A 116,765-nucleotide genomic window follows, 5' to 3' on the forward strand; every position below is an offset into this window, starting at 1 on the left:
GAAAGTTTGAAGTGGAAGAGGTGGGCAGATTGATAAATGAATCAGAACCAAAACTGATGTGCCCAGGCTGGAGCTATTGTTATTACCCAGACCTTGTCATATAGCAGCTTTCCCCCCCGTGAATCAGAAACATATCCACTAGAGTCTGGATTCACTACTCCCTGGGAACAAAATATGGAACACCTCTTGTTAATAGTGGTAGCAAATAGTCTACAGAGGGAACCCCAGCCCCACATCTCTGGAATACTTGACCTAGAACCAAGTTATTTACTTCCCATCCCAAGTTATTTACAACCCTTCCTGCTGAGGTAATCCACCAAATTGTTCCCTGCCCTAGCAAATGAAGGGCTATCAGGCTGATTTGATGAAGAATGCACCATTCTCAGCTGGGGTGACTGGCCAGGGTTATCAGGGCCGGTAGGCTTCATGGTCTGCAGCAGGGAGTCTGGTAGTCTTGGGGTCCCTGGCCTGGGACAATCTTCATGCCCTGGAACTGTGGATCCCAGAACCCATGATTGCCAGCAGCCTGCTAGGAAACCAGCCATTTTCTGATGAACCAGTATTTTCCAATGTAACTAAGTACCACTGGAAAATGTCCAACCACCTCTATTTATAGCTACACAAACAGTAACACTAACAAATTAACTATCCTAAAACTATCTAATTCAGTTCAGTCTACAGGGGTGTGACCAGCAGCACACATCGAAGTGCTGTGCTGTAACTTCCCTGTGTGGACACAGCGGGTGCAAACTAAAAGATTCCTGTTGGAAGAGGACTATGCCTGCAGCGTGCACATCATGGCAATTGCAATGCAGCACTTTGGTGCACACTGCTATTTTCATCCCCATAATCTGAACTTTGGGGCAATACAGAAGAACCCTAAAAACACTACAGGGAAGCAGCTGGACACTGTAGCTCTGTCTCACTGCCACAGGCAGTAAGAAGGAACTGAGTGGCAGTTGGGGCTGCCCTCAGGAAAGGGGGGCATGAAGGCATGCAGGACTCATGCCCAGCCCAGCAGTGGGCACTGCTGGCTAAAAGATTCCAAGTTCACACATCTGGGCTGCACACACCTACAGTTGGATCCATGTGGACAAATGCTCAACATTTGTTAGTTTCACACTGAAAAAATATTCATTCCCTGCCCCTTTCCTCCTTTTTTTCCCACCTGAAAGGAGAGAAAGGAAAAAAGGGAAAGGAAGCGTGAAGAAAAAACTTCACAAAAATTTTAGTCAAAAAGCCATTTTTAATCAAAAAATGTTTAAATGAAAAAAAATTTGACCATTTCTAATTGATGCTGTTTTCGATCTAGTACTGCACCCATTATTTCTTTTGCAATATTGAATAGCTCTTCCATATAATGTACATAAAAACAAAGCTTTTTTAGCAGCTTGTTCTAGAAGCCAACACTATGAATCTAGCACTGTGGCATGAAAAGACAGTAAATATTTAACAGAGCTCAGCCCTTAAAGTATATTACCCCTGGAAGGGTCCACAAAACAGCCCACTGACCACAACAGATATTATAGTTACTTTTTAAGACATTTAGACTTTACTCACCTGCCAAATTCGTATTTTGGGCACACTGAGTGGGAGAGTTTGTCACATCTCTGAGGGATCTGTCATTTCAACGCTCATTAGATGAGAACCTTGATCTGTTATTCTGCCTCTGACAGCCTCAGTAAATGTGCAGCTAAATACCATTTCTTGTAGAACAAGGGAATTACTCAGATTTATACATAATTCTATTGACTATGGTTTAGTAATCATGAAAGGGGGTTTTAGAAAGCAACTTGTTTGCAAAGGAAAAACAAGAAAGGTTTGAAGTAAATAATTGTTTTCTAAACAGATAAATAGAAGTATATGCAAGTAAAATCATTGTTTTTGATGTAAATTCCCTGAATTATTTTTATCCAAGAAGAACTCACATTCTAATATTTTAACTTTTCTTAGGTTTGTATTATTGTACTTGGCAATTATACCATAAAAGCAATTGAAAAGCCTCCAAATTATTATACCTAACCCTTATGCTTTTATCTGTTGCCTAAACTAGGGAAAAATTATGTTTTGCTATATACATTCTGCTAGAACATTCAATTACAGCATATATTTTCTGAGGCAGCAATTGCTTGTGAAATTGATTATTATGAATGTGAATTAGAGCCAGCTGATTTGTGCTTCCATTCACAAATGGTATAATGACATACCATGGATTATGTAAATTTAAAATAATCAGTGAAAAGATGATATTGATAGTGTACAGAGGTGACAGATTTTATAATTATGAAAGAGACAAAAGAGACAACAGTCAACATAAATTCTGGCTTCCATGGCACAGAACTTAAGACATCTTCCTAACTCAAGCCCTCCCCCTTCCAACACACAGTTTTCAAGTCTTTCTCAATGCCTGAAGTAGAAGCATGGTTGTCAGTTTTCTCTTAGCAGTTCAGATACTTTTCTGATTGTTCATTCACTGTCTTGTTTGATTGGTCCTCTACCTCCCATATCCCACTTCCTGTCAGGGTCCCACAGAACTCTGTCTTTGACAAACACACCTTTCCATCTACACCCTCTTTCTAGATGATCTATATGCTTGCACACTCTAACAGCACACACCTACGTGGTCTGGCTCCAGGCTTGTTGCTGCCTCAGTTTCCCCCTCACACACATTGGTTCTCTCAGTCCTCAGCGTGGTCAGGTCACTGAGGTGATTTGGCCCTCTCTCTAAGACAGAAGTCTAATCCCTTCCAAGGTGCAAACAAGCACAAAACCAAAAGAGTCTTCAGCCCCACTTTTAGGCTGGGCACAGCCCTCCCTTCCAAAAGGTCTGTCCTATTCACCCACACATTTGGCCCTGCTCCTGGGCTCCACTCTTTCCCTCCTAGGCTCTTTTCAGTGTCTCACTTCTCCCCTTATTATAAGGGGTCACTACTTCACCTTGGGAGGTGGCAGTACAGGGGGAACCCACACCCTTCTGTGGATTCCTAGCGCTGGGACCCTAAAGAGTTGTTCTGCTTGCTCCACATAGCCTCAACCTTCCCTGTTTCTCCTTTCTAGACCCTATTACCAGCCTTCCCCGCTTCCTCCCACTCTTTGTAGAGAACTGACGCCTAAAGCCCCTTTCTTCTTGGCTCCCAGGTCTCTCTAGCTAGAGTCAGTTCCTCTCTGCTGTCAGGTTTGCCCTTCTATCTTCCAGCAGGCCCAGCTCTTAGTCACCTGACTCCTCCTCAAATGATTGCTTATTTCCACCTGGGGAGGTGAGCTGGGTCTGTCACAGACGCAACTGAGCCCCAGTTCTTAAAGAGCCACCTCACCGTGTGACCGCTCCACCCTTGACCTTTCACCCTGCATCCAATCCCACATCTCAGCCAGTCTTTCTGACACGTTTGAGGATCTCTTGCTGTTAGCTTAAATATGGCAAAAACTGAACCCCTCAATTTACCCTCAAGTCCTCCCTTTTCCTGCCAATAATAACTCCACCATCATCATCCTCAGTCACTGGCCTATAACCTAGGGGCCATTTTTCTGACAGAGCCCTCACTATATCCCCACACAACCAGGCCATATCAAAATCTTGTTTCTTCCTCTCATTGTTTCCAAGATCATGCCTTTTCTCTGTCCACAGTGTTAAAACTCTCATCCAGGTCCTTTCTGCCATCTGGATGCCTATAACCTTATCCTCTACAGCCTTTCTTGTCCCACCTCACCCAAAAGTTCCATTCTAAACACTCCTGCTGTAATACAAATAATAATAATAGAATACATGTTGCTGTCTTTTAACAGATGACATTACAGGCTTTGTTTAAAAATGGTACAAGAGCCCAATGCTATTGATGCAAGAATCCATGGGAACTGCATCCTGTTCAAATATAACTGAATACTTGTTCACATCCAATGTGTATTTTATATTGATAAGAGCCAAGCCATTAAGTTCATTAACGTTCCCAAAGTTTGGGGGTGCTTAGAAACAAAGTTTTGGTTCAGGCTAGTACCATAATAACAAATAGATGTTCTTGTACAATGCTTAGAAGACTCTAGCTACTTAACGAATAACGATTTGTATCTAAGTACCAGCCCTGTACAAGGCATAAATATATAGTCTTTGTTCTCAAGAGCTCCATGTTTAATAATAAAGAACATAAGCATTTAAATCTATTGTCTTCATGTGGCATTAAAGTCATAAGTTGACTAACTCCCTCTAAATATTTCCCTTAGTTATAAAAAGACAAAAGGAGTGTTCTAGATGTGCTTGGTGCTGCTAATAGCCATAAATGAAATGTACTGTTAGTCAGCATGCTTATATTACTAATTAAATTAGGGAAGTTTCCTGAAAGCATATTCTTGGCACCTCCTGAAAAAGCACAGGAATATATTTTCTCAAAAATAAGAAGGGGAAAATGTAACATAAATTGAAAGTACTTACCAGCTAGAAAAGAGAGACACACCCAAATGCATTCAACTAAAATGGCTGCTTCTAAGGGAGCAGCAGCTTCTTTCTGGCAAATTTAAAGAGCCAATCTCTCTTCCCCCCCTCCCCGAAATGCATGTTGGGGAAAAATTCTAATAAAAGGGTAACGCTCAATCAGGAAAAGTGACTAAGGGTTAAGTAACTTCCAAGGAAGCTGGGTTATGTACTGCTGTACATCAAGACGCGCTAATAAAAAAAAAATCTAGTTACAGGTGAGTTGTTAATTGTGGGTCTTATTTGCTTTTATTGCATCTTTCCCCCTATTCCCTGGGTACTTATCTATTTAGACTGTGGTTTAAGCTGGAGCCATGGGCCAGACAGGGCTGAAGGAAGGGGGAGCAGCAAAGGGGGTTTTGGATTATATTTGGGGACTTTTGTTATGGACTATGTCTTGTTAATGGACTAAATACTAAGCTGATATGGAGTTAGTGGGGACCCATGAGGAAAACTGAGGTGAGGAGCCACTGTAGGGCTGCCCCCGGCGGGCCCTGGAAAGAGGCCATACATGTACAGACTATATTCTTGTTTACCTCTCCATTTTCCATTTCTAGTGATTAACACCACAAACTTACTCAGACCTTTGATCAGTTCCTCATGAAGCCACATTTTCTGCTGTTTGTTGTATCTTTATTTTTCCCTCCTTTGCTCCAGTGAAAGGGTAGTTTGTGCTCTAATTATGCATCTTTTTGGACTCCCCAACCTCCTTCTATACTAGGGGATTTTAATACTTCCTCAATTGGACCTTACTCACCAGATCTCTTAATCTTCCAAAATCTGCAGTGTGAAATCTAATATCTGGGCACTGTATGCTTTCTGAGTCCAGTCCTTATTGTGCAGAATTCAAGTAGCCTGAGGTAGCTGGTTCCCAAGATTCCCATATACTCTGTTCCTCTCAATAATAGTAGATCCAATATAGCTTTTCCTCTAACAGAGACTTAACATTTTAGATCATTACCTGCTTGCTACATAATTTTGAAGACTTTTGGATGCAAGTTTGGCCATATTTGTTACCCAACACAAGGTAGTTTAAAATCCTCCATCAGTAGAGTATCCTGTACTTCCAAGGAACCTGATAGATGCATTCCTTAACACCTTTCTCACTCTTCTTCAGTGCTGGTGGGCTGTAGCAGATGCCCACTGTCCTTTAGTTTTCATTCATTGTATTAAAAACCAAAGCATTTCACCACCTCACTGTTTGTTGCTGGATGTGTAGCTAGTTGTTTTTTAAGGACTCAGTAGGACTATTCATGTATGGGAAGTTAAGCACCTGCAATGTTAGTAGGATTGGAGCAAAACTTGTTCGTTATGACCAATAGTCTTATCAAGTTTATAATGTGTTGAGATTTTTCCATCAATACTGGATTTTTGTGAAATGTGTAGGTAAAGAATATTGTTTTACTTACAAGCTGATAATAAAAACTCTGCACTGAAAAAATTGAACTTCAGGGACAAAATTAAACTTGAGTCCTTGCATTTATTAAAAAGAGGTGGTGGTTTTTTGTTTTTTTTTTAAATACAGATTTATCTTATCTCCAATTTACCTTAAGTTTCAGGTCCATTGTCCATTTAAATATTTTAATGTAGATATTTACATACCAAATCACTCTATTACCCAATTTGTCTACGAGACATGTGTGACTAACTCCGCCACCAAATATTTTTATATGACTAAAAACACCCTACTAGCTATTTAAGAGTCAGATTGGTTTCATTTTATGTGCTGACAAAGGCAGCTGCATTTAACTAGTCCTAGAATAACAGTTTTTCACATTCAAATATTAATTTTCTAGAGGCAGAAATATAAAATGTTGGGTGCTGACTTGGCTTGAAACTATAAAAAAAGTTTTACAAGTGAGGTTATTTAAAGAGGCTTTCCCATGAAAGCGCACATTGTTCCCCATTAAAACTTGAAGTAGACTTATTACAGAAACTTACCACATTTACTGTAAATCCAGTTTAAATTTGATAAGTTTAGGAGCTATATTCAAAGGTCTGAACTGGAGTTTGATTAAAAAAAAATCTAAAGACTTTTGAATGGACCATGTCGTCCTATGTGTTTACATAATAACACGAGGTCCTGATACTAGCTGGGCTTTTGGGTGGTACTACAATGCAAAATAACAAGAGCAGCAGAGGCATGCTGCCAGAACATGCTCCACAGCAATCAAAAGCACCCCTTGTACAGAATCTAGGGATTGATTCTTGAATGGTGATAAACAGCCTGCAGCTCGTATTGAGAGTTTTAGGAGCTGGGAGATAGAGGGTACTCCCTAAACCTCTCAGAATTAGCTCCCAGAACAGTAAGGGTATGTCTACACCCAGCCGCTAGTTCGGCGGCTGGGAATCGAAGTTCTGGGTTCGACTTATCGCGTCTTGTCTGGACGCGATAAGTCGAACCAGGAAGTGATCGCCGTCGACTGTGGTACTCCAGCTATACAAGAGGAGTACCGCGGCGTCGACGGGGGAGCCTGCCTGCCGCGTGTGGACCGAGGTAAGTTCGAACTAAGGTACTTCGAACTTCAGCTACGTTATTCACGTAGCTGAAGTTGCGTACCTTAGTTCGAATTGGGGGGTAAGTGTAGACCAAGCCTAACTTAGGCAAACACAGCATTTTGCTACAACTTGAGATATCTGTAAATGCAATTCCTTGTCAAAGCTGCTGTCCCTTAAGAGGAAAGAAATTATGTTCTCTTGAACACTCTACAGGTAGTAGTCAGTGGAAGATCCAAAAGTAGAACAACATGAGCAATAATTATAAATATAGGTTTAAAATACTGAAGAGAAAATTGCCTTTGAGCACATAGGTTGTGCATTTTGAAGAGATGGGAGGCTTTTTTTTTAATCAGATATAACATTTTTTTTCTGTATAAAAGCAGAATAAGGGACGATACTAAGTCTTTAAGCGTCTTTATATTTTAATTGTATAACTGACTCAGTGTATGCATTTCTACTAAAGAATTATTTTATTGCTGAATTAATAAGACAATTTATCTGTAAAATAGCAGGATTTCAGGGATAAGGAAGGGAATCCTCCTTTGATAGATTCTAGGGATCTAACTGAAAAACATTATTTTGCTCATAAGACTGGTTTTAAGCAGGGTGAATTTTGGAATAAAAAATGTATTTTGTTTAAAGGAAAATTCCACAATAAAACTTATGAAGAAAACTAGCATTCAAATGAAAGAATGACACATCCTTGTAAGCATGGTTTACTTCTTTGCAATGCAATAAACCCAAATCAGAAGCACACATTTCTTCTTTGTACTGTAGTTGCTGAATCCCCATCAGAAAATTACAGTTGATTGCATCCTTTCCATTATTAGAGGAAGAAGTGGATGATATACAAATAATGACTTGGCTTGAAATCAAGACCTACCAGGTGCTTAAATCCAATTCTAGCATAAAACCTTCCATTTTGAAAACATGACAATTACCAAATTCTTAAAATAAAGCACATTTTCTAAGTTCCACAAAGTGCAAATGTTTGTTATAATTTACATAACCTGGGACCATAAAGTAATTCTAACATCATTGCATAAGGAAACAGATACATCAGGTTAAAACACACAAAATTTACCACATCATCAGCTTTCATTATTCTTCATAATAATGTTCTACTCAAATTGAAAAAGGAAGCGCTATAAAATGCTTTTAAGTGCATTTAAAAATCTAGTTCTTGTATTCAGAATCATCAGAAATATTAAATTGCTTATTAGGTTTAGTGGCTTCTTGCATCAATTCCTGCAGCTGTCCAATCTGTTCATTATGGAAGTCATTAAGTTTCTCCTCTGTGAGGGGGGTTCCAAAGCAAGTCTTTTTTCTTGAGTTTTGTCTGTCTTCGTTAGCTTGCTGCCACAGCATTTCTGCATAAATCTAGTATAGAAAGGAAAAAAAAGTCAAAGAAAGATGACAAAAGCAAGATTTATGTTGATTGACTCTGCTAATATGTACAAAGCGTACAGTCCTTTTACCATGCATCCTTCTCTGGATCAGTTACAAAACAAAATGATGAAATGGGCATCTTCACTAAGAATGAAAACCTATTAAAATATATATATCAAAATTCCAATGTCTTTTGGTAATTTTACACTTCTGCTTAAAAAAAAAAAATCTGCATCAGCTCTCTACCACTTTATTTGCATGTTTTATCAATTCATGCATCTCCATTGTCCAATAGTATATTTAATTTTAGATGCTATGTTTTTATAGATTTTATTGAGCAAAAGTATCAACAGAATTCACTTTGCACATTGGTGTGATTGGACTGATACTACTTCCCTGCCAATACACACTAGAATACTGCAATACACTCATGGGGCTAGTCTTGAAAATTACTGAACAACTCAACATCTAATCTATAACATTGCTCTCTGATTGCTTAGTAGCATGTTGACAATATTCTGTGCTCCAAAGCCTGAGCTAACTATTGGCTAGTCACATGCTTCCTGGTAAAATCAGATTTTGATCCATAAAACCCTGTCTAATTTGGAATACTCTGTCTCTAACCCCAATTTGGAAAAGTGCTTAAGATCATGCCTGAGCCCTATTGACCTAAGACATGTTTAAGTGTTTTACTGAACAAGAATGTTTTCCTGAATTGTGGCTGATGTGTCTTCCTCACCTGGGGGTGCTTATCTATATTGCATTTTTTTAAATGCACCTCTCCAGAGCTCAAAGCATATGTACAAATAATTTTAAAAATGCATACAAGACATCCAGTTGGTCTCATGGTGACACTGGTTATCATTCCCCCCAACCATCTGATGGAAGTTTTTCCATTGACTTCAGTGAGTTTTTGATCAGGTCTCATATGCATTACAATAATTCTGTAAGCATCACAAGCTTTGAAAGTGAAAACTTATAAACAAACCTATTTTTCAAAAAGAGAATCCTGTGGCATTCAGAAAGAGGTCAGATAACTAACAAAAGGAAATACCGTATTATGAATTGGCAATGACTGTGTGAAAGGCACTGATAGGGTCGAAAGGTTCTCATAGAGTTAAAGGTCAGCAGGGACCATCAGGATCATCTAGTTTGACCTCCTGCACATTGCAGGCCACAGAACCTCACTCACCCTCTCCTGTAATAGACCCCTAATCTCTGGCTGAGTAACTGAAGTCCTCAAATCATGGTTTAAAGACTTCAAATAACAGAGAATTCTGCATTTACACCAGTTTTAACTCTCTTCGCAAGGTTCTACTTGCTTGAAATGGTGAAGATATTCTCATGGGTAAAGATTTATTTGGTGAATAGACATTCTAAATGCTTATCAGTTACTTAGATGACTGCTTAGGGCACCGATGTCTGATTACAACTTTTCCTTTACACAGAGCTTTTGCTTTGTTTTACCTTTTAGCATTAAATAATTGCCATGGACAGCAATAGTCTACTAGGAAAATAAATGGGAGTGGTAAAGAACATTACTACTGTTCTTTATGCACATTGCATTATGATGTAGTTATCTAAACTTAAAATATGATCCTACTTAATTATTTTTACAACACTAATATCTCCAAATTCAAGATGATCACAATAGGGAATCTCACCACCCAAGGTCCTAGCTTTGTCAATTACAGTGACTAAAAGATTTATTAAGAATATTACTTCTCTCATTTTTTAAAATTTAAACCCTACAGCTTAGCCCTCAATTACACATCTATCCAGGGGAGCTGGACCCAGGGATAGCATTTTCTTTATTGGGCAGGAGAGAAGAAATTAAATGTAACCAAAAATTTTATTAAAAGAAACCCCCAAAAGTATGCACACTAGAAAAATAAGATCTCACTATGCAAAGATTCAAATTTTAAGGCGAGAGAGAATCATTAAGTTGTTTAGTTTGATATTTGGTATAACACAGGCCACAGAATTTTACCCAGCTACCTTGCATTGAGCCTAATAACTTGTGTTTGACTAAACCAGGGGTCGGCAATCTTCGGCACATGACCCATCAGGGTAATCCACTGGCAGGCCATGAGACATTTTGTTTACATTGACTGTCCTCAGGCACGGCCACCCGCAGCTCCCAGGGGCTGCAGTTCGCCATTCCCAGCCAATGGGAGCTGTGGGAAGTGGCGTGGGCCACAGGCTGGTCACTGCTTCCTGCAGCTCCCATTGGCCGGCAAACTGCAGCCATTGGGAGCTGCGGGGGGCCGTGCCTGCGGATGGTCAACGTAAACAAAATGTCTCACGCAGGTTGCCGATACCTGGACTAAGCCATATCTTTCAGAAAGGCATCCAAGTTTTGATTTGAAGACTACAAGAGATGGAGAACCCACCACTTCCCTAGGTGGCATGTTCCAGTGATTAATCACCTTCACTGCTAAAATTTGTGCTTGATTGCTCATTTGAATTTTGTCTGGCTTTAACTTTGAGCCATGAGTTCTTGGTACACAATTGCCTGGCGACTGGACTCAATGAACCAGGAGGTCCCTTCCAGTCTTATGTTATGCTGTTCTCCACTAGACTGAGCAGGAGCCTTTAGTATCCAGTATTTTCTCCCCCTGAAAGTATTCATACACTGTCATCAAGTCACCTCTCCAATCTTCTTTCTGATAAGCTCAAAAGATTGATCTCTTAAATCTCTCATTATATGGCATCTTCTCCAGCCCTTGGATCATTCTGTGGCTCTCCTCTATACCCTCTCCAAATTTTCAACACCATTTTAACTATTACAAAATGTATTAAATTCATAAGCTTACACTGCATCTTTCTAAGTCGCAATAGCCTTATACTAGTAGGTGCAATGAAGAATGTTGACATATCATTCCCTTTGCCGAAGTAGAATGCTTATGAATTTTTCTACCCTAATCATTCATAACATGTTTAACTTTAAAAGCATGCTCATGGCTAAATGTTGCATGCCAACACTAACAGTCTAGGCTACAATAACTGCTCCTTTTCAGCATATGCTTAGGACAATTCTTAGCTGCTGCTGCTTTTTAAAACTGCATTGCTAAAAGTAGGGCATATTTAGGTATAGAACTATATTTCTCACAATTTTTACCAATTTCTCATTATTAATGTTTGTATTATTGACATTCAATTGTTAATCTTTGAAGCAAGTATTTATTTTTAGAGGGCTGCCATGCCAGCTGTCTGCACAGGGCTGGGGCGGCACACAGAGGAAACACACACACACACACACACACACACAGCCAAACATCTAACCACACTGATAAAAGTGTGCAAAAAAAGGTTAAAAATACCTTGGTGGGCAATCCCAAAGGATGGTGCTCTCCACTCAATAGTGCAAACACTTAGTGTAATACAGATTAATGAAAATACAAGCCATAACCGTAACTGCCCTAATGGAAATGTGTTACTACATGCAACGTCAAACCAAAAAAGCCAAATTACAACACTGGGTTAAAAAAAAAAACCAACTAGCTAGCAACACTGCCATCGTAATAAATAATAATTATAAGGAATAATCAAATGCTTATTAATGTTTTAAAAGCAAATGTTTGTACTTATGCAGTTTGTAAGGACTGTTGAACATCTGTATACTTGAATACTCTGTAAGGTGTGTTGAACCAAATGTGTCCTATAAAAAATGTTTAAGGTACAAACATATACACATATGCGTATTATTATAATCCTGACCAAAGCCCATCTCATCAGCTAAGTATAAAGGCCTCCTCATGTCACTCATAGGTTATCAAAGCACAACTCTACACCCCACACCTCAGCCATGGTCCTGGGCCTAACATTCCCAGGTCCACTATAAGGAACTAAAAACAATTAAAAAATAAAATCTGTCCATCAGTGGTACAAGGGAATGTGCAAACGAAGAGACAGATGGGACATAAATGTGTGAATGGAAAAATAAGGTGGCTACATAACAGTGTTTAGCCCACTAGACCAGCTTCAGTCCATGCATTATGCATTTACAAAACAATGGGTAAACATTCTCTCCATAAAAAGACAAAAAGCGGGGGAATGTAGTAAGAAGAGAGCTTGAGACATAAGCCCTTGTAGCAGAGGCCTGGTATGAGGCAGAATCTGCTCACAGAATCTGGCAAAACCAGGGCTGATATTGAAAAAATACACATTCCTAAGAAGTGCTAGTCACAGAGTAGTCACGTAAACACATCCCAATATCCAGTGGTTCCAAAACATCCCCATATCAAGGATGGTACAAAAACATTCCCCAAGGATAATAGGAACACACTGACCCCTCCTAAAAGATACAGTCAAGATAACAGTACGTAATAAAAATGTTTTGATCAAACCAACATGTACAAGGTGATGGGTAATAACTAGGGCTCTCAAGTGATTAATTGCACTGTTAAACAATAACAGAATACCATTTATTGAAATATTTTTGGATGTTTTCTACATTTTCAAATATATTGATTTCAGTTACAACACAGAATACAAAGTGTGCAGTGCTCACTTAATATTTATTTTTGATTACAAGTATTTGCACTGTAAAAAAAACAAAATAGTATTTTTAGGGTTGTTGATTAATCACAGTTAACTCACACGATTAACTCAAATTAATTGCGATTAAAAATAATTAATTGCACTGTTAATAGAATACCAATTGAAATATATTAAATATTTTGGATGTTCCTCTACATTTTCAAATATATTGATTTTTATTACAACACAGAATACAAAGTATACAGTGCTCATTTTATACTATTTTTATTAAAAATAGTTGCACTGTAAAAATGATACTATTTCTTTTGTTTATTTTTCAATTCACCTCATACAAGTACTGTAGTGCAATCTCTTTATTGTGAAAGTGTAACTTATATAGATTTTTTGTTACATAACTGCATTCAAAACCAAAACAATGTAAAACTTTAGAGCCTACAAGTTTACTTAGTCCTACTTCTTGTTCAACTAATTGCTAAGACAAACAAGTTTGTTTACATTTACGGGAGACACTGCTGCCTGCTTCTTATTTACAATGTCACCTGAAAGTGAGAACAGGCATTCGCATGGCAGTCTTGAAGCCGGCATTGCAAGGTATTTACATGCTAGATATGCTAAACATTCATATGCTCATTCATGCTTCGGCCATCATTCCAGAGGACGTGCTTCCATGCTGATGATGCTCATTAAAAAAAATAATTACCGGTAAATTTGTGACTGAACTCCTTGGAGGAGAATTCTATGTCTCCTGTTCTGTTTTACCCGCATTCTGCTATACATTTCATGTTCTAGCAGTCTCGGATGATTACTCAGCACATGTTCCTTTTAAGAACACTTTCACAGCAAATTTGACAAAATGCAAAGAAGATACCAATATGAGATTTCTAAAAATAGCTACAGCACTTGACCCAAGGTTTAAGAATCTGAAGTGCCGTCCAAAATCTGAGAGAGACAGGGTGTGGAGCATGCTTTCAGATGTCTTAAAAGAGCAACACTCCGATGCGGAAACTACAGAACCCGAACCACCAAAAAAGAAAATCAACCTTCTGCTGGTGGCATCTGACTCAGATGGTGAAAATGAACATGCGTCGGCCCACTCTGCTTTTGCATAGTTATCAAGCAGAACCTGTCATCAGCATGGATGCATGTCCTCTGGAATGGTGGTTGAAGCATGAAGGGCACATGAATGTTTAGCGCATCTGGCATGTAAGTATTTGTGACGCTGGCTATAACAGTGCCATGCGAACACCTGTTCTCACTTTCAGTGACATTGTAAACAAGAAGCGGGCAGCATTATCTCCTGCAAATTGTAACCAAACTTGTTTGTCTGAGCGATTGGCTGAAGTAGGACTGAGTGGACTTGTAGGCACTTAAGTTTTACATTGTTTTATTTTTGAGTACAGTTATTTTTTGTACATAATTCTACATTTGTAAGTTCAACTTTCATGGTAAAGAGATTGTACTACAGTACTTGTATTAAGTGAATTGAAAAATACTATTTTTTTTTTACTGTGCAAATACTTGTAATAAAAATAAATATAAAGTGAACACTGTACACTTTGTATTCTGTGTTGTAATTGAAATCAATATATTTGAAAATGTAGAAAACATCCAAAAATATTTAAATCATATCCTATTATTAACAGCACGATTAATTGCACAATTAATCAAGATTAATTTTTTTTAATCGTGTGATTAATCGACATTACTTTTTTTAATCGCTTGACAGCCCTAGTAATAACTAGCCACATCAGGGGGCAGTACTGACTTGTTTGTATCAGGGCATAAAGATGTGTCTCAGAGGAAGTATCTTTGTCTGGCCTACAGAGGAATGGAAAGTCCCACCGTTCAATGAGCTGGTCCATTGTTACGGGCATACATGTATTAGTGGTCTGGTAGAGTCTGTGGGATACTAGTACCAAGCTTCGTCAACAATAAACCTGGCTGGGTGCCTACATCCCTTAATGGATCTTGTGGTCATTGGGTGGTTCGCTCAAGGTCTGCTGTGCCAGCTGTCTGCACAGGGCTGGGGCGGTACACAGAGGAAACACACACATGCAGCCAAACATCTATCAACATCTAATCACAATACATAGTAAGGTACTAACCAACATGAGTAACAGTGGTGAAAATAGTCCCAAAATAATTTTGTTTAAACTAGCCTTTACAGGTTAAGGGCCCACATTCTGCCACACTTGCCCTTGGTGTGTAGTACCTTACCCTTTGGACAGCCCTACTGGTTTCAATGGGACTATTCAAAGTATAAGGTACTGTGTACCATAAGCAATCATGGTGGGGGGCATGGATCCGTGTTCATGTCGCACTCCCCATCAGTACACGGTCTGGGCCAGGGAAGCTAATGATCCAACCAGTGGACCATAGTCAGTGATGAATCCCGCTCACATGCCACCTCAGGCATGTTGTACATATGCTAAGAAGAAACAAGGGTGGCAGAATCCTTAATGGGGATTCCTCCACTCTGTGCACTAATATGGCAACCATCTTTTCTAATAATTGCTAGTAGGAAGATAAGGGGAAACGGCAAGGAAAGGGATAAACATTTCCATATTGTTTTGAATATTTACTTGTTTGTTCAAGACCCCTTTGCTTTTCTCCTATTACAAACCACTTCCTCAATCCCATTCCAGCTTTTCAACAGTAGAGCACAGGCCAATGAATATGTACAATTCTCACTGTGTATTCCTCAGTATTAAAAGGAGAGCTATTTAAAATGCCTCCAATTTAGCTTTTATAAGAGATAGTGAGAAATTAAAGTGGCATGGGATTAAAGTGGAAGGGGGACAAGAATTAAAATTTACTTTTTCCCCTCTTTTGAAAAGCCTCTGGCAACTATAATTTGCTGACTGTTAAGACTCCTGGTTTGGCCAGACAGCCTAAGGTTCTGTAAATTTGTTCCAGGTAATTAGGCAATGCAATTGCAGCAGCAGAATACAGCTGTAACACTGCTGGGCTTAGAACATCTCAACAAGCCTTCCACCTACTCAGTGGCCCCTTTTTGCTGATTCTGACAGCTGCAGTTTTGAGCCAGAAGATTCCCAGCTGTTACCTCCTATATATACACTTCTCAGTGCTGCTTGGCACAAGGGCTTTCTTTTGCTGAAGCTGAGAAGAAAATGATATTGTGAGCAGGCTGGGAAACCTCAGTTTCATGCAACAGGACTGGATGTCAGTTCTGAAGTGCGGGGGGAGGTGGGTGAAAAGGGAAGCAAAATGTTTTCAAGGGTAGATTTATTTTTTAAGACAATCCGGATCTAGGGTGGGATTTGAGGGAGATCACTACAGGATTTGAGCATTTTGAGCTGCCTAGGATGCTCACTGATTGAAATCAATGGAACTATTTAAATACTTAAAGTTAAACACAGGCTTAAGTGTTTTGCCGGATTGGAGCCTAATTATTTACTTTTCTTAAGAAGACCTGGGAACAATAAAACTCTAAAAGTTAGAAATGAAGCATAAAATGCATTTGAGCATAATGTACTTATGGTCCATTCCACAAGCAACACTAACATCTTCTAAAAATCCTGAAGTGTAACTCTGAATACAACAACAGTTTGACTTACTAAAGAAACTACATTTTGCATAGATTAAAATATTGTTTTAACTTAATTTTATTGAATAACTGTTTTATTTTATTGCCTATTCAGAACAGTTATTCAACACTTTTTGTAAAGGATTAATCATGGGGAGGACTAGATGAGGGGGAATAGAGATATATTCCCATTTATAATTGTTCAGTGGTTTACATGAACTGAGTTGGTGATATCAGTCCAGTTACTAGTGCTTAAGTATTCTCATTACAAAAGCCACAATTACAATTGTAATTTAGAATATATACTGGGGAAATGAATTAGTGGCCAAATGATGTATTCATAGGCATATGATAAATGTATTTCTATATGTGTAATTCATCACAAATATAGCACATCCACATATATGATGTATGGGCCTAATCCAAAACCTATTAAAGTCAATAGTCTTTGGATCAGATTCTATATAAATTTATCCAATGACTCTGAAGTTTAATGCATGGATAACTAAGTCTTTGAACAAAACTATTAAACAAACAAATCTAAGTTAAGGCAGACGCTCCACGTTTTTAGTCCAGGGACTTCGGTCCACGATTTCTATTAACATTAAAAGGAGCTATAACTCAGTGTTTAAAAACTTTCTTTCACAACATTGTGTTCTCTTCCTCACTACACTTTTCCCCTTCTTAAATTAGGGGTGTGTTCAGGACAGTGTCAGTTTTAACTATGATTTATATTCAAGAGATCAAATTAATTCCTACTGTAATTCCACTGATTTCAGTGGAGTTACATTAGGCAGGAACTGGCCCTAGGTTTGTGGATGGGATTGTATACAGATAAGTGAAAATCCAATGTTATAAACAACATATATGATAGATTAGCTAGTCTTCAGTTCTACAGTCTGTACAAATTCTTGTAAAGTTAGATGGCCAAATTTGAATTCCGAAGCCTTTAGTAGTCTAATAAATCACTGACATGTTACACAGGCAAATTATTTACTTTCACTCTAGTTGCAAAATTCTACACAAAGAACAATCCAACTAGTATTGATTTTTAAGTGGTAGATTTAGAAGAAAAAAATCAACTTCTTGTTGTGCAGTTCTTCTTAGAATACCAAACAGCAACAGCTGTACAATCTTGCTCAGTAACAATACTGAAAACAAGCAATGTAAAGCTCTTGGCATTTATGCAACGTATCTCTAGGACAGAAATTGAAAAATAAAGAATCCAAAATATAGTAAATGAATCTAAAGTCATTTTACAGACTGTGTGGGTTTTCTGTCTATTAAAGCAGAACACCATATACGCTATCAATGGTGCAAATGAAATGTTGGCCGTGATAATGAATTACGGTATATCCATTTTCTTTACATTCTAACATCCAGACATCATAATTTGCAAGGCACTGATGTTAACGAGAACATAGCTCAGAAGCTATGCCATTCCTAATGAGGCTAGATTCCAAAGGGGCAGGAATACCTTCCCCCACATGGTGAGCAGCTGGGAGCTACTCTGTGATTGCTACTGCAGCTCTGAGGGTATAGCAGTTTCCCTAGCTCCCGCATCCCCACTCGAGAAGGGACGAGAGCTAGGGATTTGAATACATGTCCCCTGGGCATACCCATCCCTTGCCTACCACCTCTTCTGTGTGACAGTTCTCTGCTCCATGACATTTCAAGGGTGGCACCCAATAGTTGCCATCTAGAGGCATATCACCACTGATTCCCCTTTGCCTGGAGACATCTGCCTCTGTGAGGGTAAGTGTGTTCATCAGAATTTGTCTCTAGGTGAAAATGCTTTGGATGTCTCGGAAAACTTCAATAGTTCCTACATACATCACAAACTGATATGAATCAGAGACTTGAAAATACGAGCTTAAAGACATGTCATCCTAAAGGCAATGATGCATCAACACAAAAGCATATTTACAAAAGTAGCATCTAAAAGAACAAATACACTGGATCTGACTTTGTCTGTGGTGCCATTTCAGAAACCACTCAAACTTGATGTGAATACTTACTGAATTCAATGTTGTTGCTGTTTGAAATTCATATTTATTTATTCTTTACTTAATTTGCAAACATCTACAAAATGTTTTATATAATTTGCTGACTTGGAAAACTGTAAATTTAAGGTTCTGCTTACAATATCAAGTGACATTTTGTTCATTGCATACATATTTTGACATGCATGGTTTAGACAAACTCCAACAGTAAGTTAAAGCCATAATGGGAAAACAACCTAATCTTCAAATAAATATGCATCTCCTCTCTGTCCCCATGAGATGAATTCAATCCTTTACATGTAGGTAACAAGAGCATCAAGAATGAAGTGCCTGCAGCATGTCTTAGTTTTCATGTAGTAAAATACTCTAGATATAGATCACCTTTCTGTGAATACCTACCAATGTGTCATAGTCCTTGAAATGAGAATTGCAAGCAATTTAATTAATGAATTGTTTTGTTTTTCACTACCATATCAGTAATTTACCTCTCTTCTGCCACAATGTTTTTTGGGGTTGTTGGTTGTTTTTTTTTTGGTAACTTCCAACTATAGAAAAACTCCTCAGTACATCACAATACCTTACATAGCAATATATACTGGAGGGATTATTCTGCCCGGTATATTATTAATAGTTTGTAGCAGGCACTCTGCAAAATGGACAAAACTGAAGACAAGTGGCTAGGTCTGCAGGTGCTTCACAGCCAGGCTGAGTGCACTTGAGGAGGAAAGGGAGGCACATAGGTGTTTTTCTGTCTCCCTGTCCAAGGTAAGGTGGGGCCAGGGTCAGTCAGCGCTAGTTTGGTCCCTGGTGCATATTAGAACAGCCTTAGGACTGCTCTAACTAGCACTGGCTTTAATGACTCCTTATTGGCTCAAACTGCAGCAATTCTACACCACCTGGGTATTTCGCTAAGCAAGGAGAACTGCTAAAACAGCTTTCTGTCCCTTGTGTATCACTCTATCCACACAAAGAGCACAAGAAGGGGCAGGGATCAAGCCCAAAGTCTCTTCCCCAAAGAGTTTACACGCTAAATGTACAGCCGTCGAAAAACACCAATCTCAAAAACTGTGCTAAATCAGGACCCTAGTTAATTCTATATGTTACCACTCTGTGAAGCAAAATACTAAGAGCAATTAAGAATTGCTTCCCCAGTAAAACTACGTTTAAGCCACCAGCAAGTGAAATACGAGATACTAAAGAATACTTTTTAGGCTTATTGGGTGGATTTTTCAAAAGAGCCTAAATAAAGTGGCTTAAGCACAAGTCCCATTTTAAAAAAATCTCAATGACACTTGTGTCTTACATCACTAAGGCTCCTTAGAAAATCCCATCTATTATGTTAATTTAAAAAAGCAAACCTTCTTTAAGCCTTTTCTACAAAAAAGGGCAAGACCGTATTTACAGTAAGTGATAACTACAGAGATAAAATGAATGGGTTAGTCAAATAATAATGAGGTTCATACAGTTTTCTTCCTATCTTTGAATCATTAACATCCATGGAATTCATAAATTATAAAAAGGCAATTGAATGCATGATCTTCAAAGTTCTAAAATATCATGACAAAGGAAGAAAGTATCAGTCTTGCTGGCTCCAAAGTGCAGAAAGAAAAAACATCTCCTTTGAACTGCAATGTACAGACTGCCACCTAGTTCAGTGAATGCTGTTATGTTATGCTGATGACAGAAATAAATTCGAAAGCACACATAAGAGACCATTTTTGCTCGGGAGAATGGGGTTCACTGTCTCTTCTACTTGGAGAAAGTTCAGTATCCTCATTTTTGTTCTTCTTCAGAAATGAAGGGTTAAAAGAAAACGTGAGTGAGAGAGGCTTTTATTCCAGGTTCAGCACTACATGTGATAACAAGATGGCCAGCGATGGAACAGTGGTGGTGACCTGCAATGGATGTGCCATGTTCTCTTTCCTGTCTGAAAACAGAGGGGATTTCATGTTCATGAAGTGCAAGTTGGTGGCTGTCCTGGAGGGAATGATTCTTGGATTGGAGGGGCAACTTGAGACATTACTGAGAATCAGAGAAACTGAGGAGTTCCTCGACAGCAAGGTTTGTGAAAATACCAGTACCCAAGGTTCAAGGAAAAATGCATCTGGCTACCAAGGAATTGGACATAGAGGAAGTCAGAGAAGAGGCCTGGTGGCTCATAACCAAGCAAGAGGACATGGGGGCACACTACACTGTTGGAGACAGATGAAACTGGGCAGTCTGTGTCCCCCAGAGAGAAGACAATCAGGAGGAATTACATACAGCTAGAAGTTTCAAATAGATAACAGGTCCTCAATGTAGAAACTATGGAAGATACCTCTCATGATACATCATATATCCAAGGGAACAGAGAAATGTACAGGACACACATGCAGATGGTAGCTGTAGGAAAATCAAACTTGCCCACGAAGAGATTTCCAATCATTCAAGATAGACGATCCTTGCTGGAGACTCGATACTCAGAAGACTCAAAAGAACATTCTTCAAGAGACAAGTAGACAACAGGCTCCCTTCCCGGAGCCAAAACATGAGATGCCATTCTAAGATATGGGAAGACTTCTGAAGTCATATCAGCACTAATGACACTGTGTCGCAGGATATCTCACAGATACACCTCTACCCCGATATAACGTGACACGATATAACACGAATTCGGATAACGCGGTAAAGCAGTGCTCCGGGGGGGCGGGGCTGCACACTCCGGTGGATCAAAGCAAGTTCGATATAACGCGGTTTCACCTATAACGCGGTAAGATTTTTTGGCTCCCAAGGACAGCATTATATTGAGGTAGAGGTGTAGTAGATGACTTCAGGCAACTCAAAAGCATGCTGAAGAAGAAGAATATACAAGAAATCTTTTCTGAGATCCTTCCTGTCCCATGAGCAAAAGAAGACAGAAGGCAGAAGATTCTGCACATGAATAACCGACTACATATGTGGTGTAGGGTTTTGGTTTTGTGGAACATTGGTCTACCTTCTATGGGAACAGGAGGCAGTATAGTTTGTAGGGTCTCCATCTCTGTAGAAGGGGGACCAATCTTTTCAGGGACAGGCTGGCTAGAATAGTCAGGAGGGGATTAAACTGATAGCAAAAGGGGAGGGTAAAAAAGGAGCATCCACCACAAAATGGAGATATTCAGAACAAAATTAATCAAGGAACTAAAGGACATGAAGAGAAGAAATTCTTAAATTGCCTGTATACCAATGCTACGAGCCTGGGTAACAAAGAAGAGGAATTTGAATTGCTCATTTATGAGCATTAATTTGATCTAGTTGGTATTTCTGAAACCTGGTGGGATGATTTGAATGACTGGAATGTTAAAATTAATGGTTACATCCTACTTAAGAAGGACTGAGTGCACAAAAGGAGAGGCACACACTGTCCAAAATCAGAGGGGTAGCCGTGTTAGTCTGGATCTGTAAAAAGCAACAGAGAGTCCTGTGGCACCTTTAAGACTAACAGATGTATTGGAGCATAAGCTTTCATGGGTGAATACCCACTTCATCAGATGCATGGCCCTTCCAGCAGCTCCCATTGGCCTGGAGCAGCGAACCGCAGCCAGTGAGAGCCACGCTCAGCTTGACCTGCGGACGCGGCAGGTAAACAAACCGGCCCGGCCCGCCAGGAGCTTTCCCTACATAAGCGGCGTCCCAAGTTTGGGAAACACTGTCCTAACAGATAAAGTACAAGATGGGGTATTAGTTGGTATTTGCTACAGACCACCAAATCAAACTAAGGAACAGGATGATCTCCTCCTTATGCACCTATCTACAATATACAGGGGGGATTTCAATTTTAGTGACATATAGAATCATAGGACTGGAAGGGACGTCGAAGCACTCAAGGCAGGACTAACTACTATCTAGACCATCCCTGACAGGTGTTTGTCTAACCTGCTCTTAAAAATCTCCAATGATGGAGATTCCACAACCTACCTAAGCAATTTATTCCAGTGCTTAACTACCCTGACAGTTAGGATGTTTTTCCTGATATGCTGGAAGTCTCATAAATGCAAATCAACATGGGTTTATGAAACGTAAATCCTGTCAAAGTAACAATCTTTTTTTAATGAGATTACAAGTTTGGTTGATGAAGGTAGTAGTGTTGATATATATTTAGACATTTGTAAGGTGTTTGACTTAGTACTGCACAATGTTTTGATTAAAAAACTAAAATGATATAAAATTAACATGGCACACACTAAATGGATTAAAAAATGGCTAACTGATTGGTCTCAAAATGTAACTGTAAGTAGGGAATCTTTTTCAAGCAAGTCTGTTTCCAATGGGGTGCTTCAGGGATTATTCTTGGTCCTATTCTATTTAACATTTTTATCAATGACCTGGAAAAACCCCCACCATAAAATCATTACTGATAAACTTTGTAGATGACACAAAAACTGGGGGAGTGGTAAATAATGCAGAGAACAGGACACTAATACACAGCAATCTGGATAAGCTGGTAAACTGGACACAAGCAAATAGTATGCATTTTAACATGACTAAATGGAAATGCATACATCTAGGAATAAAGGATGTAGGACATACTTGCAACTGGGAAGCAGTGACTCTGAAAAAGATTTTGGCGTCATGCTGGATAATCAGCTGAACATGAGCTCTGCCTGTGATGCTGTGGCCAAAAGAGCTAATACAATCCTGGGATATATAAACAGGGGACTCTTGAGTAGGAGTGGAAAGGTTATTTCTTCTGTATATAATTTTTCTGTAAAATACTTCTGTATTTGGTACTGGTGCAACCACTGCTGGAATACTACATCCAGTGCTGGTGTCCGCAACTCAAGGAGGATTTGACAAATTGGAGAGGGTTCAGAGAAGAGCCACAAGAATGATTAAAGGATTAGAAAACCTGCCGTATAGTGACAGACACCAGGTGCTCAATCTATTTAGCTGATCAAAGAGAAGATTAAGGAGTGACTTGATTACATTCTATAAAGTACCTACATGGTGAACAAATACGTAATAATGGGCTCTTCAATCTAGCAGAAAAAGTTATAACATGATCCAATGGCTGGAAGTGGAAATTAGACCAATTCAGAGTGGAAATAAGGCATAATTTTTTAATTTACAAGAGTTGTGGTGGATTCTCTATCACTTAAAAGTTTTAAATCAAGATCGGATTTTTTTTCTAGAAGATATGTTCTAGGATTTATTTGGGGGAATTTCTATAGCCTGTGTTATACAGGAGGTCAGACTAGATGATCACAATGGTTCCTTCTGGCCCTGGAATTTATGGAGATGAAAAGGTTTGACCCATCACTGAGTAAAGCCCCAGAGGACTTGGGTTCACTATATAGGAGAAAAAATAAAAACAAACAAACACAAAAAACCCCCAACAACCAAATATCCATGAACTTAGATGTAGAAGATAAAAGAGACTGAGAATAGGGATAATTCACAGTTATATATACCTGTATAATTTGTCAGCAAATTGTTGCATGATTCTTTTAAAAGCAAAATTCTTAAGATTAGTTTTGCTAATCCACAAAAGGAAAATCATAATGTATTTATCTATTCAAAATGGATTAGATTACAAATGAAGAAAATGACTAAACTGATGAAACAACATCTTCATTCTTTGGGCCAGGTCAGGTGTTTCTTTTCCTGGGCACACTAAACATGACTAAAGTAAAACACGGAAAGTGGTATCATATGGCTGCAGAAGAAAAACGCCACTCTCATTTGTGCTGAGGGGGCAAACCAGCCCCTCAGCTGCCCTTAGGACTGGTGGGTAGAAAGATGGTGTAAAGCCACCTGTGATGGGGTGTTCACCCCACACTTGTCCTGAAAGGATTCAACAACACAAAAGAAGGGGCTAATTAAACCAACAGGCCACAGCTGAGAGGAATCAGGTGGCTAAGTAAACCCCTGACAGAGAGGGAGCCCAGCTGAGGAGGAAGGAGCTGGGCCGGATTTATAAAGGCAGGAATTGACAGCAAAGAGGGACTGCTTGGAAAGTCTGCAGTCACTCCCTGGGAGAAGGGAGGTGCAGTTCGGCTGGCAAACCCAGAGAGGGGGGAGGCCGGGAAGATAGGAGAGGGCTCAGGGAAAGGCAGGAAGGTCTAGAATGGAACAGACCTTGACTGCTGCTTAGGGGGTCCCTGAGCTGGAACCCAGAGTAGAAGGCGGGCCTGGGTTCCCCTGCCGGCCACTGAGGGAGTGGCACTAAAAGGTAGTGAATGGGAAGACTGCCTAAGACTGCTGATAGAAGACTTTGTTTGAGAGTCAGGAAAAGATATTTTGTAATGAAAAAGGAGAGGGGTCAAGACCTTGTGGTGATTCATGTGAATTACAACTACATATACATAAGTCATGGTTTATTTATTTATTTACTGTTTTGTTTTTTTTAATTTGGGAGAAGAGAATGAAAGATTGTTCAGTTACAATGGAGCTGATTAATATAATCATGCAGTATTTAGTAATGAGCATGGAGAAGTATTATTAGATCAGGAAGATAGTAAGTGGGCTGCTTTATTTGAACATAATTTACTAATGATGTTAAGAGGAAGGAATGACATTTATTTAGGGGAATGTGAAACGGCTCAATGACTGATTCAATCGTTTTGTTTTTAGTTTGTTTAAGGATGTAGCAGGGTCGCTGCAGGGCCCTCTTGGCTCCTGCCCCTGCTGTGCTGACAAAGTCACTTGGAGACCCTGGGGTTCGGTTACCACGGGGGTCGTTTGTTTACAGGTTTTGCTCCCACCACCTTTTCACCATACACAGCCTGGGTTCTAGGTCTGCACCCAGGAGGGGAAAGCTATCGCTCTGCTTCCACTCCTTCACTCCCCCTTTTTCTGGCTTCCTCCCTCCCAGCCTTTTATATAGACCCAGGCTAATTGGGCGGGCAGCTGTCTCCCATTCACCAATTAGGCCAGCTCCAATGTACTTTCCTTAATGGGAGCTGGCGTGACAGAGGGCTGAGTCAGCAGTTCTCGCCCAGCACCCTGTCATAAAGGACGTTCAAATTGGACATGATTTTTTACATGAGACATCTTAGACTGGGACAAAGCTGGAAAGTTTATGTGTCCTCACTGTCAAGCAAGGTGCAGAGCAATGCTGTTAAGTCAGTAATGTGGTATAACAGTAATAAAACATAACAGAGGTAGGAATATTATAAATTATGGATAATTAATCTGTACTTAAGTGTGTTATTTTGATGTAGAATATATATGTCTTGAATGCTTTTGATCTCAATTTTTTAGTAGTAACATAACTTTGTTAATATTCACTATTTATGACTAGGCATGGTGATTTTAATAATTAAGAACTAAATTCCAGGTCACTAAAAGCCTTATATATGGTCTCATAATAACCCATAATCTTTAAAGGGTCTCTTTGCTAATGATAATGGGGTTTGGATCAGGCCTTAAATTTAGAACTTGTTCCCCAATAGTGAAAAAGTAGGGAAACAAAGTCTATTTGAAAAACAAGTATGAGAAAGAAGAAAGCAATTGACATGCTATGAAACTATGGGAGAAGATAATTGAAAAATGTCTGCATAGAACAGTTGACATTTGGAAGGGTCAGTATGGATTTATGCCAGGAAGTAGTACAATTGATGCTACATCTGTCCTACGAATCCTCTTGGAGAAGTTCAGAAAAAAGACTGAAACTGGGCATGATCTTTATGGACTTGAGAACACCTATGATCATGTACCAAGAATTAGTTTGGTGGAGCTTGCGACTGAGTGGTGCACTATAAGGATACATTAGTCTTATCCAGGATATGTATGATGGAGTTACTATTATAGTCAAAACCAAATGAGGCTACAGCAAAGAATTTCCAGTAAACACTGGCCTGTACCAGGGGTCAGCGTTGAACCCTTTTCGTTTGCGATTGTCTTGGATGTGATGAGTAAAAATATACAAAGGGATCCGGCCTTCAAATATGCTGTTCACTGATGACTTAGTGATATGTGCAGAAGATTGTGAGACTCTGCAAACCAACTTTGAAAAATGGCAACAGTTTTGAGCAGGCAAGACTTAGAGTGAATGTTGGTAAGACTGAGGCTATAATAATTGAGGGAGGAGGACCCACCATAAAGGATATTACAGGCAGAGAGCTTAGAACAGCAAAAGAAATTAAATACCTAGGGTCAACAGTTGCTATCTATGGTGCCCTGCTGAGTGATGCCTGACTTTGAACTGAAGCTGCCTGGTGCAAATGGTGGGAGCTGGGCCCACTTCTCTGTGATAAAAAGATGCCAATTAAGTTAAAAAGCAGAGTGTATAAAACTGTAACTTGACCCCTCCTAGTGTATGGAACAGACTTAGCCAGCTATAAGAAAAAATATCAGCTTACTCTCCAAAACAGAAACAAAGATGTTGAGATGGTCAAATGTTTGGGCATTCCAGGACAGGGGGGAAAAATGAGGATGGGAGGGGCCTAATGTGGGTTGCCCCAACTGAAGACAAGTTGAGGGAAGCTAAGTTCCATACATTGGTATGGACAAGTCCTGTGGAGACCTGTGAGTTATACTGGTAGGATAGCCCTTGCAATGATCGTGGATGGAAGATGACCAAGAGGGAGGCCAAAAACTAGGTACACAAACCAGATATTAGCAGACCTTAGAGCAGGGGTGGGCAAACTATGGCCTATCGGGGGCCACACCACGCGGCTCCCAGAAGCAGCCGCATATCCCCACTCCAAGGGTCAGGGGCCACACCACGCGTAGGAGCCGGAGAAGGGACATGCCACTGCTTCCGGGAGCCGCTTGAGGTAAGTGCCACTTGGAGCCTGCAACCCTGAGCCTCTCCCCATGCCCCAACCCCCTGCCCCAGCCCTGATTCCCCTCCCATTCTCCAAACCCCTTGATCCCAGCACAGAGCATCCTCCTGAACCCCAAACCCCTCATCCCCAGCCCCACCCCAGAGCCTGCACCCCCAACCAGAGCCCTCACCCCCCCCACGCACCCAACCCCAATTTTGTGAGCATTCATGGCCCACCATGCAATTTCTATTTCCCCAATGTGGCCCTCAGGCCAAAAAGTTTGCCCACCCCTGTCTTAGGCCTGGTCTACACTAGGCTGTTATGTCGAATTTAGTGCCGTTACATCGAATTAACCCTGCACCCGTCCACACCACGAGGCTATTTAGTTCGACATAGAGGTCTCTTAAATTCGACTTCTGTACTCCTCCCCAACGAGGGGAGTAGCGCTAAATTCGACATGGCCATATCGAATTAGGCTTGGTGTGGATGGAAATCGACGGTAATAGCTCCGGGAGCTATCCCACAGTGCACCACTCTGTTGACGCTCTGGACAGCAGTCCGAGCTCGGATGCTCTGACCAGCCACACAGGAAAAGCCCCGGGAAAATTTGAATTCCTTTTCCTGTCTGGCCAGTTTGAATCTCATTTCCTGTTTGGACATCGTGGCGAGCTCAGCAGCACTGGCAACAATGCAGAGCTCTCCAGCAGAGATGGCCGTGCAATCCCAGAATAGAAAGAGGGCCCCAGCATGGACTGATCGGGAAGTCTTGGATCTGATCTCTGTGTGGGGCGATGAGTCCGTGCTTTCCGAGCTGCGCTCCAAAAGACGGAACGCAAAGATCTATGAGAAGATCTCTAAAGCCATGGCAGAGAGAGGATACAGCCGGGATGCAACGCAGTGCCGCGTGAAAATCAAGGAGCTGAGACAAGGCTACCAGAAGACCAAAGAGGCAAACGGACGATCCGGATCCCAGCCCCACACATCCCGTTTCTACGAGGCACTGCATTCCATCCTAGGTGCAGCCGCCACCACTACCCCACCACTGACCGTGGACTCTGAGGATGGGATATTGTCCACGGCCGGTTCCTCGGACATGGTAGCGGACGGGGAAGATGAGGAAGGAGATGAGGAGGACGAGGCAGTCGACAGCGCTTACCAAGCTGATTTCCCCGACAGCCAGGAGCTCTTCATCACCCTTACAGAGATCCCCTACCAACCCTCCCCAGCATTTAACCCGGACACAGATTCAGGGGAAGGATCAAGCAGTAAGTGTTTTAAACATGTAAACATTTATTTTTAACAAAACTGGAATATTAAGAATAAGAACAATGTGTTCTTCATGATTTCTTTACCCTGGGCGCTTAAGTATTCAGTTCCAACTATTTAAAAAAAATCTAACAGTGTCCGGTTGTGCATGATTGTGCTGCCCAAGCTGCTCCACTCTTTAGTCCCTGCCACTGCAGCTATATTAAAAAGCGGTCTATATGACCGGGGATGGAGCTGTAATCCTCCAGGGACATCTCGACGAAGCTCTCCTGGAGGTAATGGGAAAGCCTGTTCATCAGGTTCCTGGGGAGAGCGGCCTTAGTGGGTCCTCCGAAGTAGGAGACGTTCCCGCGCCAGGAGATCCTCAAGTACTCCGGGATCATTGCCTTGCACAGCATGGCGGCATAGGGCCCTGGTCTTTGCTGGCTTTCCCGAAGCATCCTTTCCTTCTCGCTGTCCGAGATCCTCATTATTGTTATGTCGCTCATGATGACCTGCTTTGAATTAGGTAGGGGACTGTTAGTATTGGGACTGCTTGCAAGTTCCTTTACAGAACTGTAACCGCTGGTTTACAGCCACGCGGTGGAGGCGGGAGAGGGGCAGCATACAGGGATCTTTCCCTGGGACATCCGCGAGGGGGTGGGAGAGGGCCACAGTTCATGCTTGGCCGATTGCTGGCAGCAGAGACTGGCATTGCTTTCAATGTGAATGGAGGCCAGTGGTACTACTAAAGTTTTAAGCAGCCACAAGTCTACGGCTTACCATGTCTGCCTGCTACAGAAATTCCGGTGTCCTGCCCCGCTTCCCAGATCGGCAGTGCAAGACCCCAGGCACTGAAGGCGAGGTCCGAAAATTCGACCTTGTCCTGAGTGCGCATGTGAGAGGTGCGGTGCATGGTCTTGTTCACAGAGAAAGACTATGTTCTTTGTTCACAACTACATTTATGTTTCGGAGGAATTCACTACCTTTTTCTCATTCCCACAGCCACATCTGCGACTGTCTCCCAACCCAGCCTGGCATCACACTCCCAGAGGCTAACGCACATTAGGCGGAGGAAGAAGAAGACGAGAGAGGACATGCTCTCAGAACTAATGGGCTGCTCCCGAGCCCAGGCAGCACAGCAGAACCATTGGAGGGAGAATTTGTCCCAAATGCACCGGACACACATGGACCGTGAGGAGAGGTGGCGGCAGGAAGACCAGCAGGCGACTCAAACGCTGCTTGGACTTCTGAGGGAGCAAACGGACACGCTCCGGCGCCTTGTTGATGTTCTGTAGGAACGGAGGCAGGAGGACAGAGCCCCGCTGCAGTCTATCAGCAACCGCACTCCCCCACCACCAAGTCCCATACCCCCCTCGCCCAAAGTCCAAAGAAGGAGGGGCGGCAGAGTCCGTGAAAACTCTCACTCGACCCCTGCAGACTGCTCAAGCACCAGAAGGCTGTCATTCCCCAAAATTTGAAAAGTCCTTTCCTGCCCGCCTCACCCAAGCCCCCATCCAAGTTTCACCCCCCAGTTTCATGTGTGGTTGTTAATAAAAAACACGTTTCTGTTCATTACTGTTTCAATCATGTTCTTTTGTGGGACAGTCTGTCTGAAGGGGGGGAAGGGGCTTGGTAATTGGACAGGACAGTCACCTTTAGCAGGGTACACAGGCGGGGGCAGGTCCAGCAGCAGGGCACACACACAGTGCAGTGACTAGTTACCCTGGTCAGTCTGGGAGGTGGTTTTCATGTTCTGTGCGTGGGGGGGGGGGTTGCTCTGTGACTTTCTGGCGGGGGAGGGCAGTTACAGATCTTATGCAGCGGTCCTTGTCCTGGATCACAGAGCCACGCAGCAGGGGATCTGTAACCCTCCTCCCCCTGCCATAAAGTCACATAGCCCCCACATACACGCAGTCCCGCTCAGGAGGGCTGGCAGGCTCCGTTGAAACAACCAGTCCGCCACTGCGAATCCTGTCATTCCTGGAGTTTAGAAGGATCATTTGCATCAGTACACTACACCCGCTCCCCACCACAGTCTGCGTCCCAGGTTTAAAACATTCCCGCGAAAACAGTAATAAAGACAACGGTGTTCATTAACAAAATAAAACTGATTTTATTTTTTTGGAAGGGGGTGGAGGGGGTCTGTAACTGGAGAGGATAGTCAACAGTAACTGGGTAAAGAAACGGGGGCAGGTTCAGCTTCTCTGTACAGAAACTTAAAAGTCACTGGTTACCCTGCTCACTGTGGAACCTAGCTTTCAAAGCCTCACGGATGCACAGCGCGTCCCGCTGGGCTCTTCTAATCGCCCGGCTGTCTGGCTGGGCGTAATCAGATGCCAGGCTATTTGCCTCAACCTCCCACCCCGCCATAAAGGTCTCCCCCTTGCTCTCACAGAGATTGTGGAGCACACAGCAAGCTGCTATAACAATGGGGATATTGGTTTCGCTGAGATCACAGCGAGTCAGTAAGCTTCTCCATCTCCCCTTGAGACGGCCAAAAGCACACTCCACAACCATTCTGCACTTGCTCAGCCGGTAGTTGAACAGTTCTTTTTCAGTGTCCAGGGCGCCAGTGTAGGGCTTCATGAGCCAGGGCATTAGCGGGTAGGCTGGGTCCCCAAGGATCACTGTAGGCATCTCCACATCCCCAAGAGTTATTTTGTGGTCCGGGAAGTAAATACCTTCCTGCAGCCGTCTAAACAGACCAGAGTTCCTGAACACGCGAGCGTCATGAACCTTGCCCGGCCATCCGACGTTGATGTTTGTAAAACGTCCCCGATGGTCCACCAGTGCTTGCAGCACCATTGAAAAGTAGCCCTTTCTGTTAATGTACTGGCTGGCCTGGTGCTCCGGTCCCAGGATAGGGATGTGAGTTCCATCTATAGCCCCACCGCAGTTTGGGAATCCCATCGCGGCGAAGCCATCTATGATGACCTCCACGTTTCCCAGGGTCATTACCTTTGAGAGCAGTACCTTAACGATTGCGTTGGCTATTTGCATCACAACAACCCCCACGGTAGATTTGCCCACGCCAAAGTGGTTCGCGACAGACCGGTAGCTGTCCGGCGTTGCAAGCTTCCAGAGGGCTATGGCCACTCGCTTCTGGACAGTCAGGGCTGCTCGCATCCGGGTGTCATTGCGCTTCATTGCAGGGGACAGCAACTCACAAAGTTCAAGGAAAGTCCCCTTCCGCATGCGAAAGTTTCGCAGCCACTGGGATTCTTCCCAGACCTGCAGCACTATGCGGTCCCACCAGTCCGTGCTTGTTTCCCGTGCCCAGAATCACCGTTCCACAACATCCACATGACCCATTGTCACCGTGATGTCCTCGGCGCTGGGTCCCGTGCTTTCTGACAGGCCTGTGCTACTCTCTGACTTCAGGCCCTCACCGCGGTGCCGTAGCCTCCTCGCCTGGTTTATCTGCATCTGCCTCTGGGAAAGGTGGATGATAACCTGCGAGGCGTTGACAACGGCCACAACTGCAGCGATGGTCGCAGCGGGATCCATGCTCGCAGTGCTGTGGCGTCCGCGCTGGCACTGACCGGAAAATTGCGCGAACTGATTTCCCGCCGGCGCTTTCAGGGAGGGAGGGAAGGCGGTAGTGACGACAAGTACCCAAAAGCACCCTCGACCCTTTTTTTTTACCCAGAAGGCATTGGCGGCTCGACCCAGAATTCCAATGGGCAGCGGGGACTGCGGGAACTGTGGGATAGCTGCCCACAGTGCACCGCTTCCAATGTCGACGCTTTCCCTGTTAGTGTGGACTCACAAAGTCGAATTACTGTCCTTAGTGTGGACACACACGTTCGACTTTGCAATATCGATTCTACATTTTCGATTTAAGAGAAATCGAACTACCCTCGTAGTGTAGACATACCCTTAGAGAGATCAATATGCACAATAGACAGACATACTATCATGAGTTTTGGAAGAAAGCTATAAAAGTCACCAACCCGGCACATGGAAGTGGTGAGGAGGAGGAGAAGGAAAGCAGTTGCTTTAGTACTGTAGAAAGAGATTACCATCTGAAATTTAAATGTTGCACAATAAGTGAGGGAATTAACAGAAGGAAGGGAATGGGGTGAGGAAAGAACATGTGTCTGAGTAGTCCATGTAGCGGCTCAAGAGTGGTTCTTACTTTCCCCTGCTTGGACATATCAAGGTTTCAATCTAGCCTTAAAGGACACTATCTTCTTTTAAGAAAAAAAATACTTCTCCAACTATCCGTCAGTGTGCTCTGGGAGGCTTTTAAAGTGGTACTGAGAGAAAAATATTTACTTTTAGTGGGATAATATAAAAAACCTTAATGAATCTAATTAAAAAATTCAAAACAAGCAAAGAAAATTGTTCATTTTGGAACTCTAATATATAAACAGGATGATAAACCTATTTTATAATCTTCTGTGATGATGATAAAGTATACCTAGCTCTAAAAGAATAGACAGTAATCAAAGAAGTTATAGAAAGGAAATAAATGCTTTGTTGAGAAATATTCATACACATTCTAATAAATCCTCAGAAGAAAAGTCAATTCCAAAGATGACTCTGTTTTTGTTTTGTTTTGATTTTCTATGCTTTATTTGGCAGCTTTCTCGCCAACTAAACAATCTGTCCAATGCATTTTGCCTACACTTGCTATTTTGTCTGGCAAATGTAATGCCACACACACAGGCAGAATACAAAGTTTTACCACTTGCCTACAAGTAGAATAGAATGAGGAACAACATTTTTAACCACACCATCAATTAAGCACAAGAAAAAAGGTTTAACAGATTGTATTGTATTTTTTCACTTTTATACTAAAAAATATAACTAAAGCAAATTATAGCCTGGGATTTTTCTAACATTGATTGCTTCCAGTTAATTGCAATTGTGATCTCATTCAGACATTTGATGTAATAAATTATAGGGCTTTTGCCAATCTAAATCAGCAGCACATAATTAAAGCACAAAATGGAAACATCTCTTACACTGCTCTATACAAAGTTCTCTAGCTGAAGGACGATCACCTTAAATTCATCAATTTTTTTCTTGGGAAGTTCAGGCCTACTACTTCCAGGCTTTCCTGGAAGCCAATGTAAAAACATCAGAAACAGTATATGCTAGAACATGTAGATATTTGCAGGGGAAAACCCTGTTTCCAAGACAACCACATTAGCTTCCAGATCTGCAGACACTAAACAAGATTGCATGAAAGATTACACATCCCAGCTGATGGCACTTTAAAGAGCATGCACCATGTTTCAGTGCACATTCATATACTTAATTTATACCCAATGAAGCTCTTCAAGCATAAATATTTCCAAAAAGGACTCAATACTGGTGTTCTTTTACTGGTCATGTAGGATGATTGTAGCCAAAACCTCAGATATACTAGAAATTAACATAGCAATGAAAATCTAAACCCTGAAATTCCTGTGGGAGAATACAGAATTCTTTCTACACACAGACACCGTCTGCTGCTGTTACTGGCCTAATATAAATACAAGATGTTTGAGAATACTCCGTTAAAAGGATAATTTTATATCAAATTTAGGTCATATTTCATAAATCATCCAGAAAGTTACTAGTCTGAAAAACTGACATGTACAGTACAAAACACCGACTGAAAAACAAACAAACCCATTTATCTGAATAAATTCCATATTCTCTACTTTAATAGAATAAAATTGGGTTCTTCAGTGGTCAATTTGGAAAACAAACTGGTAACAGAAAATACTGTACACGATTCTGTCCTACAGTTCTTTGCACTACTTTGGCCAGTTCTATCCTGGTCCCCGCCCCAGTATAGACCAACTGTGGCAGTCCAGCTATCCCTAGGGAATTACAGCCCCTTGGGGTTCGTTATTTCAGCATGTGCATCTTTAGACATTCCTCCCATGGAGCTAATCCTGGGAATTTCATTAGGACTTCAATAAAAAGAAAACTTATATATGGAACCATGTGCTTTTTAAGTATGAAGAGTCATTGGCATTGGGCAACATGGCTGGGATTTTCAAAAGTTCCAGACAGAATTTGGCACTCAATATAGTCCCTTTGAAAATCTCACCCTCCAAAAACAGCCATGTGTGTGCAGTCAATGGTTCCAAAGACTGGAAAAAAAATTATGTCATTAAAATTCCCTCATTACGTGCTTCTATGTGATATCGCTGTGAAAAGAAATATATAGATTAATTCTCTTAAGAATAACCTCAATAAAACTGGTTAATATACCAAACTACAGACTGGTTTATGTCCACTGTGTGTCCAATAACTCTTTGGAAGGACCATGTAACAGGAGAGCCAGGTGAAGTAGCAATTTAAATGATTATTGGTAAAGGAGGCTCATTTGTGTTAAATCCTATAAATTAATTATGGGAAAACCAAAAAAATATTGGAAGGCTACTTACCTTCAAGATGTCTGGTCACTATGGATATTCACTGGGGGTACACATGCACTCCGTGCACCCATGATCAGAAATGCTTCAATAGCACCGTGTATTGGTCCACATCTGTGCACTATGCTTCCTCATGCTACGAACCGAGGGTATACGTGATGATGCAGACCGACTGCCCCTTCATTTCCAACAATACCACAAAACAAAGAATGTCCATACTGGGTCAGACCAAAGGTCCATCTAGCCCAGTATCCTGTCTTCTGACAGTGGCCAATGCCAGGTGCCCCAGAGGGAATGAACAGAACAGGTAATCATCAAGTGATCCATCCCGTCACCCATTCCCAGCTTCTGGCAAACAGAGGCTAGGGACACCATCCCTGCCCATCCTGGCTAATAGTCACTGATGGACCTATCCGTCATGAAGTTATCTAGTTATTTTTTGAACCCTCATATAGTCTTGGCTCTCACAAATCACCTGAAGATCCGAAGCAAAAGGGAAGGAGGGCAGGTCGTGAATGCCTAGAAGAACCACACATCTCAAAGCACTCCAGTTACTATAAGGTAAGGAACCTTCTTTTCTTCTTCGAGTGCTGGTCCCTATGGGTATTCACTGTGGGTGATTCCCAAGCAGTTGCTAATTTAGGAGGATGGTACAAGGAAGTAAATGGCACCAGAATCTGCCAAGACTTGAGTCAGGGCATAGTGTCCGGTGACTGTATGGACTGAGCTCCAAGTAACTGCCCTGCAAATTTGAGAAAGAGGTGATGCTACTGGGGCAGCCTGTGCCCTATTTAAGTGAGCCCTGATACCATGCAGAGGAAGAGTTTCTAAAAGCTGGTTGCAGAGGAGGATGCAGCCAGAGATCCACTTTGAGAGTCTTGGAGAAGAGATGGCCTCGCCCTTCAATCTTCTGGCAAATGAAATGAACAGTCAAGGAGATTTCTGAAATAGCTTTGTTCGATCCAAGTGGAAAACCAGGACCCTTTGTATATCTAGAAAGTATATTTTCCTGTGACGCTAGTGTTGTGGGGCTTTGCGTAAAATACAGGTAGATGAATTGTTTGATTCAGATGGAAGTCTGATGGGATCTTAGGAACAAACTTAGGATGTAGTCAGAATGACATCTTGTCTCTGTGAAAGATGATAGGTGCCCTGAGGCTCCTAGCTGAAGTAGATGCTGACAAAAAGGCCACCTTCATTGATACATATGAAGCCAAAGGATGCTGCATCAGCACTGTCAGCTCTAAATTCAGATCCCAGGGAGCTGTCGGTCGATTTACCAGAGGGAAAGTGCTAACAATGCTTTTAAGGAATTGGACTGTCATGGGATGAGTAAAAACTGAGTAGCTCTCTACAGGGCGGTGAAATGCGATGATAGCCTCTGGATGCACTCTCATTGAATTGACTGAAAGTCTTGATGTGTTTAGGGAGGGGTAGTCAGGGATATAGGAATGTTTTGATGGTTCCGCAGAAAGGTGAGTTTTCTGGAAACAAAGGGGAAAATGCTTCCACATAGTAGCATAACAAGTATGGAAGGTTTTCTACTATTAAGCAAGATGGATTGCATCCTATTTGAGCAGGTTCACTCTAAGTCTGTTGCCCAACAGAAAAACTAGGCTGTGAGCTGGAAAAAAGACAGGTTGGGATAGTCAATTCTGTCTCCATTCAGAGAGAGTCATGGGCAAAATGATTGTAGGTGAATGCACGTGCCGGTGGTCATGATGGAGCCACCAATATGCTATTAGAATTACTTTCACCAGAGAACACGAGGTATGAGAGGGAAGAAATACATTAAATGACTCTGACCCCAAGGACTAGGAAGGCATCCCCTCTTGAGTTCAGACCCCTGCTGTTGTGAGAGCAATAAGCTCGGCATTTCTTGTTTTCTTTGGGTGCAAAGAGTTCCCAAGACAGGTATCCCCTTTGTTGGAAAATTTGTTGGACCACTAAAGAATGGAGCTCACACTCGTGGTCATTTCTGAAATGTCTGCCAGGGAATTCATGAGTTCCTGAAGATGTACTGCAGAGAGGGTAATGTGCTGGATGCACCAGTTCCACAGTTGTACCACTTCCCTGCATAGTGGTGCAGACCTCGTTCCTCCCTGCTTGTTTATATAATAAACAGTAGTCATGTTGTCTGACCTGATCTGAACTGGATAGGAAGCATCTGCAGACAGCCTGTAGTTCTAGCAGATTAATAAGAGGCATGGACTCCTGCAGGGTCCACGAGGCTTGGGCTATGTGGTTGTTCAGGTGTGCTCCCCTACCCAGGAGAAGCGCATCAGTAATGAGTATCTTTGAGGTAGGAAAGGGAGTGAAGGGGATCTCTATGCATACATTGTTCCTCTCTTCCCACCAGGTGAGAAGCATTCAAACTGGAAGCAAGAGCAAGGCCTTCTTCTTTAAGGAGTCCTTGTTCAGGGTGGAGACTGATTTTAAACCAGGTTTGAGGACTTCACAGGTGTAATCTGGTGAATGAGGTCACATAGATGCATGCTGCCATGCGCATCACCAGCATCAGGCAGAAACAAACTCATGTGAGGCATGAGAAGGATTTGAGCACTGAGGTCCCTGAGGGCTAGGAACCTGTCTTGTGGTAAGTATGCTTTGGCCATAATTGAGTACAGGGTTGCTCCGATAAACTATAGTTCATGTAGGTATTAAAGTGGACCTTCCTGGATTTACATGAAGGCCCAAGGACTGGCACAGGTTTAGTAGGGTGGTCAATATTATGTGTACTTCTTGGTTGTGGTCGATCCTTTGGAAGCCAATCACTGAGGACAGGAAATATGGTATTTTGTGGAAATGGGCTGCTACCCCTGCCATAACTTTCATGAATACCCTTGGGGCAGCTGATAGCCCCCAAGGGGAGTATTTTGTACTGGAAGTGGTTCATGTCCACCATAAAATGCAGAAATGCCCTGTGGGTTGTATATATATCAATATGGAAATATGCATCTTTCAGATCAAGAGCTCCAAACCAGTCATGTTTCTTCAGCTAAGGGATTATGGCAGACCATGCAACCATCCTGAATCTTGTATGACAGATGAAAACATTCAACTGTCTGAGGTCCAGGATTGGCCTCCAACCCATCTTTGGAACTAGGAAATACCTGGAGAAAAACTCCTCCTTCTGTGTTCAAGAGCTATAGGCTCTATGGCTTCTAGCTGGATCAAGCAGTCCACTTCCTATTTGAGAATCCTCACATGAAAGGGGTCCCTGAAGAGGAACAGGGAAAGGGGTTTGGAAGGTGGAGTGGACTGCAACTTGAAGGTAGTCAGTGGAAATAATGTCCAGTACCCATCTGTCCAAGGTTAAGATCAGTGGGAGGAAACAGGCTAGGCGATCGTCGAATGGGGAAGAAGTGAACAACAAGTGGTGACAGCTCTCATTAAAATACCATTTTAGAAGGCTTCTGAGTCTGGAGGGAAAATGGTGACGAAGCCCTATTTCTGCCTTGTTGCAGTCTTTGCCACTTTCTTGGTAGCCTACAGGACTCTGGGTGGTAAAACAGCTGTGGCGGTGGTCAGTATCTGTTGTGATCAAGAATTTTCTCTATAAAGGTGAGGTAAATCCAATGTGCAAAGGTCGGCGCAAGAATCTTTCAATGGGTGGAGTGCCTTGTACATCTTCTGCTGAAGAGCGCGCTCCCTTCGAAGAGGAGGTCCTCTATTGTTGCTTGAACCTCCTTAGGCACCCCAGATGTCTGTAACCAGGAGGTTTGTCTCATGACCACAAAGGTTGCTAGTGAGCATGATGCCATGTCTGCTGCATCAAGTGGTTCCTGTAATAACAACCTGGCCACTAGCTTCCCTCATCAAATATGGCCTGAAATTAAAGCTTACTCCCTGAAGTTAGTCTGTCAGCTGGCTCTATCAGCCTATAGTAATGGAGAAAGTCATATTTCAACATAAAGGCTTGGTAGTTCACAATCCTGAGGAGGAGGCTGGCTGAAAAGAAGTTCTTTTGTCCCAGTAGGCTCAGCTGCTAAGCCTCTTTATCTGAGGGGTGGCTTTTGTATCATGGGGTCTTCTACATTCAGTAGCCTTCTGAACTATCAATGAATTGGGCTGGGGTGGGAAAATAAGTATTCTGTCTGTCCCCTTAGGGAGAACAAAATTACTTTTTTTTTTTTAAGCTCTCTTTGGAGTAGGAACGTAGTTGCCTGGGGTCTGCCAAATGTCTTTAGCCGGGTCTAAGATGGCTTAATTCATGGGTAAGGCTACTTTGGTGGGAACCGTTGAGTGGAGCAGCTTGTGTGTTGGATCCTACACTTCCTCTAATGGACTCTGGAGAGTGTCAGCTATCCTCCTGAGCAGCTCTTAGTATTGCCTGTAATCGTCAGGTGGAGAGGCAGTACCATCTCATCTGGGGATGAGGATGAAGCTGTAGGTGGTTCTGACCATACTGGATGTTCTGGTTGCTTCGACTGTGCCTCCTGATATTCTGCCAGTGCTTCTTTTCTAAATGTTGGAGGGTGAGGTCAGTATCTGTAATATTCCAACTCCAGAGCCCGGTGGTAACAGTTCCATGTGCTCCAATGTGGCCACCTTAGGTTGTAGGTGTACGGAGGTGGACCATACAATGAGTACCAGTGCTCCCTCAGTGGTAAATATGTGTCCTCGATATGGGAGGGTCTTCCATGAAGCCCTGAAAGACCTAACTCCAGAGCCCAGTAGATCACCAGATCCTCTAGAAGGACGTATCTTGGTTTATCCAAAGGAGAGCTGGCTGGTGTTTTCAGTGTTGGGATTGATGGTGCAGGCTTAGGCACATGGTCTGATACCGCTGGTGCAGATGGCGTGCGCTTCTGACTATCTTTGTGCCACTCAGAGGATGGTTTTGGAGCAGCAGAAGCTTCCAGTACCAATGGTGCATGCCTGATCTCACCATGAGCTCCAGGTGAACAGTATCTAGGGTGTGGAGTCTTGCGTGAACCTGAGTGAAGGAAAGGAGTGCTGCCACTCTCCTCTTCAAGGAATTATGAGATGACTTCTCAGACCTCTTGTGTTTCTCCTTACCTCATCATGCTTCTGCTTATTGGAGTCTTTTGGCTTGACAGTATGTTCCGCTGGTGCAGGTGGAGGACTACGTGGTGGTTTTGGGTGACGAGTTGGAGAATGGGAGGGCCCTGTATCCAATCTAGGTCTCATGACTAGCTCTGAGGAGCTGGCAGACCCGAATCTCCTGAGCCTGCAACATCCCGTGAACTCTACTAACTAATTAAACTAGAGTTAGTTTTGCTCAGTATCTAAAAATGAAATAACTATTACAATTATTTACAGAAAAATGTCAAGAGAAGAAGAAAATATGGACACAGGAGGACTCCATCCCAGACCGCAAGCAGTAGAAGAGAAATTAAAGAGGCAGTTGGCCCGCATTGCCATTTATGCCCTGATTTTGCAGCACAAGGAAATGTAGCATGGAGGTACAGAGCAACAGACATTGCTATTAAAGAATTTCTAGTCCCAGGCACATGGAGCACATGTGCATCCACAGTGAATATCCATTGGGACCAGCACATGAAGAAAAAAGAGAGGTTTTTTTCCATCCAAACTTTCCCATTTCCTCGCTCTTATTTCATCCAACCTGGAGGGTTAACCTTTCTTCTTTTAAGATAGAATTGTGGGGTTAAAGTCTCTAGTCTCTGTATTAGAGACTATTTAACTTCTGATTTCAAATCTCAAGTTCCAGAGCAATACAAAATTGCAAGTGAAATTCTGGTTTGAGGCCAGAAGTGATACTGGGGTTATTTATATCCCGTGATTGTTTATTACAATGAGAGAGGATCAGAGATAGGTGAAGGAGGGAAAAGAAAAAGGGAGAGTTAAAGTAATCGAACTCTAAATTTTAATGATTCAGTTTGGGAAAAGGACTTATACTGTTTTTCAGAGAAGACCAGGGTTTGTTTGTTTTTTAAATTAACCTTACAATCTGTACTGCATGCCCCAAACTGCAAGGGTAAGAAGGGCATTCAGACCATTTATGGTAAATTTCTCTCTCTTTTAATTTTAGGTCCCTCAAAGTAAAAACAGCTCCTTCTCTGCTTTGATACTCTAGCATTTTATGATTAGGCTTGGAAAGATTAGCTTTTTAAAATCGATAAAAGTCGTGAAAAGTTGATTTCATAATACTCACACATACCGATGAAAAAGTATTTCCATTGATAACTGAAATTTCCAGATATCCAAAGTAAGAAAAAATGCTGCTTGAGGATTACAGTTTGATTTAAAATATGTATTTCATATTTTTTGGCATGTGATGTTGACAATTTGAGTTTTAACCATGAAAGCTTTAACTTTTTGAATCAGTGTCCACTCTCATTAAATATATCTTGTCTGACCCCTGCATAATTTCTGCAACCATGAATATTTAATATGGATACAAATAAAAAATACTTAAAACCCATAATTTTGCACAACTGCAAAAATTAAAATTGTTTAAAAAAAAACACAAAAAAGTTTAAAAATAAACATTTATATTATCTGTTGAAATTATATATTTAAAAAAGTTGAATTCTGCCAAATCTAGTTATGATGAATGACATAGCTACCACAGAGCCTCCCTAGAGATTGGTTAAAGCTATGAAGATTGTTTATTTTATCAAGTATTTTTGAAATGTTTTAAAGTCTTTAAAACAATTATTATTTTTACTTTAAAGAAATCTTCAAAACTATGCCATATACTAAACTAGAGGCTAGGGGTCTATTACAGGAGTGGGTGGGTGAGGTTCTTTGGCCTGCAATGTGCAGGAGGTCAGACAATATGATCATGATGGTTCCTTCTGACCTTAAAGTCTACGCTATGAATCTGCATCCATCCATCCACTCACCCACCCACCCACCAGGACCCCAGGGTATGTCGCATTATAGCTAGTGCATGCTGGGTTGTCTCAGAGGCAAGATTTTAAGGACCCAAAAAGAGAAAGAAAATTAGGTAAAATCAGAATTCATTTTATATGCTGAATGTCCCTCTGATATTTAGGAAATTCAATACTAAAAAGTGTTTTAATGTAAGATTGAGTTATTTCAAAGCACTTTGAGAAGACACCTTTAAATCCTCTTTAATCCATTTTTAAGCTCCTAGCAGAGATCAAATACAATGTGTCAAATCTGTTTCTTTGAAAAACTTGTTGCTGTTAACTCCATAAAATAAATCCTGCTAGAATGATAAATGCACCTAAATGTGTTCCTGTTCTTTCCTTTCTACTTCTGCTACAATACAAGCATTTTTCCTAATGTTATGTGTGCTTTACCTTATGAGCCCAAAACAGATGGGGAAAAAAAGCCAGAATAATTGCTGAGACATGTTTATTTTGCCTAGAAATGCATACACAGTTCTGTAATTCCCTAAATTGTACCAACAAAAATCCTAAATGCCTCCATAGAACTCTCATCCATTTTGCATATATGCTGAAGCAAAAATATTTCTAAAATTGGCATTAAAGTTGTTACTATATTTGAATAACTTGAGGAAAAAGTCTTGAAAAATAGTTACTAACCTTCCGTAAGTATTGTTCTTTGAGATGTGTTGATCATGTCCATTCCATGATAGGTGTGTGCTTGCTGCGTGCATTGTTGCCGGAGATTTTTCCCTTAGTGGTATCTGTTGGGCTGGCTCTAGTGCCCTCTGGAGCCATGCACATATGCACTGGTATAAGGGGCGCCACCAGCCCCACACCATCTCAGTTCCTTCTTGCCGGTAACTCTGACAGAGGGGTAGGAAGGTGGGTCATGGAATGGACATGAGCAACACATCTCGAAGAACAGCAGTTACAAAAGGGTAGTAACCATTTTTTCTTCTTCGAGTGCTTGCTCATGTCCATTCCATGCGAGGTGACTCACAAGCAGTATCTCAGGATGTGAGCTCAGAGTTTATGGACATGCTGACTGTAACACTGCTCTCCCAAAACCAGCATCATCTTAGGCCTGTTGGGGGATGGCATAATGGGACACGAAGGTATGAATCGACGACCAGGTTGCGGCTCAATGGATTCCTGGATTGGTACCTGTGTGAGGACCACTGCTGACAAAACCTGGTCTCTTGTGGAATGAGTGCTCATGATGGCTGGAGGTGGGACGTTCACCTGCTCATAGCAAGCCTGAATACAGACAGTTAGCCAGGACAAGATTCTTTGGCTTCACACTAGCAGCCCTCTCATCCTTTCTGCTATTGTTACAAAGAGTTATGTGGATTTACAGAAGGGCTTAGTCCTCTCAGTGTAAAAGGCGAGGGCCCACCTAATGTCCAACATATGAAACCCTCATTCCTCAGAGCTTTTGTGGGGTTTTGGGAAGAAGACAGGTAGAAAAATGACCTGGTTGTTGTGGGATTATGACACCACCTTTGGCAGAAAGGCCAGATGGGGGTGCAGTTGGACCTTGTCCTTGAAGAAAACTGTGTAAGGTGGTTCTGACATAAGGGCCTTGATCTCAGAGACCCTTCTGGCTGAGGTGATCGCCACCAGGAAGGCGACCTTCCAGAAGAGAAATAGTAGGGAGCACGATGCTAACAGGTCAAAGCGGGGGCCCATAAGCCTTGCCAGGACCAGGTTTAAGTCCCATGGGGGAATTGGTTCATGAACCTGAGGATAGTCTTTCCAACCCCTTGAGAAATTCGACTGTCATTTCATGGGAGAACATTGATCTGCCATTCACTGGGGTGTGGAAGGCTGATGACTGCCAAATGAACCTTAACAGACCAGAGTGCCAGATCCAATAGTCCAAGATAGACTCAAGAGAAGATTGAGATGGAGAGAGATCCTGTTCAGAAGCCCAACAAGTGAAACATTTCCACTTAGCCAAGTAGGTAGCACTGGTGAAAGGCTTTCTACTACCTAGCAAGACCTGTCGAACCTCTTCCGAGCAAGCCTGTTCTTCAGGGTTCAGCCATGCCGTGTCCAGGCAGTTAGGTACAGGGAGGCGAGGTTCAGGTGAAGCAACCGGCCATGATCTTGTGAAATGAAGTCCCAGCGGAGTGGGAGTGAGAATGGAGCTGCTACGAGAGGTCCAGAAGCTTGCCAAACCAACGTTGGTATGGCCCACTGGTGCTATCAGGATAATTCTTGCCTTGTCCCATTTGATTTTCAGATAACCTTGTGAGCCAAGGAGATCAGGGGAAAGGCGTACAGTATGCAGTCTGCCCACAAGAGCAGAAAAACGTCAGAGAGGGAGCCTGTGCCCATGCAGCGAACAGAACTGATGGAACTTTCTGTTCTGCCTGGTGGTGAACAGTTCCACCTGGGGAGGCCTCCACTTTTGGAAGATGACACTGACGACCTCCGAGTGAAGAGACCACTCATGGTTACAGAAGGTGATCTGCCAAGGCGTTCCCAGCTCCCGGGAGGTGAGACGCCTTGAGATGAATGGAGTCTCTCGCACAGAAGTCCCACAGACTGACAGCCTCATGACACAGGGCAGAGGATTGAGCCCTTGCTTGCTTGTTGATATAGAACATGGCCATGGTATGTCAGAACTTGCACCACCTTGCCTGAGACATGGGGAAGGAACACTTGGCATGCCAGATGTACCGCTCTGAGCTCCCTGACGTTTATGTGCAAGGAGAATTCTTTCCAGGACGAGAGGCCCTGTGTCCTGGGGTTGCTGAGGTGGGCTCCCCACCCTAGGTCTGATGCATCCGAGACTAAAGACACCAATGGTTGTGGGTTAACAAAGAGCACTCCCATCATTACCAATCTTGGTTCTTTCCATCAGCCCAGGGAGGTGAGGACCAGGGGAGGGACCGTAAGTACAAAGTCCCAGTGCTGGATGCTCAGGGAGTATACTGACGCTAGCCACATGTGGAGGGATCTGAGGCACAGCCTTGCATATTGAACCATGTAAGTACAAGCTGACGTGGCCCAATAGCTTGAGGTGCACCCAAGCTGTCGTGATTGGGTGGGCCATAACCTTGGATATCAGGTCTGCCATGGTTTGGAAGCGGGCCTCCAGCAGGTAGGCCCTAGCTTGAGTCGAGTTGAGCACTGTCCCAATAAATTCTATTCTCTGAACCAGGACAAGAGTTGACTTCTGCTCATTTATCAGCAGGCCCAGCACCCTAAAGGTGATACGGACCGTGCTGATGCTTTTCTGCACTTGAGCCTGCGACCAACCTTTGATCAGCAAGTCGTTGACGGACGGGTAGACCTGTATGCCTCCACTACCTGAGGAAGGCTGCTAAAACCGCCATATACTTTGTGAAAGCCCATGAGACTGCTGATAGGCCAAAGGGAAGGGCAGTGAATTGGTAGTAGTGATGACTCACTACAAACCTGAGATATCTTCTGTGGCCACGGAAGATAGAAAAGTGAAAGTATGCATCCTTTAAGTCAAGGGCAGCATATCAGTCTCCTGGGTCCCAGGAGGGAATGATGGAGGCCAGGGAGACCATGCAGAACCTCAGTTTCTTGGGATATCTGTTGAGGCAATGCAGGTCCAGGATGGGCTGGATCCCCCCTTTGGCCTTTGTGATTAGGAAATATTGGGAGTAAAACCCTTTTCCTCTCAAGTCTTGAGGAAGTTCCTCCGCAGCCCCTATACATAGGAGGAATTGCACCTCCTAGATGAGGAGTTGCTCGTGAGAAGGGTCCCTGAAGAGGGATAGGGATGGGAATGGGGGATGGGAGGAAGGGGTGGATAAAAACCTGAAAGGTATATCCAACTGTCACTGTACTCAGGGCCCAACGGTCCAATGTTATGGATGCCTATGCCATACTGAAGAGCGACAGACGGTCCAAAAATGGAAGGGGGAGGGGCATATCTGAAATGGTGACTGGTACAACACCCACTTTCAAAAGTCCTGCTTAGGCCCACCGGAATATCTCTGAGATCCTGACTGGGAGGTTGAGGTAGACAGGAGTGGTTGGCACTGTTTATAACCTCTGCCTCTTCTTTTGTAAGGCTCCTTTCTTGGAGGCACTGAGAAGGGAGGAGGCTGCTGGGGCCTGAATTGCTTTCTGGAGGCAGACAGAGCAGAGAGGCTTAAGGATCACAGAGTGGCCCTCCAGTCTTCAATCCATGAAGTTTCATGTCCGTTTGCTCCAAGAAAAAGGGAGGAGCCTTCAAATGGAAGATCCTGGATGGACTATTGGACCTCGTGGGGAAGGCCAGAGGACTCGAGCCAGGAACAGCGCCTCATGGTGACCGTGGAGGCCATTGTCCAGGCCACCGAGTCAGCAGCATTCACTGCCGCCTGGAGAGAGGTCCTGACCACGTTCTTACCCTCTTCTAAGAGGGCCACAAACTCCTGTCTCAACTCTTGGGCAGGGAGTTTTTGAATTTATTCAGCGTCCCATAGATTAAAATTGTATCTCCGCAGCAAAGGTTTCTGTTTGGTGATACGCAATTGGAGGCTACCCGTGGAATAAACCTTTCTTCTGCAAAGGTCCAGTTTCTTAGTGTCTCTCTGTTTCGGGGTAGCGTGTGACTCGCACTAACTGTCCCTTTCACTCGCTGCAGACACCACCAGAGATCCCAGAGGCTGGTGGGGTGCGAGTACAGGTAATCGAATCTGCTTGCTGGCACAATACTTTTTCTCTGTAATCTCTTCTTGGGGACCACTGATTACATGAACATTTCTAAGTGTTTGGTATGTAAATTAAGTTCATCTACACTGACCTACTGTCTAACTTCACTCACTAGCACAGCTTTAAAGGCTATATACTTTAAGGAGATCTGTCACTTATTTTCTAATGTATCAGAGGATTCACAGCAGTCTTAAACCAGGACTGCCATTGTGGAAGAACTGCCAAATCAGTGTCAGAATAAGGTGGAATAACATTAATACTACAAAGGGACTGGATCCTGCGTTGAAACTCCACTCTTGATAATTATAAAGTTTCCAGTGAACGGTATTCTATTTAATATTCACTCCCACTAAATAATGACAATATTATTGCACAGTAGAATCTTTACTGTTCCTCTAAAAAACAGACTTGCAAGTAGCATTGATTTCACTGAACATTCTAAGCTACCAATGCAGGTTAGACAATGAGACCAAAAAGTACCTTTTAACAGAAGCTCTTTAGCAAATTGATGATCCTATAGAAAGTTACACAGATCTTAAAAAATAACTTCTAATTCTCTAAAAAAATCTCTAACCCTGTCACCCATCCACATTGTTGCATAACTATATAAGCAAAAGGCAAGCTAGAATCCATTGGAAGTTTTTGTAAGCTATCGAGTAAAGCATTTTAGTTGTACCAAAACATAAATGTATACAACAGCTACAATTTTAAATCTAACAGGGAGATATGACTGAGCAAATATTTCAAACATGGGTGCCTAAAGTTATAAGGATAGATTTGGGAGTCTAAGTCTTCGATCCTGATCCTGCAATGAGAACTATGACTGTGAGGAGCTCATTGTAATTTTGCAGCCTAAATATGCATTTAGGAGCTTATTTTAGATACCCAGATTTGGAAGTGTTAGCCCCTGTAAACAGCATTATGGGATTCCAAGTGTATTGTCTGTCAATAACTTTATATCAAATTTGCTTATCTTATAATTACAAATACGATTTTTAGAGAGTACCAGCCCTGTAAAATTAACCTGATATCTGAAAGGTAAGATGAGCTATTTTTGGCTCAAACCCAGTAAAAAAATATTCTGTAATTAGAACTGTTAAATTGTTCTATGAAAGAAGCATGACACAAAAGAATCCAGATGATTATCTCACAGCTGTGCAGATTCTGAAGAGCAAAAAGAAGTAAAAATTAGTTTAAAACAAAGTTTGTCAGTCAGCAGATATGACTTTAGACACTCAAGGAGTACATCTGTTGAGTAATAAAGGGTTATTTTTACATGACTGCTTTTCTGTCCACAACTGCACGTCAATATTTTCTCTATCAAAAATAAAATCCACATAATCAAAAGCAACACATTCATATGAATACAGTACCAAGTTTTCCACAATACCATATGTTCCTCGCCCTATCACAAAAAAAGTATTCAGCCTTTCCTAATTTTTTTTTTTTTTTTTTGGAACAACTGGTTGTGGGTAGTGGAAGCCAAAGGACCTTCACTAGCCAAAAGAAAAAAATGAAAAAAATAATTTACTGAGAAATATTGTAACTGACAAGTGTTTGCCCAAACATTTTTTTTGATGTTGAAATTAATTTTATGCTGTACAAATGCAAAATACAGCTGCACAATGAAAAGACTTCTGATATATGTGTTTGTATTTCTTGTCTGTCGTCTATTTTTTACTGGCTGAGAAAGCACAATGTGATAATGTATAGCCTACACTTTCTTATTTTTTAAAAACAGACCAATCTCATGCATATCTTTATATCCTCCTTTACAGAACTTCCCCTCATTTCTATTTTAAAAATAGTAAAGTATAAAAATATGACAAAGTGGTAACTGACCTTTTGGAGCAATAACTGTATAAAATATTCTCCTCTGAACAGCAAAATGCCATCACTAGTTATTTCACCAGGTAGGTGTAGAATTTCCCTAGGGAAATTCTACCACTATTACTGTCAAAGTTATCATGCTTATTTGAAAAATCTTTGGGATCATGTTTCAGAGTGTTAGCCGTGTTAGTCTGTATCAGCAAAAAGAATGAGTAGTACTTGTGGCACCTTAGAGACTAACAAATTTATTTGGGTATAAGCGGGTTTTAGCCCACGAAAGCTTATGCCCAAATAAATTTGTTAGTCTCTAAGGTGCCACAAGTACTCCTCATTCTTTTGGGGATCATGTGTTCCCTCAGAAATGTGGTGTATAAGCAATTTCTAACCAAAAACATAAACAAAAAAGTTATAATACTCATGAAAGAGGAGACCCTGTAGTTTTATGTACCTTGGCAAGCATAGGAATACATGCCATTGATATATTACTCTCTGGAAGGTTTTAATCAACAAATGGAATATGATAATTAGGACCGGGTCATTAGAACTCCAATAAATGCAACACAATGAGCACATTTGAAGGTGAAGAACAAAAGACACAAAACAGAAAATAAACCCGAATTTGAAGTGCTCATTCATAAATAAATTAATTATCTGCTGTTGCTTGCTTTCTGCCAGATTACTAAATAAACTCATGTGAGGTACCATTACTTACTGATTTGGTTAATGCATGCCTAACGTTTTAACTCTTGTGAAAGAAATCATCTGGAACTAAATCTTTTTGATACTCTGGGACTGATTTTCAGAATTAAAATCTTCAAAGATTCACATGCCTAATTTGCATTCGCATATACTGTACTATACAGTAACAGTCAAAAAAGGCTAACAGTATGTTAGGAACTATTAGGAAAGGGATAGAAAATAAGACAGAAAATATCATAACGCCATTATATAAATCCAGGGTGTGCTGACACCTTGAATACTTGGTCCAGTTCTGGTTGCTCCCCACTTCTGAACCCCAGTCCGTGACCCCCACAGCAGCCCCGTATGTCCCATGCTATCCATCCCAAGCCTCCTCACTTGGCCTCGCTGTGAGGAATGCAGTCTCTCCCATCCCTCTCTGCCCACTGGCTGCCCTCTCACCTGGTGGGCAAAAGGTGTAACTGCAGCACCTCTACAGCAGAATCTATAGTCTGCAGAGAAAAAAAATCTGAGGGGGGACATAAATTATGCGCATGCACAGTGGCACAGAATTCCCCCAGGTATAGAATATGAAGGCATTAAGAGCCAATTTTTCATATAACTCTCAACCCAGCTTCCATTCGCTAATCATTCATGCATGAAATTTTGATGCACCATTACTTGTGCAAAGTGACAGAATGAACATGTGCAAAACCCATTTGTACCAGATTTTCACACAAATGGATTTGTGCATGAAAATTCTATGGCTAGTGTGTACATATTATAGTGTGCAGAATTTGAACATATGCATAAATGGGAGAATGCTTTGAATTTGGTCCTAAACTCACTGTTACAGTTCAGGGATGAGCTGCACTTGTGATGTCTCTTACAGTCTCTCCCATGGGCACCCTTTCCAAAAGACCAGGGCCAAAAATAACAAAAGCCTAACTTCAATGTGTGTTCCTGAAACTTAGCTTTTTTTGCCAGAGTATGCAGGTTCCACTTGCCCCAGCCTCCCGCAAACACTGGGTTGGGTGAGACAGGTTACTCCCTGCAACTGCTGCCTCCTGGACAGTTTGATACTCCAATAAGTAGCTCTCTCCTCCTTAGTCACAGAATTCATCCCCTAATCCATTTTTTTCAGAATTCCCACCCAAAGATCAAATGGGGTTCTAACCAGGGCACCTGAACCTGAGGCCAGATTCTGTCCTGTGGTGAGCTCCACCCTCTGTAGGAAAACCGGTATGTATATATGGAGGGGCTGAGGGGTCAGGGAATCAGAGTTCAGCTGGTTCTGGCTCTCTAATCCTGTGTGCTTGGTTTGGCTGCACCAGACCAAGCATGAGTTACAGCACTAGGCTGCTCTAATTTACACAGTGGCATGTAGCCTCTAATGCAGAAACTAGTTCTTCTGGTTTTACATTAATAAAGATTTACTAACCACTAAGTGAATTCTCCGCTAGCCAACTATGGCCAGAATCAGTCCTTTTATAGCAGCTGAATGGCACAAAGGGGAAGAAGCAGAAAGAATAATCTAGCCCTTATGCCTCAAATATACACAAAGGTTCAACTCGGACTTATCAAGACTGACAATTAAGCTGGTCAGCTCAAGGACCTAACTACACTTCAATTGTCATTGAGCCCTGGGACCCAGTGATAACAGCTGTGCCCCCACCCAGTTACAACCTGGTCAAAATTTCTAATGTGGATGGGACCTAACCATGTTCTGCATCCATGCTTCAAGCTTTAGCTTGATTAAAGAAAATGGTTAGGACCCATGCACACAGAATATTTTTACCACAGTATAACAGTCAAGGGACACACTCTGTGGTAACTGGGGCCCTTGGCTCAGTTACAGTAGCTAGAGAAAAATAGTCCACTGCACCAACCTGCATAAAAAGCAGCAAAATGCATCCGAGGTGGCCAATGTGGAATTAAGTTATAGTCAAAGAGTGCTTGGCCCACTAGTTCCTAGAGAATACTAGTTTGTATGGGGTACTTCCAAGTTATCTTCATTAAAGCTATTACACCTTATGTAGATGCACCTGCCTCTGTGCACTCATTGTTTCTAGCTGCACATTACAGCCAATGGCAAAGGTTGAAACATCTTAGGTACCTGGATACCATGGTGATGGACACAGGTGAAAAACCTGAATAGAATGGACTCCTATAGTTTAGGATAATTAAATGAAATTGGAAATTTGCTAGAAGGGGATCACTCTAAGAACATGGCAGTAAAACATGTAAACTCTTTGGAATACTTATGCTGAGATCTTACTAGGTGTGTGGTGTTTTTCCTGGTGCTGGCATGGTTAACATGCGGTTAACCCTGCTGAAGATGAAATATATGAGTGAACACTGCAGAGGTGGAACTGTTTGAAAACCACAATACTGGGCAAGAGCTGAAGACAAATGTATAGAGCCACTAAAACTAAATTACAAAATTAACTTTGGTAAAGGTATGACAGACTGTGCCCTTATGTTCACAATATATACAAAACGATGATAAATCTTGTACAAAAAGTATGCCTTGTGAGGTACCATTTGAAAACTCATAATTCACTGATCGTTATTGTCCTGGTAAAACATGCATGGCAACATTGTATGCAAAGTCATAAGATTCTACTGTATGATGTTCCAAAGGCATATTCCAAATCTGAGGAAGCAGCCCAAACCAGTTCCTCAGAGACAAAAGGCAAATGGACACCTCAGCCAGGTATCAACAAAATCAATTGGACAATCACCTGGGTAAGCAGCCATGCTTTGGCAAGAAGAGGAGTGTGAGTGAGAAACTTACATCTTGGCAATCAGACTTGCTGTCGCCTGAACCCCAGCTGCAGATAATTTTCAAAGAGAAATGCTATAAGAAGGGTGAACAAAGGACACAAATCACCTCTCTCCCCTCATCTCTACTCACAGCATCAACAACGTTTGAAAGACAAAAGGAGCATCACTGAACTGGGGGTGGGGTCCTGGGTGAAAGATCCAGCCAGATTGCTGTAATCACACAGTGAGAGAAATCTTTGCTTTGGATTCACTTAGCTTGATAAGTTAGGTATTAGTTTGCATTTTACCTTTTATTTCTTTGTAACCAATTCTGACTTTCATGCCTCATTACTTGTAATCACTTAAAATCTATCTGTAGTTAATAAACTTGTTTTATCTAAACCAAGGGTTCTTAAAACTTAATTGCACCACGAACCCCTTCTGACAACAAAGATTACTACATGACCCCATGAACCTGAACCTGCCTGAGCCCGCCTCCCCTGGTGGAGGGGCCCAAGCCAAAGCCCAAGGGCTTCAGCCCAAGCAGGGGGCCTGTAACCTGAGCCCTGCCACCCAGGGCAGAAGCCAAAGCCTGAACCCCACCTCCCAGGGCTGAAGCACTCGGACTTGATCCCCTGGAGGCGGGGCTCAGGCTTCAGCCCTCAGGCCCAGCAAGTCTAAGCCAGCCCTGGTGACCCCATTAAAAGGGGGTTGCAACCCACTTTGTGGTCCCAACCCAGTTTGAGAACCGCTGATCTAAACCAATTTGTGTTTGAAGTGTTTAGGAAACTCCATTTGAGATAACAGGATCTGTGCATAGCATTTTCTATTAATGAAATGACGGACTTTCTATGAGCTTGTACTGCACAGAAGGAAAGAGCTGGGCAGTACAAGACAAACATTTTTGGGGACAAGTCTGGGGCTGGGAATTTGCTGGTGTCACTCTGTAAGACAGTTCAGGAGTGGCTGGCTAGACGCACTCATATTTCAGCTGGGAGTGATTTTGCATGCTAGAGGCTGGATGTAAACAGGCCAGGAGTGAGTGTTCTCACAACAAAGCAAGTAAAAGACACCCCAGGTTCAACAGTTGAGAGGACACAGTTGTTCAGTAGTCGAGATTGTACCCTGGGGAATGTCACAATAGGTAACGTCTCAAATTAAGTAAGTTGATAAGAACATAAGGAACATAAAAATGGCCCTACTGGGTCAAACTAAGGATCATCTAGCCCAGTATCCTGTCTTCCGACAGTGGCCAGTGCCTGGTGCCTCAGAGGGAATGAATAGAACAGGTAATCATCAAGTGATCCACCCCCTATCGCTCATTCCCAGCTTCTGGCAAACAGAGGCTAGGGACACCATTCCTGCCCATCCTGGCTAATAGCCATTGATGTCCCTATCCTCCATGAATTTATCTAGTTCTTTTTTGAACCCTGTTATGGTCTTGGCCTTCACAACAGCCTCTGGCAAGGAGTTCCACAGGTTGACTGTGCGTTGTGTGAAGAAATACTTCCTTTTATTTGTTTTAAACCTGCTGCCTATTAATTTCATTTGGTGACCCCTTGTTCTTGTGTTATGAGAAGTAGTAAACAACACTTCCTTATCTACTTTCTCTATACCAGTGGTTCTCAAAGCCAGTCTACCGCTTGTTCAGGGAAAGCCCCTGACAGGCCGGGCCAGTTTGTTTACCTGCCGTGTCCGCAGGTTCGGCCGATCGCGGCTCCCACTGGCCGCGGTTCGCCGCTCCAGGCCAATGGGGGCTGCATTAAGGGCGGCCAGCACATCCCTCAGCCTGCGCCGCTTCCCATAGCCCCCATTGGCCTGGAGCGGCGAACCGCGGCCAGTGGGATCCGCGATCGGCTGAACCTGCGGACGCAGCAGGTAAATAAACCGGCCCAGCCCACCAGGGGCTTTCCCTGAACAAGCAGCGGACCGGCTTTGAGAAGCACTGCTCTATACCAGTCATGATTTTATAGACCTCTATCATATCTCCCCTTAGACGTCTCTTTTCCAAGCTGAAAAGTCCCAGTCTTATTAATCTCTCCTCATATGGAAGCCGTTCCATACCCCTAATCATTTTTGTTGCCCTTTTCTGAACCTTTTCCAATTTCAATATATCTTTTTTGAGATGGGGCGACCACATCTGTACACAGTATTCAAGATGTGGGCGTACCATGGATTTATATAGAGGCAACATGATATTTTCTGTCCTACTATCTATCCCTTTCTTAATTATTCCCAGCATTGTGTTCACTTTTTTGACTGCTGCTGCACATTGAGTGGATGTTTTCAGAGAACTATCCACAATGACTCCACAATCTCGTTCTTGAGTGGTAACAGCTAATTTAGACCCCATCATTTTATATGTATAGTTGGGATTATGCTTTCTAATGTGCATTACTTTGCATTTATCAACATTAAATTTAATCTGCCATTTTGTTGCCCAGTCACCCAGTTTTGAGAGATCCTTTTGTAGCTCTTCACAGTCTGTCTGGGTCTTAACTATCTTTAGTAATTTTGTATCATCTGCAAATTTTGCCACCTCACTGTTTACCCCTTTTTCCAGATCATTTATGAATATGTTGAATAGGACTCGTCCCAGTACAGACCCCTAGGGGACACCACTATTTACCTCTCTCCACTCTGAAAACTGACCATTTATACCTACCCTTTGTTTCCTATCTTTTACCAGTTACCAATCCATGAGAGCACCTTCCCTCTTATCCCGTGGCAGCTTACTTTGTGTAAGAGCCTTTGGTGAGGGACCTTGTCAAAGGCTTTCTGAAAATCTAAGTACACTATATCCACTGGATCCCCTTGGTCCACATGCTTGTTGACCCCCTCAGAGGATTCTAGTAGATTGGTAAAGCACGATTTCCCTTTACTAAAACCATGTTCTCTTCCTCAACAAATTATGTTCATCTATATGTCTGACAATATTGTTCTTTATTATAGTTTCAACTAGTTTGCCCGGTACTGAAGTCAGGCTTACAGGCCTGTAATTGCCAATCACCTCTGGAGCCCTTTTAAAAAATGGACATTACATTAGCTATCCTCCAGTCATCTGGTACAGAAGCTCATTTAAATAATAGGTTACAGACTACAGTTAGTAGTTCTGCAATTTCACATTTGAGTTCCTTCAGAACTCTTGGGTGAATACCATCTGGTCCTGGTGACTTATTGATGTTTAATTTATCAATTTGTTCCAAAACCTCCTCTAATGATACCTCAATCTGGGACAGTTCCTCAGATCTGTCACCTAAAAAGAATGGCTCAGGTTTGGAAATCTCCGTCACATCCTCAGCCATGAAGACCAATGCAAAGAATTCATTTAGTTTCTCTGCAGTGGCCTTATTGTCCTTGAGTGCTCCTTTAGCACCTCGATCATCCAGTGGCCCCACTGGTTGTTTAGCAGGCTTTCTGCTTCTGATGTGCTTTAAAAAAAAATTGCTCTTACTTTCTGAGTCTTTAGCTAACTGTTCCTCAAATTCTTTTTTGTCCTTCCTAATTATTTTTACATTTCATTTGCCAGTGTTTATGCTCCTTTCTATTTTCGTCACTAGGATTTAACTTCCACTTTTTAAAGGATGCCTTTTTGCCTCTCACTGCTTGTTTTACTTTGTTGTTTGTTGTTGTTTAGCGACGGTGGCTCTTTTTTGGTTCTCTTACTATGTTTTTTAATTTGGCGTATACACATTAAACTGTAACATCAACTGAGACTGATACAGAAAAAAGTAATTTGAGTAAATAATCTTAAGAATACGAGCAGAGCACTTGCTTATGTGCATAAAGTGAATTTTGCCCCCAAAATTCTATGCTATACTTTCTTAAAACAAATAATATAGAACATGGTTGGCAGCCATTTTGGAGAGAAAAAATAAAAAGGTATGCCAAAATTTCTTCTGCCCACCTTGCTGCATATCCACAAAGCCATTACATATGGAATGTATAATATCTGAATACCACAAGGAAGGGAATGAGTGAAAGAGAGGAAAATGCCTTCTATTTTAAGAACAATCTACTTTATGCCAAGTACATCCTGGAGCACCTTGAACTGAAGGATGCATGCAATGAAACTTGCAGATTCTAATTCACAAAATCATGCTCAGCCAGACTGATAACAGAAGGTATAAATCACAATCCCTGTGGCAGCAAACCCACTTATTGGTGTTCACCCAAGGGAAAGCAGGTGATGATCATTCTGTCTGACCTTCTTTGGTGTTTCCATCAGATGGGGACAGCTCTAATTTCTACTGGGGGCTCCACAGTTTCCCTCCACCGCCATCACCACTTGGAGACATGCTAATCAGGATACCTCCTCTTTGCCCTGGTCACATTCCCTTCCCAGGCAGCATCACTTTTCAAGCTGTGCTAACTTAAAAGTCTCCCTGATAGAATGGAGGTTGTAGACCTTCACACCCTCAGTCTCACCTCTGCCAGATGATTATCTGTTGAAGCCTGCCACCAGAATTTAGTCTAAATTTAGCCAATAATGTTTTGTGAGGAGAGGGTGTACAATGGACTGAATGGAAACTTTGCACATTTTCTCTATTAATGCAAAGGACTTCTACAAGCTCTAGATGAATGTGCTTCTTTATAGGAAACTGAATAGGTTTATATAAGTGTATCTAATGGATACAGAAACCAGGCTATAAAGAATGAAGATTTTTTTTCCCTTTTACCTCCAGAATGCAAAATAACAAATGCAAGCTATACGGCCTAAAATCCTTGTTCGGCTGAAGAAGAGCCTTATAGTTCTTCTCATATCAAGCATGTACCACACAGTCTTTCCTGACACAGATAGAGAGTTTGGTTAGAAAGACAGTAAGATTTATTTTATCCTCTGGAAAACTACATTCTCCTTTAAGGAATTACTTGAGTCGAAGTTCTCAATATGATTTTGTCTCTGTGGAATACTCAGAATTGCTCTTCACTGAATAGACTGCCCAGCTTTGAAACCTTTTTTTGCTAAGGTAGTGGCTATGAGGACTACTGCTTTAATAGGTTGGAAATAGAGTGACACCAAAGAAAGAAGTTCAGAAGAGAGATCTGTTAAAGCTTTCAGAACTGCATTCAGGTTCCAAAGAGGACACTTCCTGATTTGGAGACAACTATATAAAATTTGACAGCTTATGAGAATTTGATAACATAATGGGAAGAGATTAGATTTTGTCCCTCTGACAATAAAATGGTACTCAGTGCTGACAACTGAACTCTAAGAGTGCCAGTGCTGAGGCCCAATGATAGCCCTGGCTGTAGAGAATTAAATATTCTCTGCAATGGTTACCTTTCTGAGTCAAATGTTTCTTTCACGTAACTGCCTGAGTTGTAACGATATTTCAGTGCAAAGACAAGTATTTCATTCTCTCTTGGGATGAGTAGTTTTTATTGGAATCAGTCAATACACTAACATGTTTACTAAATCCAGATATACCTCTACCCTGATATAACGCGACCCGATATAACACGAATTTGGATATAACGCGGTAAAGCTGCGCTCCGGGAGGGTGGGGCTGTGCGCTCCGGTGGATCAAAGCAAGTTCGATATAATGCAGTTTCACCTATAACGCGGTAAGATTTTTTGGCTCCCGAGGACAGCGTTATATCGGGGTAGAGGTGTACCAATTTCTTTGAGGCTAGTTATGGACTACCAGAATCACCGGTGATCTGTCTTTTGGAATATTTAATGGTATGTTTTAGAAGACTGAGTGAAAAAAGCAGGATGTACATGAGAATAAAAGTTTAGTTCACATTCTTCAATCTTCTCAGTTTTCTCCAATTATGAGATACCGGAAAACTGAATTTGGCTCTATTCTCTTAGCTGAATAGTTTTCTATTTGAGTTGGTCCATCTTCATACTTTATGGTATCTTCTATATTATAAGGTATATTTCAGTAAAGTAACTGAAGAGGCACATCATATCCTCTTTAAAAGCGAACTTATCTTTGTCTCTCTACATATCCTAATGCGGGACACAATACTAAACACGGTTTGTCACATGATCACTTAGCGCTTATAATGTTAGTTGATAGAAAATATAAATCTGAGTGATACTGCCTGCCATCATTTGCCTTGAACTGTGTTCTGAGCTAAATGAAGAAATCTTACTGGGAGAATTTATAACTGCTGCTTGCATATATTGACATGATTCTATCACCTTCAGAATTATGTCCATATTCAACAATCTCTCTCTGATATGAGTAAGAATTTGACTACACATGGCTTTAGTTTCCCTATATTTTATCTCATTCCCCAGAGTTTCTCCTTCTAAAATCCAATGTATTTCAAATTAGATGTGTCCTTCCTCAAACTTGTGTGATTGTTACTTTGATCTTCACTTATTTCAGAATATATATATATATTCATTCCTTAAATTCAACTTTCCTAACTGTTTTGTCTCTTTATATTTTAGTTAGTCTTTGCTAAAAGTCTGGAATAGACTGGTATGTCTTTTCATTATTGTTCTACTCTGCACACTTACAAAAATGTAATGATTTTGTTTACTTGTTACTTATTTTCTTTTTCTGGTTTCCCTATGTTTTAAGTGACACTTACAAATTGTTTGTACAAAAGCCACTAAATAAAACTTAGTGGTTGTGAATGGAATAAAGCAAACAAATACTAGGACAACGCAGTTTTGTTTTCAGCATGTAAGATTTCAATTCTGCCCGGCAAAGGAAAATAAACAAGGAAGAGGAGCATAAGAAGAACAGATTATTTTGAACAACTGTTAAGTATTTGTTTTTTATATTTGGTTGCAATTTTGTTTTACTATAAGAAAAAAGAATTCAAACTACTGATACGAAAAAGGCTATAATAAAAGTTTTGGTGTTTGTGAATCCATAGTGCAATTGCAAAAAGTATCACTAAAAGCCATGGTTTCAATTAAAAAACAAAAACAAACACCAAGAAACCGGATTGTATTTATTTCATCATTCCATGATTCTGATTGAAAGGGTGATTTCAGCCAGCACTGGAGCTGGGTGCATATTGCCCAGTAAATGGAATATTTTGTCCAACACACATTGACTAAACCTCAATTTTCACAGGTTAGCCTTCTTCATATTAAGCCCAGAATTGCTCAGACAAAGTGCTGTGCCCTCCAGGAGCTGTTCCATAACAGAGCCAGCCACCTGGCTTGTTACATGCTATTTTACTCCTCTAACCCCACTTCCCTTAGCACTGACACAGTCCCTTACCGGGACATCTTTCAATATAAAAGTTGTACAGCGTTATGAATCATGAGTAATTCCACCGAAGTAAACAGAGCAAAATCAGGCCACGGTTTTGATTGTGGCTACATGACCTTGCCAATTACTGCAGTAAGTGTCCATGGCTTTGAGACAAGGTCTGGAATTTACCATATGTTCAGACCGCACCTAGCACAATGTGGACCTCACTGACCTCTAAACAGAGCATTATTGCATTATGGGACTGAGCCAAAGCCCACTGAAGTCACTGGCAGACTTTCTATCTATTTCAATGGGCTTTGGATCAGGTCTTATTATTTAACATGCATAACAAGACAAAGGAATAGACATCAAACGAATCTTGGGGGACAATTACCACATTGCACATCAGTATCAGCAAAACTGCAGTCAATGAATTAATAGCTCATAGTAGGAAAGATCACAGAAAGTATTTTAAAAAGGAAGGATTCAGCATGTTACAGTGGAAATCGAAGTCAGAAGACTTGTTTCTGAAACTTAGTGGGAATAAAACAAGGTGTCCTTGGAAGAAAAGAAAAAAATCTCACTACAAAAGCTGACTAATGTGAATAAATGCATATTATAAAACTGTTTCTGGTCCTCGTGTTCTCCTTTACATAAATAGACTATGGGACATCATTTGTAAAGTATCAATTTAAGAAACAGGTTTCTCAGATTTGTTTTTCTGCTATTTATCCAAAACCCATTTTACCATACGTAACAGCCAGAAAAGGATTCTACAAAGTATCTTTGTACCAGTTCATTCTTTTAACTTTCATACTAATGAAAAAAGCACATGGTTTTAGCATTTCAACGTTGAAATCACATTTTCAAGTGCAGGACTTTTAATATACAGCTGACCTCTACTGCTCAATGCATTGATCATGCAATATTTCAGAAATATGAATGTGCATTCCAAATTTCCCCGTTAAAAAAAAACAGATTAGTTTAAATGTAATAGCTATCCATCTGAAGACAGGAGACATACAATAAAATCCAAAACGTACGATAGAAGTACTTACACTACCGAATGTCGATCTTTCATTTTAACTGCTTGTGTCCACTTTCTCCTCAAGCCCAAAAGAGATTTCTTTTTTTTTTTTTATTAAAGAAAACATCTTTTCAGTCCCTTTGATTTAGATGAAGAGGGAAATGCACTTAACCATTTAAAAAAAAAAAAAAAAAAAAGACGTGCACATATGATAACTCAAACACCGTATCTTTAAAACTACTCTGATCTGGGGCATTACAGAGGAGCAAGGCATCTTGCAATCACTGCTCTTCCAAAAGGCCCACAGGGCACACAGTAGTGTTGCTACAAACAGCAGGAGTATTGGCTGGGCCAAGGTATGGCACTGATTCAGTACATCCTCAGGTAGCCTTAAGCTGACAAAGCCCCCATGGAATCCCAGCCACAATTTAAAGCTGCCCTTCTCTGGTGGAAACCCTGGGGGAGTGCAGTGATAAAGACACTGCCTGCTCTCCTCCACAGTGAATCCCCCAGGGTTGGAGTGGCACCCCATTGTCCTTATCTGCTTCCCTGCACCAACACAAGTGAATCTAGCACATTCTTGAACTACAATAGAAAATAAAAAGATCCTTACAATGGTCCCTCGTCCACTATCCAATACAGCACTGGAGAATACTACCTTAAATACATATACCTTAAATCAATTTTTAACTAAACTGGAAAGCCTTTTACATTTAGCAGAACAGGCTCTATACTGGTGGAGCATGGAGGGGTTAGGGAGATGAAATCCATCCCCATAACCTGGGGCTGAGCAAGGGAAGGCTGATATTCCAGCCTATAGGCTGCAACAAGAACCACAGTTTGTCCTCACCAATTGCAGTTTATTAGAGCCACTAGTCCTCCAATGCAGGCTTCTATGCTGGCCAACACAAGGGTTATCCATGCCATGAGTGTATGAAACCCTCAACCATTAAAAAATAGGAGTCTGCTTCCGATATACATGCATGTTACTTACAGTTCAGATATGAGGACATGCCATCATTCATAACCAAAGACAGTTGGCCACATTAAGTTCTTTCCAAAATAAACAGTAAATACATAAATAATAGAAACTTCTTACTAGGGACTAAAATATCATGGCCCATTTTCATTGTTTGGCAACTCCATTCTTTTTCTTGACATATGTAATTACACATATATTAGAGACTGGGTATTATTTTCCAAAGAGCCTAAGTGATTTCAAAGAAAAAGTCCCATTGAAAGTCACAGGGACCTGCGTTCCAAAATCAGTCAGGCACTTTGAAAAACTATGATAATGAATGGGCTTTTCCAGTTCCCAATAAAGACCCCTAATCCCTTCAGTGAACCCTAATGTATAATATAGATCAATCTCATAACAAAACTTCTTGAGCTCTGAGATATTTCTACTTTAGTTTCCAGTAAACTAAAACAGCTACTCAACTCAACTAATTCCAAAATCCAATGACTTAGCAGCATCAGAAAGCTAATTTTATTTACTGGCTTTTTAATCCATCTGTTTTCACTGTAACAGTAGAAAAAATTCTTCAGAACAGTTTTTACAATATTTTGTACTGAGAGGTAGTGCTAAGAAAGTCACCAATAAGTATCTAATTGCTTGTCGTATAATTTACATACTCTAAAGAGACAAATGAAAATACCAAGATTATTGTCACGAAGGCTACTAAGGAACAAGACACATCACAAACATTGTCCTCCATTCAGTCATTCCTACATATACTGGTCTCCCTGCTCGGGACTGCCATCTGCTGTCAGTTGGTAAGCAAAACTGACATTCATGATAACAAAGTATATTGTTCACAAAGCACTTTCCACCCCCCTCATCAGTTCCTGGAACAGCACTATTTTTCTTAAGGAGAACTATACAATTCATATATTTTCCTCATGGTGATAATGATGGCACTGTATTTCCAGATAGGAACCAGGATGCTCAGTACCAACACTAGAGTCATGAAAAGAATAAAAAAAAGCATACAGAATTGTGTTTCAATAACAGAACTGCAGAAAATATACCTATCTGTAGGGTTACCATATTTCCACAATCAAAAAAGAGGACACTGGGGGGGGGGGGGAAGCCCCGCCCTAGCCCCGCCCCCATCCACTCCCTCCCACTTCCTACCCCCTGACTGCCCCCCTCAGAACCCCAACCCCCCCTGCTTCTTGTTCCCTGACTGCCCCCTGCTGAGAACCCCCCACCCTAACTGCCCCCCTAGGACCCTACCTGTCCCCTGACTGCCCCGACCCTTATCCACTCGCACGGGTGGCAGGGTTGTAGAAATTTTGGTGGTGCCCAGAACCCACCCCCCACCTGCCTAAGGCTCTGGGAGGGGGGTTGGGTGGGGGGAGGAGGTCTGGGGTGCAGGTCCTGGGCTGGGGATTAAGGAGCAGGAGGGGTGCAGGGTGCAGGCTCTGGGATAGAGTTTGGGTGCTGGGTGCAGGCTCCGGGCTGGGGCAGGGGGTGGGTGTGCAGGAGGGGGTGAGGGGTGCAGGCTCTGGGATGGAGTTTGGGGGTGGGAGGCGGTGCAAAGGGAGGGGTGCAGGCTTTGGGAGGGAGTTTGAGGGCAGGAGGGGGTGTGTGGGGAGGGGGTTTGGGAGGGAGTTTGGGGATAGGAGGGGATGCAGGGGTGAGGGCTGTGGGTCTGACGATGAGGGGTTCATGGTGCAGGAGGGGGCTCAGGGCTGGGGCAGGGGATTAGGGTGCGGGGGGGGGATGAGGGCTGGGGCTGAGGGGTTTGGGGCGTTGGAGAGGCTCAGGGCTAGGGTGGAAGGGCAGGGTAAGGGCAGCCTGTCTTCCCAGTAGTGGATGGGGGACGCTAGGACCCGGGGGCAGTAGACAGCAGTTGCTGCTGGCTCTGGCAGTACAAGCAGGCAAGGGAGAGGCAGGCAGGGAGAGAGGGCCCCACGGGGGGGGCGACGCGTGGAGGGGGGGTTGCAGGTGGAGGCCGGGGACCCATCCAATGCTCCCCCTGCTCCCTGACTGCCCCCCCCCGGGACTCCCCTTACCATTCTGGCTCCATGTGTAGGCAAAACACGCTGCCTGGTGGGTCGGTTTGTGTGTTACACAGGGCTGCAGGCAGCGGGAGGGGGGAGCAGGGGAGGGCTCTGGCTGCTGGAGGCCAATGGGAGCGGCTCAATCGGCCCAGCCGCCCAATCAGCAGCCGCACTCTGCATGGAAGGGAGGCAGGGAGGCGAGGGAGAAAAAAACCCCGGACATTTTAACCTTGTTACCAATTCCTCCCGGACGGCTATTTAGAGACGCAAAAGCCGGACATGTCCGGGGAAATACGGACTGATGGTAACCCTACCTATCTGAGATACCATTTTTGCCAGGTACTAAAGACATGATATTGTATGCTTTGTTTAATCTAACACCTCAAAGGAATGGCTATCTTACAGAAACTCTTTTGTTTTACTGTAATCATATTAGGAAGCTTGTCAACAGGTGCCAAAGTGAATTTCTACAAATGTATCAATCTAGGAGGAACAGAGAACAGCTATGGTATTTTGCTGTAATCTTGAAACAGGTGTAAATTAAAATAAGAACTGTGAAACAAATTAAGAGTTTAAATTACACAGCTTAACTATTCTAAATGAAGTAAAAAGGTTTTGTATAGATGTGTTCACACACACACACACACACACACACACACACACACACACACACACACACAGTGAACTAATAATTCCTAGAGAAACTGGAACATAATTATAAGGGGAGATGGCATTGACACCTACGATTAAGGTTGCCATACATTTCCCATTATAAGACCCTGTTTCAGTGTTGCTTATAACTTTGTCGAACTTTAAGCATTTGGGCTGAAATTTTTCATGCTGGGTGTTGCCATTTCTGAAACTGAAATTAGAAAAAAATTGTTGTTTTGCCCATATATATATATATATATATATATATATATATATATATATATATATATATATATATATATATACACACACACACACCTTATAACTGTTTCATTAAGAAGTTTTGGAGTGGAGCAGGAACTTGATATTTGGCAAGGGGGTGAGGCGAGGGTTGCAGTGGTGTCACAGAGGGACCTTTTACTGTCTTGGTGAAAAACCACCCAAAATAGGCCAAGTTACATGCCTCCAAAGATCTCAGTTCACTCATGCTCAGTAGAGGCTTGCTAAAGTTTAGCAGATAAATTCTCTGAAGATTCCGTGTGCACTGAGCGTGCAGGACTTTCTCTGAGATTGCTCATCCCAGCTGCCAGAGACCAATGTCAAGCAACAGAACTGAGAACTGCCTCCCGTGTTCTCAATGTCCCTTCTGTGTACCCAAACAGCAAGGAGAAAAAGATGGAAGGAACCTGACTGGGTAGCAGAGAGGTTAGAGAGGGAGGAACAGAAGTTGAAGGTGATTGGAAGGTGGTGGTGGGCAAACGGGCAGGGAGCCTGGAGATGGATAATAGCCAAGGAGGAGAAGGACAGGAGCCCGGTTGTGAGTGGATATGAGTAGAGGGAAGGGAGGAGCCAACATGTGTGGGCAGGAGCAGAGGCAGAGGGGGGCAGGCTAAGACCAGGCAGCAGCAGGTTATATAACCACTGTGGCCCATCCCCCTACAGAACCTGGAATTGAACCCAGAAGTCCTCAGTCTCTACATTCCTCTGCTGGCAAAGAGTGTGTCTCATCCCATTATAGTTACTTGTCCACATGAAGGATAGCAGTCTACTACTGCTACCAATTACTCCATTAGCTCAAATGGCAGAGGTTTCTGCTGTGGTTCTGAAGTCTTAGACCCAGCTGATGACCCAAGTTGGGGGTCAATATCTTGATAGAATTTCTGTTTTTTTCTATTTGGGTTTTTTATATAAAAGCTAAGAAATTGCATTAAAAATAAGCTATGTTAAAAAGTCAATCAGACAAAAATTAGGAAATGTCAGAATTAAGGCTGCGTAGGCAATTATGTTATCGTAATTACATGATCACATACTATTTTTTCCACCAGAGGCCTGCCTCATTCAGTGCGCAGGTCAGGATGAATCTGTGCTGGGAATGCATCACAATTGTGTAGTGACTGAGGCTGTTCTCCATAGTGTCCTGCCTCATTTGTTGCAGAAGTTGGAAAATATGGAGAGAATAGGCAGGGAACTGCAGGAAGAAAAAGGATGGTCTTGTGGTTCATGCAGCTAAATGCCACCCAAAATAATTTGATTCTATCCTTGCCTCTGCCAGAGTTTCTATATGATGCCAGGCAAGTCTTTTGAACCAATGTTTTCACAGCTGGTCGCTAATTGTGTGTTCCCCATCTTCTGGATCAAATTTGGTGAAGTCCAGAGCATTCACAAATGCAAATTAATTTGATTGGAGCTGTGCTTTGAACGTAAGAATGCTATAAAAATGCAAAGTACTCAGAAAACCCTAAGTGTCACAAAATTAGTGAGCGCTTTTGAAAATTCTGACCTTAATCTCTCTGTGGCTCAATCCTCCAGCTGTGAAATAAGATAATACCACCCTACAGGGGTGATGTGAAGATGAATTCATTAATGTTTGTGAAGTGCTCACATACTCTGGTGAGAGCACCCTAGGGACATGCAGGAGGAGACTGACAATTATATATTCCGGGCAAGTTTTGGAGTTGAGCAAAAATTTTCAACAAAAAATGAAGTTTTAGTTGACCCCAAACTATTCACAAATTTGACATGAATTTGCCAAATAGTTTCAACCCAAAAATAATCTTTCTGGGATTTATATTCCATTCACAAAACAGGAAGAGGAGATAGCAGCAATGGCAGTCTCCCCTTTATAACTTTTAACCCAGCACTTAGGGCTCTCCCCTGGGATGTGGGAGACCCAGATTCAATTCCGCGCTCTGCCTGATGTGGAGACAGGATATGAACGTAGCTCTCCCTCACTACAGGAGAGTAGGATATTCCAGGGTGGGCCTTTCACAATCTCTCCTGTGTATAAATAATGAAATAGTTACTGTAGCAGGGACTTGAATTTGCATCTCCCACATTATAGGTGACTGCCCTAACCACCAAGCTAGAGTCACTCTCATGCTTTCTCTGGCCCAATGACTATTCATTGTCATTCACACCCAAATAGATTTTTTTTCAATTTTTCAGAACTTCCAAGAATCAGTTATTTACCCAGCTCTAGTTTGGATGAATGAGGAAGATAAAAAGAAATACTGAATAACTACCTTATTCACTGAACAAGGCGGATGCCCTGTCGAAAAAGTAGTAAGTGATCATGTATTGAAAGACCATAATGCATGTGCCTGGGGGCGAGGGGTGTGTGAATTAAGATTGCACTGGCAACCTTAATTCTAACAGTTCCAGACTTTTGAGTGCTGAAGTTTGCAGCCTTGACATTTTTAAAACATAGATTATTTGGATGTAATATAGAAGTAAGATACAGAGACACGTAAAGTCTTCAAACATATTAGAGAACAAACACAATGGAGAATAACATAAAATTAATATATACGTTCAACTTAAAATATTTTTAAAATCAATTTTGCATGTTCCAGAATCTCTTGTAAAAAAATTAAAAGAAAATGTCATCCAAAGACAAGAAAATCGGAATAATTAAAAAAGCAAGAGGTATGTATCCAAGCAAAAGGGCAAGATAAAACAAATGGGCCAGAACTGAAGGACTGAGGGATGGACCCATACTATATATTTACAATTCTAAGTATAAGATTAGCATTTGATTTTTGGAAAGAATTTACAGTGTAAGCGATCTGATTACATTAAATTTAAAACATGAAAATTTCTGAGTTCTTACAGTCTATGAAGAAGCTTTTGAAATGTAAGTATTTGCTGCCATCATGTGGAAACTTCAGAAATGGCACTTATGTAAACAAAAACTGAAGATAATGCATAAAAACAGACAACTGCCAGAATACCTATTAAAGCTTTAAACTTTTAAATTTCTTTATCTAAAGGGAGAATTAATCATTTGGAAGATTGGCGATAGGATATGGAGGTTTTTTTTTTTTTTTTTTAACAGTATGGCAGATTACATATGACTATATCCAACTCTGTAAAGCACTATGTGAATTCACAGTTCCATATGTTTTATAACAAGAAGTTCTGGAGTGACAGTAGATATCAGATTAAGACTGTTCACTGATCTCCATAACACACATTGGTGAATTCAGTTCATTGTGGGCTGGTACTCACTTCACAAAACCATCATCACAACTCAGCATTTTGCCGATAGCTTCTCTGCTGAGATTAGGGACTGAATGGCTTGGAGAATTAAACTGCACATTCATCCTCAGAGATGGTCTGTTCAGGTCCAGATTCAGGCAAACTGAATTGGTAACGTGCTATAGCCTACACTGACCTGTACAAGATATAATGGGTTGGCCAAAAGAAGGCTGAGGGGAGATATGATTGCTCTCTATAAATATATCGGAAGGATAAATACAGGGAGGGAGAGGAATTATTTAAGATCAGTACTAATGTGGACACAAGAACAAATGGATATAAACTGGCCATCAGGAAGTTTAGACTTGAAATTAGACGAAGGTTTCTAAACATCAGAGGAGTGAAGTTCTGGAACAGCCTTCCAAGGGGAGCAGTGGGGGCAAAAACATATCAAGCTTAGTCTTGAAGCCAGATACATTTATGGAGGGGATGGTATGATAGGATAGCCTAATTTTTTGCAATTAATTGATCTTTGATTATTAGCGGTAAATATGCCCAATGGCCTGTGATGGGATGTTAGATGGGGTGGGATCTGAGTTACTACAGATAATTCTTTCCTGGGTGTCTGGCTGGTGAGTCTTGCCCACATGCTCAGGGTTTAGCTGATCGCCATATTTGTGGTCAGAAAGGAATTTTCCTCGAGGGCAGATTGGCAGAGGCCCTGGGGGTTTTTCACCTTCCTCTGCAGCGTGGGGCACAGATCACTTGCTGGAGGATTCTCTGCACCTTGAAGTCTTTAAACCATGATTTGAGGACTTCAATAACTCAGACATAGGTTAGGGGTTTATTACAGGAGTGGGTGGGTGAGATTCTGTGGCCTGTGTTGTGCAGAAGGTCAGACTAGACGATCATAATGGTCCCTTCTGACCTTAAAGTCTATGATTCTATGGCCTATAGGAATTACAATGTCAGGAATGGAGTAACTAGGAGGAGGATGAAGGGAAAGAGGTAATAGAGGGTTGGCTGCACTAGCTTTATGCCACCAAGGGATTCCCTTATATCAAGGAAATCTGCAGCTGCCCCATAAGGGCCACTTTCCAGTGCTTTGTGCTGGCTAGATAAGGCAGGTGGATGGATGACCTATGATCTAGCTTTTTGAGTCTGTGGAATGGCTTCATTTCTTAATGTAAAGAAAACAACAGGATACATTCCTGTTACCCTAAACGATCAACATGCCGCAGCTTCAGCTTTCACCTGTACTATAGATCGCTGCAACTAAAGAAAATGTACAAATCATTTTAATGAGTCATCTAAACCCACTGCACCCCAACAAATCTAATATAAAAGAAATTAAAGGATATGACCTTAAAAAAATCAGAAAGATAAACAATGTACTTTGTAGTGCACTATAATTATCAAGAGCTTGATTTTCCAAGTAATTGCCAATTAAAATACAATTTGAAATTAGTAGCTCCCAGGCACAGGAAAAAGATTTCAGTACAAATAACAAGCCGCCGCTCAGTGTACTCCAAGTATTAGGTTACAGTGTAAACAGCAAAAAATCAATTATAGGAGCTATTACTGTATGTACATTCATACGGCCCAGCTTCAAGTGGTGAAAACCTTCAGCGATACAAAACTCTTTTCAAGCAAAATGAAGATCCTCTATAATCCAAACACAAGGTTACAAAGACAAAACTTTAAATTCCTCATCTCACATACATGCATACTTGATTTGACAGAATCCAGTACCACAGTAAACTCTACCTTAGGCCCTGATCCTGCAATTGACTTCATGCAAGCAAGCCAATGGGACAAAAGTGCAGAGGTGCACCCTCACATATGCAATTACAAAGTATAGCCTTAAAAAAGACAAACAGTTTTGAAACCTGCATATTGACATTTGTGCCGGCAATTCATCATGATGCTCCAGCAAGAAAAAACATCTTGGATTGGAGGGCCAAAGACAGACATTACTGAGAATCAGAGAAGCTGAGGAGTTCTGAGACAGCCAGGCTTGGGAAATACCAATATCCTAGGCTCAAGGAACACTTGAGCTGGCCATCAAGGAATTAGACAGGGAGGAAGTCAGAAAATAGGCTTGGCCATTTGTAACCACCAGAGACAAAAGGTCATGGCAGCACTTGACATGGCTGCAGACATATAAGGATAGGCAGGCTGTAACCACCAAAGAGAAGAGGATTGGGAGGAATTCCACACAGCTAGAAGTTTCAAATCAATACCAGGTCATCAATGTGGAAACTTTGGAAGATATACCTCTCATGATCCTGCAGGTCCAAGGGAATGGAGAGATGTACTAGACACGCATGGATGGCAGATCAGTCCAACATGTAAGAAAATCAAGCTTGCCTGCAGAAAGTTCTCCAATCGTCCAAGGAGGACAGACAATTCTTGTTGGAGAATCAAATACTCAGATGAATCAAAAGAACATTCTGCATGGGAGAGGCAGACAACAGGACAGTCTGCTGCCTTCCCAGGGCCAAGACATGAGATGTCACACTGGATAGGCTTCTGAAGTTGACGCACAAGGATCCATTGGTGATGGTTCATACTGGCATTAATAACACTAAGTCGCGGGATATTTCGTAGATAGTAGATGACTTCAGGGAATTCAGAAGCATGCTGAAAAAAGAAATTCAAGCAATTTTTTTTGAGATCCTTCCAGTCCCACAAGCAAAGAAAGACAGAAGGCAGAGGATCCTGGAAATAAAGCATTGGCTAGTTAAGTGGTGTAGAGTAGAGGGTTTTGGTTTATGGAACATTGCCCCCCCCCTTCTATGAGGGGAGTGGAATCTACAGTTTGGATGGCCTCCATCTCCGTAGAAGAGGCTGGCTAGAGTAGTCAGGAGAGGGTAAAACTAACAGCAAAAAGGGAGGGTAAAAAGAGAGAAGATATAGGCCAGGGGTCGGCAACGTTCGGCACGCGGCTCGCCAGGGTAAGCACCCTAGCGGGCCGGGCCAGTTTATTTACCTGCTGATGCGGCAGGTTCGGCCAATCGCGGCCCCCACTGGCCGCGGTTCGCCGTTCCGGGCCAATGGCGGTGGCGGGAAGCCACGGCCAGAACATCCCTCGGCCCGCGCCGCTTCCTGCCGCCCCCATTGGCCCAGGACGGCGAACCGCGGCAAGTGGGGGCCGCGATCGGCCGAACCTGCCGCATCAGCAGGTAAATAAACTGGCCTGGCCCGCTAGGGTGCTTACCCTGGCGAGCCGCGTGCCGAACGTTGCCGACCCGATATAGGCATTCAGCACAAAATTCAGATGTTGAGAATAAAATTAATCAAGAAACCAAAGAACATTAAAAGAAGAAATTCCTGAATTGCCTATAGACCAATTCTAGAGTCTGGGTAATTCAGAGGAGGAATTGGAATTGCTCATTTATCAGCATAAATTCCCTCCAGTTGGTGTTACTGAAACGGGTGGGATGATTTGCATGAATGGAATGTTAAAATCAGTGGTTATAACCTATTTAAGAAGGATCGAGTGCACAAAAGGGGAGGGTGATTACCACTCTATGTCAAAAATGTCATTACCTGTTTCCAAGTCACTGATAACTTAGAAGAAATGATCTTGAATGCTTACGGATCAATGTACTGACAAAGCATAACATTAGTTGGTGTCTGCAACAGACCACCAAATCACACTGGGGAACTGGATGACCACCTCCTTTCACACTTATATATGATGTATAGGAACAAAAGTTGCATGGTCATGAGGACTTCAATTTGAATGGTACACGCTGGAGGTCTCATGCTGCCAGTACTTAAACATCCTTGGAATTTCTAAAAATTATAGATGACAATTTCCTAACACAAAAGATGTTGCAGCCAACACTGGGGAATTCTTTATTAGACCTTGTCCTAACAGATAAAGAGGAACTGATCAAAGAACTAAAAATTAATAGTAGCTTAGGTACCAGTGATCATGTCTTGATTACATTTCCAGACCAGTGTACACACACACTTGCTGCTTTAATAGGGCCAATTTCACAAAGCTAAACAAAATTATTAGCCAAATCCACTGGGAGGAAGAACTTAATATGAAAAATGTGAATGATACTTGGGAATCATTTAAGAACACCTTACTAGATGCCCCAAAAGCCACAATCTCGTAATTGAGGAAGAAGGGGGTGCCGGTTTAAAAAAAACGACCTGGTTTAAAGAGGGGAAGTGAAGGCAACTATACAAAATAAGTAGGTAATATATAACAAATGGAAGAAAGGGGAAGCTGATATGAATACAAATCAGAAGTTAGGAATTGTAGAAAATTGATGAAGGAAGCAAAGGGATACAAGAAGAAATCTATAGCCAGCATTGTTAAGGACAAAAAGGAGTTTTTAAAATATGTTGGAAACAAAAAAAATCCCAACAATGGTATTGGTTTATTACTCAGTAGTGGGAAGACTAATCTAAAAGAGAATGATGTCACTCTTCAAATGAGAGGTACCAAATGCTTCTTCCCATGACAGATGTGTACCACACACACACACATTCATCTACTGGGTATACTCACAGGTCATTCCAACTCTCTCTGCAAGAAAAGACTCCACTATACGGTAAGGATTCTTGACTAAGGACCCTAACCCTGCTTGTGTTTTTCTAGATTTGGAGGCAGCACCAGTAGAATGAGAATGGGGCCATGAAATTTTAAGGCTATATTACAGTGGAACCCTGTTTTACGAAACTGTCTGGGGAACCTTCATTTTGATCGTTCTATTCCAGGGGTGATCAAACTATGGCCCGGGGGCCACATCCGGCCCTTCAGACATTTTAATCCGGCCCTCAAGTTCCTGCCGGGGAGCAGGGTCGGGGGGTTGCTCCACGCGGCTCCTGGAAGCAGTGGCACGTCCCCCCTCCGGCTCCTACGCCTAAGGGCTGCCAGGGAGCTCTGCACGCAGCCCCCACCCAAACGCCGCCCCCGCAGCTCCCTTTGGCCAGCAAATGGGGCCAATGGGAGCTGCAGGGATGGCGCCTGTGGACGGGGCAGCATGCAGAGCCACCTGGCCACGCCTCCGCGTAGAAGCCAGAGGGGGGACATTCTGCTGCTTCCGGGAGCTGCTTGAGTTAAGTGCTGCCCGGAGCCTGCACCCCTGACCCCCTCCTGAGCCCCAACCCCTTGCTCCAGCCGTGATCCCCCTTCCACCCTCCAAACCCCCCCACCTGCACCCCAACCCCCCGCCCCAGCCCGGAGCCCCCTCCTGCACCCTGAACTCCTCATTTCTGGCCCTACCCCAGAGCCCGCACTCCCAGCTGGAGCCCTCACCCCCTCCTGCACCCCAATTTCATGAACATTGATGGCCCACCATACAATTTCCATACCCAGATGTGGCCCTCGCGCCAAAAAGTTTGCCCACCCCTATTCTATTCAAATGATCACTACACCTCAATGCTGTTTTATGGAAACTTCCCAAATCAAAGATGCAGAAAAAACAAAATCTCCGCCTTGCATAGAGAGTGAAGAAGACTCAGCATTTAATGCCAAAGCAGATTAAGCAGATTAAGGGAAGTCACTGCAGCCACGCCACACCACACACATCTAGCCTGACAGTCAGAACAGCATCCTGATTCCCTATCTGCGGTCCTGTCTGACTCTCACAAGCTCTCATTCATCAGCCACAACTAAAGACACTCAAAAGATTGAGAAAGTCTTTCCTGACTTTGGGAAATATCAAAGAAAACTAAAGAAACAGTTTCCAATGTGATCCTTACAACCAAATGCCCACTGAACACTCTAAGTTAGGGTTAAGGTTATCAGCAGCAATAGGAATTTACTTTTAATAAATAGTTTTTGATCCACATAATCAAAAGGTCACTAAAAACCAATTCTACTGTATCTGGCAATGTTGCACTATGTCAATGAAATAGCACTCCTGAATCTTATGTCACAATTTTTATTAAAATCTGAAATGACAAATGCCTCAAAATCATATTTAACTTTCAAAAATCTATTACACTGTTAGACAAAGAGCAGATCATCCATGCAATGTACTTCATTGCCACCTACAGCAGAATACAGAAAGGTAGCAGCAGTCTTAGGCCTGGGGGGGGGGAGGAAACGATCTAAGTTACGCAACTTCAGCTACGTGAATAACGTAGCTAAAGTCAGCGTACTTAGATCAACTTACCGCGGTGTCCTCACTATGGTGAGTCAACTGCTGCCGCTCCCCCGCTGACTCTGCCTGCGCCTCTCGCCGAGCTGGAGTACAGGAGTCCACGGGAGAGCGCTCGGGGATCGATTTATCGCATCTAGACTAGACGTGATAAATCGATCCCCGCTGGATCGATTGCTGCCCGCCGAGCCGGCTGGTAGTGAAGACATACCCTTAGGCTTATATATCCACTACAGCTGCTGAGGGACAATCAAACAGGCACCCCAGATTTTCCATTCATGGCCCAGGTTGATTCCAGCATTCTCAGATGATAGCAGAAGCTCAGTCCCCTAAATGCTCTTCCTCAACCATCACCTGAAAAATTGTTTTTCAGTTTCACCTCTCAACATCTCAGTCCATTTGTGAGTGGGCAAAGATCTTAAGAACAAGTAAAAGTGGTGTAGGGAGAATCACACGAACCCAAGGCATTCAGAAGCAGAAAATGACGTTGTGGTTATGTGAAAGTAGGAGACCCAGTCATTGACAGGGAGGAAGCTGGATGGGGCCTTTCACATGTTACTTCAAATAGTGCTCACCCCAACACCCACTGAAGTTAATGGGGGTCACATCAGGATCATATAAGGCAATTATTAAAGGCAGACCCTGCAGAACGTCAGACAGTGTGTGTGAATAGCAGCATTTATGTTCTGTAAAATATTATAAGATCCCTGAAACCACATCCTGCAGTCATCCAGTATGTAAAAACAAGTAAATAAACCCAACACCTTGAGTCATATCAACAGTTTGGAAATGAATCTGATTAAATAACATTGATTTATCAGAACTTTTATCTGTCCGTGACAACATTAGTGAGAAAAACTAAACAGAATAATTAATAATACTAGAGGTCTTCGGTCTAAATGACCAGCCCCTCCAGAACATAAGAACAGCCATACTGAGTCAGACCAATGGTCTATCTAGCCCAGTATCCTGTCTTCTGACAGTGGCCAATGCCAGGTGCTTCAGAGGAAATGAAGTGAACACATAATCATCAAGTGATCCATCCCCTGTCGCCCATTCCCAGCTTCTGGCAAACAGAGGTTAGGGATACTTCAGAGCATGGTTTTGCTTCCCTGCCCATCCTTGCTAATAGCCATTGATGGACCTATCCTCCATAAACTTATCTAGTTCTTTTTTGAAACCTGTTATAGTCTTGGCCTTCACAACATCTTCTGGCAAAGAGTTCTACACCTTGATTGTTGTGTGAAGAAATACTTCCTTTTGTTTGTTTTAAACCTGCTGCCTATTTAGGGTTGCCAAGTTTCTATTTGGGGGTGCGGGCTCCGGAATGGGGCCAGAAATGAGAGGTTCAGGGTGCAGGAGGAGGCTCCAGGCTGGGGCAGAGGGTTGGGATGCGGGGGAGGAGGAGGGGTGCTTCAGCTGGGGCGGGCTCTGGGGTGGGCCTGGGCATGTTGGGTTCGGGGTGTAGGAGCAGACTCCGGGCTGGGGCCAAGGGGTTCGGAGTGTGGGAGGGGGCTCAGGGCTGGGGCAGAGGGTTGGGGTGCGGGAGGAAGTGAGGGATGCACGCTCTGGGCGGTGCTTACTCAGGTGGCTCCCGGAAGCTGCCGGCATCTCCGTCCGGCTCCTAGGTGGAGGCATGGCTAGGCAGCTCTACGCGCTGCCCCTGCTTGCAGGCACCACCCCTGCAGCTCGCATTGGCTGCAGTTCCCAGCCAACGGGAGCTGCAGAAGCGATGCTCGGGGATAGGGCAGCATGCGGCGCCCCTGTGGCCACCCCTACGCCTAGAAGCCGGAGGGAGATGCCAGCAGCTTTCCGGGAGCCGTGCGGAGCTAGGCAGGCACCCTGCCTGCCCTGCTGCGAGCGGCCAATTGGACTTTTAACAGCCCGGTCAGCAGTGCTTACCAGAGCCGCCAGGGTCCCTTTTCAACTGGGCGTTCCAGTTGAAAATTGGATGCCTGGCAACCCTATGCCTATTAATTTCATTTGGTGAACTCTAGTTCTTGTTATTTACTCCTTCTCATAACACACTTCCTCATTTACTTTCTTCACACCAGTCATGACTGTATAGACCTCCATCATATCCCCCCTTTGTTGTCTCTTTTCCAAGCTGAAAAGTCCCAGTCTTATTAATCTCTCCTCATACAAAAGCTATTCTGTACTCCTAATAATTTTTGTTGCCCTTTTCTGTACCTTTTCCAATTCCAATATATATTTTTTGAGATGGGGCAACCACATCTGCACACAGTATTCAAGATGTGGGCACACCATGGATTTATATAGAGGCAATGATATTTTCTGTCTTATTATCTATCCCTTTCCTAATGATTCCCAACAATCTGTTAGCTTTTTTGACTGCCGCTGCACACTGAGTGGATGTTTTCAGAGAACTTTCTACAATGACTCCAAGATCTCTTTCTTGACAGCTAATTTAGACCCCATCATTTTATATGTATAGTTGGAATTATGTTTTCCACAGCTCCTGAAATGCCTTGATGTGTTACTAGAGAGTAATACAAGCATCTCCCTTTTTCAATGAGCCAAGCACACTATTGTAAAGCACAACTCTGAATCAATTTCAGTCCACGTGGCAGCTCATAGAAAGGCTGTCAAAATCCCATACTCCAGGGCCAATAATGGCTAGAAACTGGTACAGAGGCAATTTATTTAGCCTGTTAGGAAGATGGACTCTCTTGTCACTCTTCAGTGATTCTCTGTAGCCCCAAGACAGCCTAAGCCTTCTTAGTTAGAAGACTGGTCCTCGTAACATGGCAGCCTTAAGGGTTGGAGGAGGACAATTCAAATGTCTTCGAAGTGAATAAAAAAAGATTCAGCTGAATTTTCTGCTGTAACAACACTAACCCATAATTTGTAACCCAACCAGTTCGGTAACTAATATTAGCTTATTATTATTTGTTTTAAGCAATACATACTCATCAATTATTGTACAATTTAGAGGTTGAGCTAGATTACTTATCAGCTCTGTCAACATTAATAACATTCCCAGGCAATAATCATTATCAATCTAATTATACCAGCTGTCTCTTGTTAATGAGCACCAATTATTTTAATTAAAATATTAAATATTTAGAAAATAGAAAGCAATGTATGTTAATAATTGATATGCTTCATTTTTATCCACCTGAAGAGCTATAGTTCCTGACTAACAAAGCTTGTTTTCTTTAGAAGTATCTCCTTCTAGTATTAATACTTCCCCATGGGTTTCAAGATACAAATCATTAATCTGAGCCCACTGCTATAAAAAATAAATAGGCATAACATAACATTATACTACTAATTATTTTTATAAATTTAACATTTACATACAGACTGTTTCTATTAATCTAATTCTTAGAGGCCTTGTTTCATGCAACAGCATTCAAAAAGCAGTTCATTTTTCTATTTTGTAAGTTCAAACATGTCAAATTAGATTTCCTGTAAAAATATTTCATTATCCACTTACATCTTTTTAAGAGTTTAGGGATTTATTTTTTAACAAGCTTCCTAAATTCCTGTACTAAGCAAATTAAAGTGACCCTTCTTTGTCTCTTTTTAGTAAAAATTATAATATAGCTAAGACCCTACCTGAATCATGGGATGTTCTTCAAATAATTGCTGCTGAGTTGCAGACAAGACGTGGAAAATCATAGAAAAGTAATAATGGACCTTTATTAATAGCTGTAATTTGGAAAAGCCATAGTACACCTATTTGTTTAAGAAAAATTTGCTGGAACTATATAAACACTCATTTATTATGTTATTGAGACAAAGTGGGAATTTTTCTTAATATTTTGTATGAATACTGTGTATGCCTCGGTTTCCCCTATGTACTGCATGTTTAACTAGGTGGTGGGAAAAGGTGATTTAATCTTTGCAGAGACCCAGAGGACCAGGTGTGACTGCCACCTAGCTGCGTGGGCCCATACAATGTCCCAGACATTTTGTAACCTAGCAATTGATGACCCTGGGACCCACCCTCGGCAAGAAGCCAGCCAGCTGCAACCAGCCAGAGAACAAAGAATTGAGGTGAGTAGCCAGGTGACCTGTTTTTCCCAGGAATCAGAACAAAGGACAGAGGGTGGCTTTGGGGTGTGGTATAGTGCAGGCTGCTAGAAGCGGGACTCTCGCTTCTGGATTGGGACTCAAGCAAGGTCAGAGAGAGAGAGAGAGAGAGAGAGGTCAGGGTTCTGGACAGACCCAGATTGACTTTGCTGTAACTTCTCCATTCTTTATGCTAACATAATGACTTTATCTAATAAACCCGTCTGCCTTTACAATGCTGTCTAAGAGTCACTCCAGTATAATAAAGTCTTGCTGCATTTCCCTCTGAGTGTGCAAGCCTTCCCCAGATGTCCAATTCGAGCGGACTCACTGAGGGGAGCTCATGAGGGGATGCAGAGGTGCTGAAGGGCTGCGAGTTCGGTCCCAAGAGGCGGTGAAGCCAAGGGGCTTATCCCAGAGAGCTACCTTGTGCAACCCTCAAGGAAGGTTGACACAATGAAGGGAGTTCTCCCAGGGGCTGTTCCAGAGCACAGGACCTGTGAATCCATGACAGTTATGCCAGCTAATTTTTTTTTTTTTTAAGATAACCAGACAATATATTATATTAAAAGGTTCAAAAAAGAACTAGATATATTCATGGAGGATAGGTCCATCAATGGCTATTAGCCAGGATGGGCAGGGATGGTGTCTCTAGCCTCTGTTTGCCAGAAGCTGGGAATGGGCGACAGGGGATGGATCACTTGATGATTACCTGTTCTGTTCATTCCCTCTGGGGCACCTGACAATGGCCATTGTCGGAAGACAGGATACTGGGCTAGATGGATCTTTGGTCCGACCCAGTATGGCAGTTCTTATGTTCTTATTCATTTTTTAAAAAGTGACTGGTACAATATAAAATTCAGAAGAAAAATTCTTAACAGAACTGCTACAGAAATTCAGTCACTTTAGGCATTTATATTTTATAGGGATTGAATGTTAGTGCAGCACACCCCGCTACAGTGGTCTCCTTCATGTCCTGTCTTTGCTTTGTGAACACTTGTCTGTATCGAGATGTTGCACACTCAGCATCCACAGAACTAGGTAAGATCAATAGTGATCGCTTTACTGTCCCTGCTAACTCTGGAAAATGCTGTAGAACTGCAGATGAATCCCAAAACTCTCCAAACTCATTTAATGTACTAATGAGCAAAAAAGTGTGTGTTGCAAAACTCAAAACGTATGCAAATTGTGGACTGTGCAAAGTAAGCTGATTTAAAACAAAACTGTGGTGAAAGCCTAATATTGCAGAATCTGCAATTTCTGCAATATCGCAAATGAAGTAGGACCTTAAATACAGCAATATTACAGTAACTCAAGGGTTATTCTGTGTTCATTTGTCTATTAAGACATTATATCTCAAACTTGATCCCATTTCTCTCATTTTTCTTTAAAATTAGTCTTGAAATCTGCCTTTAATCTTTTGCTTATCTTTTTATATTCTGCAAATATATTTAAGATGGCAGCATCCTTGCCTGTGAACTAGATCATAGGTTCAAGTTCCACATTGAGATTTGGGTTCATAGCTAAGGATATCTGTCCAGAAACTAAAATCCTAAAGTACTAAGATACAAAAGATGGTCACAAAATACAGAAATACAGAGAACTTAAATGACGTGGATTGATTTCCTTGACATAAACACCTGATGCGCTCACTTTCCTGAATGTGCTGTTTTATGTAAATAATAAAGTGAGAACAATAAAATTGTTTGGAACAGTGGTAAGTTTTGGTCAAAAAATGCCAGGGCTATTTTAACGATTAGTAAGTATCCAGGAGGAAGGTTGGATAACAAGAAGTCACAACACAACCACAGACCCAATTATCAGCAGCCCAGTATACATACTCAATAAGGCATGATACACACAGTGGGCATGATCCTCCTATGAATGAAATCAATGTTGAAACTCCTATTGACTTCAGTGGTGCAAGCCCAAGCCTTCTCTTGGAGCTAACAAGAGTTTCAACCACAAAGTCAAATAGTTCCAGATTAAGGATTTTTTTTAAACCCAGGAAAATCCATTAAAAAACAAAGAAACAAACAAAAAAATGCTGAGAACATTAAGGTTGTATAATTAGATACTCAAAGTCAGGAAATGATAAAGCTAACATCACATTTGCAACAGCTCAGCTCTCATGTGTTTACATTAAGATACAATATTTAATTATAAGATCACACATTCTCTCTCTCCACTAACACAATATATCGAACCACATTGCAATATGCATCTTGTATGGTGTGCAGTGAGCGAGGAAAAAGCCTGTCCAGGAATTAAAATTGTATTTGTACAACAGTAAGCTGTACATCTAACAAGAAAATCAGGAATAAAAATACTTCACATGTGCAACATGCCAAGTTAATGTTGCTATAAGAAACTTAACTGTTACATTATTTTAATTGTGAAACCTCAAAGTTGCTTTGACACACTATTTAGCATTTAATAGAATCATAGGCCTGGAAAGGACCTCAAGAGGTCATCTAATCCAGTCCCCTGCATTCATGGAAGGACTAAGTATTATCTAGACCATCCCTGACAGGTGTTTGTCTAACTTGCTCTTAAAAAACTGCAATGATGGAGATTCCACAACCTCCCTGGACAATTTATTCCAGCGTTTAACCACCCTGATAGTAAGAAGTTTTTCCCAATGCCCAACCTAAACCGCCGTTGCTGCAGTTTAAGCCTATTGCTTCTTATCCTATACTCAGAGGTTAAAGAGAACATTTTCCCCCTCCTTCTTCTAACAACCTTTTATGTACTTGAAAACTGATGATATGTCCCCCCTCAGTCTTCTCTTCTCCAAACTAAACAAACCCAATTTTTTTAAATCTTCCCTCAGAGGTCATGTTTTCTAGACCTTTAATCATTTTTGTTGCTCTTCTCTGGACTTTCTCTAATTTGTACACGTCCTTCCTGTAATGTGGCGCCCAGAACTGGACACAATACTCCAGCTGAGGTCTAATCAGTGTGGAGTAGAGCAGAGGAATTACTTCTCGTGTATTGCTTATAACATTCCTTCTAATACATCCCAGAATGATGTTAGCTTTTTTTGCAACAACATTACACTGTTGACTCACATTTAGCTTGTGATGCACTATGACCTCCAGATCCCTTTCTGCAGTACTCCACCCTAAGCAGTCATTCCCATTCTGTATGTGTGCAACTATTTGTTCCTTTCTAAGTAGAGTACTTTGCATTTTGTCCTTACTGAATTTTGTCCTGTTTTCTTTTGACCGTTTCTCCAGTTTTCCAGATAATTTTGATTTTTAATCCTATCCTCCAAAGCACTTGCAACCCCTCCCAGCTGAGTATCTCCCACAAACTTTATAAGTGTACTCTCTCTGCCATTATCTAAATCACTGATGAAGATATTGACTAGAATTGGGCCCAGAACTGATCCCTGTGGGACCACACTCGATATGCCTTTCCAGCTTGACTGTGAGCCACCGATAACTACTCTGGGAATGGCTTTCCAACCAGTTATGCACCCACCTTATAGTAGCTCCATCTAGGTTGTATTTCCCAAGTTTGTTTATGAGAAGGTCATCAAAAGCCTTACTAGAGCCAAGATAATTTTTTCGCATCTTAGAGTCAAGATATACTACATCTCCCTCTCTTCCCCCATCCACAAGGCGTGTCACCCTGTCAAAGAAAGCTATTAGTTTAGTTTGACATAATTTGTTCTTGACAAATCCATGCTGACTGTTACTTATTCACATTATATTTTAGGTGTTTGCAAATTGATTGTTTAATTATTTGCTCCATTATCTTTCTGGATACTACTGAAGCTAAGCTGACTGGTCTAATTTCCCAGGTTGTCCTTGTTTCTTTTTATAGATTGGCACTATATTTGCTCTTTTTCAGTCCTACGGAATCTCTCCTGTCTTCCATGACTTTTTGAAGATACTCGCTAATGGCCCAGATACCTCTTCAGTCAACTCCTTGAGCATTCTAGGATGTATTTCATCAGGCCCTGGTGACCCAAAGACTTCTAACTTGTTTAAGTAATTTTTTACTTGTTCTTTCCCTATTTTAGCCTCTGATCCTAACTCATTTTCACTGGCATTCACTATATTAGATGGTCACTTGCTACTAACCATTCTGGTGAAAAATGAACCAAAAAAGTAATTTAATACATCTGCCATTTACACATTTTCTGTTATTGTTCCCCCACTCCTCATTGGGTAATTGGCCTATCCTATCCTTGGTCTTCCTCTGGCTTCTAATGTATTTGTAGAGTGTTTTCTTGTTACCCTTATGTCTCTAGCTAGTTTAAACTCATTTTGTGCCTTGGCTTTTCTAATTTTGTCCCTATATATTTATTTGTTTATATTAATCCTTTGTAATTTGACCTAGTTTCCACTTTTTATAGGACTCTTTATTGAGTTTCTGATCACTGAAAGTGGGTGGTCTCTTGCCATACTTCCGATCTTCCCTTCGCAATGGGCTAGTTTGCTCTTTTGCTCTTAATAATGTCTCTTTAAAAAACTGCCAACTTTCTTGAACTGTTTTTCTCCTTAGATTTGCTTCTCATGGGATCTTACCTACCAACTCCCTGAGTTAGATAAAGTCTGCCTTCTTGAACTCCATTATCTTTATTGTGCTGTTTTCCTTCCGACCTTTCCTTAGAATCATGAACTCCATCATTTCATGATCACTGTCACTGAAGCTGCCTTCCACTTTCAAATTCTCAACCAGTTCCTCCCTATTTGTTAAAAATCAGATCTAGAACAGCCTCTCCCCTAGTAGCTTTCTCCAGTTTCTGAAATAAAAACTTGTCTCAAATACATTCCAAGAACTTGTTAGATAATCTGTGCCCTACTGTACTATTTTCCCCAGATGTCTGGGTTGTTGAAGTCCACCATGACCACCAAGTCCTGTGCTTTGGATGATTTTGTTAGTTGTTTTTAAAATGCCTCTAGATTTTTTTTTGAAGAAAGAAAAAAATCTGGTGCACGCAGAATTTCTGGAAGCACAGCTGTGTTTCTTGTAATAAGCAATATGCTAGTACCGCTAATGCACACTTCTTTAAGTGTGCCATATACATGCACTTCATAGATGCACTATTGCAGGATGTTCAAGAACTAATCTAGAGCCTCCATGAGGTTAGTATTGAATGGGCTATTCACTCCAGCCAAGGGACAGACTGATGACCTATATCCCACTGGAATAAAAGGAGCTAAACACTAGCCTGAGAACCTGTTTCCCAGCAAGGGAAGAGAATGTTGAAGAAATGCTTTGGGACTTGTTCCCCAATTATCTATTTCATGTTTCCAAGGCTCTGGGAGTTTTAACGCATTCTGAGGTGCAACAAGTCCCTTAGCCCTGTGAAATGAATGTGAGATTTTTAGTAATCACACCTTCAGACTGACATAATTTGGGGGGGAAATAAGAAGACTGAGATATAGGTAAAAGGATCCACATGAACAGCTTGGCAAAGCCTGAATCTACCTTGGCATCTTTTCAAGCTGCCCTCTTGAAGTGTGCACTATGCCATTTTCAAACAGACACTATTAAATCTAAACCAATTTCCCACTCCCAACCCCATGCCTTGCAAAACCATTAGTGCTCATTAAAGATCATCCTAAGTTTCAGGTTTTGAAATTCAGGTTTTTTGCTGAAAAAAACATGTATTTTTACCACTTTCTCACAACTCCACTGGTACTAAAAGGGATTTTGTTAAAAAAAAAAAAAAATCCAAGTCACTTTTGGAGAAGAACCAAGCATGGAAAATTTAAACCCCAAAGTTGTAAGCTACAGGCAGCTATGAGAGGAAACTGTTTTACAGCTTTAATTATAGAATTCACTACCAAATAAAACCCATAGTAGCGTGGGCTGTTTGAGAGGTATGACCAAGATTTTCAGTTTTCAAGCTCTATCAGTTGGTGAGGGGAAATGAAAATTGGAAAATTATGTACTCTTTATTCTGAAAAGGATATCTTGCAGGATTCTCACACCCGAGCTGTGACTCCTTAGTGAAAAGCTGATAGAACTGTTCTTACTCTCAAGGTTTTTTGACCCTTAAGGTTAGCGGTAGTCAGATAAAGAATGCAAGTCAGGCCCCCTGCTAGCCATTCCACGCCTCTACTGCTGACTCTAAAAGTGTTGCCTTCTAATTATTCAGTTCTTATACTGAGCAGGACATGAAGGTAAGAGAAAGAAAAAAAACATTCAAGATGATGAATGTGAGATTACAAATAAAAAAAAGTGCACCTCAGACAAAAAATGAGAAACAAGGTATAAGAGAAAGCTGTCTTTAAAAAAAAAGTTAAAAGTTAACCTCCAGACTCTTAGAGGAACCGGGGCAGGTGAACGAGAATCCTGAAAGAGGATCTTTTCAGAGAAGGAGAATTATAAATTAAATATTTTTCCCTGTCTAATGAGAGCATCTGTGCAGGACTCTCACTTCAGGAAAGAAAGATTGAAAAATGTCCAAAGAGAGAGAAATTAAAACAAGTGGCAATAACAAAGTTAGTGACAAAAGCATTAACTGAGATATTCTTTTATTATGTACAGCATTAAACAGTATAAAGAGCAGCAAGTGACCTCTTACAAATCAAATAGTTGGACATAATTATTTCTTTCAGCAGACTTGAATGTTATCAGAAAGAAAAACCCACACAAATGAGACAAATGAAAATTTGGGATATCTTGACATAAACCAAAAACTTCTGCAGGTGGAAGAGTTTGGCCTTCTCCACCTTGGAACTGCGTTCTAGAACACAGAATCCAAAACAGGATTTCCTCCTGGAGGATGAGCCTATGCAATAATGCTTTGTGAACGTATGGAGAGAAAAACATGTAGCTGCTTTACACATGTCTGATGGAAACATCCATGAAGGTAGGTTATGGTCAGTGTTCACTTGAATTGCGCGAACATTGACATAACTTTCTAGTTTCAGATCAGCCAGGTCCTAGCAATGTGAAATGCAATCAGATATTCATTCAGGTATAGTCCTGTAGTAACAGCCATGCCCAGTGAACTGGTGACAAAAGAAACAAGAAGTTAAGTGGACTTTCTAAATGTTTCAGTCTATTCCAAGACCCTTTTACACCAAACTCATGAGGAAGGGCCTCTGGCATGAAAAGAGCGTTGGCAAGAGGACAGACTCACTACTGTGGAAACTCCAACACCACCTTGGAGAGGACTCAATTATCCATTTGGAGTTGTAGCTCCTTTTTGTAGATGGCTTCTGAAATGCCAGGAGGACCAAATCACCTGTTCAGAGATACCATACCTGAAGATCTCTAACCTAAAAGGAACAAGATGTCAGAGAGATGGCTCCCAGGTTGATAGAGAAGTGCTTGTTCTGAATGACTACTGAGGCCAGATTCTGAACCTGATCGGACCAATACGGGACTATTGGGATCATTAAACCTTTGTGTCTCATAAGCTTTAACAGGTCCTTTGCTACCAGAGGTAGGCTGTTGAAAAGAAGTACAGCAGCATCCTTTCCCAGCTGGTGGAGAAAATATCCTTAGCTAACATGGTCTTTTCTTGATGCCATGAGCAGACCAGTAGCTTTTTCTTCTAGTGAAAGGCAAAGAGATAGGTGTCCCCCTCCGGATGAAGGCCTAATCCACCACTCCTTCCTCTCCTACCACTAGTGAGAATATATCACTGATTGACTCAGACTGAGATAGTGTTCTGGTCTTGTAAACCCTTCCTCCAAATATACTCAGGAGCAATACAAATGGTCTTCCCTCTAGCCATGGCTGATTCCACAAAACTCTCATAAGGAGGGCAAGAGCAGTAGCCGGTATGATGCTGAGAGACCAGGTACCAGCTCATGCCAAGGTTGCCATCTCTCAATTGAACACTGACAAATCCATAACTGGAATCAGTCGGGCTCATCTGTGTATTAGTATTGTTATAACAGATATCAGAATTATAAGAATGTATTAGGTTTTATTGAATGCTTGTGAGTTGCTGCATGCATTCTCACTTATAACATGTATCCCATATTATATGATAATATTTGAGCATTTGTATTGTAAGCCTTGGTAACTGTGTAAATCACTAGACAGGAGAGGGACATTAACTAGTGTGAAATGCTGGTCTCCAAGAGAAGGTGTTAAGTCCTGCCCAACAGGGAAGACCCATCAACTCCAAACAAACTATTATGGAACATTAAAGAGGACAAAAGACTTTGCTGATTGCTCTCCGCCATCCCTATAAAGATGAGTCATGCAAGTGAATTCCTCCCATCAGATGAGTTCGCAGCTCAGAGCACAAGTGGGGGTGGAGGTGGGAATAAAAACCTGTAACAAGAAGGAACTGTTTCTCATTGCTGCTTGGACCCTGGAGGCAAGGTTCTTAGGCATAAACCAGGGATCCCCTGCAGTTTGGCCTAGATTAGTCCTAAAGGACATACAGAGCTTGCTTATTAGAGAATCTACTATTACCTTTTGAAATTTAAGATTGTAACTTATTTCTGTATGTACGTTTACCTGCTTTAACCTTGTAAATAACTCTGTTTCCTTTTCCTATTTAATAAATCTTTAGATAGTTTAGGATTGGCTCCAAGCGTTGTCTTTGGTGTGAGCTCTAAGGTGCAATTGACCTGAGGTAAGTGACTGGTCCTTTTGGACTACAAGTAACCTGAATATTGCTGTGACTCTTGATGTAAGGTACCATCTAGCACAAAGGTAGGCTTATCTGGGTGGCAAGACTGATGGAGTACCCAAGGAGACTGTCTGTGACTCTGTGTTAAGGCTCTTATAGTACCTGGGAGTTTATACTTGATAATTGGTTGGTGAAATCTAAGTATAGAACTCATGACCAATTTGGGGGGTTGGTGCTGGTTCTTAACACTCTGCCCTGAGGTTGGTACTCTTGCTCTTGAGTCACTCCAGACAGTTTGATAGCTGGGATCATCCTCACAAAGAAAGTATTTTTTTCCTTGGTTATCTTCCAGGCTTGGACAGTTTTATGAGGGGTCTGCTACACCTTCTTCAGTTGCTGGTCCAAAATAGGATGCAAAAGCATCCTGGCCTATGTACCTCAACTGGGGACTTTGCAAATTTTTGGACCAGTTTCAATTAAAATGCATTTGTTTAGTCAGCTAGAAGAACTGGAGAAAGTTGGGCTCCTCTCCTGTACAGATGTTGGTGTGTTCCTCTACTGCTGAGTTTATCTGGCATAGAATTAGTCCTCTTGCTCATCTGAGTCCAAAGAGCAGCTTTTATCACCCTGATACTCAGCCTTCCCTCATTTACACAGCTGGAACTGTCTAAGTGATGGGGGGGTTCTAGAGCATGTTATCTGCTTTGTGAAATCCTCAGCGTAAGAGATGCTGGATCATCATTGTCAAGACTTCCTATCCTGGGAAAAGCAGACTCCTGGTGCACGAGCATCAGCCTTAGCACAAAAAACACTCCAACGCATCAAGGGATCCTACCTCTGCCAATGCAGGGTCAGAGGAATGCCTCAAAGGTACTATGGGTTTTGTGGCAGACCTGCACAAGACTAAGAATAATTGTGACAGACCACTACACATACCAATATCAGGAAACTCTGCCCCTTTGAGCTTATGAATGCATAAGGATACCCAGAGACCTACATACTCACGCTGCCAGGAGTCAGGGGCTTTGAGAAGCTGTTAGACCTCACTCGGTGCTTTGTGCCTTGGCTTTTTCTACAGAGGCTCAGCTTCACACAATGAACCAGAGCTCCATACCACCAACTTCAAGCACTAAAGCCCCCAGTGTGTCCAGATGCCAATACTGGACAAAGTCCTCAGCTAAAGATGGCATGTGGCAATTCGGTGGAGAAGTCACCCCACTGGGCTTGCTGGGAGATCCATGTCTTCACCAATATGCATAGCACTGGCACAGAAAGGTTATGGGTAGCTCAGGTTTTAGTTTTCAGGGTTTACCCTTCAAAGAGCTCCAGGCTTGTGCAGGGTTTACAAGGCCTGGGAATATGCCACACATTTCTTCAGTGCTCAGGGTAACATCTGCAGACACAGGTGGTACTGCTGCATGTTGCATTCAGCTCAGAGATAGCCACACAATGAGTGCGGCCATTACTCTGAAACATTTAAAGGGATGCTGCTGAGTACTCTTCTTTCCGCTTTAGATGTCAGACCTACAAAGGGAAACGAAAAATGGCACCAGTATGTTGAGCGAAGCACTGGACCAACAGAGAGAAATAAACACCTAGATGAGCATCACCCTAAAAAAACAAACAAATTTGGCAGAGGAACAGCACAGTAAATGACTATACTGAACAGCCTTAAGACCACGTAATAAAGCTTGCAGTGCCAGTGCTTCATAACTTCAGGCACTGGTGCACTGAATCATAAAATAGAATCACAGAATATCAGGGTTGGAAGGGACCTCAGGAGGTCATCTAGTCCAACTCCCTGCTCAAAGCAGGACCAATCCCCAACTAAATCATCCCAGCCAGGGCTTTGTCAAGCCTGACCTTAAAAACCTCTAAGGAAGGGCATTCCACCACCTCCCTAGGTAACCCACTGAGAACAAAGATGATGTCAGAATTGGTGCCATGGCACTGGCTAACAGAAGCACAGAGAAGATAGTGCCACTAGTTTTTGGTGCACTAACAGGCCAAGGCAGAAACTGAACTGTCACGAAAAAACAGGTGCCAAAGCACTAAGAAACACTGACAATGTATTGCCACACTAGAGTTCCAAAATGCCCAAGGCACAGACCTCAAATATTTATAGCAGTCTCAGACCTAGCTAATTGGAAGGGTTACGGATACAAGAGAACACCCGACAAGGTATCAGGATCTGGGAGACAGCTGGAGAAGTGGCCAGTGAGAGAGTCTCGTATGAGATCAACCATGGTAAAGGGGAAACTGAATGGAACATTGGAGGGGTGGGGGGAGAGGGACATGACAGTTAGTAGGGGTTCTGCTACTACTGCCTCCCAACCCAGCCAAAAACCTTAAGAGCTATAAGAGTTCTACCAGACTGGTGCCATGCAATGAGAATCCTGCACAGAGGGAAGCCTATTATTATGGGTATCCCTTAATCTTGTGCTGAGGTTGTTGGAGGTTAGTATACAATAATAAATAGGTTACACTTATCTAGCTCTATTTAAAAATCTGCAGCTCTCAGGGTACTTTGCAGAGGTGTGTCAACATCACAGCTTCCATACTATACAAGGAAGGCCTGAGGCAGAGAGAAACTAAGCCCTAAGTTTTCTACAATGAAGTCAACAGAGTATTAGGGTTGGAAGAGACCGCAGGAGGTCATCCAATCCCCTGCTCAAAGCACCCTGCAGGTGCTCAGCAGCTACTTTTGAAAATATTGGGCCTAGAGACTCGCCCAGGCCAGGTCACATCACACAGTAAGTCGGAGCAGAGCCCAGATCTCCTTACTCCTAGCCCCCTGCGTTAGCCCCAGGCTGTGAGCTGATAGATGCAGCTGAGGTAGGGCCCTAAGGCAACACCAAGGTGAGGGAGGAACTAGATGGCCCGCAGCCCCCCCCCAGCAGACGGGGGAGGCTGGTCCTAGGGCACTTGCCTCCCATTCCCGCAGGAAGCGCTGGGCATCAGCAGGCCCAACCGACCGGTGCCTCCGGAACTCCTCCTTCACGTACTCATCGCCCAGCGCCTTCAGCTCCACGGGCAGCGCCCGGTGCAGCAGCAGGATCCGCCGGTACAGAGCCCGCACACGGGACACGTGCAGGGCTACAGGGCCCGGCATGGCTAGGGCTACAGCGGGCTGCGCTGCCTGCCGCCTGGGGGTGCCGGCCGGGCTGCGCGCTGCAGCAGGGCGGGCGGGTCAGTGCAGCTGGCGGGCTGGGGAAGCGGGGCGGTGCTAGGGCAGTCGCAGGCCCCGGAGAAGCTCCCCGGGTGGGCAGCGGAGCGCGGAGAGAAGCGCTCCTATGCCGGAGGTTTGAGGCGGTGGCACCGGGGGCGGGACACGGCGCGTCGGGCTCCTCCCCAGCAGGGCCGCCCCGCCTGCCCCCCAGCGAACAGGAGCCGCCAGGCCGGGGGCGGATCAGCGAGCGACTCCCCGCAAGCCGGCCTGACCTAGCTCAGGGGCTCTCTCGCCCCCACCCGCCACCCCGGCGGCAGCCGAGTAGCAGCCGGGACGCCCCCTGGGGGAGGAGGGGCAGCGGAGCCCCGGGAGTCCCCGATCCAGCGCACTCAGGCGCCCCCGTGCCCACGCATGGAGGCTCCCTGGCTGGGGCTGCAACCACTTCCTCTCCCTGGGGTGACCTGAGCCTCTGGAGCAGGGGTCGGCAACCTTTCAGAAGTGTCAAGTATCAGAGGGGTAGCCGTGTTAGTCTGAATCTGTAAAAAGCAACAGAGGGTCCTGTGGCACCTTTAAGACTAACAGAAGTATTGGGAGCATAAGCTTTCGTGGGTAAGAACCTCACTTCTTCAGATCACTTCTTGCATCTGAAGAAGTGAGGTTCTTACCCACGAAAGCTTATGCTCCCAATACTTCTGTTAGTCTTAAAGGTGCCACAGGACCCTCTGTTGCTTCTTTCAGAAGTGGTGTGCCCAGTCTTCAGTTATTCACTCTAATTTAAGGTTTCGCATGCCAGTAATACATTATAACGTTTTTAGAAGGTCTCTTTCTATAAGTCTATAATATATAACTAAACAATTGTTGTATGTAAAGTAAACAAGGTTTTTAAAATGTTTAAGAAGCTTCATTTAAAATTAAATTAAAATGCATAGCCACCCCGGACCGGTGGCCAGGACCCGGGCAGTGTGAGTGCCACTGAAAATCAGCTCGCGTGCCGCCTTTGGCACACGTGCCATAGGTTGCCTACCCCTGCTCTGGAGCCACATAAGTATGAATCCACCAGCCATGGGTTGCGGGTATAATAGGCCAAGGGAGGCTCTGCCTCCCCTGCCCCTGTACCCCGGGTTGGGGGGGTGGGGAGTTTTTGCTTTATTATTCCCCATGCAGGGAGATTACTGATGGACCCAGGAAGAACATAACATAAGAATGGCCCTACTGGGTCAGACCAAAGGTCCATCTAGCCCAGTATCCTGTCTTCCGACAGTGGCCAGTGCCAGGTGCCGCAGAGGGAATGAACAGAACAGGGAATCATTAAGTGATCCGTCCACTGTCGCTCATTCCCAGCTTCTGGCAAACAGAGGCTAGGGACACCATCCCTGGCCATCCTGGCTAATAGCCATTGATGCACCTATCCTCCATGAATTTATCTAGGTCTTTTTTGAACCCTGTTATAGTTTTGGCCTTCACAACATCTTCTAGCAGAGTTCCACAGACTGACTGTGCACTGTGTGAAAAAATACTTCCTTTTATTTGTTTTAAACCTGCTGCCTATTAATTTCATTTCCCTAGTTCTTGTGTTATGAGAAGGAGTAAATAACACTTCCTTATTTACTTTCTCCACATCACTCATGATTTTATAGACCTGCATCATCTACCCCCCTTGGGGATTGGTCCTGCTTTGAGCAGGGGGTTGGACTAAATGACCTCCTGAGGTCCCTTCCAACCCTGATATTCTATAATTCTATGATTGGTCATCTCTTTTCCAAGCTGAAAAGACCCTAATCTCTCCTCATACAGAAGCCATTCCACACCCCTAATCATTTTTGTTGCCCTTTTCTGAACCTTTTCCAATTCCAATATATCTTTTTTGAGATGAGGCGACCACATCTGCATGCAGTATTCAAGATGTGGGCGTATCATGGATTTATATAGAGGCAATGTGATATTTTCTGTCTCATCATCTATCCCTTTCTTAATGATTCCCAACATTCTGTTTGCCTTTTTGACTGCCACTGCACATTGAGTGGATGTTTTCAGAGAACTGTTCCACAATGACTCCAAGATCTCTTTCTTGAGTGGTAACAGCTAATTTAGACCCCATCATTTTATATGTATCATTGGGATTATGCTTTCCAATATGCATTACTTTGCATTTATCAACATTGAATTTCATCTGCCATTTTATTGCCCAGTCACCCAGTTTTGTGAGAGCCTTTTGTAGCTCTTCACAGTCTGGTTGGGACTTAGCTATCTTTAGTAATTTTGTATCATCTGCAAATTTTGCCACCTTTTTCCAGATCATTTATGAATATGTTGAATAGGACTGGTCCCAGTACGGACCCCTGGGGGACACAACTATTTAACTCTCTCCATTCTGAGAACTGACTATTTATTCCTACCCTTTGTTTCCTATTTTTTAACCAGTTGCCAATCCATGAGAGAACCGTCCCTCTTAACCTATGACAGGTTACTTTGTTTAAGAGCCTTTGGTGAGGGACCTTGTCAAAGGCTTTCTGAAAATCTAAGTACACTATATCCACTGGATCCCCCTTGTCCACGTGCTTGTTGACTCCCTCAGAGAACTCTAGTAGATTAGTGAGGCATGATTTCCCTTTACAAAAACCATGTTGACCCCTCCCCAACAAATTATGTTCATCTATGTGTCTGACAGTTTTGTTCTTACTATAGTTTCAATCAGTTTGCCTGGTACTGAAGTGAGGTTTACTGGCCTATAATTGCTGGGAACACCTCTGTAGCCCGTTTTAAAAATGGGCGTCACATTAGCTGTCCTCCAGTCATTTGGTACAGAAGCTGGGTCAAATGATAGGTTACAGACTACAGTTAGTAGTTCTGCAATTTCACATTTGAGTTCCTTCAGAACTCTTGGGTGAATACCATCTGGTCCTGGTGACTTATTATTTTATCAGTTTGTTCCAAAACCTCCTCTAATGACACCTCAATCTGGGACAGTTCCTCAGATTTGTCACCTAAAAAGAACGGCTCAGGTTTAGGAATCTCCCTCACATCCTCAGCCGTGAAGACCAATGCAAATAATTCATTTAGTTTCTCCGCAATGGCCTTATCATCTTTGAGTGCTCCTTTAGCATCTCGATCGTCCAGTGGCCCCAGTGGTTGTTTAGCAGGCTTCTGATGTACTTTTTGAGTCTTTGGCTAGCTGTTCTTCAAATTCTTTTTTGGCCTTCCTAATTATTTTTACACTTCATTTGCCAGAGTTTATGCTTCTTTCTATTTTCCTCACTAAGATTTAACTTCCACTTTTTAAAGGATACCTTTTTGTCTCTCACTGCTTCTTTTATTTTGTTGTTTAGCCACGTGGCAGTTTTTTGGTTCTCTTACTATGTTTTTTAATTTGGGGTGTACATTTAAGTTGACCCTCTATTATGGTGTCCTTAAAAAGTTTCCATGCAGTTAGCAGAGATTCACTTTTTGCACTGTACCTTTTAATTTCTGTTTAACTTCCTCATTTTTGTGTAGTTCCCCTTTCTGAAATTAAATGCTACAGTGTTGGGCTGCTGTGGTGTTTTCCGTGCCACAGGGATGTTACATTTAATTATATTATGGTTACTATTTCCAAGTGGTCCAGCTATATTCACCTCCTGGACCAGATCCTGTGCTCCACTTAGGACTAAATCAAGAATTGCCTCTCCTCTTGTGGGTTCCAGGACTAGCTGCTCCAAGAATCAGTCACTTAAGGTGTCAAGAAACTTTATCTCTGCAGCCTGTCCTGAGGTAAGGTACCCAGTCAATATGGGTATAGTTGAAATCCCCCATTATTATTATTGAGTTTTTTATTTTAATAGCCTCTCTAATCTCCCTGAGCATTTCACAGTCAATATCACCATCCTGGTCAGGTGGTGGGTAATATATCCCTACTGCTATATTCTTATTATTAGAGCATGGAATTACTATCCATAGAGATTCTGTGGTACAGTTTGGTTCATTTAAGGTTTTTACTTCAGTTGATTCTATGCTTTCTTTCACATATAGTTCCATTCCCCCACCAGCATGACCTGTTCTGTTCTTCCGATATATTTTGTACCCTGGTATTTCTGTGTCTCATTGATTATCCTCATTCCACCAAGTTTCTGTGATGCCTATTATATCAATATCCTCATTTAGTATGAGGCACTCTAAATCACCCATCTTATTATTTAGACTTCTAGCATTTGTATATAAGCACTTAAAAAACTTGTCACTTTTTAGCTGTCTACTATTACATGATATAATTGAATGGGACTTTTTTCATTTGACTGTTTCTCATCAGATCCAACCTGTATTTTATCATCTTCCATCCTCTCCTCCTTGCTAGGACATAGAGAATCTCCATTAATAGATCCTCCCCTAAGGGATGTCTCTGTCTGAACCATGTGCTCCTCTGCACCTGTCAGCTTTTCCCCAGCCCTTAGTTTAAAAACTGCTCTACAATCTTTTTAAATTTAAGTGCCAGCAATCTGGTTACATTTTGGTTTCGGTGGAACCCATCCTTCCTGTATAGGCTTCCCATTTCCCAAAAGTTTCCCCAGTTACTAATAAATGTAAACCACTCCTCCCTACACCATAGTCTCATCCACGCTTGAGATCCTGCAGTTCTGTCTGTCTTACTGTCCCTGCACGTGGAAATGGAAGCATTTCAGAGAATGCTATCATGGAGTTCCTGGACTTCAATCTCTTACCTAGCAGGCTAAATTTGGCCTCCAGAACCTCTCTCCTATCCTTCCCAATGTCATTGTTACCTACCTGTACCATGACCACTGGCTCCTCCTTAGCACTACACGTAAGTCTATCTAGATGTCTCGAGAGATCAGCAACCTTCACACCAGGCAGACAAGCTACCATGCGGTTCTCCTGGTCATCACAAACCCCGCTATCTATGTTTCTAATGATTGAATCACCCATTACTAATACGTGTCTCTTCCTAATAACTGGAGTTTCCTCCCCCGGAGAGGTATCCTCAGTGCAACAGGATACCACATCATCATCTGGAAGGAGAGTCCCAACTATGGGATCGTTTCCCTCGGTTCTAGTTGGATATTCTAATTCCCTGAGACTTTCATCCTCCTCAACAGAATAGAGGCTGTCAGACCAGGGGTGTGACTATTCTACCGTGTCCAAGAAAGTCTCATCTATGTACCTCTCTGTCTCCCTCAGCTCCTCCAGTTCAGCCACTCTGGTCTCCAAAGCCCGTACACGGTATCTGAGGGCCTGGAGCTCCTTGCACCAAATGCACACATACGCCACCTGCCAATAGGGCAGGTAATCATACATGCTGCATTGGGTGCAATAAACTGGATAGCCCCAATTCTGTTGCTGGATTTCTCCCTGTATTATCTTTTTATTCCTGCAGCTCGTTCCTTTGTTGTTGTTGTTTTGTTTTTATCGGGGGTGTTTCTGGCTTTAAGTTTAAGGAATGTGAAGTGTATCTAGACCCCCCTCCCGCTAAACTCCCTCGCAAAACCTCCTGTTCACTAGCTCCTCTGGTCGCTTAGGAGCGGGCTTTTTAAAGCCCAGGTCTTCTTCAGTCAGCTGACCCCCTGGTTAAGGGTTCATGGGTGCTAAAGGGCTTAGGGATCAAAGCCTCGTTAAGAAGCTCTCAGCCTTGCCTAGCAGGCTGCTAGGCTCAGCACACGGTCCCCCAAAGAAACAGACTACATGTTATATTTCAGTCAAGCAGCAAGCACACCACAAACACACACACTACACAAAACAAGCCTACTCCAAGGGTAACGTAACCTCTCCTCCTCCACGGGACAACTCCCTGACAAAATTCCCCTCTTAGCCGCTCCTGTTCACTAGCTCGAGAAAAGTGGACAGGTAGCAGACTGGCCTCTGGTCTTTTTTCCTTTTGTTACGATTTTAACTGTGACCGTAAGGGGGGAGACTTGAGAAATACTTGTGGCCGTAAGTGAGGGAGATGGCCATCCCGAGAATGCAGAAGTGAGCATTTCCCTCTCAATTGCTCTGCCACTTGGCATCTGGCCGTGATCGTATAGTGGTTAGTACTCTGTGCTGTGGCTGCAGCAACCTCGGCTTGAAACCGAATAACGGTATCGCTTTTTTGTGAAGAATCTCCTGAGGCGCGCCTAGTGGCTGAGCCTGATTGCATCCCTTTGCAAAGAGAGCCAGCAGCTGGTCCCTAGTTTCCTTCTGGTGAAGGAAAGTCAATTAGGTAAATCCATCAGAAAAAGAGCAACGGGGAAGAGAAAGAGGAATTCTTCCTGGGCGCCAATGTCCGGAACCAGCATATTCCATCCTGGAAACGGCTGTGTTTCGAATGTCCGGCCAGTGCATGTTGAAAGGAAGGATGTGCGGGCTTGAGAAGCTGCAGCCCTCAAGAGGTGCTTCTGAAGCCAAAGGGGCCGTGGCTGAGTTTGTGATGGCGTGACTTTGAGGAACATCCGAAGCGTGGAAGGGGAAGGGTAGAAAGAAACGGTTGTCAGAGGAAGAAGGTGCTGAGCAGCCTGTCGGGATGGGAAAGGTCCCAGGCCTGTGTGGTGGCAGGAGCTGTGTAGCCCCCAAAGGCGGCCTGCTGAGGAGCCACATGTGAGGGGGGACAGGGCTTTTGCTGCAGCCAAAGCCTTTAGGAAGGAGAAGAGAGCAAGGGGTGTTGTTGCCCAGTGTGGCCCGTGTTGTGCTGTAAGCTGGTCTCTAGGAGCTCTGCACTGTGTCAGGTTGTTCCTCGTTACTATAGTGGTGAGTATCCCCACCTGTCACTCGGGAGACCGGGGTTCAATTCCCCAATGGGGAGCATAACACCTTTTGAATGGGGAGAAAGAAATGCCTTTCCTGGCCAGCACATTCCTCACCTCCTCCTTCCGTGGCGACTTCTGTTGACACCCCGCAGTGTTGATTTTCACCTCCAGAGAGACAGTTAGCCAGCAAGGACACCCCTGCCTGCTTGCCCTAGCGAAAGCCTCTACATCGCCTTCTGCCACTGGGCCCAGCTTCCAGACCTGCACGTCAGGGCACGTTTCAGAGTCGCAAAGGGAAATACTCTGGCCAAGGGCACTGGGACAATCACCAAAGCAAACAGGATGGCAGCTGGTCAAGGGGTGAGGAAGGGAGAAAAGGGGACAGGCAGCAGGCTGGCCTCCTGTCTTTTTTCCTTTTGTTACAATTTTCACTGTGACAGTAAGGGGGAGACCTGAGAATTTTGTGCTGAGTTTGTGATGGCTTGACTTTGAGGAGCTTCCAAAATCTGGAAGGGGAGGGTAGAAAGAAACGGTTGTCAAAGGAAGAAGGTGCTGAGCAGCCCGTCGGGGAGGGAAAGGTCCCAGGGAGGTGTGGTGGGAGGAGCTGTGTAAGCCCCCAAGGGCAGCCTGCTGAGAGGTTTTTCCCTGCAGCATCTTGGGTTCAGTGGAGGGGAAGCGCAGGACGGCTATGGCTGGCCTGAGGCACCTCCGGGTTGCGGCGGGGAGGGTCAGGGCTTCGGCTGGCCCAGGACTCCTCCAGCCGAGGAGGGGTGGCATTTGGGCTCCCAGCCAGCGCGGATCCTCCGGCTGAGGGACAGATGCTCGGGACTCCTCTGGGAAGGGGGTACTCGGCACCGGCCACGGGGCAGCATCAAGGGGTCTCAGGGCTCCGACTGAGGTTGGGGGGGTGGGCGGAAGAGGCAGAGCCAAGTGCTAGCCTCCCCTAAGGAGGGCTCCACCCACCGCCCATGCCACTAGCCCATTTCCAAACCTGCTAGTCCAGGTGCCACCCTGGCCTTCAGATTTCCGCCTGCAGGAAACAGGCCTTTCCTACACTGGGCTTTGTCAAAAGCTTGTCTTCATTGGGTGAAAATGGTGCATTTTAACTGGTGTGAAACTAACCCTTGCTAACTAACCCACCTAGGCTATGTCTGTTCTGCTCACTCCTGGCAGCGAGGTGCACGGTGTAACTACTCACTGAAGTGAACACTGTCCACACTGCAGTGCATAGCTACACCTGTTCATGAAAGGCTCTGGCAGCTCCCCACTGCAGGAGTCTTTTCCTGCTGCCTCCCCCCTTAGTCTTTCCCTGATATTGAAGCCTTTCACTGCAGCAGGGAGGCTGCAGTACACTGGGGGAAGGAACTGCTTGGCGAGTGGGGTGCATACCCACAGAGTTCAGCTATGTCCTTACTCTTCTCACCTAAGCTGTGCCTCACCATCTACACTGCTATTTATACCCATGCGGGTATACCCTGTGCTACACACTGCCACAAGGAGTGTACAGTGTAGAAGTACCTGTAGACAGTTGTAGTTTTAATCTGTTACTGGTTCAGTTAGACTGTAAGGCCAGCTAACACTGTTTAAAACTACAAGTGCCTTATGTATATGCTAACTAAGGATACAATTTAGTCACAGAGGTCACGTATTCTGTGACTTTAACGAACCTCCGTGACTACTTTGGCTTCAGCTCCCATGGCCACAGTGGCAGGGGCTGGAGATGTCAGTTGCCCCCAGCGGCCAGCCCACCGCACTCCCCCACTTCGTTATTTTTAGTAAAAGTCACAGACAGGTTGCGGGCAATAATCAAAAATTCATGGAAGCCCACAACCTGTCTGTGATTTTTTCTAAAACTAACTGTGACAAAATCTTAACCTTAATGACTATATGTAAAAACCACATTTTTTTTCACTCAAGACAACCTGGGATTTGAACACTGTTTTGCTTAACATGAGTTAAAAACTATACTTTTGTTTTTCCTGAGTGAAGACATGTTTCCCTGGCATGTGTGATATCCTCACTCCTCTGATAAATTTATCATACAGATCCTCAGCTCTTCAAAGCTTGAACCTGTCTTTTTAATGTATGTTCTGTAAAGTGCCTAGCAGACGTGTGGGCATTATGAAATAAAAATAATAACCCTCTCCCCAGATCACTGCCAGACAGTGCCCTGCTGTGTCTACAGTGCTGTGGTTATTTGTTCCTCCACCCTTACCCGGGTAATGAAAAAATAATATTTTATTTGCCTGTCCAAAGAGCGCTTTCCCCAGGCAAGCAAAGAAGTAAATTTTTGCAAGGCTGAGATGAAAATGCTCCATATAAAATGTCTCTGTGGGGAGGTAGAGATGTGTGTGGCCCATCAAGGAAGGAAGAGGTAGGTGTGTTTGTATGTGGTTGGGGGGTGAGGGTTTCAAATAGCAACACTCATTTGTTTCAGCTGTACCCACCAAATTAATTAGTAACAATGAAAATAGTCAAATAATTTCAAAACATGAAGTTGAATTTAACTAACATAATAAAATATAGCGTTACATGGTGTAATGTCACCACCATGCATTAAATCCCCACACCCTTAGGTCTTTGTATATGTATAGCCGCTTGATCTCAGTTTCCTTGCCATAGTAACCAACATTGTTTTCTACATGGGAAGTCTGTATAACTCAGACAGCATAATTATCTAAATTATGAACTGTGGAAGAAGTTATGTAGAACAGAAATTAGAAAATATTCATTAATGTCTAAATACATAAAAGTGACTGTTGGCAAAAAAGATACCACCCTGTGGAAATTTGGAATTCTGCATGTGGGCACATTGGGCTTGATTCCACAAAGCTACTTAGGCTCCTGACTTCCAGATTTAGGTACCACTGGTATTCACAAAACCTCCACATGGCTGCTCCTTAACCCTGTAGCTGCCTAAACACACTCAGCACCTAAATTTTTGCAGTAAAAGTTCCCTAGATGCTTATGTTTCTGCCTCCATGCATGTGTGCTGCAGTCTAACTCAAGATCTAAGCTCCAGTACAGTTCATGAACCGGGGACGGGGAGGGAAGGTATTTGTCTGCTTAACCCATATGCAGGGCCAAATCCACTGAGTGTGCTCAGAGACCACCCAATGCTACACAAAACAGCCTGAGGGGAGAGAAGGAGGGAGCTCCTAACTTTAGCGCAGTGGTTAGTGTGCTCACCCACAATGTGAGACCACCCATTTTTAAGTTCCCTCTCCACCTGATGGGGAGAAGGGATTGGAACAGGGATCTGCCATCCCTTGGTGAGTGCCTTCATCATTGCGCTGTGTGATTTTCTGCTGTAGGGCTCCCTCAGTCTCTGCTGTTGAAGCTGTTCTCCTTTGGATAAATAATTAAAGAGTCTTTAGAGTAGGCAGACTGGATCCTGGGTCTCCCCCTTCCACAGTGAGTGCCCTACTCTGTCCACCAGGCTATAGCATCATTCTCACTGTCTCTGTGGGCCAGTAATATTTATTTAGTTATCCAAAGTGGAACAACTTTAACAGGAGAGATTGAGGGAGACATACATCAGAATATCCCATAGCCCAATGATGAGGATACTCCCTGTGATGTTACACCCCCATATTTTTCATAGAAATATTGTTATGATGTGAATATAGAATAACTAAGCTATGCTTTATGCAAGATGGGTCATGTGAGGTATCATTGGAAAGGTTATGATTTACTGAATGTGTTTATCCAATTTGTATGCATGTATCATTTCTGTATCTGAAGTTAAGAATATTGTCTATGTAACAATTACAACTGTGTGTGTATGTACTTGGGAAATGCCCACCAGACAGTAAGCAGTCAGCTTTAAATGGACCATTAGGAAAAGACAATGAGTCTTCGAAGATATGGATCCCCTATCTTCCCAGTTCCTTCCTGTGGACATTGCAAATAAACCTTGTTTCATGGTTGCTTTGACACTGCAGGGTCAAGTAGTAAGGTCACCTGGTACAAAATACCACTTTGGACACTGCTGGTACTTTTCCACTGGAAACAAAGGCTTCCCGCCTTATGTAAATTCTATTTAAGGCTGGGAAGCAAGGCAATCTAGGCTCTTGTTCATTGCCTGCCTGCCCACCCAAGAAGAAAGACTGCTGAGAGTACCTGAAGAGACAAAGGAACTAAGCTGAGGGTAATGCAAGGGCTGAGTCCAGGCTGAGACAGGAGTCTAGTCTGTAAAGAGAAATAACTGGAACTCTAAGCTACAGAAACTCTGCAACCTGCCTAAAACAACATTTAGGGTGAGAAATTACATTTTGTAACCTGTTTCTTAAAGTGTATTAAGCTTAGTTTGCATGTTTTATTTTATTTGCTCAGTAATCTGCTTTATTCTGTTTGCTATCCCTTATAATCACTTAAAATTTACCTTCTGTAGTTAATAAACTTATTTCTTGTTTATAACATAACCCAGTTTGTGCAATTCATACCTGGGGGGGGGGGGGGGCCAGAAGCTGTGCATATCTCTCTCCACATTGAGGGAGAGGGTGATTTTTATGAGCTTGCGCAGTGCAGATCTTTCTATACAGCACAAGACAATATTATTTTGGGTTTACACCCCCAAAGGTGGTGTGCACGTGAGTTCTGGGCAATCCCCAAGCTGATTCCTCCCACACAGAGGTAATCTGAGTGTCTCTCTCCATCTGCAGCTGGGTGTGGCCTTACCTGTGTGTGTGCTAGAGAAGGCTTGAGGGTCTGGCACAGCTAGGACAGGGTGAGGAAACCCAGGCTGGTGAAACGGGCGGAACAAGTGGGACCCCAGCACATCAGGTCCTCCTCACCACAAGAAACACTTTAGGTGCCTACTCCAGGACAGGGTTCACAAATGAGAATCCCAAGTAGAGATAGGTGCCTCCCTGCAGCCTGGATTTAGGTGCTTGGCATCTCCGATTGGCTAGCTTAGGTGGCTCCCTGCTTAACATGCTGACTTCTGTGAATTCCATGTTTAGGTGTATATCTTCCTCCATTCATTGTATAGGAAGCCTGAGAACTTAACACAGGCTTTGTGACTCCCAGTGATTTTCTCGGCACCCGATTCTGCTGACTGAACAGTCAAATAATTTATCTGCTTACTTTCTCTTAAATAAAAGCAGTCACATCTAATCCACCCACATGGAAAAATCTTCAACAGTCACCAGTCATGGATATTTTGAAAAAAGAAACTGAAAATCAAGCAATAGCAGCTGTGACACAAGGCCTGCCTAAAGATGAAATATTATTAACCTTCTTGTAACCAACCAACTGACTCGTAAAATCCAAGGAAACTTTTCTACAGGCCTGATGGGCCCACCAATAAATCTTGGATCAAGCCCAGGTTGGTAAGAAATGTAGTAAAAGCATACAGTCAAGTTACAAATAATATATAATAATACCTTACATTATTCTAGAAAGGATTATATGAATATAATTCACTTATAGCCATTTATGATGCTCATTTAATTTCTCACCATTTCACTTGGATAATGAAAAAGGGCTAGGCCCAGATCCTCAAAGGTATTTATATTCCTAACTTCCATTTAAATCAGTGGAAGTTAGGAGCCCAAATACCTTTGAGGATCTGGGCCCTAGTCACTTTCACTTTTCCGTATAGTCAGTTTCTAGTCTATCGTTTTCTGATTCTTATGCATAATGCAGCATTATTAGGGTTGTGAACACTGGAGGGGGTTGTTTAAATCATAGAAGCAACTGTTTTTGCTGAATTTTTAAAATATTTTTTTGACATTTCTGTTAGTAATGGGGTTTGTATTTATGAAATTATTATTAATTTATATTATTGTAATGCCTAAAGTAAATAAATAAATTGAGCCTGAGTTCCTTGTCAGTGTCTCATTAACAACCTCCAAATTAGAAAAAAGAATGAACTCAAGAAGCCAATTTCTGCCCTATCCTATACTCATGCAACCCCACTGAAGTTAGTTTAGCTGCATTGGTTTGAGAAGCTCATTTAAGTCTTCCACGACTTTTTTGCGATAATGACCAGGCAACTTGCTTTGTGGACCTACAGTATTTACCAATACAGCACGTATGGTTCTTAATATCTTATTTTTTTCTGTAGTGGCCTATGTGAGCCCTCTGCTGGACATATACTTTGTTATTCAACTACTGATTAACTTAAAGTTATATCAGCCTATCAGTGAGAACTTTCTTAAACTTAATCTACAACTTTTTGCTTCAGTTTGTGTCCCCTTGTGTAGAGAGAGAAAACTCAGAGGAGTTTCCTAGGAATTCTGTCTGGGAGAAGAAGGTTGTCTCTTCTGACCTTACAGAATAAGTACAGTACTAGCACACATCACAGCCACCTGCACAGATGTCAGGTGCTTCCATGTTGGCCCTCGAGCCCCCTATTTCTTCCCTTTCTGGTTCCCTAGAATGAATGCCCCATGCCTGGATTCTCCCATCTCCCTGTGGCATTTCACATCACAGAGAGCACTCCATTAGGATCTATCAACTTTTCAGTAGATTCTCCATGAGGTCAGTGGAAGGATGACACATGACCACCCAACAGCCTTATCTCACCCTCTGCCAGTTTACAGATCCCAAAGCCAATGGAGGGCTCTCCACAGTCTAGAAGGACAGGGATATAATGTTGCAGTTAAATCCTTCCGCATGGACACAGAGGGATTCATGCACAGAACTCACCAAAGCATAACCTGGCCCAGTGGCTGCATTATATTATTTCCCCATCTGTTTTAATACACAAACTCATAGGAGGTGTTAAAGAAATATTGGTCATTCTTTATGTTTTGCATATTTTGTTTTTCAAAACACCAAATGGGACTCATTCCATATTTAGGACTAATTTGAACAATTAGAATGTATTTTGCCATCTGAAGCTGAAACCAAAATAATTACCCTGCAGAATCAGGGTATTTTGGAGAGGATCTGCCTTCATGGAGATCACTGCAGAATTAGGACCTAAGTTCTTGCCACTTTTTAAAGGAAAACTCTAGGCAATACCTTTATCCTCTTTAATAGGAGTCATTCATATCCTGCACAAGGAGAGTATCTAAGATAATGTCCCCTATTTCCATAGCATCCAAATGCCTCACTATCTTTAATGTATTTATTCTCAGAACACTCCTTTGAGGTAGGAAGTGCTATTGTCCCTATTTTATAGATAGGGACCTGAGACACAGAGAGATTAATGCCTAGATTCTTAAAGGTATTTAGGTGCCTAATTCCCATTGATTTAATTGATAATTAACTCCCAATAGAAGTTAGGTGCCTAAATACGTTTTGAGGATCTGGGTCTAAGAGATTTGTCTGAGATCACACTGGAAGTGTGTGGCCACCAGAAGAACCGTGGGGAACATGACAATTTCTTGGATGACAGATTGCTGTGAGACATAACACAAACCAATTCACGATTGTTGGTGGCATTCACGGAGCAGCTGCAGACAGTGGAGCGCCACTTCTGGGCCCAAGAAATGAGCACTGGGATCGTATCATAATGTAGGTTTAGGATGATGAGCCGTAGCTGCAGAACTTTCGGATGTACAAGACCACATTCCTGAATCTGTGTGCTGAGATCATCCCAACCTTCCAACCCAGGGACACCAAATTCGGAGCTGCATTGACAGTGAAGAAGTGAGTGGCATGGGCAGCACATACTGGAGGCTAGGGGAGTCTACGTCTCCCCAAACCTTGCACCGTCCGGGAGGGGCAGTGGCAGATTTGGGGGCCCCTGAAAAATTTTCCCCCACCATGGCCCCAGGGCTGAAGGAGCTCTCGCTCCCCACCATAGCCTTTGGGCTGCAGCGGGGACCCAGAGCTTTTCAGGTCTCAGGGCTGTAGGAGGGGGGGTGGAAGGAGTGAGGTGGGGGCAAGGCCTCAGGGAGGAAGAGGTGGAGTGGAGGAGGAATGGGGGCAGGGCTGAGGGGGGAGAGGCAGAGTGGACAGGGCCATAGGCAGAACGGGGGCAGGGCCATGGGGAGGAATGGGGTGGAGCCAGGGGCAGGGATGCAGGCATAAGGGGTGGAACAAGGGGGGACTGGGGCCACGGGGGGGGGCTGAGAGCAGCCAGTGGGGGCGGGGGCCTCAGCCAGAGGAGGTGGTGGAGGGGTTGGCTCCCCAAGGGGAAGTTTCACTTGCCACCCATGGCGAGTGGCAATCACACTAGAAATTTGCAACATTGGATTGCTATCAATCAGTGTGGAGTTGGAAAATCCATTGTGGAGGCCACTGTCATGCAAGTGTTCAGGGTCATTAATCATCTCCTGCTATGCAGGACTATGACTTTCAGCAATGTGCAGGACATAGTGAATGGCTTTGCAGCTATGGAGTTCCTGAACTGCGGTGGTGCAATAGATGGCACATACATCACTATGTTGGTCCCAGAGCACCTTGCCACAGAGTACATCAACAGAAAGGGCTACTTTTCTATGGTTATGCAAGTGCTGGTGGATCACTGGGGACACTTTACTGACATCTCTGTTGGCTGGTCAGGGAAGGTGCATGATGCTCACACAGGACTGTTCAGAAAGCTACAAGCAGGGACCTTCTTTCCCAACTGGCAGATTACCACTGGTAATGTTGAAATGCCAGTAATGATCCTGGGGGATCCACCCTACCTCTTGCTCTCCTGGCTCATGAAGCCATGCACCAACCACCTCAACAGCGCCAAGGAAACTACAGGCTCTGCAGGTTCAGAATGACAGTTGTATGTGCTTTTGGTAGATTGAAAAGGCACTGAAGTTGTTTATTCACCAGATTTGATCTCAGTGTGAAAAATATCCCAATGGTTATAGCTGCCTGTTGTGTCCTGCATAATATTTGTGAAGCAAAGGGTGAAAGCTTGCTGCGGCGGTGGAGCGGCTGTCTGCTGAGTTTGAACAGCCAGCCCCAAGAGCTCAGCACAGAGCTATATGACTCGTAGAGATTTTAAAAGAGCACTTTAACAGTGAGCCAGAGTTGTGGTGTACTGGGCTCTACCTGACCCTGCTGTTTTGGGGCCTGTTACGAATTGTGTGGTGTAAATGTCATTTTGTAAATGTAAATTGTAAATGTCAGTTGGAAATATCAGAATGACTTTGACATCCTTAAACCCAAATGGCATGAAAATTGAAAAAGCGTAGGAATAAAATAATTAGAGCCATAGAACACAGGGCACATAAAGATGGTATTAATTCAGGAAACTATGTAAACAAGGAGCAAACCATAATAAACTATGTATTTTATACCCACGTAGATGGATAGATGTACAAATGTAGACATTTATGTGGATAAAAGAATATTCAGAGTTACAGTAAATATTGGGAGAGAAAAGGTTTTTGGAACAGATACAAAGCTTTGTGCTTCTGAACTTAAGCCAACTTCAGCATCTGTCTGTTGATGGCTTTTGGGGGATGATGAGGAAACTTTCACTGAGTTCAGGTTATCCCATAACTGCCTACTGCAGAATTTTTTGTATCATTCCTCTGAAGCATATATTGATCTCCTGATAAATATACTGGAGATATATCTCCCCCCAACTGATAGAACCAGGAGGATCAACTGCAGGGTAAGTCCTGCTCAGCCTGTGTATCCCTGGGTTCAAGCATGCCCAAAGAATTTAGCTGTGAAACTCTAATGAACATGTGCAAACTGAGGTTTCTCAAACACTTATAATTCAGCTGAATTTAAGCTTAGTTTCACTGAAATAATGCAAGGCACATCCCTGGACCCAGGGCAGCCCTCCATCCCCCACCAAATTTCAAGTTCCTACTCCAAAGAATTTGTTAACGTGCAAAAATTGTATTTTTCTTCTCAGAAACGGCTGATCTATCTTAGATTAAATTTTTCAAAAGAATTCTGCCTAGGGCTGACACCCAGAATAGAAATTTTCAATCTGAACATTTGAAGTTTGGCAAGTTATAAACAACTGAAAACAGAGTCTTACAATGGGAAGGATCAGGCAACCTTAACTACCAGCTCTGCCTATATGGTATACAAATTTCTTTGCTTCTAAATCAGGGGTGGGCAAACTTTTTGGCCTGAGGGCCACATCGGGGTTCCGAAACTGTATGGAGGGCAGGGTAGGGAAGGCTGTGCCTCCCCAAACAGCCTGGCCCCAGCCCCCATCCGACCCCCCCCCCACTTCCCGCCCCCTGACTGCCCCACTCAGAACCTCCGACCCATCCAACCCCTCCTGCTCCTTGTCCCCTGACCTCCCCCTCCCGGGACCCCTGCCCCTAACCGCTCCCCTGGGATCCTACCCCCTATCCAGCCCCCCCTGCTCCCTGTCCCCCGACTGCCCCGACCCCTATCCACACCCCCGCCCCCTGACAGGCCCCCCAGGACTCCCATGCCTATCCAACCGCCCCCTGCTCCCTGTCCCCTGACTGCCCCCGGGGACCCCCTGCCCCTTATCCAACTCCCCTTTACACGCCACCTTACCATGCCGCTCAGAGCACCAGCATTGGCAGCTGCGCCGCCTGGCCGGAGCCAGCCACGCCGCCGCGCTGCCCAGCAGGAGCTCGCAGCCCCACCGCCCAGAGCGCTGGCAGCACGGTGAGCTGCGGCTGCGGGGAAGGGGGGACAGAAGGGGAGGGGCCAGGGGCTAGCCTCCTCATCCGGGAGCTCAAGGGCCAGGCAGGACGGTCCCATAGGCCGGATGTGGCCCGCGGGCCGTACTTTGCCCACCTCTGTTCTAAATCATATTTTTTCAGTATTCAGTGTAAATATGTAACTAAATGGAGATCAAGGCAGCATTGACTATATGAATCTACTTTTGAAAGTTTAAATATAGCCTAAAAATTAAATATTTAGAATTACTCTATTTTCCTTTCCTTAATTATCCTTTTTGTAAAGATATTAATGCACCTTTTTACTCTGCAATACATACTATCCTTCTAGGAAGTTCATATATATATTAATGTAATGGAAAAATGTACAATATGCTGGAAAATAATCCTAAACATAATTCATTGTTAATGTATATACCTTTATGTACAATATGAAGAGATACATTTTAAATTATTAAAATATATTTGAAATGTGTGCAATATTCATTTGAAGAGTTTTGTTTTATTACTGTAGTTAGCAAGCCATTTAGAAAATAAAAAATAAGCCAAGATGCTTCTATAAGTGATTTAAAGTACCACATAAAGGGTCACAACAGTATCTCAAAAATTATTACATGGATGATTCCAAGGGAGAGGGAAAGCGATACAAAGGGGAAGATCACTACATCAAATTAATTAAGATTATAAAAAGTTGCCAGGTAAGTAGAACAAATTTATATGACTGTAAAACAATAGCATTGTTTATGGCCCAAGCCTGTGAAGAACGGAGCACTTCCTGGAGCTGCTGAGAATCTGCAGCTTCCACTGACTAATGGGAATTAAGGGCACTCCAGATCTCACAGGATAGGGCCCCCAAAGCCATAGGGAAAAAACTGATTGGTTTACGTTGCTTTAAAGCTTTCAGATCAACTTTACATTAACCCAAAGGGAATCTGAACACAACAAACATGTATTGAAATGAATTTAGAAGTAAGCTTGTAGTCCCATCTCCTGTTTAGTTAAATATGTTTTATATGAGAAGCATATAAATTCAAGCTATGTGGTTTCCCTGGCGATCTTGAAGCTTTAAGTAAATACACTACAGCATTATTTTGTTTACCTGTCTCTCCTAATTAAGTTTTTAAAGTTTCCTCAGCACTCTATGTGGCTGCTTCAGTTTTGGCAGCAGTACTTGTGGCAAAGGCATTGAGAAGAACATACCTTTTTTTCCAAGTTGTCTAATCACAAATCAGTTATAATTCCTCTACCTTTGCAACATGGCAAGACATAGGGATGAGAAAAAACACGAAAGTAACGAAGCATGAGCCTTGTTAAATGTTGTGACAGTTTACACCTGGTATACATTCTACTATGCCCAACCACTGTAGGAACAATGTAGGTGCTCAATGTAATGGCAGTGGGAGATATAATTGTGAAAGACAAGCCAAAACATGCTGCAGACTTTAAAACACAGCTTGAACCTGAACTGCAAAAGTTTAATTGAAATCTGAACTTTTCCATACTTTGAGGGTGTTCAGATTCATCATTTTGATTCAGCACAAAGCCACAAAGTTCAGATGTGGAACCACTTCATCAGAGTTTGGGGGGTTTCAGATACAGGGCTTTGTTTTTAAAATGAGTTGGCATTTAAAGAATCCAAATAATTTTCTATTGGTAAAACAAAATATACATAATCTGCTGGCACTCACCATTTGTCATAAACAATATTCTACCAGTAAACAACATTGCTATCCCCCTAAATGCTCTCTGATTGCACCCTACTTGTCCAGGGAAGTTTAACCTATTGGCTGTCTATTAAAATACTTTGCTTTTCCCTAGACTGTTGGATATGAGTCTCCTCTCTCAAACCAATTTCAGAGGTTGCAATCATAGGACAACTATAAACCCAACATGAAACAATATGCAGTACTGTAACCGCTATATTCTGTTTATGGCATTCCTTAGTTGGAAAAATCAGTACTAGATTACAGACTGAGGGCATCAGAGTGGCTGTTTATTCACCCTCATTTTTTTTCCCATTCATTTGATCTGCAAATTTGTTTTTTGGTGCCTTGGCAAGGGATTTTCTTCTAAATATGTTTCCTTTGTGGTTTCTCTGTATGATATCAGGTATCAGTGATCCAGATTAAAATCTGGCACCACATGGAAAAGTATAGTTCTGCATATAAATACTGAAAGTTCCTTGGCCTAGTTGGCGATTACAATGCCATGGTTGCATTTCAAAAAACATCTGGAGGCAGGGCTAATAATAATCTTAAAGAAGTACTGTATCACTGAGACGATGACATGTATGAAATATGGATTTTAATATTAATTATAATTATATAGTTAATTAGCTCTGTGGATCATAGGCTTGAACCCCTGACATGGCAAATAGAAGATATTTTCTATGTGCCACATAAAACTAGTTTTCAGATTTGGAAAAGACGAGATTACTAACTACAAACTCTCAGTTAATTTGTGAAAGACATTTGCTTTTTACCTTTCAGTGACCTGGTTTACACTGAAATATTAAGTGATGGGTTACTGTTATCATATTTGACACAGCAATATATTGAGACTTTATGGAAATAACATGCCACTTTTATGGGAAATCAAATTAATATATAGAAAATTATTATATTTCACTATAACACTGTAGAAAGTATTCTGGACACTGACCTCTTGAAGTTAGAATGCTCACTTTGAGGAAATTCTGCTGTTAAGAGGCTATGAATGAAGTGTTCTGGTAACATTCTCCTATTTTAAATAAAAATGTTGATCATTGAACAAAGGTGGAAAATATCTATTTTATATTAATGACTGGGTGAAACACCTAATTCACATGTTGGAAAATCAATTAAAATTGAGCCTTCAGGGCATATCTAAGCAAAGTGTATCATACCGGGGTAATGGCACCATTATAGTTAAACACTACACTAATCTCAACCTTAACAGCTGTAAAATCCACAGGCGTACCCTGGTTGTTTTGAAAATTTCTATACCTTAACCAGGGCCGGCTCCAGGCACCAGCTTGGCAAGCAGGTGCTTGGGGCGGCCACTCCGGAGAGGGGCGGCAGGTCCAGCTATTCGGCGGCAATTTGGCGGACGGTCCCTCACTCCCGCTCGGAGCGAAGGACCTCCTGCCGAACTGGTGCCGCAGATCGCGATCGCGGCCTTTTTTTTTTTTTTTTTTTTTTTTGGCTGCTTGGGGCGGCCAAAACCCTGGAGCCGGCCCTGACCTTAACAGGAACAGGAGTCGGGTTGGTTGTGCAAATGTAGAGTCATTTGATCCAAGAGTTCCTCAGATAGAGCCCTTTCCCTGCTCCCCCCAGTAAGAATCTGCTTTTAATATGCAAATTGCTGGAATAATGCACATTCATAAGGCAATTGTCTCGAAACTGATATTCCACAACAGGGATTGTGGTGCAGATCATGGTGCACATTGGGAATGTTTGGTTAAGGGATTCCTGAGATACAGCAACCCTAAAATGAATATTTATAACAATTTCAGATTCTTATAACTATTTTGTTGTAGATCTAGGGGGAATCTAAGGTTCTGACCCTCTTGAAACATATAGCATGCATCACCCCTGAGCTCAGCTACTGAACAATACCAAGGACCAGTTTTGAAATATTTCAGTTCTATTGCTTTACTAGAAACATATCAAGACCCAGCTCAGAAATACAGCAAAATGATCACAGTACACAAGCCACATCGGGTTTAAGAAAGAATGACGATTGTACTGATAAGGAGAAAAAAAAAACAGATGTGTACAGCTGTTCCATCCTCCTGGTGTTGGACCAAACTAAGACTTAGAAAACTGGTAACAAGTGAGTTTTCCATTGCTAATGGACTGATTAAATACATTTATGAAAATATCAAAGACTGTGGAATCTTCTGCAAAGAAACAGTGCAGACAGAAGAACTTCAATCTGAGGATAAACATAGACATGTTCAAAGTTAGTCAAGACAGAGGGACCCTACAGAAGTATTAAAAAGATGGCATGCTCAGCTGTAGTGTAGATGTACCCTGGGTGACAAACAGCAGACCCCAGCAAAGGATGTTCTCAGTAGGTGACCATCAGCTGCAATTGATATATATCACCAATTTTAATTTTATATATATATTCATTAGATGGATGATATCACACATATGGATAAAATACTTCGTATTTACATAAATTGAAAGTCTGTTTTCTTGCTGTCATTGATATTGTTCCAGATTCCCACCTGGCTATTGTGTGTTTTTGTGTCTTATGATGTAAATATAGTTACACATACTTGCCACTTACATATTGCTTTACATTTCAAAACACTGGACAAATTTAATCCAACTAGACTTCAAAACACCTTAGAAAGTGCTAGCATTCCCATTTTACAGATGGAGAATCTGGGAGGTTGTGATATGCCCCAAACCCACCCACACATTGAGTCAGTAGCAGAGTTGGGATTATATTGCCATCATTCCTAGCTCTCAAATCCATGCTTTGTCCACTAGACCCTGTTTCCTCTATGGTTTGCCCAGATTTGTATTGGTCTGCAATATATCTATATGATGGATTTTATGAAAGTAGTTTGGGCGATGTTTTCTCATCATGAGATAAGTTATCCACAAAACCAGTGAAAAGTACAGGGTGTGCTAAGGAAATCTATATATAGATTATTTAGACTGTCTCAGAGGGAACATACATTTATTGAGATTTGAAGTCTTAACCCTAAAATGAACTAAATTATGTTCCAGCAGCACAGAGAGTTGCAAATGTCCTTAGCAGCAATAGTGCTGAAAGACATTGATTGTTTCTTGACACTGGCTAGCAGAAAGTTGCCTTCAGGCAAGATTAAAAATGTTCATAAAAATATAAATAACATCATTGCAAAATTTGAGCTTTGCTACTTGCATTTGAGTAGTTACAAAAAAAAAATACTTCTGGCCCTTAAATTGCAGCTTGCAAAGGCTCTATACTGAGTCATTTAGTTTCTGTAAGGAACAACCCTGTCGTAGCCTCCTTATTGGCATTTACTCACATGCCACCCACATTGAACTCCAAATCTGGATCCAAGGATTGCTGAGCTGTGAACACTGTATTTGTATAGTTCTGCCAGTAACCACCCATATAACCTCAGAAGAATCAAAGAAAAGTAAAGATATGCTGAAACATTCAGAAATAGTTTGAACACCATCTAATAAGAGGATGCTTGTAGATCTAAGACTTTAAACACATCTTAATCTTTCTTTGTTTAGTCTCTAAAATGAGAGAGGGGAGAGAAGGAGGGATACCTGTGTCAGCACTGGCTGTCTGTAGTGTTTGTGTTTAAAAAAAATAAAAACTTAACAATATGACCGTTTTGTCCCATAATGATGGAAAGGTATGTCTCAGCCAGTGTGCTACCTTCCATGATCAGAGGAAGGAGGCTGACCATGCCCACAAAGGGAAAACATGTAAGGAGGAGGAAGACTCTGAGCTCGTTATAATAATTAGCATATGTAGAGTGTTGTATGTTCCAAAGGTTGTACAGCCACTAACTATTAATACTTACAACACCCTTGTGCGGTAGGTAAGTACTTTACGACCATTTTACCAATGGGAAAATGGAGACAGTGATGAAGTGACTTGCCCAAGACCCTGTAGCAAGTAAGGGGCAGAGCCAGATTTAGAACTCAGACCATCCTCACTTCCAGCTTTGCTCATCTCTCCAACCCAGATAGCCTACATGTCCATCTTTTGTATGTCCCTCAGGATGAAGAGAAGAGTTTCTCGTTTGACAGATTAATGTGAACGACCTCTTGCAGTCCTAAGGTTAGACAAGAAATTTGCAGTTTGATGGGTTTGGTTGATAAAGTTTGTGACAGTTATATGTTATAAGGCCTCAATTATCCAAAGTGACCAGTGTTTTGAGGCCCCAAGTTAAGACATCTTAATGGAGCCTGATTTTCAGATGGCAAGACACAGCTCAGAATTATACCAAAGTGTCTCTGAAAATCAGGCCCTTTTCAGATGTGTCAAGGTGAGGCACCCAAAATCATTGGTGAAAATTTAGGCCATTTGGGTCTATCTAGCCATGTATGTGCAGAAGTCCCTAATTCACGGATACATACACAGCAGTGGGTAATCGAAGTATGTACATCATTGTACACATACACTGTAAGCAGACCCGATTACTGAAAATCAGGCCACTAACACCCAAGAGCTTAAAATTACTCTTCTGATACATCAAACATTGTTTACTTTGCTATGGGTGAAGTTGGTCTAGGACAAAACATGCCAATAAAAGGACATGCTACACATAAGAAAGTACCTCACTTGAGAGGTATGCGGTCTGATTTCTTTGGATTAGATGGTCACCATGGATGGGTATCTGAATTTAAATTATTGTTCCAGACAGAAGCAGAACTGACCCAGGCCCCAGCTGCTTAAAAGATCGGGGCAGCACAAAGTGGCTTAACAGCCTCCTTAGGAGCAGATCTATAGCACAGCTGAGGATCTTACCCCATATATTTTTTCAAAAACCAATAAAAATAAAATAATGGAGATATCCTATCTCCTAGAACTGGAAGGGACCTTGAAAGGTCATTGAGTCCAGCCCCCTGCTTTCACTAGCAGGACCAAGTACTGATTTTGCCCCAGATCCCTAAGTGGCCCCCCTCAAGGATTGAACTCACAACCCTGGGTTTAGCAGGCCAATGCTCGAGCTATCCCTCCCCCCCAATGTTCTGAACTCTTTCACTAATAACACCTTATATCATTGCAAAGACCTGGTTTATTTTACACCATTTCGCTGCTTGTATGTGTTTTCACATGGACAAATTAGTTTCAGTTGTATGTAATTCATTTCTAGTCAGTTTCACTCTCTGGCTCTTATGCACAAGTGCAAGGCTGTAATGCAGGGGCAGGCAAATTTTTTGCCTGAGGGCCGCATCGGGTTTCGTAAATTGGATGGAGGGCCGGTTAGGGGAGGAGGTCGTGGCCCAGCCCCCACCTCCTATCTGCCCTCCCCCGGGACTCCTGCCCCATCCAACCCCTCACCCCCGTTCCCTGACGGCCCCTCTGGGACCCCTGCCCCATCCACAAACCCCCGCTCCCTGTCCCCTGACTGCCCTCGGACCCTCGCCGCCCCATCCAACCACTCCTCTCATTCATGATGGCCCCCCCGGGACCCCTGCCCCTGACTGCCCCTGCCACCCCATCCAATCCCCCCTCCTTCCTGACTGCCCCCGGGGACCCCTGTCCTCATTCAACCCCGTTTCCCCCCCGACCACCATCCACACCCCCACCCCCTGACCACCACCCCAAACTCCCCTGCCCTCTATCTAACCCCCCCGCTCCCTGCCCCCTTACCGCGCTGCCTGGAGTGCTGGTGGCTGGCGGCGCTACAGCCGCGCTGCCCGGCTGCAGCTGGGCCACGCTGCCGCCACCACACAGCACAGAGCACTGGGTCAGGCCAGGCTCTGCAGCTGCGCTGCCCCAGGAGCTCACAGTCCTGCCGCCCAGAGCATTGCGCCAGCGGCGGAGCGATCGAGCTGAGGCTGCGGGCGAGGGGGAATAGCGGGGGAGGGGCCGGGGGCTAGCCTCCCGGGCCAGGAGCTCGGGGGCTGGGCAGGACAGTCCTTTGGGCCGGATGTGGCCCATGGGCCGTAGTTTGCCCACCTCTGCTGTAATGTTTGAGCTGCAAACCTTATATGGAAAGATTTATGTGTAGTAAACAAAATCCCCTGTTTCCATTGGAAATTATCAGTATGGAAATGTTAAAACTTGCATTTACATATCCTAAAAGTAGGTTCCAGTCTGACATCACAATGTCCCTTTAGACAAATAGCCTAAGCAAGCGTATGTTTTTCAGTGGGAGACTGGTGGTTACAATCAACTGTCTTCTTACTGTTCAAGAGATTTTTTTGGTTTGGTTAAAAGAAAACCCCATTATTATCTTTCTTAACAAACGTTTTTATATATACAAAAATTGCATGTAACTGACTCTGCAGGGAATTTAAATAAAAGTAGAACAAAGAATTCTAACAGAGAGTCTAAATAGTTTCTGATTCTCACTGTTGAGATGAGTTCCTGTCTGCATCCTGTAAAACTTGCCCATACCGGTATTGCCCTGGCCTCTTCTTTTGTCATTCAGTGTTGCACGCATTCTAAAGCAATATGCATTTCCTCACCTTTTGGGGGCGAAGCCAGACTTTGAGGCACCTGCTCCCCTACTTGGTGTAAACTTTGCTTGTGCCAATTAGAAACGAACACAAACAGGTTTTGGGCCCCGTCCCCTATGACACTTCTATGATGTCATAGTTGGTACTTTATGGGCTGCCTGCCATGTGCAGGCAGGGAGAGGAGAAAGAAAAACAAATCCTGTGTATCCTGTGTACACCCGTAACCGAGCCTGATCACCTCGAAGCCTCTCTCTCAGCTCACGTGTTTCAAACAGAGTTTCTACGTTTGCCGGTCGTTATGCGTTGGTTTGTATTTGTAAGTATCAGTTATTACTAATTGCTGCATCTTTGTTTATAAATATTGTTAGTAGATATTTTAGTCATTGTGTGTTTTAAGTTTCATTAACTCTATTAGCTAATCAAACGCTGCTCCCTTACCCCTTGTAATTATCCCCAATAAAACTTTAAATTGATTAATTTTAGTTGTGTGTGTGTGTGTCTGCAGTTTGCAGCGTGACCCATATTCTCCTTGCATCCCTTACCAATATAGTCTATTGCCACGTGCAGCCTGGTAAATAACAGGCCTGCATTTTCTTTCGCCCCTGCGTGCCCGTGGCAATCCACACTCACAATATAGATTAATAGATTCCAAGGACAGAAGGCACCATTGTTATCATCTAGTCTGACTGCCTGTATAACACAGGCCTTAGAACTTCCCCAAAATAATTCCTAGAGCAGATCTTTTAGAAAAAAATCCAATCTTGATTTAGAAGTGGTCAGTGAGGGAGACTCAACCACAACCCTTGATAAATTGCTCCAATGGTTAATTATCCTCACTCTTGTCAATTTACAACTTATTTTCTAGTCTGAATTTGTCTAGCTTCAACTTCTAGCCCTTGGACCATGTTAAAACTTTCTCTGCTAGACCGAAGAGCCCATTATTAAATATATGTTCCTCATGTAGCTACGTATACACTGTAGTCAAGTCATCCCTTAACCTCTTTGTTCAGCTAAATAGACTGAGCTCCTGAGTCTATCACTATAAGGCAGAGTTTCTAATCTTATAATCATTATCGTGGCTCTTCTCAGAATCCTCTCCAGTTGTTCAACATCATTTGGAATTGTGGACGCCAGAACAACTAGACACAGTATTCCAGCAGCAGTCACACTAGTGCCAAATACAGAGGTGAAGTAATCTCTCTACTCCTATTCGAGATACTCCTGCTTAGACATCCAGGGATTGCATTAGCCCTTTGGCCAGTGTCTCACTGGGAGCTCATGTTCAGCTGATTATCCACCCCACTCACAAATCTTTTTTCAAAGTCACTGCTTCCTACTGATTCCACCATCCTGTAAGTATGGCCTACATTCTTTGTTCCTAGATTTATAGATTTTCATTTAGCCATGATAAAACACATATTCTTTGCTTGTGCCCAGTTTATCAGCTGATCTAGATTGCTCTCTATTAGTGACTTGGGAGTGACTTAGTAACTTGGGAGAGCAGCCTGGAAATCTACATCTGATGTATTCTTTTTTTGTTATTAGAGGTCACTGTGTTTAAGATGAAAGTTCACATCTCATGATATTTCTTTTAAAAGAACTTACATGTGTCTGAAAACATGTTTTCCTGGTCTTGATTTTTTTCAATATACAATCTACCCATTCAAAACTGAAAGCCGGGATGTCATATTCAAACAAGCAGCTTAACACATATGCACATGCCTGTTTTGTCCTGCATTCTGAATGCTGCAAGTCAGGACTCAAATGCTACATTCTGATGGCATTTGAAGGGGGAATTCAGTTCACAATTCTCCAGTTGCTAGGATTACCGCAGCAAATACCTAAAGACAAATTCTAAGCCTGGAGCGCACACCAGGAGACTGAAGTCCTATATACTGCATAAGGTTTCCTAGAGTTTTCTGTGGTATTTCAAACATCTGACCATTGTCATCATAGATTTCTGTTTTATTACTACTACAAATAAATATCACTACTAGCATAACAGGTGCTGCTCTGCCTCTCTTTGATTTTTCTGTTCCTTTCCCACTTTGTGCCTTTTCTCCTCCCTTCTCTCCCGTTCTCTCTTCCTCCTCTTCTTTTTGCTACTGCCTTGTGAAAATCTCATTGCTGGGTAGTAAGGCTGTGACATGAGAGGTAGTTCCCCCATCCCCTTTAATTCTGTTCTCCAGCCTCCTCCTCCTGCTGCTGTCCAGTGAGCAGATCATTGTAGCAAAGGTAAGTCAAAAAAATACATTCAAAATTGTACTGGGGATTTCAGCTGCTCTGTTGCATTGTAAGCCCCCAATTTAGTAAAACACTTAAGCACATGCTTAACATTAAGCACCTTATTAAGTCCCACTGAAGTGAATGGGACTAGCATCTGCTTGAAGTTAAGTACATGCTCAAGTGGTTTGCTGAATCAGGGCCTTAACTCTCAATCCATGCATTTGAATCATTCCCCAGGCTATACTCTCCCTGCCCAATACTGGCCATCCTTTGAGCAGCACTCGCTGCCTGCAGGCTATTTTCTGCTGCCTCAACAGACGTTCTGCTGCTGGGGGCCTTTAACCTGCGAACCCCAGGTAATCCTGATCTGGGTCTAGTCCAGTGAGATGAGTCAAGGCC

General features: G+C 42.8%; 1 protein-coding gene across 1 annotated transcript; it reads right to left on the reverse strand.

The window, feature by feature from the left end:
* Positions 1-7,663: 7,663 nt before the first annotated feature.
* Positions 7,664-88,787, reverse strand: SDHAF3 (succinate dehydrogenase complex assembly factor 3). The gene is made up of 2 exons (XM_065399671.1): positions 88,545-88,787; positions 7,664-8,341 (listed from the first exon to the last, which is right to left on the reverse strand). The coding sequence occupies exons 1-2, from the start codon at positions 88,725-88,727 to the stop codon at positions 8,138-8,140; spliced, it is 387 nt and encodes a 128-aa protein (XP_065255743.1). The 5' UTR covers positions 88,728-88,787; the 3' UTR covers positions 7,664-8,137.
* Between the last annotated feature and the right edge of the window lie 27,978 nt (positions 88,788-116,765).

The sequence above is a fragment of the Emys orbicularis genome, chromosome 2, assembly GCF_028017835.1.
Source record: "Emys orbicularis isolate rEmyOrb1 chromosome 2, rEmyOrb1.hap1, whole genome shotgun sequence".
Lineage (NCBI taxonomy): Eukaryota > Metazoa > Chordata > Testudines > Emydidae > Emys > Emys orbicularis.

Excerpts from the sequence above, each read along its gene's own strand:
- SDHAF3 (XM_065399671.1), bottom strand. The coding sequence starts at position 88,727 with ATGCCGGGCCCTGTAGCCCTGCACGTGTCCCGTGTGCGGGCTCTGTAC. Across the intron at positions 8,342-88,544 it reads GCTTCCTGCGGGAATGGGAG|ATTTATGCAGAAATGCTGTG; the intron begins GCAAGTGCCCTA and ends TTTCTATACTAG.